This window comes from Cupressus sempervirens, chromosome 9 (assembly GCF_028749045.1).
Source record: "Cupressus sempervirens isolate cs-2001-9-10 chromosome 9, ASM2874904v1, whole genome shotgun sequence".
Lineage (NCBI taxonomy): Eukaryota > Viridiplantae > Streptophyta > Pinopsida > Cupressales > Cupressaceae > Cupressus > Cupressus sempervirens.
In genome coordinates, this window is record NC_143126.1 from 17,728,408 (window position 1) to 17,872,586 (window position 144,179).

Genomic DNA, 144,179 nt, shown 5'->3' on the forward strand with positions numbered 1-144,179 from the left:
CAAAAGATGAAGTGTGAGATATTGTTATGATTAATTGACCTTTTGCATTCAAGATTGAATTTGTTGTTTTAATCATGCATTCATAAAAAAAAAAAACTTGATTTTAATCCATGGCACTCAAGAGTGATTTTAGCAACACTCATTCAAAGACAAGTGGTTAAACATTCAAGTTTTTTTCTTTAAGATTTAAAAATTGAGATTTTGTGTGTTGTTTTAAGAACTTTGAAATGCTTTGTTTTAACCTTAGATCATTCAAGATTGTTTTGGACTCAAAAGTGAAAATGACTTCTTTGGACTTTGGTTTTCATTCAAGATTTTGTGTTCTAGTTTGCATGTTTTAAGCCCAAAAATGATATTCCTAGATTGTTTTGATGCATGAAAAACCTAAGAAACATTCAAGATTTTGCAACAAGACATTTGTTTGGAACAAATAACAAAGCTTTTAGGACAATTTTGGAAACCATTTAGGACTCTTAGTTTTCATGAGATTTTTAAAAGAACTTAAAAATATTTGCAAATGAGGTTCATTTTATCCTTGATTGATGCTTTGAGTTTGATTTAGATTTTAGTGTGGACTTAGTGTTGATTTTGAACCTTTTGAAATGGAAACTTGAAGTTCTTTTTAAATTCTAAAAAATGAAGTTTTCCTAACTTTGTATGAATGCATCTAAAACCTTGATGTTGCAAGGATGCAAATGATTGGATTGGTTTAATTTAACTTGTTAAAAGATTTTATTTTATTTTTGTAAATTTTTAGTTTTTAATGGATTTAAGTATGATTTGAGGGTTCATTTTAAGCACTAAAAAGAAGTGTGTATGATTTTGCTTCCTTAAAAAAAAAATGGCCAAGATCTCCCACAAGAAGAAGAAGAAGAAGTAGATGGAATAAGAAGAATATAGACAAGAAGAGGAAGAAGAATTCCAAGTGCTTTGTCCACCTAAGCTTGAAAAATCTGCAAACACTATGAGATAGACTATGAGTTCCTTTGTCTTCTTCATGCTCATGTGGACCTACAAAACCAATTTATACAATCCTACCAATCACAAAAACAAGAAAAATTAGTCAAAATTAGCAAATGACATACAAAACTTGACTAAAAAAGCTAATGAAGATGACCCATGCGAGGTCCCACCGGGCGTGCCAAAATGTATATGAGCAATGTTAGTATGCTAATAGAAACCAAATTTAAATAAAGCTTCTACAAACTGAACAATATTCATAAACTTCAAGATAGACTAAGATGAGCTCTCAATTGAGAACATGAGCCATTAATGGGCTCTCTCAATAAGAAGCTCTCTTGTTGAGTGGCTTTGTCTAAATAGATAGGATGTATGCTCAAGCTTATGCTTCAACAAGGGCTTCAAATGGAGTTTGAATTTGGGTGTGAGTGTATGGTTTTGATGTAAAATGGCTTCTTAAAATGGCATTATGACTTTACTTCATGGATTGTGTTGTTTTTGAAAAGGGGAAGGATCCAATTTATAGGCAAGAGGCTTGAGGGATTGAGGGCTAAGATGCAAGGATGGGGAAAAGCTCATGGAGGGCTCAGATTGCATGAGAGGAGAGCACATGGATTGTGCTTCCTTATAGCCAATTAGGGACTGACACATGTCAAAGGGTGAGAGGATGGAAGAAAGGGGAAGGATGAGTCAACAAAGGAAGCTCAAGGGATAATTTTTTTATAAAGGCCCTCATAATGGCTTGTAAGAGCAATGAAAGGGCTTGGAAGAGTCATTTATGGCCTAGTGAGCTTCATAAAGTTTTATGGTTGGGATATTTTGAGGGAGATGAGAGGAATTTTGACTTGGGCTTGATTAGGAAGGTTTTAAGCTTGCTTAGGATTGTGCAAATGATTAGAGGATGGATTAGGATGGTTTAGGATTAGCTTAGGGATAGACAAGTGGATGGCATTTAATGAGAGTGGGTGAAGGAGGAGATATTTGTTAACTTTGAGTTGGGTTAGTAAGTCTTAACCTATTTTTAGGGAATGTGACAAGGTTAGGAGGGGATTAGGATTAGGTTTAAAGACATCTTCTAGAAGAGTCTAGACTTTGGATGAGGATAAAGACTTTTTAGAATAGTTTAGAACTTCCTAGGATGAGGATGAAGACTTTCTAGAAGAGTCTAGAACTTCTTAGGATGAGGATAAATTAGATTTTTAGGAAATAAATAAAGTTTTATTTATTTCAAGGGTTTGGGTTGAGGAGATATTTATTAAAACTTTTTTAATAAACATGAGGATTAATATTTAATCTTAATTAAATATTTTGAGTTGGGATTAGGGGTAAGAAATGATGGGATTAGCCTTTAATCAAAATTAAAGAAGGATTAGAAGATTTTGGAAGAGGTTAGTGGTCTTAAGGAAATTGGCCAAGTTTTGGGCAAAAAATAATTTTTTTATTTATTTTGGGTTTTTTGGTCAATTTATTAATTAAATAATTAATAAATAAGGAAATAATGTTTAAATAAGATTTAAAGATTTTTGGGAGGGATTCCTTAATTAAACATTTTTAATTAAGATAAAGGGATTTAATGGCATAAAAATAAATAAATAAATTAAATAATTAATTAATTAATTAATGATGATGTCATCAGGGACTTTTTCAGAAAATAAAAATACTTTATTTTTTAAAGGTTTTTAGGTGTCTACACATGCCTACTACTGGCCTAACTTTATTGCAATTTTTGCCTGGCGGAGGAGGATATAATGCTTTTTTGTGCTCTCTAAGCTTACTAGACATGCAAGCAGTAGGCTAGGGAAAATCATTCCCTTCTTTGTCCTACATTACAATTTCGCCCTTTAGACAATGAAAGACCGTGAATCTGTAATAATAAAAAGCATTTCCATTTCATTTTAACACCATTTTGCGGATGGACGATTATCAAAGACTACGATGTACATCAGAAGATGTATAACTATGTCAAAATCAATACTGGGGGCATATCTTACGATATGCAGTTGAGAGGAACAACATTGTTAGAACTAGTAATAAGCGGCTACAAATGGGAAGCTATGGATACATAGTGAAAGAAGATGATTTTCCACTATGCATACTCTGTCATGAGAAGGCAATGGGAAAGACTCGAGAGGATGTCGAGAGGATGTTAAACTTGTCTGATTGATTCTCATTTGAGAATTTGGGACCATTACCAAAAATCCCTAATTCTCATAAAAAATTCTCATAAATAAAACGAAATCTAGAGAGGAATAGATAAGAAAATCAAACAAATTGGTCAGTTATGTATGACAATATAAATATTTCCTTTTTAAAAGAAGAAATTTATTTTTATTATTTCATATTTTCAGCATACACGTGGGTGAAATGTGAGAGGGAGGAAGAGGGTTCCAACTTTCTATGGTAATAGAAGAACCCAACACTCCCAGCTCTGTTCCAGCGCTCTTATGCACTCTGAAGAAACAAACACTGTATTAAGAGCCACAAACATAGATATTTTTAAACCTAACTAAATAAAATAGAAACCCATTAAAGTAAATAAAAAATAGAACAACATACATGCGTATTCCAAGGCAAACTCAAACCAATTTACAGCCTTGAAATATGAACCCTAAACTAAGAAGAAATATGAACCTGTTGCAGTCAAACAGAAAATATGAAGTTGTTGCAGTCACCAAAAGGATTTACCATTGGCAGACATTTAAAAAAAAAACTGGAACAAAATATATTGGGAATAAGAATGGCCTATTCTATTGGCACCATATTTAATATAGAAGCTTTCCACCGATCACCATAAATGCTGATTTACTCACATGGCACGTATGTTTTTTGACTGTTGTATATTCTAGATCTTTCCTACCATACATGTGCATGGTTCTGAGACATTTATAAATAGAGGTAGTTGTAATGGATGTAAATACAAGGGCAAATAAGTAGAGGCAATAATATAGGGATTTCTTAGTGTGTTTCAGTTTTCTTTGTCTCTAACCACCTTCACAGTTGTATCAGAGCATAGGCAGATTGTGGAGTCATAGTCCATGTAGATTGTGGAGTTTAAAAAGAGATTGTTGTTGCAAGAAAGAAGGTATGTTGTGAATTTAAAGGATGCAAATTTTTGTCAATGTTTATGATAGAAACTTGAGATCAATCCAATCATAAGGTATTGCAATTTATTGTGAAGTTGAGTCACCTTTGTGGTTTATATTGTGTACTTATGAGCTTTTAAGTCATTAATTTTGAAAGGAGCTGGAGATTTGATTTTTTTAATTAAGATAATCTTATTCATACTATTGTTGTACTTAGGAATTCAAGTATTTAAAAAAGATTGTATTTGTTTCTAAAGTATGGCATCAAGCATGAATCAGTTTATGATTCCAATATTTTCTAGCAAGAATTATAATCATTGGGCATTTAGAATGAAAACAATATTTCATTCTCAAGAGTTATTGGAGATTGTAGCGAATGGATTTCTAGAACCATTGGATGAATCATTATTAAACTCAAGGAAAATAGGAAAAAAGATAAAAAGGCTTTTCAAATTATTCAACAAAGTTTTGATGACACTATTCTTGTAAGGATTAATGGAGCTACAATAGCCAAGCAAGCATGGGAGATCCTTGAAACAACATATCAAGGTATAAGCAAGGTAAAAGTATCTAAATTGTAGTCATTAAGAAGAGATTTTGAAAACCTCCAAATGAAAGATACTAAGTCAGTAGAGCAATTTTCAATTCGAGTTATGAATGTGGTTAATCAAATAAGGTTGAATGGTGATGAGCTAACAAATCCAAAAATTGTAGAAAATATCTTAAGAAGCTTGCCTATTAAATTTGATAATATTGTTGTGGTAATTGAGGAATCTAAGGATTTGTCAAATTTATCTATAGATGAGTTGTTTGGGTTATTACAAAACCATGAATACAGGTTGAACAGGCATGAAACTACTTCATTGGAGAATGGATTCAAACCACAAATTACATTTGGAAGAGGCAAAGAAAGAGGAAATCTAGGATTTAGAGGACAAGGAAGAGTATGGAATAATTATCAAAGAACAGAGAGGAGTTTTGATGGAGTAAGGAGAAATCAAAGTTTAAGCTCAAAGGGGTGCAATAACAATCAAGCATCAGAAAGGTATGACAAATCAAATGTCCAATGTTATTATTGCAAGAGGCTTGGTCACTTAGCAAATGAATGTCAAAGAAGCAAACAGATGTAGGCAAACAAAATACATTTTTTTCTCAAAGTAGTCCAAGGACATTGTTGATTACATTTCATGTAACTCAACAGAGCTCAAGTGATATTTGGTTTCTAGATAGTGGTTTTAGCAATCATATGACAAGAAATAGAGATATATTTGAAAGCTTGGATACCTTAGTCAAGTCAAAAGTAAAATTGGGCAATGATAACATAGTGGAAGTAAGTGGAAAAGGTACAAATGTTGTAATGATAAATCTTGGTAAGAAATCTATTTCTTATGTGTATTTTGTACTCGATTTAAAGCATAATCTTATAAGTGTGGGACAACTTACACAAAAAGGTTATAAAGTTATTTTTGAAAATAACATCTACACTATATTTGATATTTCTCCTAGTACCATGGTCATTGCAAGGGTTGAAATTATAGACAATAGAATGTTTCCACTTCACATGATAAGCAGAGTTATGGATAAGGATGGAGTGAGTTTCAAGGCAACATGTCAAGATCAATCATGGATATGGCATTTGAGGTATGGTTATCTAAATTTCACAGGATTGAGTTTATTGCAAAGAAACGAAATGGTAAGAGGATTACCCCCCATTGAAGCACCATTTACTTCATGTGAAAGTTGCATCTTAGCTAAGCAACATAGGGAAAGTTTTCCTAAAGAAATGTCATATAAAGCTTGGGAACCTTTAGAAACTGTGCATACTGATATATGTGGTCCTATGCAAGTGCCATCATTAGGGGGGAGCATTATTTTCTAACATTCATAGATGACTTTAGTAGGAAGACATGGGTTTATTTTTTCAAATATAAATCTGAAATATTTAGCAAGTTTAAGGAGTTCAAGGCATTTGATGAGAAACAAAGTTGTCTATTCATTAAGGTATTAAGGTTAGATAGAGGGGGAGAATACATGTCAAATGATTTTTTGGACTATTGTAGGCATCATGGAATAAATAAGTGATTCACTACAAGTTATACACCTCAACAGAATGGTGTTGTGGAAAGAAAGAATCGAACAATAATGGAAATGGCAAGAAGCATGTTGAAAAGTAAGAATCTACCAAATGAATATTGGGCTTAAGCAGTAGCTTGTGTTGTTTATATCTTGAATAGGAGTCCAAAAAAGACTATAAAAGAAAAGATTCCACAAGAAGCATGGAGTGGTAAGCATCATTGTGTTTCCCATTTTAGAGTGTTTGGTTGTATTGCATATGCACATGTTCCTAAAGAAACAAGGAGTAAATTGTATGATAAGAGTGAAAAATGTGTTTTTATTGGTTATGATGAACAATCTAAGTCAATCTAAGTCATATAAGTTGTTTAATTCTATAACTAGAAAAGTCATTATAAGTAGAGATGTTGTGTTAAAAGAAGAAGAATCTTGGGATGGTAATATAAACAAGATAGTTATAGGCACAATTCCAATACTATATGATGACCAAGAAGGAAAAGACCAAGAGAATCAAGTAGATCAAAGAAATGAGAAAGGGGGAACTCCTTCAAGAAGTACACATAGAGATAACACATAGATGGAAGATGGGCAAGGAGAATCTTCAAGTCCACAAGTAATGATTCTAATCCTACACTTGCATCATTGAGATCAAGGATTGAGAAAAATAAAACTAAAATTTTGAAAAAGATTTATGAACAAGGGGAAAAATTGATTTACAATAACATTTTGCTTTATTTTCTCAAGATTCTATATATTTTGAAGATGCAATGAAGGAAAAACAATGGATTAATGCAATGAATGAAGAAATGGAATCTATTGATAAAATGATACATGGGAACTAGTTGATTTGCCTAAGAATAAAGAATGCATAGGTGTAAAATGGGTCTATAAAACTAAGTATAAGGCAAATGGAGAAGTTGATAAATATAAGGCAAGATTAGTAGCTAAAGGGTTTGCACAAGAATATGGAGTTGATTATAATGAAAATTTTGTACCTATAGCTAGACTAGATACTGTTAGAATGGTGCTAGCTATTGTAGCTCAAAAAAATGGATGGTTTATCAAATGGATGTAAAATTAGCTTTCTTAAATGGGTATTTGGAAGAAGAAGTTTATGTGCAACAACCACTAGGTTATGAAACCAAAGGACACAAACACAAGGTTTATAGGTTGAAAAAGACACTTTATGGGTTGAAACAAGCACAAAGAGCATGGTATAGAAAAATTGATTCATATATGATTAAGAATGAATTTAATAGAAGTACTAGTGAGCCAACACTATACACCAAAGTCAATACAAAAGGACAAATTTTGATTGTCTACTTGTATGTTGATGATTTGATCTTGACTATTAATTTTTCCATTAATATGTTTAAATTGGCAATGGAGAAAGAATTTGAGATGGCAGATTTAGGTTTGATGAAATATTTTCTTGGTATTCAAGTAACACAAAATGACAAGGGAATTTTCATTTGTCAAAATAAATATGCACAAGATGTTATAAGATGGTTTAGAATGGTAAATTGTAGTCCAGTCTACTCAATTTAGAAAGTTGGTTGGTAGTCTAATGTATCTCACAACAACCAGGCCTGACACTATGTATGCAATGAATGTAATTTCTAGATTTATGGATTCACCTAAGAACTCACATTGGCAAGTAGGAAAGAGAATATGGAGATACATTGCAGGGACTCTAAATTATGGCATAATGTATTCTTCTTTAGATGTTTTTCAGCTAGTTGGATATATTGACAGTGACTTTGCAAGAAGTATTGATGATAGAAAGAGCACATCTGAATATGCATTTCTTATTGATGATAGAAAGAGCACATTTGAATATGAATTTCATCTTGGAATAGGTATTGTGGCATGGGCATCAAAGAAGCACCCTATCATGACTATTTCTTCAACTAAAGTAGAATATGTAGCTGGTACATCAGCAACATGTCAAGTTGTATGGATTCAAAGAGTCTTGAAAGATCTAATGCATGAGAAAGATAAGTCTACTACAATCTATTGTGATAACAAGTCCAGCATTGCACTATCAAAGAATCATGTTTTTCATAAGAGGACAAAGAACATTGATACTAGATAACATTTTATTCAAGAATTGGTCAATAATTGAGAAATCATCTTGGTGTATTGCAAATCCAAAGATCAATTGGCAGATATATTTACAAAGGCATTATCATAAGAACAATTTGAATATTTAAGAGAACAAATGTGTAATGCCCCGCGAAGGGATCCAAAGAATTTTACTAAGTTTTCCAAACAATTTTTTTTTAAACATGAAAGATAAAAACATTCATAACATTTGCGGAAGCAATAGCAACAATTCAAATGAAAATAAACATAACATATATACATAACAACCTACATTATTTAAAGACCCCTTAGCGTTGTATCACATCTAATTAACTATTCATCTAACATCCCATTCTTATGAAATAACAATGATACATCCAATGTACTTAAACAATATACAAGTGTCCTTTTGTAATTATATTTTAGTTTAGCTCAATCATCCACTGTACATATCACAGGGTATGAAAAGCTTAAAAGAATAAACATCCAAGTAAATAAAGTACATTATCATCATCTAATATTAATCCATGATGCAATAACATAAATGAAACCATATATCATACATGATACATCATCACAAAAGATATAAACATCCATCACAAAAGATAACCATATATCACAAACATAAATAACTAAGTGCACGGTTCCTCCCAACCGTAAATAGCATCATTAGATCATCGTGGATCCTAGCCATCCCTTCGTGCGTAACACTCCAAAGCACTAAAGAGATCATCGATATTAACATAGTAGAAATGTCACTCCTAAAATATCCTACTAACATGCAAAGTAAAGCATAATAAATCATCAACTAACATATGCAAAGTAAAGCGAATCATCAATATAAGAAACATACCAGTAAATACATCCATCATAAGGTATATTATCTATCATAATGCTCCAAGAACATAATGAAGAATAGATACCAACCAAAGATACTCCAGCCACAGTGTCTCAGACGGATTTCAAATGATAAGAGTGAAAATACACTATCGCCTGACCGCGTGGAACTTAAGTGGTCCACTCCCACTGTGTCGAGGAGATAATCTCAAGTCCCAAATAGGCTATCCATAACACATAGCACAAATCTTTAGAAGTCTAAGAATCTTAAAAGTATACTAACTCAAAGGCTACAACACACACAAAATCGACATCTAATTCCTAGAGGCACACATAGACATGTAGAAAACCTACTCTACAAGTGGGAAAGTGTCATCGCAATTATCACGTACAAGTTACCCTGACAGTTAGCTAAACTCCACGGGTCCATACTGATCTCATGCGGCCACTAGTATCCTCTCATACTAATGAGGCATACTATAGAATCCACAGTCGCAACCATGCGTTCTCACTACTCCTATCCTAGCCTGTACAAGCACTCAAGGCATGGGCGAGAACATCAAAACAATTATCTTTTTAGGTTCATTTAATCCCCATTTAGTGTGTAAGTGTTATCACTTACTAACCAAACTTACAATGAGTTACTCTAGCAGCCACTTAGGGCCCCGACCCCCATTGCAAGCCACTTCCCAACACTACAAGTAGATTACCTACCCTAAGCTCATAGAATCATAAATCACCACAATCCTATACAAGTGACTGTAAAGAAAATCCAAAAGATAATCCATAAAAATAATCATCAAATAACCATGATAAAAGTATCAAAAATCCATAATAAGAAGAATCATCAAATCTCCAAGATAAGAATCATCAAATCTCCATGACAATCTAAAAAAGCATCCATAGAAAATCATGACCACAATAGTTCTCTATTGGCAACTAAAGGCATCACTGATAATCATAAGTATCAATTGGTTCTCAATAACCAAAATATATCTCAAAATAAATGGTTCTCAACAAGCAACCAAGAATATCTCAAAATCATACTGATCAAAGATTCCAAAATGGTTGAGTCAAACATGTCACAACATGACATCATCAAGAAATAAATCCATATTTCAGTCCCATCATGGCGATTAGAAAATAATTAAAGATAACTGACCGATGACTCAAAAATGATTAGCTCAAGTGTCTCATATACATCTCAGCTTCACACATGAAGATTGATGAACAATAACAATTAGTAAATACAAACATTTCATAGAGCATATGATCACATTACCATGGTTGGGCTTATAAAGATCAAGACCAATAAGATCAACATGCCATCATATCTCATAACCTCCGAGCCTCTTGTAACATCCTAGGACTGGTCAACACTAGTCAACCCAAAATCCAAAACAAGAAGCATATAGAATACACGATGCAAACACATGTTTTGGTTTACTAAATTCACATAGTTGAATAATGTGTAGGGGTTTCCAATTTTCTATTTGCAGGTATACTTTCAAGTGTCTAAAGTTATCATTATTTGACCTACAAGTCAACCCATTTGTTCTCCGATAGCATTATCTTTCCATTATTAAGAATTACATTTTAAAAATAACTTAATAATAAATATTCACTAACTGATCATCATTGACATTTAATTAAATTGTTCTATATTTAACCATGATCCATATTCTAATTGATTAACCTTTCAACTTTTCTAAGATCATTATTCATTATAAATTATAAGAGAGTCAATTATCAATCTTTGAACAAGAAGATTATAACTTATTAAAATGATCAATTAACATCGATTCACAATCCTTGACTTTTTGTTATTCTAATAATTCTCAATTATATATTACTAAGTCTTCACCATTAAAATATCTAAAATCATTATTCAAGTCATCAGATTAAGACCTATCACCTTGATATCAATACTTTTAAAATCTCATTAAAAGAATTATATCAATTAAATCGCTATTACATAACTTAATTATTAATTAAATCTAATTAACTCTCATTAATTATTTAATTAATAATTGCATAACCATAGCAGCGTTCCAATTAATATCAGTTGACTAATAACTAACTAGAATTCTGTATGATAAAAGTCAATTATAATTCAATACTCAAAAGATCATATTAATAATTCAATAATAATTATTGAAAATCTTAAATGACCATATTCGTCATCTTTCAAAGAATACCAACATTTCCTTAACAAATTCGTATTATCATTAATCTTTTCAAATAAGACTCTATCGCACAACTTAATTATTAATATCATAGATATAATATCAACTCAATGAATATCAATTGATTAAAAATCAATTATAATCCAACTCCAAAAATTATTATCTTTTACCAAACTTCAATCAATAAATAATCTCCACTAGATTAACTCTAATCAAATTTATTGATATCTATTTAAACTATTATTTATTAATAGTTTGCTAGTCCTTATTAATAAATAATAAACTCCTCAAACTATACATACTCGATCTATAGAATCCTTCCATAAATTCATTAGTTAATATTTGGTTAACTCTTAACTCCATTAAGGTATTCAAACGTATTAACCAATAACATAAAAATTCAGTCTTAATCCAATATCATTCAGAATTTATAAATTTAAATTATCATCTTACAATTATCTAATCAATATTAAAATCAACCATTAGACTACATTTTCTAATTGTTCTAATAATATTTTGTCTATATAAACGTTGTTTGAAAGAGATCCTTATCACAAACCAATAAGACTCATTGTAGATTTTAATATAAATAATCTCCAAATTCTTAACATTATCATCTTCATTAAACAACTCTAAAATTGTTTAATATATATTAAATAGTATTCAATATACATTATAAAAAGTCCACTATATAAATCATATTAAAATCTCATTTCTTTTAATTTTTTCTCATTTAAAAATTCATTTACTTAGATTGACTAATAATTAATTACACTTCTTCTACTATTAACTAATCTTAATTAAATTTGATTTAATTAGATTAGATAATAAACCATATAAAACTAATGCATTTTAATAAGATTCTAATAAAGAAAGATTTCAATAATATCTTTAAATCATTCCATGCTTTGATATATATTTTGTGAATTTTAAGCATAAAAAATTTTTGGTTATGAAAAATGGAAAAATATCTGTTATTGAATAAAACAGTTCCAGTACGATGACTATATCTCCCTAATGAACCGTTGGATCGGATTGAAATTTAATTATGTTGGAGAGGGCCAAGTTGCGCCAATCTTGACCGAAGCGATCGAATAAATTTGATCTCGATAAAAAGTTATGAATGACTGAGTTTAAGTCTATCCAAGGGGCAGCGACAGGACAATTTGTGATGAATTAAGAATTTCCTCTTAAAATAATTTTTCTCTAAATTTAACTAGAAAAGGGTTTGTTCATACGCATCTAAAAATATAATTGATAGAAAGATTACATCTAATCATTCAAATTTTCACCATAAAACTTCTATTTTAATTCCAAATCTTTTCTTTCTAATTTAATATAAATTCGAACCCAAACCCGATTAAAATCTAATTTCTTTCTCATTTGAAACTAAGGTTTTTCTATTGTTTTCTTCTCAACCAAATAAAATATCTAAATTCCAATTTCAAATAGTAGATTCAATCACAGAGAGTATTCAGACACATAAAACAGATATGATGAAGATAGGAAGAGAGAGAGTGCAAAGAGAATATGAGAATATCACGAGTGCACCTGGACACTGATGCTAATTTGCCATGCCTCAGAAGTCCATAGAAAATCTGTTCTTTCTTCATCACTCGCAATTCTTTTAAGAATCCAAGCTGATCGAATCCTCCAAGTGATTAGAAATGCTAGAAGAAGCATAAAAGAAAATAGAAAATATATGAGCATATGAATCTTCTCTCATGCATGTAAGCTTTGAAGCTTCTATTTTAGCTTGTAGCTCGTGGCTTCCATTAAGCTTGTAGCTTCCATTCAGCTTTTCATTTAAGCTTCTATGCCTAAATATCAAGAGCTCTCAAGAAACTTTTAGAATTCTTTTTGAAACCGCTGAAAGGTGTCACCAACTAAGCATGAGTTTTTTTCAATCCTTTTTGATGAGTCATAGAATTGTAGACACCTTGTGCTTAATTGATACACTAACACCCGTTTTGTTAAGACATGTTAATTCCTATGCAAGCTTGTAACTCCAATTTACTTTACTCTTTTTAATTTAATTTATTTATTTATTAAGTCTCATGCACTAACTTTAATATCTCCACTTTTCAATCTTAATATATTTATATTTTAATCATATGAGATTTAGAATATTTTAATAATTTAAAATATATTTTCCACTTTTAAATTTTATTTTCCAAAACTTTATTGCTAAAATATTTATTAGCTTTAATAATAATATTATTTAGTCATTTATTTAAAAATGAGCTCCAAATATATTATTATTAAAATAAATATTGTCACATTTCAAATTTAATATTATAACTTTTATCTTCCAATTTAATTATTTTATTTTCAAATTTAATTATTTTATTTAATTAATTTCTCAATTAATTAAATAAAATAATTATTAAAATACCATATTAATTTTTTATTAAATTAAACCATTAATTAAATCTTTTGATTAGGCTTAATTAATAGAAAATACTCCAAAGACTCACAAAAGTAAAAATACGAAAAACTCATCATAGCCAAAATACATACAAATCAAACCAAAGGGTTTATATCACGAATTACATGATCTGACGCATTCAGAGGGTACTCAACTTAGATACTTGTCCTAATTTTTCAATTAGAACAAATGGCTTAAAGGGTTGGAATTTGGACTTGAGAATTTCTCCCCTCTTATCATTGAGATAATGTGATAGGGTACGCTCATCCTGGCAATTCAAAAAAATCGATACCCGATACTTGCAACTTGCATAAAAACCATGCATGTACAAGCACAATATATATATACTAAACTAACCAAGCAATGGCAAGAAGTGGTGCATCGTGTAGATCCCGACTAGCAGGTGACTACAACTCCCTTCCTTAACCACATCAGACATGCCATACAAAAGTAAACACGCAAAGCAAACACGCACACCATACACATGCAAGTATGGGGTAAGTATCCATAAGAAAACACATATGATAATAAATCATATTACTAATCATCATTAATAATTGCGAACATTAAAAATAATCATCATACATACATGAAATGTAGAGTCTAAGTAATCTCATCACATAATAAACTGAATCCATAGCACAATATCTAATAATCTCAAAAGAATGTTGCTAACCAACAATATAAAACTAGTTCTAAAAGAGTTCAGCAACGATAACAAAATGTGAACTAGGGGCAGGCACTACATCCACCCCCACTGGGATTAGGCTTACTCTTGGAAGCCTACAATAATGTAAAACAAAGATACTCACTATGTGGGTCCCATTGAACCCTTTCCCTCTGTAGAAAAACATGTTTCCACTGAGGATATTACAACACCCTTATAGCAATATGATTATGGTTTAATGGTAAACCGAAAACCATATCGATCCAACATCATTCTTTTAACATCTACTAAAATAGATTCTCTAATGCATTCTAAACAAGAACAACTTAATGCTTGCAAAGATAAACAAAGGTATACTACCTTGAAACTTAGATAAAAGATACATGTAGAATGAGTTTCAATTTTTAGTTTTTCCTTCATTTAAATTTTCAGTAGAATTTTTAATTTTGAAAGCTAAGTCTTGAAATATAAAAAAAATATGCAAGTAACAGTTTTAAGTTCTGTTTCAGTTTACCTAGTTTCAAGTTTTTAGTTTGAAAATGATACACATGATAGTTTTAAGTTTTCGTTTTATTCAACTAGTTAATAACTAGTAGCATTCCAATATACTCAGAGCTCTTAATGTTGAAACTTGGGCTCTGATACCAAATGTAATACCCCACCAAGGGATCCAAAAAAATTTACTAAGTTTGCCAAACAATTTTTTTTTAAACATGAAAGATAAAACCATTCATAACATTTGCGAAAGCAATAGCAACAATTCAAATGAAAATAAACATAACATATATACATAACAACCTACATTCTTTAAAGATCCCTTAACGTTGTATCACATCTAATTAACTATTCATCTAACATCTCATTCTTATGAAATAATAATGATACATCCAATGTACTTAAACAATATACAAGTGTCCTTTTGTAATTATATTTTAGTTTAGCTCAATCATCTACTGTACATATCACAAGGTATGAAAAGCTTAAAAGAATAAACATTCAAGTAAATAAAGTACATCATCATCATCTAATATTAATTCATGATGCAATAACATAAATGAAATCACATATCATATATGATACATCATCACAAAAGATATAAACATCCATCACAAAAGATAATCATATATCACAAACATAAATAACTAAGTGCACGATTCCTCTCGACCGCAATTAGCATTATTAGACCATCGTGGATCTTAGCCATCTCTCCGTGCGTAACATTCTAAAGCACCGAAGAGATCATCGGTATTAACATAGTAGGAATGTCACTCCTAAAACATCCTACTAACATGCAAAGTAAAGCATAATAAATCATTAACTAACATATGCAAAGTAAAACAAATCATCAATATAAGAAACATACCAGTAAATACATCCATCATAAGATATATTATCTATCATAATGCTCCAAAAATATAATGAAGAATAGATACCAACCAAAGATACTCCAGCCATAGTGTCTCGGATGGATCTCAAATGATAAGAGTGAAAATACACTCCCACCCGACCGCGTGAAACCTAAGTGGTCCACTCCTACCGTGCTGAGGAGATAATCTCAAGTCTCAAACAGGCTATCCATAACACATAGCACAAATCTTTAGAAGTCCAAGAATCTTAAAAGTATACTAACTCAAAAGTTTCAAGACACACAAAATTGACATCTAATTCTTAGAGGCACACATAGACATGTAGGAAACCTACTCTACAAGTGAAAAAGTGTCATCACAATTATCACATACAAGTTACCCTGATAGTTAGCTAAACTCCACGGGTCCATACTGATCTCATGCGGCCACTAGTATCCTCTCATACTGATGAGGCATACTACAGAATGCACCGTCGCAACCATGCGTTCTCACTACTCCCATCCTAGACTGTACAAGCACTCAAGGCATGGGCGAGAACATCAAAACAATTATCTTTTTAGGTTCATTTAATCCCCATTTAGTATGTAAATGTTATCACTTATTAACCAAACTTACAATGAGTTACCTTGACAGCAACTTAAGGCCATGGCCCCCATTGCAAGCCACTTCTCGACACTACAAGTAGATTACCTACCCTAAGCTCATGGAATCATAAATCACCACAGTCCTGTACAAGCGACTGTAAAGAAAATCTAAAATATAATTCATAAAAATAATCATCAAATAACCACGATAAAAGCATCAAAAATTCATAATAAGAAGAATCATCAAATCTCCAAGATAAGAATCATCAAATCTCCACGAGTATCTGAAAAAGAATCCATAGAAAATCAAAACCACAACAGTTCTCTATTGGCAACTGAAGGCATCACTGATAATCATAAGTGTCAATTGGTTCTCAATAACCAAAATATATCTCAAAATAAATGGTTCTCAACAAGCAACTAAGAATATCTCAAAATCATACTGATCGAAGACTCCAAAATGGTTGAGTCAAACATGTCACAACATAACATCATCAAGAAATAAATCCATATTTCAATCCCATCATGACGACTAGAAAATAATCAAAGATAACTGATCGATGACTCAAAAATGATTAGCTCAAGTGTTTCATATACATTTCAGCTTCACACATGAAGATTGATGAACAATAACAATAAGTAAATTCAAACATTTCATAGAGCATACGATCACATTATCATGGTTCAGCTTATAAAGATCGAGACCAATAAGATCAACATGCCATCATATCTCATAACCCCCGAGCCTCTGGTGACATCCTAAGACTAGTCAACACTAGTCAACCCAAAACCCAAAACAAGAAGCATATAGAATACACGATGCAAACACATGTTTTGGTTTACTAAATTCACATAGTTAAATAATGTGTAAGGGTTTTCAATTTTTTGTTTGCAGGTATACTTTCAAGTGTCTAAAGTTATCATTATTTGACCTACAAGTCAACCCATTTGTTCTCCGATAGCATTATTCTTCCATTATTAAGAATTACATTCTAAAAATAACTTAAGGATAAATATTCACTAAACTAATCATCATTGACATTTAATTAAATTGTTCTATATTTAACCATGATCCATATTCTAATTGATTAACCTTTCAACTTTTCTAAGATCATTATTCATTATAAATTATAAGAGAGCCAGTTATCAAGCTTTGAACAAGAAGATTATAACTTATTAAAATGATCAATTAACATCGATTCACAATCCTTGACCTTTTATTATTCTAATAATTCTCAATTATATATTACTAAGTCTTCACCATTAAAATATCTAAAGTCATTATTCAAGTCATTAGATTAAGACCTATCAACTTGATATCAATACTTTTAAAATCTCATTAAAAGAATTATATCAATTAAATCTCTATTACATAACTTAATTATTAATTAAATCTAATTAAATCTCATTAATTGATTTAATTAATAATTGCATAACCATGAAAACGTTCCAATTAATATCAGTTGACTAATAACTAACTAGAATTCTGTATGATAAAAGTCAACTATAATTCAATACTCAAAAGATCATATTAATAATTCAATAATAATTATCGAAAATCTTAAATGACCACATTCCTTATTTTTCAAAGAATACTAACATTCCCTTAACAAATTCATATTATCATTAATCTTTTAAAATAAAACACTATCGCACAACTTAATTATTAATATTATAGATATAATATCAACTCAATGAATATCAATTGATTAAAAATCAATTATAATCCAACTCCAAAAATTATTATCTTTTACCAAACTTCAATCAATAAATAATCTCCACTAGATTAACTCTAATCAAATTTGTTGATATCTATTTAAACCATTATTTATTAATAGTTTGCTAGTCCTTATTAATAAATAATAAACTCCTCAAACTATACATACTCGATCTATAGAATCCTTCCATAAACTCATTAGTTAATATTTAGCTAACTCTTAACTCCATTAAAGTATTCAAACGTATTAACCAATAACATAATAATTCAGTCTTAATCCAATATCATTCAGAGTTTCTAAATTTAAATTATTATCTTACAATTATTTAATTAATATTAAAATCAACCATTAAACTCCATTTTCTAATTGTTCTAATAATATTTTGTCTATATAAACGTTGTTTGAAAGAGATCCTTATCACAAACCAATAAAACTCATTGTAGATTTTAACATGAATAATTTTAAAATTCTTAACATTATCATCTTCATTAAACAACTCTAAAATTGTTTAATATATATTAAATAGTATTCAATATACATTATAAAAAGTCCACTATATAAACCATATTAAAATCTCTTTTCTTTTAATTTTCTCTCATTTAAAAATCCATTTACTTAGATTGACTAATAATTAATTACACTTCTTCTACTATTAACTAATCTTAATTAAATTTGGTTTAATTAGATTAGATAATAAACCATATAAAACTAATGCATTTTAATAAGATTCTAATAAAGAAACATTTCAATAATATTTTTAAATCATTCCATGCTTTGATATATATTTTGTGAAGTTTAAGCATAAAGAATTTTTGGTTATGAAAAATAGAGAAATATCTGTTCTTAAATAAAATAGTTTCAGTACGACGGTCATATCTTCCTAATGATCCTTTGGATCGGGCTGAAATTTAAATATGTTGGAGAGGGTCAAGTTGTGCCAATTCTGACCGTAGCGATCGAATAAATTCGATCTCGATAAAAAGTTATGAATGACTGAGTTTGGGTCTATCCAAGGGGCAGCGACAGGACAATTTGTGGTGAATTAAAAATTTTCTCTTAAAATAATTTTTCTCTAAATTTAACCATAAAAGGGTTTGTTCATACGCATCTAAAAATATAATTGATAGAAAGATTACATCTAATCATTCAAATTTTCACCATAAAATTTTTATTTTAATTCCAAATCTTGTCTTTCTAATTTAATATAAAGTCGAACCCAAACCCGATTAAAATCTAATTTCTTTCTCATTTGCAACTAGGGTTTTTCTATTCTTTTTTTCTCAACCAAATAAAATATGTAGATTTCAATTTCGAATAGTAGATTCAATCACAGAGAGTATTCAGACATATAAAATAGATATGATGAAGACATGAAGAGAAAGAGTGCAAAGGGAATATGAGAATATCACGAGTGCACCTGGACATTGATGCTAATTTGCCCTGCCTCAGAAGTCCATAGAAAATCCCTTCTTTCTCCATCATTCGCAATTCTTCCAAGAATCCAAGCCGATCGAATCCTCCAAGTGATTAGAAATGGTAGAAGGAGCATAGAAGCAAGTAGAAAATATATGAGCATATGAATATTCTCCCATGCAAGTTTTGAAGCTTCTATTTTAGCTTGTAGCTTGTGATTTCCATTAAGCTTGTAGCTTCCATTCAGCTTTTCATTGAAGCTTCTATGAATGCTTGAATATCAAGAGCTCTCAAGAAACCTTTGAAATTCTTCTTAAAACTGTTGAAAGGTGTCACTAACTAAGCATGGATCTTTTCTAATCCTTTTTGATGAGTCATAGAATTGTAGACACCTTGTGCTTAATTGATGCACTAACCCCCGTGTTGTTGACACATGTTAATTTCCATGCAAGCTTGTAACTCCAATTTACTTTACTCTTTCTAATTTTATTTATTTATTTATTAAGTCTCATGCACTAATTTTAATATCTCCACTTTTCAATCTTAATATATTTATATTTTAATCATATGAGATTTAGAATCTTTTAATAATTTAAAATATATTTTTCACTTTTAAATTACATTTTCTAAAATTTTATTGCTAAAATATTTATTAGCTTTAATAATATTATTATTTAGTCATTTATTTAAAAATGAGCTCCAAATATATTATTATTAAAATAAATATTGTCACATTCCAAATTTAATATTATAACTTTTATCTTCCAATTTAATTATTTTATTTTCAAATTTAATTATTTTATTTAATTAATTTTCTAATTAATTAAATAAAATAAATATTAAAATACAATATTAATTTTTTATTAAATAAATCATTAATTAAATCTTTTGATTAGGCTTAATTAATAGAAAATACTCCAAAGACTCACAAAGGTAAAAATACGAAAAACCCATCATAGCCAAAATACATACAAATCAAACCAAGGGGTTTATATCACGAATTACATCATCTGACACATTCAGAGGGTACTCAACTTAGATACTTGTCCTAATTTTTCAATTAGAACAAATGGCTTAAAGGGTTGGGATTTGGACTTGAGAATTTATCTCCCCTCTCTTATCATTGAGATAATGTGATAGGGTACGCTCATCCTGGCAATTCAAGAAAGTCGATACCCGGTACCTGCAACCTGCATAAAAACCATGCATGTAGAAGAACAATATATATACTAAACTAACCAGACAATGGTAGGAAGTGGTGCATCGTGTAGATCTTGACTAGTAGGTGACTACGACTCCTTTCCTTAACCACATCAGACACGACATACAAAAGCAAACACGCAAAGCAAAAACGCAAAGAAAACACGCACACTATACACATGCAAGTATGGGGTAAGTATCCATAAGAAAACACATATGATAATAAATCATCTTACTAATCATCATTAATAATTGCGAACACTAAAAATAATTATCATACATACATGAAATGTAGAGTCTAAGTAATCTCATCACATAATAAACCGAATCCATAGCACAATATCTGATAATCTCAAAAGAATGCTGCTAACCAACAACATAAAACTAGTTCTAAAAGAGTTCAGCAACGATAACAAAATGTGAACTAGGGGCAGACACTACAAAATGAATATTGTAATCCTTGATGTAATTAATGGTAGAAATTAAGGGGAGTGTTGGCATGCATAATTTCTACCACTACCGACCTTCAACCACTATTTAATATAGAAGCTTCCCACCGACCATAATAAATGTTGGTTTACTCACATGGCACATGTGTATTTTGACTATTGTATATTCTAGATCTTTCCTACTATACATGTGCATGGTTCTAAGACCTCTATAAATAGAGGCAATTGTAATGGATGTAAACACAAGGCCAAAGAAGTAGAAGGAATAATATAAAGATTTCTTATTGCGTTTTAGTTTTCTCTATCTCTGCCCACCATCATATTCCAATAATAGATATTTTTTGGCATAGACATATGCTAATTTTAGGGTCAAATTGGAATATTTCTTCCTATTCTCTACTCCGATTGCATGTACCAAACTGAGAATATAAAACATATTCTAATTTTCTCTTCCAATTCCCATCGTATTCCAACAACCAAACGAACCCTTATTCCATTGTATTTGAACAACCAAATGAACCCTTATGAATCAATTCATCCAGCAACCAAGCAGACCCTTATGAATTAATTCAACACATTTATTGATTGATCCAACATTAACAGAATATTTAAAATATACACTTGTCGCCACCATTTTGGACTTTATTATGCATTGACTAAATGGCCATGGCCATGACTAACACTCAGAGGGCTTATGATATTTACATTTTCTTCTCTCTCTACCATGCTTCTATGTAACTCCATCATTTTTATAAACATTTGAGGACACTTACAAAACTTCCAAAATATATTATGGCACTATAATGCAAAATTATGAATTTGCAATGTCACAGTATGATAATTTCATTTAATATTCTTTTTACAATCTTGAGTTAATCTTTATATTTGGAAAATATTGAATTTAAATATAAATAAAGAACCGAAATGACATTATTTTAAGAACGTCTAGGTGTTCCTGCATCATAATTCAATTTAGTTTAGGTTTACTATTTCATTAAGTATAATTCTTCAATAAGACTTAGTTTAGAAGAATTTTTTTTTTGTAAAAATTAAAAATATACATAAATTTTAATATTAAATATTAAAAGATAACTAAAATAAAAACAAAGTAAATTACAAACTTTGAATGTCACATTTATTTAAATGAAAATAATAAAATATATTTTCTGCTATACTTACTCTATTTATTGTTAGTAAAAAATATCTACTACAAATGTATTTCTTCCATAATTTCTTTGTATTTACTATTAAATGTAAGAAAATGGATAAAATTAAATTAATATTTTTTATTCATTTTAAGTATTTAAAAAATAAAATAATTAAAAACTATATATCCTACTTAAAAAATTTAACTAATATCATAAAGTATAATTTACTTTTTCATCAATTCTTATAATCCTTATTTCAATATAAATATATACAAATATATATCAATACAATAAATATTTCTCTATTTTAAAATTTATCACAACTTTTATTATAGAATAGTAAATAAAATATCAATGAAAGTACAACATTTTGTTTGCAAGGAGTTTCCAATTTCACCGACTAGAATGAAATTATTTCCTTGACACACAAAGAAAAAGAAATCCAAATTAACCAAGAAGAGATAAGTACCATGGCTACCCTAGTTACCACAAAAAATGAGAAACAACAAGGATGTGGAAGAACCGAGAGCAGCCATTAGATTGGTTGATTATGATGAGTCCATAGACCATGATGTATACATTTCTCTAACTAATGTTGAAAGAAAGGGTACTAAATGTCAATCAGAGAAAATGGATAAATATTTCTAAGAAAAGAGAGAAATTAGGAAGGCAAGAATCCCTATGCTTCAAATTGTGGATGATGATGAGTTGAATGTAAAACTTAGGGCCCATTTGGTTGCTGGAATTAACTTGGAATAAGGAAATGAGAATAGGAAAATTGGAATAAATTTATTCCAATTTTGGTCCAATGCAAGAATAAATCTAATTCCTAAAAAAAATTGGAATTAGATTTATTCTCATTTTGGGCCAAAATTGGAATAAATTTATTCTAATTTTCCTATTCCCATTTCCTTATTCCAGGTTAATTCTAGCAACCAAACGGACCCTTACAGAAGATGACATCAAACACCTATCTTTAGATCCTCTTCAAGGGGTGTTGGAAACTGTCAAGGCCATTTCCCTGTAATCTCTTAGGATGGAAAAATGGACCTTGCACTCTATCAAAGTACTAAATCTGAAATGCAAGCCTCTAGAGAGGAGATTCAATGAGATGGAGATCAAGAGTGGGAAAAGGATAGTGTGACTAAGTTGTAGGGGAATCAGGTGGCAATAGAAGAGTTGAAAAAGAAGATAGAAAAAATGGAGAAGAACACTAAGGAAGTACTATCTAAATGTTAGGGATTGCTAGACTCTTTAGTGGACTATTTGATTAGGGTTTTGAATTTCATGAAAGAATGTAAGGAGGTCAAATTAGTGCTAGACATGGAGAAATCACACAAGGACAAGGAAGAAGTTTGACTTGGAAAATGGACTCACTACAACACATTAAATAAATAGAAGAAGGAAGTTCAAATTGACCAGCATGACATCAAGAAGGTCACTAAGTAGATAAATGGTATTTAGTAGCAATTGAAAGAAAAAGTTCAAGAATTGGCCTAGCTAGCTTGTTCTTATAGTGGTCATTTTAGGTCTTGGCTACTTTAGTTTGGTTGTTAGTTAGTTCTTTTTGGTGTTTGGTATTTGGTGTTGGCTTTGGCCAAGTTTAGCTAGAAATGGTTGCGAGTGTGTCTACTAGTTATAACATTTTTTCATTTAAGGACTCAATGCTCTTTTTTTGTCATTTAAATATTTTGTAAAGTTTCATTATTATTTTTCACTCTTATATATTATATAAATTATTTCTCTCAAACTCGATTGGTTCATTTCAATTGGTGTTATAGATACCCTTTTCTCACTTACTTTTTCTTTTGGCAAGATTTTTGGAATAAATAATAGCTTAGATTTTATTTGCTAATAATAATTATTTAGTGTATTGTATATAGTTGATGCCTCTTTTAATCTAATTTTTAACTAATTTATATGATAATACCTAAATTAAAGTTCAAACTAAAAATTATAATACTTAATTTTTCATGATATAAAATTTATTTTAATTAAATGAAAAATATTTGTAGAATCTTATTTTTACTAAACTATAATTACTTTTGACACTTGTTTTTATGTAAGAGTATATGAATACATTCTAAAATTGTGACAAATTTCTTATGTAACTTTTATTTGCATTAATTTATTATAATCTATCTACATTTCATTCTAAATTTGATTATTTTTCATTATTATAATACATTATACATCTTATTTTTTTAATCTATGATGAACATTCAATACAAATGAATGGTAGAGATGAAAATGTTGCCCAATGACGGTGATGTTGACTATAGAAAGTTATTAATTAATAAATATAATATTAATCTATGATATTCTCATAATATTGATTAATAAATCTATCCATGGTTTGTACAATCATTGTCCAACATAATGGAGTGGATAGCATAGATTATAAAATTACTTTCAAATCCCCAAGAAAATAAAGGAGTCATCTATCCTAATCCAAAAAGCAACACAGATGGTCATTTCATACAACAAAAGTAACATGACCCATACATGCTACCATCACTTTCCATTGTAGACGGAGGTAACAACAATGGCAACAGAGTATAACGATGATGAGTATGGAAACAACAACAATGACGATAGAAATGATGATGAAGATGGAAAGTACTTGAATGATTTGTTGGAGTTTACTAAAAAATGTCATATCATTTTGTTAGAATTGTTTTTAATTGTTTTGGTAGAATTCATTAGGTTAAATTTAAAATATTTGCCACTCTTTTGATATATATATATATATATATATATATATATATATATATATATATATCTTGACATATGTTTAAAAATGAAATTGCAACTCATTCAACAACTTGTGTTAATTTATTTTTATTTATATAGTATGTATTATTTATTTTCAAATTTTTTATATATCTTTGTCATATTACTTTTTAAATCTCAATTTTTTTTTTATTTTTAAACATTACTTTATTTTTTCAATTTGAATCATTTTAAGTAATTTTAAATTTTTTTATGTGTAATATATAATTATATATATATGATATATAGAGAATATATAATCTAATATATAGTATGAGATATTTTTGTTATGTAATTTTTTTAATTATATTTTTGAAAAAGAAATAAGATTCAAAAATAAAATAATTTCCAATATATCATTAAATGTAAATGCAAAAGAAATTACTATGAATAATAATTAAAATTATAAATAATTAAAAATTAAGTTAGACTTTATATAATGGTTGACCGTAGGGTTTGGCATATGAATATGGAAAAGGTTAGGGTTACAGCAAGGGATACAATATGGAAAGGGTTATGGTTTAAGATTATTGTTTAGATTATTTATAGGTTTAGATTTTATGTCATGGTTAGGGTTTACCTTTAGGCTAAGATAAGAGTTTAGGGATATGACAAGAATAATGTTTTCTTTGACAATGATGTTTATGTAGATAATAATATTTAGGTTCAAGGTTTCCATCATTATTCTAAGGTTAAGATTAGGATTAGCCATGGGATTAATATTAAGACTTATTTTTATAGTTAAAATTTAGGTTGTGATTAATATAAATTTTTAAATAATCGAATATAAATATAAATATTATAGTATATTATAATACTCAGTCTCTAAATAAATTCAGAAGATTGATGTTCAAATGAAATGACATATCCATCTGATGGAGTAGATAGAGGATATGATTTAGTCAACCTTTTGTGATCTCCATCATATTGATTCAGAGGAGTAAACTTTATCAAGATGGATTCTCTAGTGACCAATAAATTGTACCAATCAAGAGGCCTATAATTCATGAATATACCTTGTGACTATGCGATTTTAATGGGCCTACCCCCCGTGTACATCATGAGGAAGTGATGAATTCCAAATGATATTTTGTAGAATTTATTTAAAGGTGACAATCTTACAATAACTTAATTTTCTATTATGATAGATATCTTACTATCTCTATGCAGATCATGATATGTTATACTTTGCATGGTGGATGTTCATATGATAAGCATTATGAGAATGCATGTGCACATACCTTATGAATAATTTTGAGTGTATGGTGAATATTATGTATAATTATATTCTGGAAGGCCATTACATAGAGTACTTGGTGAATATCACATGACTGGATGTTCTGCAAGGTCATTACTCATAGTATTTTGTGAATATCTTACATCTCAACATCGTTGAAGACCATTACTCAAAGAGTATTTTGTGAATATAATTGATATTCTGTGAAGCCAATACTCATGATATCGAATGTGATATCAAATAATTTTTAGGAATTGGTGAATATCAATTATTTTGGGAGACCAATACACATGATATCAGACGTGGTATCAAACATCATTAAGTATTTGGTGAATATCATATGTTGATGTTTTGGAAGACCAATACTCTTGATATCAAAATGGTGGTTATCTTCTTATAAATGGTATCCTTAAATTTTTTCATGTCTAATATTATGAATGGTATCATATTTGTCTTGTGTTTATCCTCCCTAGCTTAGAGGGAGTGTTGATGTTTCATTTGGAAAACACGTACCTAAAATATAATAGTAGTGCTATTACATTTGCATCAATCCCAAACACATAATAGTTTGTGAATCAATATAGATATAAATGAAAATTGTTTGAAATAATTTCAAGTTCATTGTATTATTGATATAGGCAAGTTTACATAATGTTCAAAAGTTTACCAATTTATATTTGATTCCACTTGATGTTGATATGTTTGATATTCTTGATATCCAGCTAAAATATTCTACAATAATGTAGAAGCGTGGAATAATATCATTTAATTATGAAAAAATACAAATTAGGCATTTTATATGCAAACTCATCAAACAACGAACAATGTACTGAATCAAGAGCAAGACTACATAGATTTGAACTCTTGATGTGGGTCCCCCCATATATGCAAGAATACATGTATAGTGAAATATAATCAAAAGGAATGCAAGTAGGAATATTATCAGTCAAAATGACATAAAATAACAACACTGAGGATTAGGTGAAAGAGGTCAAAGTATTCCAGAATACAAGGTCAAATTATATCAATCCTCATGTTGCAACATTTCATTCATGATAGTTCATTCTATATGTGTTCACTCAAAAGTAAGGTAGCATAATGTCACTTAGATGGAAAATGGCAGAGGGATACATTAAAAATGGCTAGATGTATGATAAATAGGTTTAGAGGTGAAATTGATTAGAGAATGAGATTTGTTTTTGAGGATCAAGCATGTTGGACTTATTACATTAATTAGGTTAGTTTCTAATAAGCAAGAATGTTAGATTGTTGAATTAATGTAATAAGGGGGTAATGTTAGATTTATTACATTAATTAGGTTAGTTTTGTGTTTATATTAGATAAATAAAATTAGTTCAATATATAGTTGTGGGAAGTTATTCCCGTAAGTAGTTGTTGTAAGGGAAAATAAGACTATATAAAGATGTTCAAACATCAATGTAAATAATATTCATATCATTTTCAATATCAATTATGTATGCTTCCTAATGTATCTAGAAAATCTAAATCAATAATTTTAGCATTTTATAGTTTTTTTCTTTCATTTTGAGTTTGCCAAACACTGACTTTATAGGGACATAAATAGTTGCTTCCCATGCAATAATCATCTCTGAGCAAGAAGCTTGCTTGAGATGATAAAAATCCTCCAACCTCTGTTGCCTCTACCCTCCTATTTACTTATTTGTAATCCTTTAATGCACAAATCTTGTATTAATTTCAGGTGGACTATCACAATCATCAGTATTTGAATGTATTGCAAAATCACAAAAGTGTGTCTCACTTTCAATTGCAACAAAGGCTATATTTTTCTTCAACTTCCCATTGATAAGATCTTTGGCCCACTAAAAAAAATTCATTTGTACATGTCCACTTTGCTGACAATAAAAACATTTTAGTTCTCTTCTACTGGGAACACTAGATTTCTTTCTAGCAAATAAAGAACGACCCTTAATAAAATTATGACTCTTGTGAGCTCTATTTCCTTCATCAATTAAAGAAGAAATTATAGTTTCGAGGCTAGGATTCATTTTGTTTAAAGTGAAAACAATATGATCAAAGCTTGAAGGCATGCTACTAAGTAGGATTTCTTTGGCATCATCATCATCAACTTTAGAGTTCACACCTACAAGTTGATTAAGAAACTTATATGTTGAACAATGTTATCACCTTCATTCATCTTCAACCTAAACAACTTTTGTTTTATGGACATTTTTGCACTAGAAGCTTGTGAACCAAACAAGATGTTAAGCCCATCTCTATATTTTTTTTGAAGTCTTTGAAAGATCAATATGGTGCAAATATGCATCTGATAGACCAAGTCCAATCAATGCAGAGGCTCTATGATCTTTGGCTTTTCACTTTGCTATTTCATCTGCATCTTGGGGTTTTTTAATAGTTCCATTAATAATGTCCCATAGATCTTTTCCAATCAAAAGCAATTGTATCTTTATTTGCCATGTGTGAAACTCAGGCCCTTCAAATTTAGGAATTGCAGATAATTTATCCATTGTTTAGAAAACAATACTGTTGAACAAATAATGTAATTAAAAAGCCAAGTGATGCATGTAATTTGCAACTGATCCCTACTTTATTCCTAATAAAAAAAACAATCACAATATATTCATGGACAATATAACATTATAATATCTACACAATAAGTCTCAAACCTCTCTTCAATAAATCTACAGAATTAGGGTTTGATTATCCAAAATCCATTAACAACACTCTCCTCCCCATCGATCAACTTGCACTGATATCAAATAAAAGAGCAAAAATATAAAATGCTGAAATTATTATTTCAGATTTTCTGGATACATTAGGAAACATACAAAATTGATACTGAAAATTATATGAATATTATTTACATTGATGTTAGTCTTATTTTCCCTTACAGCAACTACTTATGGGAATAGCTTCCCACAACTATATATTGAACTAATTTTATTTATCTAATCTAAACATAGAAACTAACCTAATTAATGCAATAAATCTAACAAAGCATACAGAATGGAGGAGTGAGATAAACATATTAGATTTTCTATTTTTTATTTTTAAGATAGATGAAGAAGTAAGATCCATGTGCTTGTATAAGAGGGTCATGTGTTTGATGACATGAAATAAGTTGAATTAGATAAAGATTAAGTTTGTGCACATGTCTAGTGGAAGATTAGATAGAGATTATGGTTGCAATTGGGAAATGGACAACGCACATTGCAAGTCTAATACTTATACTCTAAAACCACTATCAGGGTTGCCACCTCAATAAATGCATATATATAGTGGTACAGATAGTTTCCACTCCCAACTCATTGATACTCACAACAATAAATTGTAGCATGTGGTAGCATGTAGAAAAGTATTGATTACCTATGTATAAATACACTTGGGGACCAGCCCAAGTATGAGAATATCAATTTCAAGTAGTGTGTGCTACTTGATCACCAACTTAGATGTTAGGGTTTGGCGACTAAGGAATAGTTAGCCAAGATGAATCTCAATAGCTTATGGAACAAGGTCTCTATTGGTATAAATGAGGAGGAGATGTTTGAAATCAAAGGAGGAGTGGTGTTAATGAAAGCAAGTCTATTGGATCTAATAGACTACTCTACCCCAATAGATGACGCAATCTTGAGGTGCACGAGAACAAAGTTTCTCTTTAGCTTTTTAGTAGAGAAAAGATTGATCAAGGTAATATTTATGTGATTAAGCGACTACATTAATTTTTTCATTTCTTTCACATTAGGCACAATTAATTTATAAAATCTTTTCAATGTAGAGATGAGAATGGGGTGAAAGGAGAGGAGAAATCAATAAAGTGCAACCTACTAGATAGTCCCATGGCTAGTGACTTGAGATTCTCTATCAGTTTTAGGTGGAATTCTAATTTGGGAGTTCCCAATGCTGAAGGAAAAAATGAAAGATAAATACACAAGAAATAAACTAATTATATTGCATAAAGCCTCTATTTATAGAGTTCTTAGAACACTCTAGAAAAGAAAATACACTTATTAAATATCTAACATTAGGTAGTAAATATTTTAAATATTATTATATGTCACAGCTGGATGGCTTTCGACGAATGACAATTTGTCTACTATTGATAGCTAAGGTAGCGGGATGTTGATTGTGAATGGTTGATGGATGATGGGATGTCAAAGAAATTAATATTACCAATACCCCCCCCCCCCCCCCCCCCCCTTAATTTCTACCATTAATAAATTTTACATCAATAATTCCCATTTTCTCTTGCGGATAGTCATAGTTACTCTTTGGCAATACCTTAGTGAAAATATCTCCCAATTGATCTTCTCATTTGGAAAACTCAAGGTAGATTTCTTCATTGTTGACCAATTCTCTAATGAAGTGGTACCTTTTATCAATATGTTTTCTCCTCTTATGAAATACATGATTCTTAGTTAATGATATTGCTGATTTATTATCATAATGGATTGTTGTTTAATCCTCCTAATGATGGTGAAAATTGAACAAAACTCGATGCATCTATACTAATTGACATGCTGTGGAAGTGGTAGCTACATATTCTTCTTCAGCTGATGAGATCATCACTATAGGTTTCTTCTTTGTTGCTCATGATAGAGCTCTTAATCCAAGGTGAAAGATATCTCTAGAAGTGTTTTCTTGTCATCAATGCTACTTGCAAAATCTCTATCAGTATTAGATTTGGAATATAGGAATCCATATCCTATTGTTCCTGAAATATATCTCAATATCATTTTTCCAACTTGCCAGTGAGAATTTTGTGGTGATTCCATGAACCTTGAGATCAAACTAACATCATACATGATATCTGGCCTTATAGCTATCATATACATTAAACTTTCAACAAGTCTTTTAAATATGGTTGGATCAACAGTTGATCCCTTCTCTTCCTTGCTATGTTTTGTTCCTGTTGCATTTGGAGTTGATGATGGATTGCAATTCATCATTTTAAATCTCTCCAAAACATCATTTATATATGTGGATTGACAAATGAAGATACCTTTGTCACATTGGATAACTTCAATACCTAAGAAATATCTCATCAACCCCAAATCTGTCATTTCAAATTCTTTCATCATTTCTATCTTGAACATGTCTATTGACAGATTTCCAGTGAATATCAAGTCATTAATATACAAAAATACAATCAAAATTGGACCTTCCTTATTAGTTTGGACATATAATATGGGCTCACAGTTACTTCTATGGAATTAATTACTTATCATGTATGAATCAATCCTCTTATACCAAGCCTAGGAGCTTGTTTCAAACCATAAAGGGTCTTGTTTAGTTTATATACCTATTTTTCATGCCCACAAACCTCATAACTAGGTGGTTGTTTAACATACACCTCTTCATCAAGAAAACTATTTTAAAATGCTAATTTTACATCCATTTTATACACTTTCCAATCATTTTGTACAACTATTGCTCAACTAGTTCGAACTATGTCAAGACTACAAACTGGAGAAAATGTTTCATTATAATCAACCCCATATTGTTGTGAAAAATCTTTAGGAACTAGCCTTGCCTTATGCTTAACAATTTCACCTTTTGCATCAAACTTAGTCTTATAGACCCATTTGACTCATATTGATTCTTTTTCTTTAAGTAAATCCATTAATTCCCATGTTTTATTTCTTTCAATAGAGTCAATTTCTTTATTCGTTGCCTTGATCCATTTATCTTCTTTAATTGCTTCTTTGAAATATAATGGATCACAAGAAAATAAAGTTAAATTTGAGCATATGTCTACATTCTCTTCTTCTTGATCATATATATCTTTTAAGCTTCTTGTCCTCTTACCTTTGTACCTCAATCTTGAGAATGTAGAATTTGATTCATCGCTTACATTTGAACCTAGAGGTGAGGCTCCTTCCACAAATTTCCTTGGTGAAGTACTAGGTGGTGTTTGAGTACCTTATCCTTTTGAATCATCTTTACTTTGCAATATTTGTGCTTCACTTGTGACTTGTTTTTTAGCATTTCTATCCCATGAATCTTCTTCTTCAAATTTGACATCCCTACTAATGATCAATTTCTTTGAAACAAGGTTATATAATCTATAAGCTTTTGACTCTTCACTATAACCAATTAAAATACATTTTTCACTTTTATCATCCAATTTCCTTCTCAATTTAGATGGCACCAATGAATCAAAAACAAATCAAAAAACTCTAAAATGGGATACATTATGTTTCTTACATTCCATGGTTCTTGTGGAATTGTGTTCTTAACACTCTTTGTAGGACTCATGTTCAAAATGTATACAACACATGCTACTACTTCTGCCCAAAACTCATTGGATAGATTTTTGGCCTTCAACATACTCCTTGCAAATTCCATTATGGTTCTATTCTTCCTCTTTGCTACACCATTTTGTTGTGATGTGTACCTTGCGGTAAATTGCTTCTTAATTCCATTTTGTCTACAAAATTTTAGAAACTCATTAGAGCTAAATTCACCACCTCTATCAAATTGTAATACCTTGATGTAAAGACCACATTATTTTTCAACCAATTTTTTGAACTCCTTGAATGTTACAAAAGCTTCAGTCCTTTTTTTTTAGAAATTATATCTAAGTCTTCCTACTAAAATCATCAATAAATGTTAGGAAATATATTCTTCCTCCTAATGATGGAGTTTGCATACGTCCGCATATATTAGTGTGAACTAATTCCAATGGTGATCTTTCTCTATATAAACCTCCTACTAGGAAGCTTTCTCTATATTGTTTTTCCAATATACAACTTTCACATAAACTTCATGGTCTATTTGAGGAAATCCTTTTACCATATTTTTCTTTTGTAATAAGCTAAGAGCATCAAAACCAAGATGTCATAACCCACTTAATGAGACACTGAATAATTTAGTATTTAATTATTGCTTAGATTAAAGTAATAAAATATTTTTCCTTAATTAGAAGGGAACAACATATCATAACGAATTGTTATAAGCAATGACATGAGGTTTTAAAGAAACAGTTATAAGTGGAAAAGAAACAGTTAGAAAGTTTTGGGGGAAGATCAATACAAGTTTGGTGTTCTATGTAATGCGGGTGCTAGTAATCAGTAACAGATACATTTGTGATTTACACATTATTTTCTTATTTTGTTTTGAGAGATCTTCAGTGAGATATGAGAGAGAGTAGGCCATCTCGATTGTTTAGGTCACAGGAGGCCAAGATATTTTCTTTAAACTCCTCTACATGTTTTCAAATCTTTGCTTTCTTGATTGAGCATAATTACATGCTAAAATCTCTACCCAATTTCTTACAAAAGGTTACAAATCTAGTAGTTTTTCTACACAAATTGAAGTAGCACGTTGAACTAGCCACTCATTTTTGGACAATGCTGAGAAGGATAGCGCATACTAACCATTCCAACAATTTGTAGAACACCATAATAAAATTTTAATGGAGAGATGAGTATAAGTAGGGGGTATTGTTCATGATAGAAGGAGGAGATTTTTTTTGGAGTTTCTTGCTATGGCTTAAGTTCAGTTGGGAGAGATCGATCTATTATCTAGATGGTAATAGATGCTCAATGGTGGTCAGTTGGCTTGAAGACAAGACGTGTTACTCAACCCCAGCATTGTTGGGGTTTCAATCTTCAAACATTGCCATTCAGTTTTGCTCACAAGCAGCTTAATTTTGAGATAAGTCTTCCACACTATGTTTATTTCTAGAAATACTATGGATGCCTGCCTGCCTACATTTACTGCTTATTTCCTTTTATATTGCTTCACAGTTTTACCATCTTTTCTATTTTTTTTGTCATTAGAACAATTAATGAGGTCAGGATTGCGCTAGGGGAAAATTAATTGTCCAGCCCTCCACTCTAAATATATATCTTCATGATTGTTTTGCGTAATGTTAAATCCTCAACCACTGGAATCTTGAATTTCTATCATCTGAGAAGCATAAAAATGTGGCAAATTCTTCTTTTTTCATATTACTCATTGTTGCCCCATTAAGTTAAGTTTTCATGATATTTTTGTCCAAATTGGAGAATAGCAAATATGTGGACATGGAGGCAGTGCATTGCAAATGTTGAGAGATTTTCTCTTGTTATGTTACTCATTGTGCTCAAATAATTTAGACCATTAGGCTAGGTTTTCATCACTTGCCTGATTTGGAGTAAAACAAAATCGTGGGTATGGTAGAGCTCTGGGAGCGCCGGTGGTGCAGTGCAAATGCTTAGTTGATAAAGGTGATCTAAAATGTTAATTAAAACACCTCATATAATTGGATTCACAAACAATATTAAAAATAAACTATAGAAATTTACAAAAGAATATAAATGAGCTATCTCACATGAGCAGTGCTCAGATTTGCATGTAGTACTACAATCCCCCTACACCCACATAAGCCAAACAAGACAATTTGTATCAAAATAGTCAAGTGTAATATAATTTGTTGTGAGAAGATAACAAATGGGCAATAAAGAAGAGAGCAGTAAAGATTACCCATGAGATAGCATAATAGTTGGGAGACATTATAATTAAAATCAATAACATAACCATAGCAAAGAACTTTGAGCTAAATGCTTCCTTGTAGATCCTTTTCTTGAGTTATCAAGATATAACTATTATTGTTGGTGTGAAAATTGTGAGGTTTGCATGGTTTTCTTTTATAATTCTTGTAAACCCTCATCATGTCCAAAATAATGAGGTTTGATGCAAACATAGAATTATCTGTATAAATGCTGCCACTGCTTGGCAATATATGTCTACTCAAAATATAATTGACATAATTATCTATAGAGATGTTACTTTTAGCATCTAAACTTGTGAACCTTGTCTCCTTTCATTGAGATTTTTGTAGCTCACACATGTTTTTTACTTTGGAATAATGCTATTTCAAACCGATGAAAGCTCATAATGACTTAAGAATTTAAAGTATGCTTCCATCTGATAAGTTAGAAATGAATGATATGAATCTTTCTTATTTATTACTCAAGAATATTATGAGAAGCATGAGAAATTTTGATAATATCTCCTTGTTATTTACATTATAACGATATGATAGAACTGACACTGTACTTAATGGCATAGATTAAAATGAATGCATTAAGTGTTACATTTATTTTGAAAGGATATTTAATTGCATGCATATATGTTGGTAGTGCATAGTGGAAATACAAATGTGATAGAAAACATATCTATACATGTTGATTAAGGAATGTTAATGAATTTCTTTCATACACTAATGTAGTTATCCATGTTGTTAGTGAATGGTGTTTAGACCATGATTTTATTTTAATGACACGATTCCATTACTTCTCTTAATTTTTACTTGTTTAGACTATCTCGTTGTCAGGCTAGGTATCTTTCATGTTAGGAAAGATTCCAAGGAAGCTTAATAACTTCGTGGTAGGGTGGTAAAGTATTCCTACAATATTCTTGCCCTTGTGTTTTTATATAGGTTTTAAAGCTCAATTCATCTTGGTCATCATGATTAGACTATCTAGTATCCAGTATCTAGTATTGGAAATCTGGTAATGAAATTATGGTTTCTTTTAAACTTGAGTATATATGAATATGTATCATTTTAGTTAAAGTTAATGATAGTTAATCAACTAATGTTGACTAGTCAAAATTCAAAGTACTTTGACTTTCATTGAATTTTTTGCATTTTATGGAGACTGCTGATGTGGCATTGGTTTTGTAGGGGCAGTCCTTACATATGGTATCAGAGGTCTTGGTTCCACACTTGGGCCTTGAGTTCACTATGCTAGACATAGAACTACAAGTCAACTTGTTTACTCTATGTTGTATGAGTTGATGAGATGGGTTGCATGTTGCATCTCTTAGTTATCATTATTATGACATAAAAGGATATGAAGTTTCTTATGCATGTCATGATTTTGAGTTAAAAATTGCATTCCTTAAAAGATTGTCAAATGGAAAGTTTATGGAATGACTGGTAAATTGCATACCTCATATGTTTATGATTATATTTACTTTAAACCATGTGATAGTATACTATGCAAATTGGAGTATTAAAATTGAACTATTGAGATAGTCAAAGGATGGTTGACTTTTGCATTAGCCTATGAGAGCCTACCAAATGAAGATTCAGCTTGTGATAGCAATGTAAAATATCTTTTTATTATGTAAATGACATGTGATGCACATGCGGTGCAAGAATTTATTTCTATTTTATGCCAGATTCATGAGGTTCATTGAGTAACTTAATATGCTATGTAGGAAGAAGATGTTTTTCATTTGCTAAAGTATTGCATGTTCCATTATGCATTTAGAAATGTGTGACTATCAAGATAAATTGCATGTGATGCATGAGAAGTTTGGTTATGTTCTTAGTGACCCTTGGATGCAAGGTGTCATTAAACATCTACTCCCTCTCGGTGACTAGTGAGAGTCATTGTGCTTTAAGTGAATTAGGTTTTCATTTTATTATGTTTGATTTCATGAACTTGGATGTGATGAAGGACTAGCTTAAAATTTTATGTTCTTTATGACCATTGAGCCACCAATTTTTTATGTAACCTATTTACTATGACTCTTGTTCACTTTTATTTTGGTTTTTGTATCTCCTTTTTGGACTTTGACTTGAGAATGATGAATCTTGTTTTCAAGATTTCTTTGATCTTGAGGTGGCTAGGGTGTGTGCGTATTTTTGATGATACTAGTCTTGTGATTTGGAAGTGATGTCATCTATGATGTTCATTGTGGCATATTGATATGATGTATAAGGGAGTAGATTGTGAAGAACATTCCATTCTTCCTTTTGCATTTATTTAGGTTATTTTTATTATTTTGGAAAGCTTACCTTCTAGTGTGGGTGCCAAATGTCAACAAATAGGGAAGGTTAGAAGTGCTTCTTTCATTGTTCCACTCTACCTACCGATGTAATAATGGTACTACAAAAATGTTGTTTATTTCCTTCATGGAAGGGTGTAATGTAGCAATTATGGGACAGATAGATGGATATCTTCATGTTTTCTGCCAGTTCTATAGAATGGATACATGTCTATTCTTGTTTCTTCTACAGGTAATTCTAGATTTCTAAAGTGCTTGGCCAAGCCATTTTGTTTTCCAGATATTGCAGTTGTACATGGTTATGCATATTTGGTTTTACTACATATGTATAGACTACTAAGCACATGGTTGCAATGTAGTTTATTTTATTTCCTAGCTACATTCCATGTTTAGACTACTAGGCACATGGTTGCAATGTAGAAATGTTACATGGTCGCACCGGATCCATCCGATCCATCTTGTTCTAAGAAGCTAGGCTTCTTGTGCCAAGGTTGGGGAATTCTTTGTGTTTGAAAGAATTCCAAGAAAATTGTCACTCTGTGGTTGGCAAGGTTAAAGCACCTGGGCCACACTTCTGTCTCAGGAAGTAGGTGGGAGATGTCCTACAGCTTTGGAGACTAGATTCATTGAAGAACACAATGAAAATGTCATCTCAGTTTGATTGTTTTGCTCATCATTTGAGATGTACTTAATTATATCATTATGTGATAATTTAATGGTGTAAAGACCATACATCACAACACGTGCTTATATTTTGGTTAAGCACACTATGGTGACAAAATGGGCATGAGGGCCTAAGGTCACTCAATTGATAAAAAATGGATTACTAATCCTTGTAGGTGATTGGTGAGCATACCTAGATGATTTACTTAATGGTGCTGATCATATGATAGATGACACTATGCTTGTATGATGTGCTTATTCTTCCATGTCCAACATGTGGGTCAAAATTTTCTATGATGCCCATTGAGGTATGATGCTTTACATTATACTTCGTATATTTAGTAAATCATGCATTTGATGGATGGATTCCTTGGATAATGTCATGTGTTACATTTGTAAAAGGATAATTATTGTTAATCCTTGATTATGGTAGTGAAACAAATGTTAACTAATCAAGCTATAGTTTTCTTATTTATGTGATTCTTGCAAATGATAATGTGGCAATTACTTAGTAGGACATGGTTTTACATACGATAGAATAAAGTTGGACATGTAGGCCAACTTCTTCTAATATTTTCATTTATGGCATAGTCAGGTGATGATATGTTGTGTTTGACAATTTGGTCAATAATTGGTTATGAAATGTAATTTTATTTACACCTATCATTTCGACATGTATGTCGAAAAGTAGAATGAAGTTGCAAACTTAATTGGAAGATATTGTATCTACTTGTTGACTCAACTAATTGTAGATGACTTTTGACTAACCTGATTTGACTTTCTGGCCTATGTGGCAAGTGTATGAAAATATGGTCTTTCTATGAGGATGCAGATGTGTATGTATCTATTTTGATAATATTTTTGCATCGGTGTTATGTATATGTGATGATCCACCATGCATGTGAATTTTACTTTATAGAAAGTTGTTAACACCTTCTATTTAGTCAATTTGATCAATGAATAATGATCAACGATGTAGTCATCTTGAGTTATCTATTTGACTCCTAGTCGATATGGTGTTCAACATAGACTTAGACCCTTTGGTTGACTTTTGTGTTTAGGATTTGGTTGAATTATCTATTGGTGTAGAACTTGGACTAATGTTACTTGACACATTTGATTGTGAGACATTCTATCCTTGATCTATCTATAATATTGGTTAAATATATGTTGTTAATTTAGAGCTATATGACGCGTTAAGATGCATAATGATGATTAAATGTTAATGATTTTATATGTGCATGTCATTATTTTTCCTGATGATCTAATGAGAATGACTTAGATGTAATGAGATTGCATTACTTGATTATGTTTCGTGGACACTAGTCTATTGATGTGGACAATTACTTAGCGAGCACATGTTAGATGGTATGTATGGTACATATGGCTTGTGATTATAAGATGAGTTAAGAATTCATAAAGTTGAACAAATTTTTTGACTACTAATATTTGAGTTGATCTCCTTGAGATACTAATTAGTATGGCAGGATGTGGATAAGAAGTACCTAACGACAAGGAAAAATCGACAGGTGATGCTAGGGTATGGTAAGTGCATAGGTATGTTGTGATATCATGTGATTTTAAGTCAATATGTTAAAAATTTTGAGACTTCTTGAGATAAGGTAGTATATGATTTTATATTTCATTGGAAAGTCAATTTGATTTATAATATATGATGGATTGACATTGGGTGTCGTTCCTGTAATGTAACAGAGGGAATGACACATTATCAAAAAGTGGGAATATTGTCAGAGAGAGGTAGCCTAACATTGTAAAACTATAGAAAGGTAATGGAATTCACACACTCACATAGAAAAAGGTTTTTGAAATGATTATTATACATTTGCTTATATAAAATGTGTATTATTTTTGTCTATAATTGATTGTTTCAAATAAGTGTTTAAATTTGGGTTGGAAAATAATGTCTTATAAGTGTTTGTGTGTGTTGATTGTATTAGAATGCATTCATATGAAATGTTAGACAATCTTGTTGATTATGATAGAATCTTAATAGGAGTACATGTATTGTCTGGAACATTGAACAATGGAAGTTTGACTAAATTCAAATTATTTACTTGATTGTTCATTGATTATAATTGTCTTTATTGACCTAGCATCGAGGATGATGCATTATTAAGGAGGGAAGGATGTCATAACCCACTTAATGAGACACCAAATGATTTGGTATTTAATTATTGCTTAGATTAAAGTAATAAAATATTTTTTCTTAATTAGAAGGGAACAAAATATCATAACAAATTGTTATAAGTAATGACGTGAGGTTTTAAAGAAATAGTTATAAGCGAAAAAGAAACAGTTAGAAAGTTTTGGGGGGAAGATCAATAAAAGTTTGGTGTTCTATGTAATGCGGGTACTAGTAATCAGTAATAGATACATTTTTTATTTACACATTATTTTCTTATTTTGTTTTGAGAGATCTTCAGTAAGATATGAGAGAGGGTAGGCCATCTTTGCTATTTAGGTCACAGGAGGCCAACATATTTTCTTTAAACTCCTCTACATGTTTTCAAATCTTCGCTTGCTTGATTGAGTGTAATTACATGCTAAAATCTCTGCCCAATTTCTTATGAGAGGTTGTAGATCTGGTAGTTTTTCTACACATATTGAGGTAGCACATTGAACCGGCCACTCATTTTTGGACAATGTTGAGAAGGATAGCGCATACTAACCATTCCAACAATTTGTAGAACACCATAATAAAATTTTAATAGAGAGATGACTATAAGCAGGGGGTATTACTCATGATAGAAGGAGGAGATTTTTTTGGAGTTGCTAGCTATGGCTTAAATTTGGCTAGGAGAGACTGATCTGTTGTCCAGATGGTAACAAACACTCAATGATGGTCAGTTGGCTTGAAGACGAGATGTGTTACTCAACCCCACCATTGTTGGGGTTTCAATCTTCAAACATCACCATTCAGTTCTGCCCACAAGCAGCTTAATTTTGAGATAAGTCTTCCACACTACTCTATTTATTTCTAGAAATACTAAGGATGCCTACTTGCCTACAATTATTGCTTATTTCCCTTTATATTACTTCATAGTTTTACCATCTTTTCCATTTTCTTTGTCATTAGAACAAATAATGAGGTCAGGATTGTGTTGGGGGCAAATTAATTGTCCAGCCTTCCACTCTAAATATATATCTTCGTGATTGTTTTGGGTAATGTCAAATCCTCAGCCACTAGAATCTCGAATTTCTATCTTCTGAGATGCATAAAAATGCAGTAAATTCTTCTTTTGTCATATTACTCATTGTTGCCCCCATTAAGTTAAGTTTTCATGATATTTTTGCCCAATTTGGAGAATAGAAAATCTGTGGGCATGGAGGCAATGCATTATAAATGTTGAGAGTTTTTCTCTTGTCATGTTACTCATTATGCTCAAATAAGTTAGGCCATTAGGCTAGGTTTTTATCACTTGCCTGATTTGGAGTAAAACAAAATTGTGGATATGGCAGTGCTCTGGGAGCACTGGTGGTGCGATGCAAATGCTTAGTTGATAAAGGTGATCTAAAATGTTAATTAAAACACTACATATAATTGGATTAAAAAACAATAGTAAAAAAAAACTATAGAAAATTACAAAAAAAAATGATAAAAGAATATAAATGAGCTATCTCACATGAGCAGTGCTTGGATTTGCATGTAGTACTACAATCCCCCTACACCACCATAAGCCAAACAAGACAATTTGTATCAAAATAGTCAAGTGTAATATAATTTGTTGTGAGAAGATAACCAATGGGCAATATAGAAGAGAGTAGTAAAGATTACCCATGAGATGGCATAACAGTTGGGAGACATTATAATTAAAATCAATAACATAACCATAGCAAAGAAGTTTGCGCTAAATGCTTCCTTGTAGATCCTTTTCTTGAGTTATCAAGATATAAATGTTATTGTTGGTGTGAAAATTGCGAGGTCTTCATGGTTTTCTTTTATAATTCTTGTAAACCCTCGTCATGTCTAAAATGATAACGAGGTTTGATGCAAATGTAGAATTATCTGTATAAATGCTGCCACTGCTTGGCAATATATGTCTACTCAAAATATAATTGACATTATTATCTATATATTGATGGGAGGAATCATGCTCAATATTCAATATTTTATCAAATGAAACAATTTTACATGAATTTATTGCACAAATGCTACTTATTACCAAATACATCTATAGACAATAACTATCTCTTGAGTTAGTGAAATAGTGAAATCTCTAGATTTTTGTCTGGAAACATGATTTTAAATCCAGATATGTTACTTTTAGCATCTAAACTTGTGAACCTTGTCTCCTTTCATTGATATTTTTGTATCTCACACATGTTTTTACTTTGGAATAATGTTATTTCAAATGGATGAAAGCTCATAATGACTTAAGAATTTAAAGTATGCTTCCATCTGATAAGTTAGGAAGGAATGATATGAATCTTTGTTATTTATTACTCAAGAATATTATGAAAAGCATGAGAAATTTTTATAACATCTCCATGTTATTTACATTATAACGATTTGATACAACTGACACTGTGCTTAATGGCATAGATTAAAATGAATGCATTAAGTGTTGCATTTATTTTGAAAGGATGTTTAATTGCATGCATATATGTTGGTACTGCATAGTGGAAATACAAATGTGATAGAAAATAGATCTATACATGTTGATTAAGGAATGTTAATGACTTTCTTTCATACACTAATGTAGTTATCCATGTTGTTCGTGAATGGTGTTTAGACCATGATTTTATTTTAATGACATGACTCGATTACTCCTCTTAATTTTTACTTATTTAGACTATCTCGTTGCCAGGTTGGGTATCTTTCATGTCAGGAAAGATTCTAGGGAAGCTTAATAGCTTTGTGGTAGGGTGGTAAAGCACTCCTACAGTGTTCTCACCCTTGTGTTCTTAGATAGGTTTTTGAGCTCCATTCAACTTGGTCATCATGGTTAGACTATCTGGTATCTGGTATCTAGTATTGGGAATCTATTAATGAAATTATGGTTTCTTTTAAACTTGAGTATATATGAATATGTATCATTTTAGTTAAATTTAATGATAGTTAATCAACTAATGTTGATTGGTCAAAATTCAAAGGAATTTGACTCTCATTGAATTTTTGCATTTTATGGAGATTGTTGATGTGGCATTGGTTTTGTAGGGGCAATCCTTACAGAAGATGACCATACCTCAAAGTCCATAGCCATGATTGATTTGAGAATATTGACTTGAAATGTACTTCCTTTCCTGCTTGAATGCAATGAATCTGGAGGGGGAACATTCGATTTTGTGTCATGTTGAACCTTGCAATTAACCTGTCACTAGGATTTCTATCAAAGATTATAAAAACATCAATATCTAAAGAAAATTTGTAACCCTTTTGTACTAGTTGATCAACATTTGTGAGATTATGTTTTAATTTAGGCACAAAATACATATAAGGAATATATCTTTTTCCTTCATTTTTTGTAAAGACATTTATGACACCTTTTCCTATTATAGAGACTTTACTTTCATTTCCTAGATTTACTTTAGATTTTATAAGATCATCCAAGCTAAAAAAAAAGTCTTTATTTCTAGTCATATTGTTACTACATCCACTGTCTAGGAACCATATATCACAAGAACTTTCTTGAGCATCATTACAAGTTATGAATAAACTTCTTGAATTGTTATCAAATACATCTGAGTAATTAGCACCATTATTTTCAATCTCCTCTTGTTTCTTTCTACATCACTTGCAAAATGATCAAATCTCTTACAATAATGACATTGAATTTGAGATTTATCAAACCTTGATGATGGATGCTTGAATGTACTTTTCCCATATCCTCTATTTGAACTTTGAATAGATTGATTTATTCTTTCTTCTTGATTTGGACTTCCATGTCCATCTATGCTTCTACCTTTTCCACTTCCTCTATAGTTTGATCTTCCTCTTCCTCTACCAAAAGATACCTATGATCTAAAAGAATTCTCCAAAGAAGAACTATCATTTATGTTCATTCTAGATTCATGAGATAAAAGTGAGCCCATTAAGTCATGAATAGAGAATATTGTCAAATCCTTAGATTCTTCAATGGCAAAAACAATGAAATCAAATTTTCTAGGCAAACTACAAAGTATCTTTTCAACTACATTTTGATTAGTAAAATCATCACCATATGATCTAATCTGATTAACCACATTTGAATTTCTTTATTTATAAATTGATCAATTGATTCTGAATCCTTCATACATAAATTTTCAAAATCACACCTTAAAGTTTACAATTTGGTAATCATAACTTTTGATGTCCCTTGACATGTTTCTAAAATATCCCATGCAATTTTAGACTTTTTAGCTATAGAAACCTTAGGAAAAATTGATTCATCTTAGGGTTGTTGAATTATAAACAATTTTTTAGCATCATTTTTTTTGTTATCTTGTAATTTATCTTTTCCATCTTGCAATAATGTAGACTCATCTTGTGGTTCATTAACACCCTTCAATAATATCCCATGTGCCTTGAGAACAAAACAATGTTTTCATTTTTATAGCCCAAAACTCATAATTTTTACCAGAAAATATAGGAATTTGTGGTTGAGCTATACTACTCCCAAATTCCATATTAATACTCACAGTTACAAATGCACTTAATGATTTTAAATTTTTTTTTTGAAAAAAAAAACCACCTTAAACAAGTCTAAGCCAATGACATATAGCTTAAACAAAAAACCATACAATACTTATTTTCCCCCTTTTAACATTTTTTTTTTCTTGTTAGACTTCAATCTATGAAATCAACTCATACCTTCTCTCAAACATTAAACTAGCATCTTTTCTTCTCTAGATCTTTGTAGCCACTAATCTCCAACTTTAGAACCTTATAATCTACAATAAAGAAAACATTATAAGCTCTTGTTATAATAGTTGTACGAGAAAATATTTCTTTTCTTCCTAGGCCTAGCTCTTCATCCTCTAATACCAATTTGAAGGAAAAAATGAAAGACAAATACATAAGAAAGAAACTAATTAAATTGCCTTACTACCTTGCATAATGCATTACATAAAGCCTCTATTTATAGAGGTCTTAGAACACTCTAGAAAAGAAAATACACATATTAAATATCTAAAATTAGGTAGTAAATATTAAATATTATTATTAAATTCCATAGTTGGATAGCTTTCGATAGATGATAATTGGTCTTCTATTTAAGACTAAAGCAACAGGATGTTGGTTGTGGATGGTTGATGGACGGTGGGAAGCTGAAGAATTAATACCACCAAAAGGTGCATTTCTTGTGAGAAATGCGCATCCAAGGGAGTTCTACTTGAAGTCCCTTTCTCTTTATGCTATGCTGAGCAAACTTCTAGCTCTTCACTTTCTTTGTAACTCTTGGATCTACCCCTCTCTTATTTCAAGAAACCCACACTGCAAGTCTTCTTTTCTACTTAGATATTGGTATTAATTTGAAATTTATATATGGATAATATGAGAATATTAAGGAAATAAAGAGTAACATTACTTTATTAATAATTGTGTATACTTGTTATAATTGTGGTTGCTATTGTATTAAAAGATACTAGATCATTTTGTACATTGTGTTGTTTATTCAGAGTCATTTTCCCAATGAAACACTAGACAGTCAATTGATATTGAGAGAGCAAGAGCTAGATTTGTTATGAGGTGAAGGTGTAGGAGAGAGAAAGTATTATGAACATATGTATGACTATGATCTTTACAATGACTTGGGTAATCCAAATTCTAATATGAATTTGCACAGGGAAGTGCTTGGTGGGTCACACAACCTTCATTATTTTTGAAGATGTCGAACCAGTCATGCCCCTTGCAAAAAAAGGTTTTCTTGATAACCTTAGTTGTATTTATTGAATTTAGTTTGAATTAGTTCTATGAACATCACTTAGATGCAATGAATGATAAGAGTTTCACCCATTCTCATAAGGATTGTATTATATAGACTTCTATTTATTAAACATGAATTAATAAATTTGACTCAAAAAAAATTACACAATTATATCTTAATAACAATACCATGAAAAATGTTTATAAAATGACAAATAAGAAGCTTGAGGGCTTGCCACCACCCATCTATTGGTGATGTAGGCTTCCAACCGTCCTTTTAATCTCTCCTTCCTTTACCTACTCCAACTATTTTATTTATTGTTGTTCTGTGTTACACATATCAAATTGGTATTAGAGGAATCCTGGGTTTCATCAAAGTGGTATCAGAGCTTGGCTGGATAGAAGGTTGTATAGAATTTTGGATTGTGATAAAAGAGCAAGTGGTGTGTTGTGCTACTAAATGGTGGAGCATTGTTTGTGAGAAAGATAATTGCTTTGAATAAGACCACAAGGAAGTGTTGAGTAGGAAAGAGGGAAAGTTGGCAAAAGTTATGGTGCAAAGTTTTATTATTATTTAATTTCATTTGAGAAATTTCCCTATTGCTGTTTAAAAGAAAGGAAGATCATAGTATTTATAATTTTCTAAACAATAGAGCAAAGTGTATTAAATTATTATGTTTCAATGTGGAAAGTTGGAAAAAGAGTAAAGAAGGAAAAATATAGTTTGGAAGAAGAATTGATGAATGTTAAAGAGTCAAATTCAAATTTGATAAAAGGGTTCAAAGAAGTTGGAAAAAAAAATTATGAGTATTTGTGTCAAATTCAAGATTTAGAAATGGAATTGATCAAAGATAAACAAAAAAATGAGAAATTAGAAGAAATGTTAAAACTACATGATGATGACAAAAATAGAGAAATGGAGAAATTAGAAGAAAAATTAAAGATGTTTGATGATGTTAAGAAAAGAAATGAAGAATTAGAGGATGAAATGAAGAGACTAAAAGAAGAAAATGACTTGTTAAATGATGAACTAAATCAATCTATCATTGAAAGAAATGCATGTGTCAAAGAAAAATTAGTATGTGATGTTTCATGTAGTATAGATGATTTGAATTCAACACTAGAAAAGTGTCACTCTATTGAGGTTGTTTGTGATAAAGAATGTAAGGAGTATGAAAATGTGGCATCAAATACTACTAGTTCCAAAGATAAGAATGTTGGATGGAATATAATGAAGAAAATGGGTTACAAAGGTAAATGATTGGGAAAACATCAATAGGGAATCATGAAGCCTGTTGAACCGATCATGAGACCAAAATATGAAGGACTAGGATACGCAGCAGATGATAGAAATGATGTCATGAGTTCAAAATTTTTTTATTGAAAGTAAAAAATATATACAATGTTCAAATTGTAATAGGAAAGGACACATGGAAGACAAAGGTTGGGATCTTCATCCATGTAATATTGGTGGCTTAAAGAGTCGTAGTGAAAAGATGTGTTGGAATAGGGAGTGTAAAAATATTTGTATGGACAATTGCTTAAAAATAGATTTTGGATGGAGCTACAGATCGAGTTGGCAGAAGATTACAAGTATGATCAAAGGTTTATTTAGGTATAAATGTTCAAGAGTAAGAAGAAATACAGCAACATTGGGAAGTAGATTAGAGCAAGGCATCAAGGAGGAAAAAGGTTACCGACAAGTGACATGCATGTATTAACAAAGGCATTAACAGATATGAAGATTATCCAAAAATGGCATTTTGGCATTAGGCAAAAGAAATGATTTGGAATTTGTATGAAATAACATTTGAGGTTAAAATTAAGGGGAGTGTTGGAATTTGTAATTTCCCCTCAAATGAAATGTAAAGTCACAATACAAGATTCTAGAAATTGCTGGATAGGATTAGGTAAAGTTCTAGAAGTCATAGATAATTCTAGAAAACTCTATTTGTGTTTTCTCAACTAATTTAAATGTTTCCAAAAATGATCTAAGACATCTATAAATAAAGGCATCATCTAATGTAAAATATATGGGAAAAATCATGAATGAAATATAATATATGTTATTGTGCGACAGCACATTGTGTTCTTTTAGTGAACCCATTAACTCATCTATTGATAGCAAGGAGAGATCCTTAGATTCTTCAATGGCTGCAACTCTTGAATCAAACTTATTTGGTAGACTTCTAAGTATTTTCTCTACAAATTGTTGATCCCCAAGGGTTTCTCCATATGATCTAATCTGATTTACTATCCCCATTGTTTGAGTGAAGAATGAGTCTATTGAATCTAAATCTTTCATTTGTAAATTTTCAAAATCTCTTCTAGGATTTTGTAACTTTGAAGTTTTTACCTTTCTTGTGCCCCGGTATGTTGATTGCAACTTGTCCCATGCTTGCTTTGAGCTTGCAGCAAAAGCTACCTTTGGAAATATTGCTTCCTCCACTGCCTGCCGAATAAAGAACAATGCCTTAGCATCCTTTTTTCTATTTTCCTTTAATAAATCTTTTTCAGCTTGTGAAAAAGCTTGATATGCCTGCTAGTTTGTTGGTTTAGGAAACCCACTTTCAACTAAATCCCAAACATCCTAAGAATGAAAAAGTGTTTTCATTTTGATGCTCCAATAATCATAATTTTTTCCATTAAAAGTTGGAATTTGTGGCTGTGAAATACTTCCATGGGTTCTTGCCATGATTTAATAGTAAAAATTTCTGACTTGTAACAACTACAAACCCTTTCTCTTCCTTCCTCATAGAGCAACTATGATCCACAAATATTACATGGACGAAGATCCCAACATTTGTCTTCCATGTGTCCTTTCCTATTACAATTTGAACATTGCATATATTTTTTACTTTCAACAAATTTGTTTGAACTCATGACATAATTTCTATCATCTGTTGCATATCCTAGTCCTTCATATTTTGGTCTCATGATTGGTTGAACAGGCTTTAATGGGCTCTCTAAATCAACCCCCTTAATATTAATTTCTACTAATCATCTGATGCTTTTAGATTATTAGGTTTAGTTTCAGGGTGTGCTGGCTAAAGTATTTTGTAGAAGTTGGGTCAGCCGTAGCATTTTCCAGAAACATGTAGATATTTTGTCTTGTCAGCCAATTGTTGCAACTCTTGAATCAAACTTATTTGGTAGACTTCTAAGTATTTTCTCTACAACTTGTTGATCCCCAAGGGTTTCTCCATATGATCTAATCTGATTTACTATCCCCATTGCTTGAGTGAAGAATGAGTCTATTGAATCTGAATCTTTCATTTGTAAATTTTCAAAATCTCCTCTAAGATTTTGTAACTTTGAAGTTTTTACCTTTCCTATGCCTTGGTATATTGATTGCAAGTTGTCACATGCTTGCTTTGAGCTTGTAGCAGTAGCTACCTTTGGAAATATTGCTTCCTCCGCTGCCTGCTGAATAAAGAATAGTGCCTTAGCATCCTTTTTCCTATTTTCCTTTAATAAATCTTTTTCAACTTGTGAAAGAGCTTGATATGCCTGCTAGTTTGCTAGTTCAAGGAACCCACTTTCAACTAAATCCCAAACATCTTGAGAAAAAAAAAGTGTTTTCATTTTGATGCTCCAATAATCATAATTTTTTCCATTAAAAGTTGGAATTTGTGGTTGTTAAATACCTCCACTAGTTCTTGCCATGATTTAACAGTAAAACTTTCTGACTTGTAACAACTACAAACCCTTTCTCTTCCTTCCTCATAGAGCAACTATGATCCACAAATATTACATGGATTAAGATCCCAACATTTGTATTTCGTGTGTCCTTTACTATTACAATTTGAACATTGTATATATTTTTTACTTTCAACAAATTTTTTTGAACTCATGACATCATTTCTATCATTTGTTGCATATCCTAGTCCTTCATATTTTGGTCTCACGATTGGCTCAATAGGCTTTAATGGGTTCTCTAAATTAACCCCCTTAATATTAATTTCTACTAATTGTTTGATGCTTCTAGATTATTAGGTTTAGCTTTAGGGTGTGTCGGCTAAAGTATTTTCTAGAAGTTGGGTCAGTTGTAGCATTTTCTAGAAACATGTAGATATTTTGTCTTGTCGGCTAATAAATAGATGAGTTATTAGAGTTTTGTCTTGTTAGATTCAATAGATGAGTTAATGGGTTCTCTAAATTAACCTCCTTAATATTAATTTCTACTTATCGTCTGATGCTTCTAGATTACCAGGTTTAGGTTTAGGGTGTGCCTGTTAAAGTATTTTCTAGAAGTTGGGTCAGCCGCAACATTTTCTAGAAACATGTAGATATTTTGTCTTTTTGGCTAATGTTAGATTTCTCTAGAATATTGTACACTTGCCTATAAAAAGAAATTATGTACTCATTTGAGATCATGATGAATGGAATATAATATATTATTATTGTGCAACAACACATTGTGTTGTTTTGTGTTTTCTGTTATTTTTCCTGCTACCCATCAAATATAATATATGTTATTGTGCAGCAAAAAATAAATATAATATATGTTATTGTGTAGCAAAAAAAAAAAAAACAAAGACACAGAACAATACAAAACACCAAACACAGAACACAATGTGATGCCACACAATAAAATATATTATTTTGGATGGGCAGTAGGAAAAATAACACAAAACAACACAATGTGTTGTCACACAATAATAATATATTATATTCCATTCACTGTGATCTCAAATGAGTACATAGTGTCTTTTTATAGGCAAGCGTACAATATTCTAGAGAAATCTAACATTAGCTGACAAGATAAAATATCTACATGTTTCTGGAAAATGCTACAGCTAACCCAACCTCTAGAAAATACTTTAGTTGGCACACCCTAAACCTAAACCTAATAATCTAGAAGCATCAAACAATTAGTAGAAATTAATATTTCTAACACTCCCCCCTAATTTCTACTATTAAATTACATTGCATACAAATCCAAATTCCAAAAAGCTATTTTCCAATAATCTTCATATCAATGAATGCCTTCATGAATGGTGTCTTCCAAGGCTATGACCTTTAATTTCTACTAACATTTTCTCAACAATTGACTGCCAACGATTTCCTCTTTTCATAGGATTCACTAATAATCTCGCCTTATCTTGCCCCATCTATCACAAATGTTGATAACCTTTTTCCTCTTTGATGCCTTGCTCAGATTTCTTTCCCACTGGTACTGAAGTTTTCCTTATGCTTGAACATTTGTACTTGAATAAACCTTTGATTAGTCCTGCAAATTTATGCCAATTTGATCCATAGCTCCATCCACAATCCATTTTTATACAACCTGCCATAGAATCATTTTTGTAATCTCTATTCCAACATGTCTTGTCATAATGATTTTTTAAGCCACAAATATTACATGGATTTAAATCCCAACATCTATCCTTTGTATGCCCTTTCCTATTACAATGTGACCATTGTGCAATCTTTATGCTTTCAATTGATTCTCTTGAACCTTTATTCATCTTTCCACTGCCTACATCATATCCAAGACCTTCATATTTTGGCCTGACTGTAGCCTCAATCAGATTCCTTAATCCCTGTCCATCCTTTCCTAAACCTTTACCTTTAAAACTCATTTTTTTCATAATCTTCAAACCAACACTATTATTATCATAACAAAAAAAATCTACAAACTTCTTGTCATTTACTTTCTTACACTTTTCATCACAAACACTTTCAGTTTTAGAAAAACCACATTCACTCAAATCATTTGTGTCACAAGATACATCACGTATAAATGGTTTTACACTCAAACATTCTTTCTCTTGTTTCAAAGTAGATAGATCCTTCTTTAGCATACTATTTTCCTCTTCCAATTTCTTCACATTTTCTTCTAAAACTTTGTTCTTTTTCTCAACATCATCAAACAAATTTAAATTTTCTTCTAGTTCTTTATTTTTATCTCTAAGTTTACATGTTTCCATTAGATTGGTATCAAATCTAGGTTGGATAGAAGGTTGGACAAAATTGTTGATTATGATAAAAAAGCAAGGATAAAAAGAGGAGTTAGAAGGATTGTGCCAAAGTGAATGTACAGTTGTTTAAAATAATGCACAATTAGTGGTTTTAGAGCAATCAGATTATGGAAAATCTAGTTTAGTTGTGTTCCCAGACAAGTTTTGACTATTAGCAAAAGAAGAGCAGTACTTAATTTGTTGAAATGAGAAATTACTCCCAAGTGAAAGGCAAATGTTGGAAAGTGTCTTTACCATTATCAGTCAAATGAGAGTCATGGTAATCAAAGGAGAACAAAAAGAGATATAGAACAAAAGAAACCCCAACTCATTCTTTTGAAGGAGAAGAGAGAGTAGACAGTGGCATCTAGTCACACAATGTGAGAAATGCATGTGTCAAAGAAAAATCAGTATGTGATGTTTCATACAACACATTGTGCTACCACACTAAAAAATATATTATATTTCCTTCACCATTTTGCCCATATCAATTACATTAGATGATGCCTTTATTTATAGAGGTCTTAGATAATTTCTAGAAACATCTAAATTAGCCAACAAAACACAAATAGACTTTTCTAGAATTATCTACAACTTCTAGAACTTTACCTAATCCTATCCAACAATTTCTAGAATCTTGTATTGTGACTTTACATTTCATTTGAGGGGAAATTACAAATTCCAACACTCCCCCTTAATTTCAACCTCAAATGTTATTACATACAAATTCCAAATCATTTCTTTTGCCTAATGCCAAAATGCCATTTTTCAGTAATCTTCATATCTGTTAATGCCTTTGTTAATACATGCCTATCGCTTGCCAGTAACCTTTTTCCTCCTTGATGCCTTGCTTAATCTACTTCCCAATGTTGTTGTATTTCTTCTTACTCTTGAACATTTATACCTAAATAAACCTTTGATCATACTTGTAATATTTTGCCAACTTGATCCGTAGCTCCAACCAAAATCTATTTTTAAGCACTTGTCTATACAAATATTTTTACACTCCCTATTCCAACATATCTTTTCACTATGACTCTTTAAGCCACAAATAGTACATGGATGAAGATCCCAACATTTGTCTTCCATGTGTCCTTTCCTATTACAATTTGAAAATTGCATATATATTTTACTTTCAACAAATTTTTTTGAACTCATGACATCATTTCTATCATTTGATGCATATCCTAGTCCTTCATATTTTGGTCTCATGATTGGCTCAACAAGCTCTATGATTTAAAGAAGGACAAATATAGTTTGGAAGAAGAATTGATGAATGTTAAAGAGTCAAATTCAAATTTGATAAAAGGGTTTTAAGAAGTTGGAAAACAAAATTATGATTATTTGTGTCAAATTCAAGATTTAGAAATGGAATTGATCAAAGCTAAACAGAAAAATGAGAAATTAGAAGAAATGTTAAAACTACATGATGATGACAAAAACAGAGAAATAGAGAAATTAGGAGAAAAATTAAAGATGTTTGATGATGTTAAGAAAAGAAATGAATAATTTGAGGATGAAATGAAGAGACTAAAAGAAGAAAATGACTTGTCAAAGGATGAACTAAATCAATCTATCATTGAAAGAAATGTATGTGTCAAAGAAATACAGTTTGGAAGAAGAATTGATGAATGTTAAAGATTATTGTTCGATAAGAGAGAACCCAATAATATTAAGGATGGAATATAATGAAGAAAATGGGTTACAAAGGCAAAGGATTGGGAAAACATCAAAAAGGAATCATAGAGCCTATTGAGCCAATCATGAGACCGAAATATGAAGGACTAGGATATGCAGTAGATGATAGAAATGATGTCATGAGTTCAAACAAATTTGTTGAAAGTAAAAAATATATACAATGTTCAAATTGTAATAGGAAATGACACACGAAAGACAACTGTTGGGATCTTCATCCATGTAATATTTGTGGATCATAGTTTCTCTATGAGGAAGGAAGAGAAAGGGTTTATAGTTGTTACAAGTCAGAAAGTTTTACTGTTGAATCACGGCAGAAACCAGTGGAAGTATTTCACAACAACAAATTCTAACTTTTAATGGCAAAAATTATGATTATTGGAGCATCAAAATGAAAACACTTTTTCATTCTTAGGATGTCTGGGATTTAGTTGAAAGTGGGTTCCCTAAACTAGCAAACCAACAGGCATATCAAGCTCTTTCACAAGCTAAAAAAGATTTATTAAAGGAAAATAGGAAAAAGGATGCTAAGGCACTATTCTTTATTCAGTAGGCAGCGGAGGAAGCAATATTTCCAAAGGTAGCTACTACTACAAGCTCAAAGCAAGCATGGGACAACTTGCAATCAACATACCAGGGCACAGGAAAGGTAAAAACTTCAAAGTTACAAAATCTTAGAAGAGATTTTGAAATTTTACAAATGAAAGGTTCATATTCAATCGACTCATTCTTCACTCAAACAATGGGGATAGTAAATCAGATTAGGTCATATGGAGAAACCCTTGGGGATCAACAAGTTTTAGAGAAAATACTTAGAAGTCTACCAAAAAATTTTGATTCAAGAGTTGTAGCCATTGAAGAATCTAAAGATCTCTCCTTGCTATCAATAGATGAGTTAATGTGTTCTCTCTTATCACATGAACAAAGGTTGAATCATTCGGGAACTTCATCATTGGAGAATGCTTTCAAGATTAAACTTTTATTTGGAAGAACAAGAGGAAGATTAGATTATAGTAGAGGTAGAGGATGTTTTACACCAAGAAGAGAAAGGGAAAATCCACAGTTTGAAAGTAGAAGGCCAGCATCAAGCTCACAAACTAGTTTCACATCAACAAGAGGAAGGGGGAGAAACCATCATCAAGGAGAAAGGTATGACAAATCTAACATCCAATGTCATTATTGTAATAAATTTGGGCAATTTTCATCTGAGTGTAGAAAAAGACAATATGACATGAATAGGCAAAAGGCACGTTTTACAAATAAAAGTCAGCCCAACACTAGTGAGCAAAACACCATGTTGATAACATGCAATGTTGCACAAGAGAGTTCTAAAGAAGTATGGTTCTTAGATAGTGGTTGTAGTAACCATATGAGTGTGTCTAAGGAGATATTCTCAACAATAGATGAATCAGTAAAATCAGAGGTTAAGTTGGGGAATGATCATCAAATCTCAATCATGGGAAAAGGTTCAATTAGCATAAGAACTAAGAAAGGTAAAGAAAAGGAAATTTCTGATGTATATTATGTTCCTAGATTGCAACACAATATCATAAGCATTGGGCAACTAGTACAAAAGGGATATAGAATACATTTTGAAAATGGTGAATGTGTTATTCTAGATAAAAGACCAAACAATAGGCTGATTGCAAAAGTTGAAATGATTCAAAATAGAATGTTCCCACTTAAAATCCAAAGTGAATTTTTCTTAGAGCCAAATGAATTGCAAAAAGTAGCTGAATCTACATTCAATGCTTTACACAAAAATGAATCTTAGCTATGGAATTTAAGGTTTGGTCATTTAAACTTTAAAAAGTTACAACTCCTATATAAAAAATGAATGGTCTATGGGTTGCCATCAATAGAGCCACTTAAAACAACCTATGAGAGTTGTATTTTGGCAAAGCAACATAGAGAAAAACTTTCAGTTGGAAAGTCTTATAGAGCAAAACATCCACTTGAGATAGTCCATTCAGATCTTTGTGGGCCAATGCAAACACCTTCCTTAAGCAGAAAATTTTAGGTTTATTTTGTGAAGTATAAATCAGATGTATTTGCTATCTTTAAAGAATTCAAGGCAAAAGTTGAGAAAGAAAGTGGATACTCTATTAAAACATGAAGAACCGATCAAGGTAGAGAATACATATCAAATGATTTTATGAAATTTTACAAAGAAAATGGCATATGAAAACAATTTACAGCAAGGTACACTCCAAAACAAAATGGAGTAGTAGAAAGAAAAAATAAAAAAATTATGGAGATGACAAGGAGTACGTTAAAGGAGAAACACTTGCCAAATGAGTATTGGGTTGAAGCAATTACATGTTCAGCATACATACTAAATAGATGTCCAACAAAAGTAGTAATAGATAAAACACCAGAAGAAGCTTGGAGCAAAAGGAAGCACAATATAGCACATTTGAGAATATTTGGTTGTGTGGCATACTCATTCGTACCTAAAGAAGTGAGAAAAAAATTGGATGATAGAGGAGAGAAGTGCATATTTGTGGGATATAGTGAACAATCCAAGGCATATAGGCTATACAATCGTATCACAAAGAAGTTAATAATAAGTTGTGATGTTGAGTTTGTAGAAGAAGAAGCATGGGATGGTAGCTTGGATAAGTCAACTACAGTTGTAGCTAGTGTTCCACAAGAAAATGAAGAAAATAAAATTGAAGATGTGCATTCTACAACACAAACAAATATTCCTAAAACACCTACAAGGGCACCTACCACTCAAAAATTTACTACTCTAGCAAGAACTAACAATAGTGAATCATCTAATCCAAGACTTCCATCATTAAGATCAAGGTCTATAAATACTTCAAGGAAGACATGAAGTCTTAGAGACATATATGATGAATTACAAGAGGCTAAAAATGATGATTTGTGCATTAATTCTGCACTCTTAGAAAATGCTGATCCAATTTATTTTGAAGAAGCTATTAAAGATGACAAATAGATTTTAGCCATGGATGAAGAAATTCAGTCAATAGAAAAGAATGATACTTGGGACTTATTAGATCTTCCTAAAGGCAAGGATGTGATTGGAGTTAAGTGGGTATACAAAACAAAATATAATGCTCATGGAAAAGTAGAGAAACACAAGGCAAGACTAGTAGCCAAAGGCTTTACAGAACAACTGGGTATAGACTACAATGAGACATTTGCACCTGTGGCAAGATTAGACACTATTAAAATGATTTTATCCATTGTAGCCCAAAATAATTGGAAGGTTTATCAAATGGACATGAAATCAACGTTCTTGAATCGCATTTTAGAAGAAGAAGTGTATATAAAACAACCACCAGGATATGAAATTTTGATAGAAGAACATGAGGTATACAAGCTGAAGAAGGCACTATATGGCTTGAAGTAAGCTCCTAGAGCTTGGTATAGTAGAATAGAATCTTATTTTGTGAATAATGGTTTTAGTAAGTATGGCTATGAACCAACTTTGTATGTCAAAGTGAACAATGAAGGAGAAATATTGATAGTTTGCTTATATGTAGATGATTTGATGTTCACCGGTAATATGTCAATTAACAATTTCAAGGAAAACATGAAAAATGAATTTGATATGACTGATTTGGGACTCATGGGATATTTTCTTGGGATACAAGTAAATCAAAATGATCAAGGCATTTTCATTTGTCAAAGTAAGTATGCTACTGATTTGTTGAAAAGATTTAAAATGACAAATGTGAATTCAGCCCCTACACCAGTTGCATTGGGTATAAAACTTAGCAAGAATGATGAAAGTCCTAATGTAAACACAACTATATTCAAAAGATTAGTTGGCAGCCTTTTATATTTGATAGCTACAAGACCAGATATAATGCATGGAGTTAGTCTCATTTCTAGATTCATGGACAAACCAAAAGAAACTCATTGGAAAGTTGGAAAGAGGATTTTGAGGTATATACAAGGAACAAAGAACTTTGGAATCTTATATGCACATTCAAATCATTACAAATTGATTGGCTATATAGATAGTGATTGGGCAGGTAGCTTTGATGATAAAAGAAGTACTTCAAGACATATCTTTCACCTAGGATCAGGAGCTATTTCTTGGGCATCAAAGAAGCAACCAATTGTGACATTATCATTAGCTAAAGCAAAATATGTTGCAGCAACATCAGCAGCCTGTCAAGCAATGTGGATGAGAATAATACTTTCAAATTTGAAGCATCCACAAGAAGAACCTACAAGAATATATTGTGATAATAATTCAACAATTTCTTTATCAAAAAATCATGTCTTTCATCAATGTAATAAACATACAGATATAAGATATTATTATATTCGTGAATTAGTGAACAATGGTGACATTTGTCTTAAGTTTTGTAGGTCCAAAGAACAACACAGATATTTTCACAAAGCCTCTTGCAAAGAATGTCTTTGAACATCTTTGAGAAAGTAATTGTATTACAGACATACATGGCAGTGAAGATTAAGGGGGAGTGTTGGTGGCGTAGGCTTCCAGCTATCCTTTTAATCTTCCCTACCTTTACCTACTCCAACTATTTTATTTATTGTTGTTCTGTGTTACATCTATCAAATTGGTATTAGAGGAATCCTTGGTTTCATCACCATCACCCAATTCTACATCCACCAGATGATAAGTTTCCTCATATTAATGTGGTCAACTTAAGGGCTAAGTTTTTGGAACGTGAACAATATTTACAACATTGAAAACACTATGGTGAAGCTTCATGCCCCTTCATTGAATCTTGTCAAATACAATCTATCTTTGAAATTGTTGTTCCTTAGGTTAGTAAGACATCTTGAAATGGTTTTTGGAGAACTCCTAATTGTGAAAAGAGTGCTCAGCAAACGAGACCAATCCATCTCTAAATTCACAACTCCTAAGCTTATTAAGGGTACAAGATTGACAGTGTGTATTTAATTATATGGCTTCTTATAGCATTGGTTACAAAGTGAGTTATGTATACACTATGATTATTTAGTACTTTTAGTATAAGAATAAAGTTTTATTTTAGTACTTATTGTGTGATGTCTAAGCTAAATTTTATTTCTTAATTGCAATTGACAAACATGCGTGGAAGATAGACGAAGAGTTTGCACGCCATGCCTTTTTCGGTCTCAATCCCATGGCCATTCAATGTCTACAAGCAAGCAAATTGCTACTTATTGTTTTAAAGTAGTACTAATGTTGGTATTGTAGTTGAACACTGAAATTGAAAATTTTCATTATTTTGGTCTATTTTGTGAAAAAAAAATCACAAATTTTAAAAAAATTGCTCAGCACGTGAAGGTGCCGAGTGACAATTTTTCTTGGCACCTTAAGGAGCTGAGTGGCAGGAGGGTGCCGAGCAGCCGAGTGAGCTCGACACTCAAAGGGAAACTCGACACCTATGGATGCCAAGTGAACTCGGCAATGTGGATGCTGAGTGAGCTCAGTCACCACTATAGGATGGAGCTCGGTAGAAGAAGGTGTTGAGTAAGCTCAGCAAAAATTGCAGCGATAAAAACTCAAATGAAGACCATGCCGAGTGAGTTGGTTTATAACGTGAATGTTTTCACTATTAAAACCAGAGAGCCATGACTTAAAATATTCAACAATAGTCTTCTCAAATGCAATGTATAGAGGAAGAATAATGGATTTACATATGCCTCCTTGCTTTCTATTCAACTTTGATTCAAACTATTACAAATTTGTGAGCATTCGACTTCAACTAGAAAACCCTAAAATAACCCTAAATACTTCAAACTGATAAACAACTTAAAAATTTGAACTTGCAGCTCTAATGGCTGCATATAATAATGCCTAGAGCTACTTCACAGGTCGAACCACACAATGAACTATGAACTTATAGAATGACAGAAAGAAACATGTGCAACTACAGGCACGAGAAAAAACACTTCCTTTTGTCTCAGCAATGACGAGATCTGTTGATCGCTTACTTTCTTCTTCCTTCTCTGCTCTTCTGATGTCTTCAACTTCTACAGGTCGAATGAATCTAATTATTCCTTTTTGTCTTCTAACCTAAAATGTTTTTCCCTCTCATTTTTCAAACTCACCTATCGGCATTAAATTTTTTGAACATTTTGTAATCCGTCAGGTGGTAGGTGGGAGTTTGGCTCTAGGGACAAGACAAACACTGCATTAAATTCCAACATATTTAGTGTGTCAGCAGAGACCAATTTCACTGCTATGGTTGAATATATTCTATAATACTATTGTTTTTCTCTACAGAGCTTTCCTCCATCAAGCAGCTTGGACGCTGGGTTATATGGCCCTGTTACCCAAACATTTTACTACTAGATTTAGTTGTATTAATTAATTAGAGAAAGAGATTAGTTTAAAAAATATATAAATTTTAAGCTTTCTCTCTCCACGTACTAAAACTTTTAGAGAGAAGTATAGGGTTTGAGTTAAAGCCTCATTCTCCTTTTAACAATCTTCTCTCTCCATGTACTTTTCTCTCTCCACATACTCCAACCTTTAAAGAGAAGTACGAGTTTTGCTTTGGGTTTGGGTTTTCACTCTCTCTTCCAACCTTTCTCTCTCCACATACTTTTCTCTCTCCATGTACTAAAACCTTTTAGAGAGAACTACATGGTTTGAGTTTGGGTTGAGTTTTCCCACTCAAATTTTCTCTCTCCTCATACTAGCCATACTCTCTCTCCCGTACTCCAACTTTTTAACCTAATTCTAACCCAAACTGCAACTTGAAAACAGCTACCAGCTGGAAATAAAAGTTCATAGATATAATCTGAAGACTAGTTTTATTCATAGAGAAGGCACTTATAGGTCAGTCATGGTGATTTGGAGGTGATGCAGTTTCCATTCATTATCTATGTACATTTCCACTATTGCTTAAAACTTTGCAATGGTGTGACAGAGAAAGTGAAAGCATTCAAAATGTTGCCAGAGAGTTTTCTAAAATTAATAACACAAATAATCTGTTTGCCAACAAGATGCAAAAGTTTCGATTGGACATGCCTTTGATTTGAGCTCAAGAATATTTATTCCTGAGTACTAAATGATATTCTGTGATGCTCAAAATTTTTACAATTGAAAATAGATTTCTGGCACATCAGGAAATGGAATTCTGCAAGCAGATTGCAAGGATACCAAATGATATGACAGACATCAACTTCACACGAAGGCTACAAGCAATATCAGAATTTTTATGTATATCTTTTCTTCACATCCCCCAAACGATTACAAAATAAGATGGGTAATGATTATGAGAAGATTCTCCAATGATAGTAAAGCTCGTAAGACAGGAGTTGTATAAAGGAGAAAAGACAAGGGGGAACCAATTATTGTTAATAGCAAAGGTGGCGGATTGTGGCATGGGAATATAGTTGCAGCGAATAAAAGATGGAGCAGACATCGATTTCTAATCCAAAACATGAGCATAGACATCGAGGTTAAAACAAAAAGAAAAGGCAGGCAATCTCGCCATCAGGAAGAAGCGCATTTTTTTTTAAAAATGTGCCTACAATTTGTTTGACAAAATGTCTTTCACTCTCCAGCCACGACATCCTATGTAAGCTAAACAAGACATGAAAGTCATTTGAAAAGAGTCTCAATGTACCCACGAGAATCCTGAATCAGGGGGAATGAAGTTTGACTATTTTACATTGCATCCCATTTTGATGACATGTCATACCATGGAATGTTTCCAAGTGAATGCATGGAGTGAATATGCAAGGTAAAACAAAAATAAAATTGAAGATCTTTCATAAGAAATCAAGCACCTGATAGCATTTCACGAAACCATAGGAAAGGCACATGCTCTATTTTTCTTTTTAATTGAAAGCCAGATTCATGTGACCTGCAGCCTTGAGGGAGATCAACAAAGTCATCTGCAGCTCACTCCTCAATCTGTAAGCCTTTGCAAGGCATTGAAACAAACCAACATGCCATTCATTCCATCATTAAGGTTGCCGAAAGGAGACTCCATATCTCTTCGAAGTGTTTATGCATGTCATATTATGGGAGTGGTTTTCTGATGTGTTATTGATTAAATATATTCACAAATTCGAAGTTGCAAGGAAGAATATCATTGGACATTTTCAATGTTGAGTATTTTGGATCTTCTACATTATTATGTAATAATGAATTGATTTCAAATGGGTGGACTATGGATCATTCTAAGGAACACTTCATCAACTAAGGAATGGAGTATAATTAAAATTAGAGTTAAATTAAAATATATTTTCTTTGGAGCATTACAATGGAACTATGGAATGGGCACGTGAGCAAGCTGTCTGCAAAGAAAAATTAAGAGCCACTGGTGGAGAGTGCAGATAATTGTTTGATACAATGCAAGAGGAATCAAGCCATTTGTGTTTGATGGATACCTCAAAGAATGTCATTGCTACTCATCTATCACAAGCATAGACATGTGAACTATTTCAAATAAATGTTGAATCCTTCAAATGAATAAGAGATTTTGATAAAGTTTCACAATTGCCTGAAGAAAATGGAACATGGAGTTTGATAGGAGGCAAAAGGAACATTCACTTTACAATTGACATCGCAACAAGACAAGGATTTGTAAGCAATACTATGAGGTGCGAATTCCAAGGCAAGGAACCTCCTATGACATCAACAAGCATGCTTCCCAAGATATCAGATACAAGACAGGACATATGGAAACTACAGATGTTTGGAAGATGTTGAAGATGGAAAGCTACCTTAGCAGAATCAACATTATGGTCTCTTCTCTGAAGTAGAATTTTAATTACCTTACAGTGAAAAGTGACCTATATCACTTATTGTAACTGCAGTTAAGATCTAGAGTTTTAGTGATAAAAGTTAGAGTTAGAGTTAGTTTTCAAATGCATGCCAAATTCAAAACTCTAATTTTTGAGGTAGTTACGAACCCGAAAAGTTGGTTAATCTAGGATTGGCTATAAATTCCTGAAAATTAATGTAATAAAGGACTTTTTGGACTTGGATACAAGGGAACACTTATGCTCTGATCATAAAGAAATTTTTGTAAAGTGTGTACATTTGTTGTTTTTGTGTAATTAGTTATTTCTTTCTTTCTTGGTGCAAGAAATAAAAGGAAGTACATTTAGCGTTCTCTCTCCAAGGAATCTGGATTGTTAAAGTGTTGATTCATCTATGATTACTTTCATAGTATGATGTGAGTATTTGTGGATGGTTGAAGTAGCATTGTGTTGGTGAAAGTTCTCAAGCATAGTTCTTGATAGCTCTCATTAATAGTTTACATCATTTTTATGAAAACGTTGAAGGTGTCTGGTGCATTCTCTGTCAATGGTTTTCTTTCCTATTTTCTAAGTTCTTCTTATCTTTATTGAAAAATCTAAAATTTCATTTTACGAGGGAGATACCCCTCTAAACATAGAGGAAGGCCAGATTCATCGAGGGCCTATCCAACTGTTGTGAACGATTTGCCACATACACTCTGTTGGGCAATTTCTACAGTGACAAATCTGTTTACCAATAGATTTTTGGTGACTCTGCTGGGGAGACTGAACGAGAAAGATTGACAGTTGCCTATAATGAAGCACAATGCTACTTTCGCATGAGAACGTTTTTCCAGTTCTCCAACCAAACCTTGGCTTCCAAGACACCCAGGAGGATATCATTTCAGACTTGAACACTCTAGCCTGGAGGTGTAGATGAAGTGCATAGGAATATCACCAAGTGAATCAAGTTCTTGAAGAAGAAGAAGAGTTTGGAGAAATCTTGCGAAGAGCCCCTATTGGCCAGAACGTTGTAGTTATTGAAAGAATAGTGGTCATTCCAAGAAGAAACAGACAAAATCTTGGTCATATTCAAGGACAAATAAATAATAACAACTAAGCTGGTTGATAAACCATACACCCGGGTTGATAGACAAAAGGGTTTGGTAGACGAAGATTTTGAAGCCCTTCAAAAGTTAGATTTTAAGCCAATTACACCTAAGAAGAAGAAAAAGGTCAAGTCTGTTAGTAGGTCTTCTTCACCAACTAAGGCTACTATTTCTCCTGCGGCCTTTCAAGCTTTGATTCTGCCAAGTACTCTTGTACCTTTAGCTATAATTTTGCAGCCCTTGAATATCATTCTTCCGACTGTTGGCGCCCAAAATTGTAGCCCTGATTTTGAGCACCATAGTAAATTTGAGCCCTATAAAAGCTTTTATATGCCTATGTACCTGGTTGTCAGTATGAGGCCTAAGAGGTGTTTAATGTTTCTAACACCTTCCATTCAGCTTGTCTACCTGTTCCATATGGTCAAATCATCATTTTGAGCTATTCGGCGAAGTCCTATTTTAAACAATTATCAATCTTGCTTTTTCACCCGTGTCAGACAGCGATAACAGGCCTTGTTGGTGAGTGAATATCTCGCACCCAAAAATGCATCATGACTTACCCCTTTGAGAGTGTCTAATATCCATACCTGAGAACCTATGTTTCAGATTTTGAGTCATTCTGAGTCCATTTGATTAGGTTTTGAATCCCTCAAAGTTGGTCAATTACTGTTTTCATGCTTTTGCACTTTGCACCTAATTCTGGGAAGCCCTGTTTGACGTGCAATAACTTTTGACCAGTTGACCCAAATAAGAAATTTCTTTTTGCGTTGTATTGTAGATGTCAGAGACTTGTTATGTTCTAAGTTTCAGCTTATGATGAATCCGTTTGGTCAGTTTTCAAGCATGATTCCATCGCAATTTATAAGTTTTAACTGGTGTCAGTAATTGCAGATTGATTGTAACCCCTGTTCGGGATGTCGTATCTCCTGATCCGTGATTGGTCGAGTCAAATGGATTATACCCCTATATTCTCCTCTGAAAATACTCCAAGTGTGTCAGTTTGTAAGTCATGACAAATCCATTTGCACATTTTTCAGGGCCAATTCCATTCACAAAAAGTGTTTTTGTCATTGTTCCCAATTTGCAAAATCCAGGTAGCTTACTTTGAACACTCGCCATTTGCGCCCTATTATTCGTCATGAGCCCAAATTGTAGGATCATAATGTCCTCATGACAGAGATTTAACGCCCCAATTTTCATTTCCCCATGTGCTCATTTGCTTAGTTTCCCAGGCCATTTCCAAACGCACTTTCTAGCTTTCTGACATGTTTCTCTACAGGTAATTTTAAGGAGGCAACTTCAGAGGTCGATATCTTTTGACCCCGATGTCATCATGCAACGAGATCTTGCAGGCCTACTGAACATGTTAGAGAAATGATATATCTAGAGTTTCGGGTCTCTGTCAGATGTTTGAATCAATTTTTAAAGGCAGGCAACAGGCCTCCTGACAGTGATTTCACAGTGATGCAGAAATAATTACAATAAATTTTTAGCGATGATTCAATCATCAAATTTGATTTCAGTCAGTTTGAGGATGTCAATAAATCACTTTGCCAGATCAGTTGTTCGTAAACAAATTTTTTTTTTAGTTGGACCCACTTTGGGGTCCGACTGGCTTCATCAGGTTGATTGAGTTTCTATGCAAATTGAAGTTTATAAAGGAGTACAATAGATATGTGGATATGCTTGAGAAGACTTTTATTATTAGAAGATGCAAGCTATGCTCCACTTGAGTGGAGTAATGATCAACACAGCAGCAACAATAATGCAAGTTTACATTCTGCTCTTGAAGCTGGTGGTAAATCCAATACAATATCATCTCAAATGACAGAGAGAGTGTATATGGCATCTGAGATTTGTTCACCCAGGCGATCCTCCTCACAGAAAAATGATAATTTGAGTGCAGATGAAAAAATCAGAAAGAAATGCTCATACACACAGGTCATTAAAAATCAAATCCACAGAGGAATGGAGCTCCACGCCAAGTGAAGATTACAACAATGAAGAGGCTGCGGCAGCCAAATGCAAGACCACTTTGGATAATTGTGCAAAACAATTTTATAATGAGTTTGTACGTGTATATTTTGGTGTCCAACAAGATGCCAAGGAAATCAAAAAAGGGAGACGCCATCAACAAAGCGCAACCCATGCATTAAGTTAGAATTCAAAGCCGTAGGTAAAAATAACATGGAAGATGTCAGTAAGAAGATTAGTATTACAGAGAGGGCGGCATGTTCAAAGTAGAAATTCCCATGCCTCTTAAATAAAGCTCACGCTAATGCACAGAAAGAATGGAGCCTCAGCGATGGAAACGCACAGGGGACGCCATCAAAAAGAACTCCAACACGTTTTGAAGAAGCACCCAACAATGAAGAAGCAATAAACAAAGCTCAAACAAGAAAGGCACCAAAGACAAATGAAGCCGCCCACAGATTTAAAGCCGAATCCGCCAACAATTAAAAATAAGACCTCACGCAATCTGTTAAGGAGAGGCTGGCCGGCTAAGCACAAAGTGCCCACAATAGATTTGAATGAAGCCACCCCATTTAAAAAAGTGAAGGCTCAACGCTGATAGCAGATAGAGAAATGCAATCAGAAGGAAGAATATGCAAAAATAAATATCCCACATTTCTCGTGGGAGAGAGTTTACATACTTTTAAATAGTAAAGCACGCTTTATCTAATATGAATTGAAGTCAAGCGGCTTTTGAAAGCTCAAGCTCACAGGAGGGCCCAACGACATCAGTCAAGGTCGAGTAAAGTAAATTTTTAAACACACATGCATGCGCGTTGACATGGCACTCAAAATGAAGATGCATCTGGATGACGACACGTGTCAAATCTAGCAGTGCGTGCTTTCCCGCATTTCCAAGATGCTCGGGAGATAAATAATGTGGGGATGCGCCTGTGTGCCACGTGGCAACGTAGGTCCCGCTAGTGGTGACGTGGCAAGAACAAGCAGTTCAGACAGAGGCACAAGATTTCACCACATGGCGAGATCTGACAATCTGCACATCCCCGCAATATGGAGTTGTAGGGATTTAAGTAATGCAGGGATGCACCTAGGCGACACGTGGCACTGGGTCCCTGCGGCGATGATGTGGCATTTGAGAGCAGTGGTCAGCCAACCAAATGCTGCCATGTGGCAAAAAGGCTCAGTCAAACATGAGTTGACCCAGATTAGAAGGCAAGGGCTATTAAAGAATAAGAAAATAATAATATTTTATTATTATTTTTATAAAAAATGTGCTACGTGCATCTTCTTTAAAATTCAAATGAGGCACTTTTCTAAAGTTTAAACTTTAGAAACTTTTAAATTTTTGAAAATATCTTGAGTGCAAGCCTAAACTTTTTAAGTAGAGGAGTCTATTTTTCAAAATAACTTTCAGGAGGTTTCCAAGAGGTTAGATAGGCAATGTTATATATCGTCGGAATCGGGAGAAGACAAACTTTTCGATTTTGGAGTCAGTTTTTGAACAGGTAGCAATGTGTTCCTGCTACAGGGGGTTTTGTCTCAGGTACCTGAATTGCAACCATTTTCAGACCAGAAAGTTCAGTTGTGATTTTTGGCAAGTTAATAGCTTGGATATGCATAAAAGACGAGGAGAATTCAGCTAGGGGCATCTCTGAGTTAGTTAAAGCAAGTTTTTATCAGCATTTTGATGCAAATTAGATTTTTAGCAAATAAGGGATTTCATCATTCAGCTGGAGATATTTTGCAAATCAGTTACAAGGTAATGATGAAAATCAAATCAGATTGAAGACAGAGGTTAGAGAGAGTCTTTTCAATTGTAGAAGATTGGATTTCAAGTGGACACCTGGCAATTGCATATCAGATCCAGGAATTCATTTCTTGCTATATCTTTCTTTCTTTCTTCATTTGTAGGGGTTCCAGTTCCAATTCTTGTGATTGAGAGACCATTGTTGGTAGGAAAGTTGCAGTCATTCTGTGAGACCATTTCTTTGGATCCAGAACTGTAATTCCACCTTCATTCTTCAACAAATTTCTCATGTAATGAACAACAAGAAATAAGAATATAGAGAGTCTAATCTGTTAGGTAGCTTTGCATTTTAAATCCCATGCATCCTATTGTAATTTGTTTCAAAGAAATGAATGATAAGGCAACAGCAAGTCAATCTTCATTTTGATATCTTGTCTCCATTCATGCTGTTTGTGATCTTTTGTGTTTTGTAAACAAAGAATATGAAACTCAATTGTAACCTATTGGTTATATATGTTGATTTATTTTGCTTATGACTCAAAGAGTTATGTAAATGCTTGATTCTTCATCATAGGAATTGCAGATTTCATGAAGGGATAAGTCGAGTATGAGGTTTAGAAGGATGCAGATGTCTAATTCACAAAGTGGATAGATAGATCAGGAAGTCCTGATGTATGGCATATGTCGGTGATTTTCAGGGATGTGTGTTAAGTTTTTGTGTGAATTTCTCAATAGATAAGGCACTGATCATTTATAGGATCATCTGTTATACTGCTGCATATTTGAGATTTTGCTAAGATCAACATCAATAATCAAACACTTTTCCCCTTTCATGTTGAAGAGCTATAATAGAATGCCCTCACTCAGCTTATGAGGTTCCTAGATCTGCATTTAGCTACTGTAGATTGATGTTACTTCATGAGCTATCAGGAGAAATAAGGGTTTTATCTGCTTCATAATAGATTTAGTGTATGCTTTGACAACTGGTACCATATAAGGAATCTATAGGTTCACCCGCCTAGGTTTTGCAAAGCCTGAAGAAGAAGAAGGGTCATGCCTTATAGTTGGCCCTGTATCTGAAATGATATGTTTAAAATGGGAGTTAGCTGCCCCTAGATATGTCAGGTTCTCATGGGGATAATTGGAAATGGGTAATGTTTTCAAACACCAACAAAATGGCGACTCTTCTAGGGAAGCTGTGAAGTAATTCACTGTTAAAAGGACAAGAATCTCTGGTTTATAATTTGAAAATTTCAGTCCTACTCTTAGTTGGGTTTGGCCCATCCGAGTCGCCAACAAAATGGTGACTCTGCTAGGGAGTTGCATATAGAAAGAACCAAAATCTCTGATATGAACAGATTGGATATAGCAAATCTAGAGCAAGATGTGTTCCTTTTCCTTGCTGAAGTTTCATGTTCCCCAGTTAAGCTTTATTCATGATCAGCAGTAGTTTGTTGAAACTGGATGAAAATTGTGTTCTATGACTGTCATAGGTCTATCTTCAATCAGTTCAGTTTGCAGATACTGTTGAGAAAGTTTCAGAGTCAAGAATTGATTTATAAAGTGTATTTTCTTTCCAAGATAATAATGATCTGCAAGTTTTTCCTACATTGAAAGTCTGGTTCAGATTTGTCAAGTGACTAATTGTGTTTTATTTCTCACAAAGTGTGAGTGGCGACTCTCAAATCTCTGTACCAGTTGTTCCTAGTTGATTTCATTGCAAAATCTTGAAGGACTTTTAGTCGCATGGGAAGATCTAAAACTATTGGTAGTTTCTTGGAAAGGAATTCTAAATTCTTGATAAGTTTTGAAGTGCTGTTTGAAATCTGTTGTTATAAATAATTGAAATATAAAGGTAGATCACAGCAGTGATTATTTCATTCCTCTTGCAAAGAGGTGGCGGCTCTACAAGGTTTGATCAGTGGTGTGAAGAATTTCAATCTTACACCTATGCCAAATCAGCAGATCGAAGTTCAGCATTAGCACTTGAGGTATTTTGATTTTCATGTTTTCTTTTAATGGAAATCAAATGTTAGAATCAGTGCCTCTATCAAGTGATTTTCAGCACTAGAAGGAAGAGGTCAAAATTTTGTTCTATCATGGAGTCAGATCTTAGATCTGAGATTAGTCTGCCAAATTCTGAGAGTTTAGAAACTATGAGTAATAATATTGCTATGTTGAATAGACTGGTCTACAAAAGGACTGTCATTCTTATAAGAATTGAGGTAGGAAATACTAAAGGTTTAAGTGCCGAACAATGTTATTTAAGGCTTAAATCAGTAATCAGTAAGATGCCTTTTCATTGTAGACCTGAGGAATCTTCCCTACCTGGTGTTTTCCTTGATGTTCTAGTACCCGATTCAGTCAATTGGCCAGCACCTATAAGGTTACAAAGGTTTTTACAAATTGAAAGATTCATTGAGGAGATGGAAAGTGGTGATTATAGATTTCATGTTATGTCTTAATATGATAATGAGTGTGCTGAAAGCCAAGGTAGCAATGAATATAATGAGTCCATAGAACAAGATAATCTGTCTTCTGATTGTGAAGAGGTGGATTCAAATGTTACTAAGTCAGGTAATAGAAATCAACATGAAAAAGATGGATATAAATTTTGTTATAGTACGTATGAAGTTGAAGAAAGTTGTAACAACAGTAGATCCAGTGATTGCTATGATAAGAAAGAATGTTGTAATAATGTTGATTTTCCATATTGTTACACTAAGGATCTTGTTGTTGTAAGTTCTTCATGTTGTCCAGATGATAACCACAGCCGGGAGAAGATTTGTGAGGCAATCTTTTTGAGCTCTGATGAAATCTCTATTTTGTTGGCTCGTGAGTTTGAAAAGCATGTAAGTATCTCTAAGGATCTTCATATGTTCTCTCATAATAATTTCTCATTCAGTCAAAACATTTCCCCAAAGTTTGATGTGGGAAAAGAGGTAGAATCCGAACAATCTTGGTTAGACTTTGGAGGTGTAGATGACAGTACCTCAAATGTCTCTGCACATGACGATTTGCTGGATATAGGGAATGTTAATGAATGAAAGGTTAATGCTGTTTCAGGTTCTTTTCATGTTGATCTTGCTGAACATTGTTTTAATGTTTCATATGGTGAAGTGGAAAATAGTGAGTGTTGTCAATCCAATTATATATTTTCTTCATGTGCTGATAAGTCTTGTAAAGATGAGTTCAAGGTGTATTCTGACATTCAGTTTGATGAAGAAAATGATAGTGATCAGCATAGTCTAGATCAACGCTTTCAGAATGAATTTGCATATATGGTGACTAATCAATGTTTTGAGTGTGAAGAGGTTTCAGCAAAGGATAAATCTGATTCAAAGAGTAACATGGTTGCAAGTAGGCAACGATCAGATTTCACATGCTCTTCACAGCCAGAGGCACAAGGTGAGTTACCATCTGATTCATGTAACTCGTTCAATGATGTAGAATATGAAGTCTTTGTGTTTCTGATCAGCATGCATGAATCATCATTGGATTTTGATTCTCAGTTCAGTTTGTGTAGTCATGGGCATGCTGAGGCTTTTTCTTATAGGGAGCATGAAGATGAAATGGTCTTTGAATTTAATATGCACTATGAGAATGAAGGAAGTTGTTTTGTTTTGCCAAGTTATTTGTTTCAGTATGCTGATCTGATTGGTGAAACAAATGATAGTGAGATTTTCAATTTACCTCTGGAGAATGTAAATGAAAATAAGGTTTATGACAGAGGTAAGGAGTTTTGAAATCTTTCCGATGGCTCAGGTCATTGTGTGTACATAATAGTGTAGTTTCCCTGCTTTCAATAAAGCTGTTCGAGAAAGTTTTGTTGTTCAGATGTGTGGTCTACTTCTTCCAGAGATTTGAAATCTTGCCATGCCCACAAGGGTCATGCATCCCCAGACAGAGCCACTGTTGGCGCCCAAAATTGCAGCCCTGATTTTGAGCACCATAGTAAATTTGAGCCCTATAAAAGCTTTTATATGCCTATGTACCTGGCTGTCAGTATGAGGCCTAAGAGGTGTTTAATGTTTCTAACACCTTCCATTCATCCTGTCTACCTATTCCATATGGTCAAATCATCATTCTGAGCTATTTGGTGAAGTCCTATTTTAAACAATTGTCAATCTTGCTTTTTCACCCGTGTCAGACAGCGATAAGAGGCCTTGTTGGTGAGTGAATATCTCGCACCCAAAAATGCATCATGACTTACTCCTTTGAGAGTGTCTAATATCCATACCTGAGAACCTATGTTTCAGATTTTGAGTCGTTTCGAGTCCATTTGAATAGGTTTTGAATCCCTCAAAGTTGGTCAGTTACTGTTTTCATGCTTTTGCACTTTGCACCTAATTCTGGGAAGCCCTGTTTGACGTGCAATAACTTTTGACCAGTTGACCCAAATGAGAAATTTCTTTTTGCGTTGTATTGTAGATGTCAGAGACTTGTTATTTTCTAAGTTTCAGCTTATGATGAATCCGTTTGGTCAGTTTTCAAGCGTGATTCCAAACGCAATTTATAAGTTTTAACTGGTGTCAGTAATTGCAGATTGATTGTAACCCCTATTCGGGATGTCATATCTCTTGATCCGTGATTGGTTGAGTCAAATGGATTGTACCTCTGTATTGTCCTCTAAAAATACTCCAAGTGTGTTAGTTTGTAAGTCATGACAAATCCATTTGCACATTTTTCAGGGCCAATTCCATTCACAAAAAGTGTTTTTGTCATTGTTCCCAATCTACAAAATCCAGGTAGCTTACTTTGAACGCTCACCATTTGCGCCCTGTTATTCGTCATGAGCCCAACTTGTAGGATCATAATGTCCTCATGACAGAGATTTAACGGCCCAGTTTTCATTTCCCCATGTGCTCATTTGCTTAGTTTCCCAGGCCATTTCCAAACGCACTTTCTAGCTTTCTGACATGTTTATCTGCAAGTAATTATAAGGAGGCAACTTCAAAGGTCGATATCTTTTGACCCCGATGTCGTCATGCAACGAGATCTTCCATGCCTGCTGAACATGTTAGAGAAATGATATATCTAGAGTTTCGGGTCTCTGTCAAATGTTTGAATCAGTTTTTAAAGGCAGGCCTCCTGACAGTGATTTCATAGTGATGCAGAAATAATTAAAATAAGTTTTTAGCGATGATTCAATCATCAAATTTGATTCTAGTTAGTTTGAGGATGTCAATAAATCACTTTGCCAGATCAGTTGTTTGTAAACGAATTTTTTTTTTAGTTGGACCCACTTTGGGGTCCGACTGGCTTCATCAGGCTGATTGAGTTTCTATGCAAATTGAAGTTTATAAAGGAGTACACTAGGTATGTGGATATGCTTGAGAAGACTTTTATTATTAGAAGATGCAAGCTATGCTCCACTTGAGTGGAGTAATGATCAACATAGCAGCAACAATAATGCAAGTTTACATTCTGCTCTTGAAGCTGGTGGTAAATCCAATACAATATCATCTCAAATGACAGAGAGAGTGTATATGGCATCTAAGATTTGTTCACCCAGGCGATCCTCCTCACAGAAAAATGATAATGTGAGTGCAGATGAAAAAATCAGAAAGAAATGCTCATACACACAGGTCATTAAAAATCAAATCCACAGAGGAATGGAGCTCCACGCCAAGTGAAGATTACAACAATGAAGAGGCTGCGGTAGCCAAATGCAAGACCACTTTGGATAATTGCGCAAAACAATTTTATAATGAGTTTGTGCATGTATATTTTGGTGTCCAACAAGATGCCAAGGAAATCAAAAAAGGGAGAAGCCATCAACAAAGCGCAACCCATGCATTAAGTTAGAATTCAAAGCCATAGGTAAAAATAACATGGAAGATGTCAGTAAGAAGATCAGCATTACAAAGAGGACGACATGTTCAAAGTAGAAATCCCCACGCCTCTTAAATAAAGCTCACGCTAATGCACAGAAAGAATGGAGCCGTAGCGATGGAAACGTACAAGGGACACCATCAAAAAGAACTCCAAAACGTTTTGAAGAAGCAATAAATAAAGCTCAAACAAGAAAGGCGCCAAAGACAAATGAAGCCGCCCACAGATTTAAAGCCGAATCCGCCAACAATTAAAAATAAGACCTCATGCAATCTGCTAAGGAGAGGTTAGCCGGCTAAGCACAAAGTGCCCACATTAGATTTGAATGAAGCCACCCCATTTAAAAAAGTGAAGGCTCAACGCTGGCAGTAGACAGAGAAACGTAGTCAGAAGGAAGAATATGCAAAAATAAATATCCCACATTTCTCGTGGGAGAGAGTTTACATACTTTTAAATAGTAAAGCACGCTTTATCTAATATGAATTGAAGTCAAGTGGCTTTTGAAAGCTCAAGCTCGCAGGAGGGCCCGACGACATCAGTCAGGGTCGAGTAAAGTAAATTTTTAAACACACATGCACGCGCGCTGACATGGCACTCAGAATGAAGATGCATCCGGATGACGACATGTGTCAAATCTAGTGGTGCGCGCTTGCTCGCATTTCCAAAATGCTATGGAGATAAATAATGTGGGGATGCACCTGTGTGCCACGTGGCAACGCAGGTCCCACTAGTGGTGACGTGGCGAGAACAAGCAGTTCAGACAGAGGCACAGGATTTCACCACGTGGCAAGATCCGATGGTCTGCACATCCCCGCAATATGGAGTTGTAGGGATTTAAGTAATTCGCTGATGCACCTAGGCGACACGTGGCACTGGGTCCCTGCGGCGATGACGTGGCATTTGAGAGCAGTGGTCGGCCAACCAAATGCTGCCACATGGCAAAAAGGCTCAGTCAAACATGAGTTGACCCAAATTAGAAGGCAAGGGCTGTTAAAGAATAAGAAAATAATAATATTTTATTATTATTTTTATAAAAAATGTGCTACGTGCATCTTCTTTAAAATTCAAATGAGGCACTTTTCTAAAGTTTAAACTTTAGAAACTTTTAAATTTTTGAAAATATCTTGAGAGCAAGCCTGAACTTTTTAAGCAGAGGAGTCTATTTTTTAAAATGACTTTCAAGAGGTTTCCAAGAGGTCAGATAGGCAATGTTATATATCGCCGGAATCGGGAGAAGACAAACTTTTCGATTTTGGAGTCAATTTTTGCATAGGTAGCAATGTGTTCCTGCTATAGGGGGTTTTGTCTCAGGTACCTAAATTGCAACCATTTTCAAACCGAAAATTTCAGTTGTGATTTTTGGCAAGTTAATAGCTTGGATATGCATAAAAGACGAGGAGAATTCAGCTAGGGGCATCTCTGAGTTAGTTAAAGCAAGTTTTTATCAGCATTTTGATGCAAATTAGATTTTTAGCAAATAAGGGATTTCATCATTCAGCTGGGGATATTTTGCAAATAAGTTACAAGGTAATGATGAAAATCAAATCAGATTGAAGACAGAGGTTAGAGAGAGTCTTTTCAGTTGTAGAAGATTGGATTTCAAGTGGACACCTGGCAATTGCATATTAGATTCGAGAATTCATTTCTTGCTATATCTTTCTTTCTTTCTTCGTTTGTAGGGGTTCCAGTTCCAGTTCTTGTGACTGAGAGACCATTGTTGGTAGGAAAGTTGCAGTCATTCTGTGAGACCATTTTTTTGGATCCAGAACTGTAATTCCACCTTCATTCTTCAGCAAATTTCTCATGTAATGAACAGCAAGAAATAAGAATATAGAGAGTCTGATCTGTTAGGTAGCTTTGCATTTTAAATCCCATGCATCCTATTGTAATTTTTTTCAAAGAAATGAATGATAAGGCAACAACAAGTCAATCTTCATTTTGATATCTTGTCTCCTATTCATGCTGTTTGTGATCTTTTGTGTTTTGTAAACAAAGAATATGAAACTCAGTTGTAACCTGTTGGTTATATATGTTGATTTATTTTTCTTATGACTCAAAGAGTTATGTAAATGCTTGATTCTTCATCATAGGAATTGCAGATTTCATGAAGGGATAAGTCGAGTATGAGGTTCAGAAGGATGCATATGTCTAATTCACAAAGTGGATAGATAGATCAGGAAGTCCTGATGTATGGCATATGTCGGTGATTTTCAGGGATGTGTGTTAAGTTTTTTTGTGAATTTCCCAATAGATAAGGCACTGATCATTTATAGGATCATCTGTTATACTGCTGCATATTTGAGATTTTGCTAAGATCAACATCAATAATCAAACACTTTTCCCCTTTCATGTTGAAGAGCTATAATAGAATGCCCTCACTCAACTTATGAGGTTCCTAGATCTGCATTTAGCTACTGTAGATTGATGTTACTTCATGAGTTATCAAGAGAAATAAGGGTTTTATCTGCTTCATAATAGATTCAGTGTATGCTTTGACAACTGGTACCATATAAGGAATCTATAGGTTCACCCGCCTAGGTTTTGCAGAGCCTGAAGAAGAAGAAGGGTCATGCCTTATAGTTGGCCTTGTGTCTAAAATGATATGTTTAAAATAGGAGTTAGCTGCCCCTAGATATGTCAGGTTCTCATGGGGATAATTGGAAATGGGTAATGTTTTCAAACACCAACACCAACTATGGCACATCAAGCACCATAGCCACCAGTCCCATGGGGAGCTGCTATTGGCCCTCTAGATTTACGGAACCAATTACATGACATGCCCGTTGGTTCTCAAAAAATTCTTCCCAAGTTTTTTGGTGATGTAAAAGTCACTACTGATTAGCATATAAGTGCTTTCTTTATAGCAAGCGATGTTCTTGCAATCCAACATGAAGATGTTTATGTCCGTCTTTTTGTTGAAACACTCACTGAAGCCGCAACTGAATGGTTTGGACAGCTACCAGCTAGATCAATTACGTCATGGGTAACTTTGATTCAAGCTTTCGAGAGGAGATTTAAGACTGCTGAAGATGAACATTTGCTCCTTTCCCAGTTGACTCAGATGAAGAAGGAGATTCATGAGCCCATGCGAGAATTCATTGCTCATTTTAATCAGACGGTGAACCGAATTCCTATCAACAAAAGACCCACTGAAGAAAATCAAATGACTTTCTTCATCAGTGCTCAACCTTCTAATGTAAGCTTTCAAATACGAAGGACAAGACCTGCTAATCTAGCGGTTGCGCAAACTCTGGCTATCAAGGTGGAAGATGACTTGTTTAGTTCAGGAAAATGGAGTCGTGATCTACAAAAGGGAGAAGGTCAAGAGGCTCCTGTCACTACCACTAATCCTTTATATCAAAAATTGGCTAATGATCTATTACAACTCAAAAAGCAGTTGCCTCATAATCCTCCACCTTTGTATCAAGATATTCCAAGGAGGAATTATATGCCATATCAACAAAATAGACAGGCTAAGTGGCTACCCCAATCAACACCAAGATTAGCCATCAACCATCCATCATCATCTGGTAAACAAGCTGCTATGTGTGATTTTCATCTAACAACAGATCATGATGGTGCAAGCTATCCTGAGATGGCCAGATTCATGCAAATGCATTTAACAATGGAGAAAATAGAAGAATATGTAGCTCTTGAAGATGTAACAGAACCCACTGTTGGGACCTCTTCTATTAACTTTCTAGAATATGAATCTGATAATGACAAAGCCGAAGATATTAACAATCATTCTTGCAATACGGCTGCACCAAGTTGGAGACAAATATTGGAAGAAAAGTGGAGTAAACAAGCAAAAGAAAAAGCTTCTGATGAGACTGCTAAGAGGATTCTATCTCGCAAGCATACTCCAGAAGAACCTTCACAAGCGAAGGAAATAGATAAGTATAAAACATCTCCCATTGTTGAAGATTCTTTTGATTTTATTGATCATTGTAAAAAGACCAAAGTGCAAATTTGTCAGTTAGACTACCTTAAGGCAAACCCTCATCAATTAGAAAGGTTAATTCAATGTGTTGGTAAAGGAAAAGGTTTGCCTAAGATCACTATCAACCATGAGTCAGAAGTCTCTCTAGAGGCAGAAGATAATTTGGAAGGTCCCATGACTGAGAAAGAATATTTTGTTGTAGCATCCTTGTCAGATAAACTTGAACCTTTCTATGTTTCTCTTCATATAGCTAGATGCAAGTTAAGTAATTGTATTATTGATTCTGGTGCATCCGATAATGTTATGCCTTAAAAGGTAGCCCATGCCTTAGGAATTTCTCTGAATAAACCATCTGGAAAAGTGTACTCTATGGAGGTGAAACAAGTCCCACTGGTTGGACAGTTAAAAGATGCTCAAGTAGTACTTGCAGTGCATCCTGAGAAGAAGTTAAAACTGAATATCTTGGTTGCTGATATTCCTGCCAGTTACGGGATGCTTTTGAGTAGGAGTTTTTGCAAAGATCTTGGTGGTGAGATCAAGATGGACATGTCTCATGCCCTTATCCCGATTGGAGATAAAAAGGTTAAGCTTAATCCTGAACCTAAAGCTAAATATACAGTCCTGAAATCAAATGATCCAAGAGCTGAAATATTGTATGTTGATACTGGGCATGGAACATATATGATGACATCCACTGAAGAAGATGTAACTAAGCCTCTCATGTCTGATATAACCAATGAATTATGGTCAGTGGAGTTTGATGGAAGTTCTTCTTCTTCTGGTTCAGGTGCTGGGATAGTCTTGATATCACCCAAAGGAGAGAAATTTCCAAAAGCTTATAAGTTAGCTTTTGAGACCACCAATAATACCATGGATTATGAAGCCCTTCTAATTGGCCTCGAGTATACAAGAGAAAAAGGAATCAAACAACTCAAGGTATCAGGAGATGCAGAATTAATTGTCAACCAAGTGCGGAGACAATATCAAACAAAGAATGCCAAATTGAAAGCGTATAGAAATAGATTGTGGGATGAGATTGAGAATTTCGATGCTTTTTCTTTATATGCTATTCCTCGTGAACAAAATTCTAAAGCAAATTGTCTTGCAGTCTCTGCATCCCTACTTATTCCTCACCCTAAGTTCAACAGAGACATTTACACAGTAGAGATGATTCATAGACCTAGTGTGCCTAATAACGATCAACACTGGCAAGTTTTTGATGATGATGGGAAAATCATTGCATTTCTTGAGGGAAGGCCTCCATTTTTAGACTTGAAATTTGAAGGATTGTGTAATCATAATGGAACACCAAGAGATGACCCTAAAGTTATTCAATTGGAAGGTAATGTTATCCCGAGAGGATTAGTCACCCTAGAGAGTCTTTTTAATAAAGAAGACAAAAGGAAAGAGAAAGTTGAAGACACTAAACCTTCTAATTGTTCAGGTTTTGAGAAAGTAAATATTGGTTCTGAGGAAAACCCAAAGATGGTCCTAATAGGAAAAGATTTTACACTAGAAGAGAAAGAAGAATTCACAAAGTTGTTGAATGCTTACCAAGATGTTTTTGCTTGGAGTTATGAAGATTTAAAAGAATTCATGAATGGGAAATTTAAACATCAGATTCCTTTGAAACCTGGTTCAACTCCCTTTCGTCAAAAGCAAAGGAAATTCAATCCCAAGGTAGCTGACACTATTTTCAATGAAGTTGATAAGATGCTTAAAGCAAAGATTATCTATCCCATTCACCATTCAACATGGGTAGCCAATATTGTTCCTGTCAGGAAGAAGAATGGTGAGATAAGAATATGTGTAGACTTTCACAATTTGAATCAGGCGTCACTTAAGGATAACTATGGACTCCCTATTATGGATCATATTCTGCAACTGGTATCTGGCTCAGAACTGATGTCAATGCTAGATGGCTTCTCCGATTATAACCAGGTCAATGTCGCACCAGAAGATCAACATAAAACAACTTTTACCACTCCATGGGGTACATTTTCCTACAACCATATGTCGTTTGGTTTGATAAATGCTAGGGCCACCTTTGAATGGGCCATGGATCATTCATTCGAGGATTTCAAGAATAAGATCATTGTGATGTATCTTGATGATCTTACAGTGTTTTCAAAACAAAGAAGAGATCATGTGCATCATCTAGAAGCCATCTTACATCGATGTCAAACTCAAGGCATCTCACTGAATCCTAAAAAGTCTACATTTGGGGTGATAGAAGGTAAACTATTGGGGCATATTGTCTCCAAAGAGGGTATTCGAATAGATCCTGAATGGGTGAAAGATATCCAACAGTTGTCATTTCCCCTGAGTAAACCAGGAGTTAGGTCTTTCTTTGGCCAGATAAACTTTATAAGGAGGTTCATACTAGACTTTTATGAGATAACAAAGTCAATTGTGGATATGATGAAAGGGAATACTAATTTTAAGTGGACAAAAGAAGGTAAGGCTTCTTTTGAACAAATCAAGACTGAAATTGCTAATGCCCCTACCCTTTCTTATCTAGATTTTTCTAAAGATTTTCATTTGTATTGTTATGCATCTGAGAACACTTTATCTGCTATACTTACCCAACTTGACAACGACAATACCGAGGCCCCAATAGCATTCATGAGTATACCTCTTAAGAAACATGAATTGAAATACTCTTTGATCGAGAAGAATGCTTATGCTCTAGTTAGAGAAGTGAAACAATTCAGGTTTTACATCCTGAACTCTCACTCCAAGGTGTTTGTTCCTGATTCAATAGTGAAGACTATTCTGACACAACAGGAAATTGGTGTGAACAAAAGGGCCTCCTAGATAGCTAAAGTACAAGAATATGATCTCGATATCAAACCTACAAAGCTTGTTAGGGGAAAACGTTTGTGTAAGGAAATTGCAAAAGGATCTTCTAAAGGTGAAGAAGAGATGGAGGAAGAAATGCCTTTAGTTTTATTCATCAGTAATGTTGATGACTGGTTTTCAAATATTTCCTATTTTCTAACATATGGAGAATGTCCTGCTCATTTATCACCTAAAGAGAAGAGGACCTTAAAATTGAAATCTACAAAATACATTCTCTGGGGTGATGCTTTATACAAGAAAGGGATAGATGGTACTTTTCTGATATGTGTTGATTCTAAACAAAGAAAGGAGTTGCTTTAGTTATTTCATAATGAAGCATGTGGAGGTCATTACTCCGCATCAGTAACGGTTTACAAAATCTTGAGAAATTGTTTCTATTGGCCCAAGATGTTCAAGGATGCAGAAGAATGGGTGAAGAGGTGTGATTCTTGTCAATACTTCAAAGGAAGAGTCCAATTAGCAGCGCTGCCCTTGAAGCCAGTGGTAATCGAAGAAGCCTTTCAACAATGGTGTTTGGATTTCATTGGTCCTATTCATCCTTCATCCACTGCTGGGCACACTCACATTTTGATGGCAACTGACTATTTTACCAAGTGGTTAGAAGCAATCCCAGTCAAGCAAACAACTTCAGAAGTGGTGTGCAATTTTATCAAACAAAACATTCTGGTTAGGTTTGGTGTCCGGAATAAAATTGTTGCTGATAATGCTACCAACTTCTCCTCTCAAGAGATATCATCTTTCTGCTATCAGTATGGGATTATTCTCTCTCATTTCTCTGATTATTTTGCACAAGGAAATGGTCAGGCAGAATCAAGTAATAAAAATATTATGACCATTGTGCGCAAATTGATAGATGTCAATCAGAGATCTTGGCATAAACATCTGTATGATGCACTTTGGGCAGATCGAACCACTAAGAAGAGAGCAACAAGATTATCTCCCTTTGAGATACTATATGGAACTGAACCAACTCTTCCTCTTCCTCTAGAATTATCTGCCTTGAAGTTACAAGATGCTATTGAGAATCATGAATTCAAAGATGCTATTGAAAAATGAATATTATATTTGACCAAGTTGGAAGAAGAGAGGGATCTGGTTGTGAATAGGATTCAAGAACATCAAGCTTGTGTTAAGAAGTTATTTGATAAGAAAGCTAAGAAGAGGGTGTTTCAAGAAGGTGATCTTGTCTTGCTTTGGGATAAACACCAAGAACCAAAGGGCTTACATGGAAAATTTGACTCCTTATGGAGAGGCCCTTTCCAGATTAAAGAGGTATGCGAAAAGAACTCTTTTATCTTGTCATACTTAAGTGGCACTCAATTTCCCTTGCCTTATAATTGGCAACATTTGAAACATTATCATCAATAAGGTGTCCAGTTTACCACCTTATACATATCTTAGCTAGGAGTTTTTGTTGTGCCCTCTTTTCTTTTCAGTTCAGTTGTGTTCTTGTTTTTGTTGTGCTTAGTCCCTTTTTCCTGGATTTACCTCCTTTGGTGTGACTCTATAGCCCTTGTGATAAAGCACTATCATTTCTTAACTCTAGGTTCATTCTGCGTCCTATACATCCTTGTACCCAGATAGAGCCAACTGTTACACAAACATTTTACACCTAGATTTAGTTGTATTAATTAATCAAAGAGAGAGATTAGTTTAAAAAAATATATAAATTTTAAGCTTTCTCTCTCCCTGTACTTTTCTCTCTCCACGTACTAAAACTTTTAGAGAGAAGTACGAGATTTGAGTTAGAGTCTCATTCTCCTTTTAACAATCCTCTCTCTCCACATACTTTTCTCTCTCCACATACTCCAACCTTTAGAGAGAAGTATGAGTTTTGGTTTGGGTTTGGGTTTTCACTCTCTCTTCCAACCTATCTCTCTCCACGTACTTTTCTCTCTCCACGTACTAAAACCTTTTAGAGAGAAGTACATGGTTTGAGTTTGGGTTGAGTTTTCCCACTCAACTTTTCTCTCTCCCCGTACTAGCCATACTCTCTCTCCCCGTACTCCAACTTTTTAACCTAATTCTAACCCAAACCTCCCAACCCAAACTGCAACTTGAAAACAACTACTGGCTAGAAATAAAAGTTAATAGATATAATCTAAAGACTAGTTTTATTCATAGAGAAGGCACTTGCAAGTCAGTCATGGTGATTTGGAGGTGATGCATTTTCCATTCATTATCTATGTACATTTCCACTATTGCTTAAAACTTTGCAACAGTGTGACAGGGAAAGTGAAAGCATTCAAAATGTTGCTAGAGAGTTTTCTGAAATTAATAACTCAAATAATCTGTTTGCCAACAAGATGCAAAAGTTTCAATCGGACATGCCTTTGATTTGAGCTCAAGAATATTTATTCCTGAGTACTAAATGATATTCGGTGATGCTCAAAATTTTTACAATTGAAAATAGATTTATGGCACATCAGGAAATGGAATTCTGCGAGCAGATTGCAAGGATACCAAATGATATGATAGACATCAACTTCCAATGAAGGCTACAAGCAATATCAGAATGTGTATGTATATCTTTTATTCACATCCCCCAAATGGTTACAAAACAAGATGGGTAATGATTATGAGAAGATTCTCCAATGATAGTAAAGCTCGTAAGACAAGAGTTGTATAAAGGAGAAAAGACAAGGGGGAACCGATTATTGTTAATAGCAAAGGTGGCAGACTGTGGCATGGGAATATAGCTACAACGAATAAAAGATGGAGGATACATCCATTTCTAATCCAAAACATGAGCATAGACATCGAGGTTAAAACAGCAAGAAAAGGTAGGCAATCCCGCCATCAGGAAGAAGCGCATTTTTTTTTTTTAACCGCGCCTACAATTTGTTTGACAAAATGTCTTTCACTCTCTAGCCACAGCATCCTATGTGAGCTGAACAAGACATGAAAGTCATTTGAAAAGAGTCTCAATGTACCCAAAAGCATCGTGAAGCAGGGGGAATGAAGTTTGACTATTTTACATTGCATCCCATTTTGATGACATGTCATACCATGGAATGTTTCCAAGTGAATGCATGGAGTGAATATGCAAGGTAAAACAAAAATAAAATTGAAGATCTTTGATAAGAAATCAAGCACCTGACAGCATTTCACAAAACCATAGGCAAGGCACATGCTCTATTTTTCTTTTTAATTGAAAGCCAGATTCACGTGACCTGCAACCTTGAGGGAGATCAACATAGTCATCTGCAACTCACTCCTCAATCTGTAAGCCTCTACAAGGCATTGAAACAAACCAACATGCCATTCATTCCATCATTAAGGTTGCCGAAAGGAGACTCCATATCTCTTCGAAGTGTTTATGCATGTCATATTATGGGAGTGGTTTTCTGACGTGTTATTGATTAAATGGATTCACAAATTCAAAGTTGCAAGGAAGAATATCATTGGACATTTCCAATGTTGAGTATTTTGGATCTTCTACATTATTATGTAATGATGAATTGATTTCAAATGGGTGGACTTTGGATCATTCTAAGGAACACTTCATCAACCGAGGAATGGAGTATAATTAAAATTAGAGTTCAATTAAAATATATTTTCTTTGGAGCATTACAATGGAACTATGGAATGGGCATGTGAGCAAGCTGTCTGCAAAGAAAAATTAAGAGCCACTGGTGGAGAGTGCAGATAATTGTTTGATACAATGCAAGAGGAATCAAGCCATTTGTGTTTGACAGATACCTGAAAGAATGTCATTGCTACTCATCTATCACAAGCATAGACACGTGAACTTTTTCAAATAAATGTTGAATCCTTCAAATGAATAAGAAATTTTGATAAAGTTTCACAATTGCCTAAAGAAAATGGAACATGGAGTTTGATAGGAAGCAAAAGGAACATTCACTTTACAATTGACATCGCAACAAGACAAGGATTTGTAAGCAATACTATGAGGTATGAATTCCAAGGCAAGGAGCCTCCTGTGACATCAACAAGCACGCTTCCCAAGATATCAGATACAAGACATGACATATGGAAACTACAGATGTTTGGAAGATGTTGAAGATGGAAAGCTACCTTAGTAGAATCAACATTGTGGTCTCTTCTCTGAAGTAGAATTTTAATTACCTTACAGTGAAAAGTGACCTATGTCACTTATTGTAACTGCAATTAGGATCTAGAGTTTTAGTGATACAAGTTAGAGTTAGAGTTAGTTTTCAAATGCATGCCAAATTCAAAACTCTAACTTTTGAGGTAGTTACGAACCCGAAAAGTTGGTTAATCTAGGATTGGCTATAAATTCTTGAAAATCAATGTAATAAAGGACTTTTTGGACTTGGATACAGGGGAACACTTATGCTTTGATCATAAAGCAATTTTTGGAAAGTGTGTACAATTGTTGTTTTTGTGTAATCAGTTATTTCTTTCTTTCTTGGTGCAAGAAATAAAAGGAAGTACATTTAGCGTTCTCTCTCCAAGGAATCTGGATTGTTAAAGTGTTGATTCATCTATGATTACTTTCATGGTATGATGTGAGTATTTGTTGATGGTTGAATTAGCATTGTGTTGGTGAAAGTTCTCAAACGTAGTTCTTGATAGCTCTCATTAATAGTTTACATCATTTTTATGAAAATGTTGAAGGCGTGTGGTGCATTCGCTGTCAATGGTTTTCCTTCCTATTTTCTAAGTTCTTCTTATCTTTATTGAAAAATCTAAAATTTCATCTTACGAGGGAGCTGCCCCTCTAAACGCAGAGGAAGGCCGGATTCATCGAGGGCCTATCCAACTATTGTGAACGATTTGCCACATACACTCTGTTGGGCAATTTCTACAGTGACAAATCTGTTTACCAACAGGCCCTCAGAAGAGTTGTATAAGAGCAGAACATATCGAAAAAAATCTCGATGGCCTTACGATGCAGAAGGTGTGTTATATATGTATCAACTGGTTGAAATAGTTCCATGAGATATAAAACAGAACGAATTCTAACCCTCTAACTAATCCCTATTGATTTGATCAGGCTATGGAAAGAAATAAACTGTTTATTTTGGACTACTACGATGCATACATGTCCTATATCGAACGCATTAACAGAGAATCAGATGATCGTAAAATGTTTGCCTCAAGCACTCTCTTCTTCCTCACAGACCATGGAATTCTTAGGGTTGTTGCGATCGAATTGTGTTTGCAGCCCACCACTCTCACCCAAGCACAAAGAAGAGTTTTTACACCTCCCCTAGAGGGAGAAGAAACGGAAGAAAATGAAGAATAATCCGCTCTGTGGATGCTCGCCAAAGCTCATTCTAGAATTAACGATGCCGGCTATCACCAGTTGATCAATCATTGGTAAGATCACTTTGCAAAATGTTGCTAATATAGGTGTTCATTCTTGTATTTTAATACGTCTAAGTATGAAGGGCTTAAACATCACAGATTAAGATTTGATTCTTAGATTAAAACTATTAAATAGTCAAATTTATTTCTCCGAACTTAAATGTTGCATTATTGTATACGTTTAAGGATGATCAGTCAAATAGATAAATTGATGTCACGATAGTTAATTTTTCCATTATTCATGCAGGTTAAGAACTCATGCTGTCATGGAGCCTTTCGTCATTGCTACTCATAGGCATCTAAGCAAAATGCACCTCCTTAACAAATTATTACTCCCTCATTTTTTTGACACCATGGACATTAATCAAGCTGCCAGGCAGACTCTGATTAATGCTAATGGTATTATTGAATCCGGATTCACACCCTATAGATACTCAATAGAATTGTCTTCTAAAGCCTATAAGCCTATAAAAAACAAGGCTTGCCGAATTATCTGATCAAGAGGTACACTGCTCCTTTCATTCTATCTCTAAACACTAATTTCTAGACTAAAAATGTTAAATAGTTAAAAATGACTCACTTTCTCTTAACTTAATTTTTACGTAGTATGTGATATTTAAGAATGGGCTCCATTACAGAGGGATGTCAGTTGCAGACTCCACAGCACCTCACGGACTGAAGCTTGTTATAGATGACTACCCATATGCAGTTGATGGGCTAGAGGTCTGGGGTGCTTTAAAGCAATGGGTGAGTGAATACCTGAATCACTACTACAAGAGTGATGATGTAATGGAGGAAGACACAGAAGTACAAGCGTAGTGGAGTGAGGTGGTCAACGTGGGTCATGAAGACCTTAAGAATGAAAGCGGATGGTACAAGATGCAGTCGGTGGAGGAAGCTATAGAAGCAATTACAACCATCATTTGGATTGCATCTGCCCATCATGCGGCTGTGAACTTTGGGCAATATGGGTACGGAGGATACATGCCCAATTTCCCTACACTGGGGAGACGCCTCATTCTCGAGAAACATTCCCCTGACTATGCCGAAATGATGGACGACCCGGAGAAGTTTATGCTCTCATCCGTGTCCAACCCTAATCAGGCCACCGCGGTGATAACGGTGTTTGAGATTCTGTCGAAGCAATCAACGAGTGAAGCATACTTAGGTCAGGTGAAGGGATCCACCTCCGAAAGGACCGAAGATGATGTTATCAAACAAGCCTTTGGGAGATTTTCTGCAGCTCTGGCCCGCGTGGAGAAGAATGTGTCAGAGAGGAACAACAATCTCAAGCTGAGGAACAGGCATGGCGTCTCACATTTTCTATATACGCTGCTTTATCCAAGCACAACTGATGTTTCCAAGGAGGGTACCTTGACTGGCAGGAAAATTCCAAACAGCGTTTCTATTTAATATTTCTTTCCCTTCACTCCATTGTTTCAGTTTATCGTCGTGTGCTTTCAAATAGCTGCTCTGACCATTCAAGCTATTTAAAATTTATCACTAAATGTAATTAGTTATGTAGAAGAGGATAGAGTTGGCACCTGCCTACTCATTCTTGTTTTAATAAACAACTAGCACTTGCATCAGAAAGAGGTGCAAGAGGTACACTGATAGATATTTAATTTAAAAGTATAATTGAACATTTCCATGGTAAAATTATAGAAAGCAATCTATTAAGTAGTAGCATCAAATAGAGTTTGTGGCTTTGTAGGTTCTAAACAAGCACTGTACTAAAATACATGATTTTTTTTTTGTTTTATTCCTAATTACAAATTGTCTCTATTTCAAAAGGTGAAAAGGGAGCTTCCTCATTCTTCTAGGACCCCTAACCAGACAGATGAGTCCTTTCAATCTTGGAGGAACAAATGGAAATCTACCTACAAACATTTTTAACTTTCCACAAGTTAGCAGACTACCTATAGGAGGAAACTACATTTATGTTAATGCCAAATAGTATAAAAGAATAATCAGACAGAGAAAGATATGAAAGATTAAATATACAAAAAGAGGGAAACTCAAAGCTATACTTTTGGATACCACACGTCCTAGACAATACAAAGTTGGGGGAACAGAGTTTGAGGCCGACTGAAATCTCTGAAACAGTTAAGCGGTTTAATGATATCAAAGGTAAAGGGAAGACGGATAATTCTCAAGCAATGGACACAGTGGAGGATGGGTATAACAATATTGTCAAAAATCATATTTAGAATGTATTTTCTCAAATATATGTTTTTCTCTAGAGATTAGAACTTAAATATTTGTAATAATTTGATCCATCGTATTGCAATTTTAAAGCAAGAAAAATCCCACATTTTCGAAGCTAGACAAAGTCAATTGATTGATATGAAGTCATAAGGATAGACTTAATATCTTTCAAACAAACAACTTGATAAGAACTTACTAAGGTTGTTCGAGGTCTTCTTAAATATTATTTTATAGGAACATCTTCAACACCAACAATGGATTTTGTAGACATAAAGTTATTGGTACATTCTATTTGATATAAAACTACTCTAACTTTTTTATTTCATTCTTTCAAAACTAGATTGAATGTAAAAAGAGAATGTTAAACTCATGCATGATTAGAACCTTCTCTCTTGCTATTCATTTGAAATGTATACAATCAATACTTATCCATAGTTGTACTTGACCCCACATAAAGGAAAAAGAGTAATGGTGGTTTCTATGTTTTATTGTGTGTTTCAATATAAAGAAACAATATTTCTTAAAAATATTTTAAGATTAATACTTTATGGTAAACTTGATGTAGAGTGAAAAGAGTGCAAATTTTATATCAAATGTACATTTTATATTATATTTTTATATTTATATAACTAATATCATCACCCATAATTTATTCAAAAATATTATAAGTGAAAAGAGTGAGGATTTTATAACTTCAAATTTAGTGAAAAATATATATTAAATTTACATTTAACAATATATTTTGATATTTATATAGCTAATATCATACTCACATATCTATATTGCAAATATAATTTGGATGCTCCATTGTAAATTTAATTAAATATAAAAATTATTTATATCGAGTTTGTAAAAATATTATATTAATGAAATATTTACGAATTAAATATATTTAATTAATACAATTGATGCTATGTTAGGATTTTTATTAACAAGATATTTTTTGATCATATATTTTCAATTTGTTATCATTAATTATCATGATAACCACAAATTTAATAGGTAATGGTAATGTGTATCAAATAATAATGGTTTATACCATATTGTCTATGTAGTTATTGAAAACAAGAACATAAGAAACCTAAAACAATAGACCTAAACCACATAATTGTTGTAGTTAATGAAGATATGAATACATTTTATTTTCTTTTCTTTTCTTTATACCATTATCTTTTGTGAAAAATACAAAATATATTCACCTATTAACTAAAATACTATTGGAGGGGACTCTCATTCCTGGTCTTCCCAATGATGTGAGCCTTGAGATCCTGGCCAGAGTACCCAGGCAATTCTACTCTGAAACGATTGCTGATGTTTGTTCTTAATGGAGAGAAGCTGTAACGAGTCCTGAGCTTTTTACTTTGCGAAAGCAACTGGACGTGATAGAACCATGGTCTTACGTAGCTGTGGAGTACTTTTCTTCCATGCGTTGGTTTGCAAAGAAGACAACTGCGGGGGATTTAGAGTGGCGTGCACTGCCATTAATGGGGGAAGATCACAGGCCAATCTTTGTGTTCTATTGCGCAGCAATTGGCGAGCGGCTGTTTGTAATGGGCGGTTGTGAGTGGAAGAGGGCCTGTACGTAATTGGCTCCACCAGCAAAATATTCATCGCCTTAAAGTCTCTATGATAAATCGCAGGCTGAACACCATAGTGAAAATAAGCCAAACTCTTGGCCGTACCGAGCACAATATTCTTCCTCTACGGCCATGACAGCGGTAACTTCGATTCGGGCCCAAAAATGTGATCATCCAAGCTGCCATTCGGCGAGAAATCATAGATCAGAAACCTCTGGTGCCCTTCCAGGTCATCACTGGCAACACAACAACATCTCAAAACCACCATATTTCTGTGCCTAATGTTGTTGATAATCTCCACTTCGTTCAAGAATTCTGCGTCTCCTCTGGCAGAGCAATTTTCAATTCTCTTCACAGCAATGACCTGACCGTCAGAAAGCGTTTTATCTGTGGGCGTGATTCAAAAGCCGATAAATTCCAAAAATTTCGAACGGCATGAGACAAAATCTGACCGGCGTGGGACAACTTCCGGTTGGAGTGAACTCCAATGGGAAAGCCTATCGGCTAATTAAAATGAAGAGTGTTCGTTTCGTTGCTATATTGCTCGACTTTCACGGTCCTAACTCTATATGACACTTTTTCAAACAATTTTCAATTTCAATCCACATTAAAAAAAATGCTATATAATTTGAGAATGTTTTTCCTCAGGATTTTCAAAATGGTCTAAATAGTTATCTTGATAAACAAATGTGCACGGAGTCAATTTTACACAAATTATTTTATTTTATTTTATTTTAGATGTATTAAATGTACTCTATTTATTTGTCAGTTTGAACATAAGATTTTATGCTACCAATCATTCTAGAAATTAAAACCCATGACCTCAATGATCCAAGATAGACACAAACCTCCAAGTACAATAGTCCACCAGAGTTCAAACTTTGGTAGCAACCTCACTAATGGAGGATTTTAACTATTCTAAATGGGTTACCACATATTTATGTAATATAATTATTTTAATTAAATTTAATAATTAAAATAATAGTTTATAAAATAACATATGTTTTGATTAAAAAGGGCAGGAAGAGTTCAACAAACCTAGATAACAACAAAGTACTAAAACCATTTTTGCCCTAGGCCATTACAACCAAGCAACCAAAAAGCACACTCTAACCCCAACAACTAGAGTCTCACCCAAGCAAAACCTCAAAATTAATCAAACTTACCCATATTCTTTGAGTAGCTAGAATAAACCACACTTAAACCTAGTTCTAATCTGACAAACTTACTAACCATACAAAGTCTTTCTAGCCCAATAGTAGTGGGGATTAACAAACTTTAAAAAATAAGATAAAACCTTCGTGTAATTGAGAGGTTCAAAGTCTTAATATAGAAGAGAGAAACATAGAATATACTAAGAACCAAAAAATATCAAAACAAGGAATAGGAAGTATTAAGCCAATTTGATGTTCTCCCAGTCTTCATTCAGGTACTTGATTTGTTTTGTCTAGTTCTCAATCGCTTCAACACTCTTTATCTCCATGTAGTTTTCCTCCTTAGCTTGGTTCGCCTTTTTGAGTTTTCCTTTCCTATTTATGAACCCAAAAATAGCCTTTCTCATCATCTCTTTCTAAACTTTGTAGATGGAAGACACAACCGTGCCCAATTTGATACCTGTGACCACAAATTTGAACTTTTTATTTAGATCATCAATCCTCTCATTAATTTTCGTAAATCTATCAAAGTAATCCTTCTTGAATTCTTCCATCATTGTAATGCCTCGCTCGGGAACCCAAGAGACATAAACCTAACATGTTACAATGTTTACTGAACTATTTCTTTTTAAAAAAAAAAGTTTAAACAACATCAAGATAACAATAATGTGGAAGCAACATGAACATACACATTAGCAATTATAGATACAGTTTCAATTCCTCAAGGGTTCCTTTACGTTGAGTCACATTTAATAATTTTAAATTAATTAATTTAAGTTTCAAGTACAATGTCTCATGATCATAAAGAAATAACAGATACATAAATCACATAAGCAAATACATAAGTGTAAACAATACAATGAAAGTACATCCACTGCACATGTCGTAGGGTATGTGAGAATAGATACAATACATTAGAATACATGATAACATATATACATCATCTGAAAAGAAGTCTCTAAGATAAGAATTAAGAATGATAAAGGTACATCTTCTGCAACGAACATCCAACAGCTTGCAATGTGAGGGGAACCCAAATGGTAAGAAGACACTACCTCCCGACCGCATGGTTACCTAGTCAGGCTTCCACTCCCACCGTGTAGGGAAGATAATGAACAATCCTCATATGGCTAATCAAACATTCCTAGGCAAGGTACGCCTAATAGCCAAAACTACCTCAAAAGTAACACATGCTACTCAAGAAGATAAAATAATCCAAAAGTAAGAACACTCAATCCAATACCAACACCACATAACCAAACATCATACACGAACCAAGTATAAACCAAATACGAAGATCATAAAATAAAGTCAATGAAAGATAATCACCTCAAGTCAAAAAAACACATATCAAGAGTACATCATCCATGAATCACCAATTATCATCAATGAAAGTAATAACCACAATAAACACATCCAACAATAAATACACCACCAGAGGTACACAAAATTTACAAAGGAGACTCAGGCAACATACTAGGGAGTTTCATCACATGGCTGCTTGAGTTACCTTGGACTGATCTCTTAATAGACCTCGGACCCTTAAGCTTTGAGTTACCCTGGACTGATCTCTTAATAGACCTCGGACCCTTAAGCTTTGAGTTACCCTGGACTAGTTACTCTGAACCTCGAACCCTCAACATGACACATGTGGAAACCAAAAAACCCTCTCAAAAAGATAAGGCAATCATCCCATTCCCATCCTCAGTCTATATAAGCACTCAAGGCATGGGTGGATCAAATATCTCTAACTTATCTTTTTAGTGTGTTTTCCCCCCAAACAATTTTTAATTACTAGATTATCACTTATTACATAACTTGCATTAGGTTACCCTGGCACTGACCACTTTGGGTCCCGGACCCCTATTGCAAGCCACTCCCAAAGTCATGTACCTAGACAACCTCTCCTAAGAACATAAAACACAGTTATGTCCCATACCACAACACTCATAAAGATCAAACTCAGTTCCTTAACAAGCAACCTGATAATAAGATGGTTCTCCCATCCAAGTACACATAAATGCTCCATAAAGTAAACCTCATAAATATAATTTCCAATCTAAATCACAAGACATATCACGACATCCAGCCACATAAATGATATAAAATAAATTTGACAAAGCCTCTAGTATAGATCCTAGATTGGTCGACATCTAATCAACTCCAAAATCCAAAAGCATAGACAATACAGTTTCATAGTTTGGGTTTGTTTTGATAATACACAATAGAGTAAAAAGTAAAGTTTCAGTTATTTGTTCAATGTATGCTTCAAGTGTAGAAGATTCTTGATTTATCCCACCCAATAACCCATTCATTTATTTGACTTAAACTTATATAAGGTTACCCACATTATTAGAGCCAATATCTATAAAAAAAAAGTCAAAGAATAATCATTCATTTATTTAAGCTATAAAATTAACACTTTACTAATTGTAAAAGAATCTCTCCAATTTTATTAAAATTAATATTATAAATTAAATAAATAAATTTACATCTTCGTTAAATAACTTTCATTATTAATAATTCTTAATTAAATCAAATCTAATTAAGTTAATTAATAATCTATTTAATCACAACAAAACATTATTAAATAAGATTAAATTTAATATTTAAATTTATTAATAATATTATTAATAAAAATTATCAATAATATTAAACTTGTTAATAATTATTATTAATTAAAATGATAATTAAAATTAACATATATAAAAACTATTAAATTAAATATTAATAAATCAAAATAATAATTCAAACTTTATAAAAAACAAAAACTCATAATATAACTAGCCACCAGCCTTCCAGGTGTGCGGTCTCTTTAATTTAAAAAAAAATTATCACAGGTACTATGATCCGCAAGTACTGCGATCCGCAGGTACTCTGCGTATCGCAAGTACTCTGCGCTTTGCAGGGATGAGGTAAGTTGGGGTACTCCCCAATATAAAAAAATTTAATAATTTTTTTTTTTGTTTAAAAATTAATATTAAAATATTTGTAAAACATTTTTTTTTAAAGATTTGTTTATTTTATAAAATTTATTATTATATAGAATTTATTAAATAACTTTCTTTTTGATATATATATATATATATATATATATTTTATAAATGATTAAAATTTTAGTCTAATAGGAAAAATAAGTCGAATCAATCAGATTTTCATTACCAAAATAAACCCTTTCCAAATTAAATTTCTCATTTCCATTTTAATTCAAGTCCAAATTTCGATTTAATACTAATTTTTCTTAAATGTAGGATGAGGTTTTCTAAATGGTTGTTTCATTCCGGATTCACAAATGAAATCGAATTGCAAAAGATTTAGAACGAAGGGTGGCAAGATTCATACAACAAAATTTGAGAAACAATTTTCAACAAGCACAAAGAAGACAGAGATCCAAAAATATTTCTACAATGGTTCACAAACCCTACCTTGATCTGATGCTAACAATTTGGTGAAACCCTTGCTAATCCAAACCCTTCAAAGCTTCCAAAGATTTCTTTGTTCCCCTTCCAAAAGTGTGTTCCCTGAAACCTGTGTGTGCAATAATGACCCAAAACCCTCTAATATAGAATATAATAACCTTTTAGAGTTTCTATCTCCACAACTCTAAAATTACAATTATTTAATTTAATTAATTCTTTCATGCACAATTAATTTGTTTTTTAATTAAGATATTATTTTATTATTCCCTTCATGCACATTAAGTGAATTATTAAATTACTTTATTTAATTTATTAACTTTTAAATCTCATGCACATTTAAAAATATCTTTATTAGGTTCACATATTTTATCTTTTAATTAATTCCTTATATTTTAATCTCATACTTGCATCATGCGAACTTAAAACATTTTCATAATTTAATATCTTTCAACTTCTTAATTTATTTTCAAAACTTAATTGATAAAATATTTATCAACTTAAATAATAATAATATTTAGCATTTATTTAAAAATGAACTCTAAATATATTATTATTAAATTAAATAAATATTATCACGTTCTAAATTTTAAACTTATAACTTTTATCTTCAAATTTTAATTCTTTTTTATTTAATTAATTTCTCAATTAATTAAATATAATTAAATATTAAAATTTCATAATAATTTCCATTAAATTAAATCATTAATTTAATCTTTTAATTAGACTTAATTAACAAAAAATTCATCAAAGACTCATAAAACAATATACGCACAAAATACTCACGGGTTTTAAAAAGAGTAGACAGTCTGTTACGAGTCCTCCTTGCAGGACAAGTATTATAGGCTATGGCTAGGATTGGACCTGATCATTATCTTCCCATTCTCACCATTTGAGTATATTTAACAGGGCACGCTCATCCTGGCAATTCAGGGAAGTCGATGCCTAGTACCTGCATCCTATATAAAAGATGAGCATGTACATGTATATAATATATCTAAACTAAATAGGCAATGGCAGAGAGTGGTTCATCGTGTAGATCCTGACTAGCAGGTGACTACGAATCCCTCCCTTAACCATATCAAACACGTCAGATAGAAAGATAAAATAAACACGCGCACCATACACATGCAAGTATGGGGTAAGTATCATAAAAATCACAAATCTAAGATCAAATGCTCAATTATAATAATGCATCTCTATCAATACAACATAATCATCATTAAAGAAATTACTTTACATTGTTATGAAAGAAACCACATTTACTAATTAGGAATCATCAAGACATCATTAACAACACGTGAAATGAAAACAACTAAGCAATTATAACAGATATGTTTGTAACTCAAGACATGAAATAATATCATAATATTATAAATCCAGTATCTCTAAAACTAATCAATGCATGAAATTGGCCTAAGAGAATTTGACAATGATAACAGAAATGTGATCTAGGGGCAGGCACTACAATCATCCTTTCAACATTGGGTAGTGAATTCTCCATGTCCACATCTTTAGTGTTTTCATTAATTTTAATCCTCTCATAACCTCCACTAGTCCCTAAGTCCACCACCATTCTCTTTTCTTTAGAAAACCGGGCGTCATCAGCTTCTTGTCTTTGAAGATCCTGTTGTTTCTTTCTTTCCAAACACACCAACCTAAAATAGGAAGAATTATTTCCCAAGTTTTAACTATAATTGGGTGGGAGAAAGGAGAGACAAACCATTGTGTCATTATTTTAATAACCATTTTGGGGATTGCCAAAGAGAGGTGATATTCCTTGAGCACTAGATTCTAAACCTCAACAAAGTAAGAGTAGTGTAACAGTAAATGATTGATATTTTCAGCATCTTTCTCATAGAGAACACATCTATTAGCTAACATCATACCACATTTAGAGAGATTTTCAAGCTTAAGGATTTTTCCATGTACCGTTACCCACCAAAAGAACTTGATTTTAGGCAGCAAATTAGAAATTCAAATATTATTCCTGAGTTTGTCTCCCATCGTGGATTCCTCAAGTGATCTGTAGGCCTAGCTAACAGAGGAGATGTCATTTTTGTTATATCTCCAAATCCATTTGTCTTCTTGGGATTGATTAAATAAGCTAGGGTTAGGAAGCATATCCTTTAGATTAGTGATTGCATCTATGCTTATATGCTCGATTCTTCTGGCATCTCTTTGTTCCTTCCATAGGTTAATTAATTCCTTCCATCTTGCATTACCATTCTCCCATTCAATATATTTTTCCACTTTTTCTCCAATAGTCATCTTTAACCAATCAATCAAACCTTTGTTATTGACCATCACCTTTATGGGAACCTCATCCTTCCATATCTCTTCTAGGAACAAGGTTTTTCTACCATTTCCAATTTTCATTCTACTACCTCTTCTAATCATTCCTTTAGTTTTCAAGATGTTATTCCATAGAACAAATTTGTCATTAGAAATATTCATGCTTAGGTATAAAAAGGTAGGACCATAAGATAAGTATTTAGCTCTTAACATTTTAGTCCACTCCTCATCTCCTTCTAAAGTTAACCATCCCAATTTAGAGAACAGAGCTTTATTCATTCTTTTAAAACTCCTAACTTTGAGACATCCACTCTGCTTGGGTTTATGCACTTAATTCCAACTAATAAGAGCCATTTTTCTCTTTTCCTCCACTCCAAACCAGAGAAAGATCTTTTGGATTTTCTTCAGGGCATCAACCACCTTTGCTGGCATTAAGGAGAAGGACATAAATTACATTGGCATACTTTGGAGACAAGCTTTTAGAAGTAGAAGCTTACGCCCAAAACTTAAAATTTTTCCTTTCCATCCTACCAATTTATTTTGGAACTTTTCGATCACACTATTCCAATATAGGTGACTAGGTTTCTTGATAGAAATAGGGCCAAGATACATGTCCAAGATACATTGGATATGGCATTTCAGCTTAGCCAAACTACAAAGTTGAATGTCATCCATAGTATTGAAAAAGAAAAGTTTTCTTTTTTGGAAGTTGATATATTATCTGGATAGCTTGACATAATTAGATAAAAAGGATTTTCAAGCCTTGGCCTTAGATAAAGTAGCTTCACCAAATAGCATCATATCATCGACAAATTTCTCATGAGTAGAAGGGGGGATATTAGAGGTAACTTTGACACCGTGAATAGAATTAGAGTGCTTAAGTTTGTTGATGTTCTTGCTTAGGACTTTAGACACAATTATGAATAGATATGGAGAAAGAATATCTCCTTGTGTGAGTCCAATTCCCACGGTAGAAAACCCCGTAGGGGCTCCATTAACTAAAACAACATAACTTGTGGTAGTGACACACTTTATAATCATCTTGTGGAAGTTTCTAGAGAAACCTAGCACTTTGTCCAAGAAAGACCAATTCACCATATCATAAGCCTTGGAAATGTCAAGCTTAAGGACCATCATTGGTTTATCATTGACATTCATAGAATGTAATATCTCATGGGTAGTGATGACAGCATCCATAATGTTCCTCCTTGCAAATAACCCTTTATATTTTTAGAAATCAATTTATCCAAGATCGGTTTCATTTTCTTCACTGAAAGTTTTTCTTAATTTTATACATAGTATTATGGAGGCTTATAGGATGGAAGTCTCCCATACAAAGGGGGTAATTTTTTTTAGGAATAAGAACAATGTAGGTTTGATTAGTCTTATCTTCCATTATTCATGTTTTGAAGAAGTGACAAACATCTTTAAACATATCTTCTCCCACAATATCCAAATACTTGTGAAAGAACATTAGGGGGAAGCCATCAGGCTCTGGAGACTTGAATCCCTAGAAGGAGAAGGCAACACTTTTGACTTCTTCCCTATCAACCTTTTAGACAAAGCATGATTGTCCTCAAGAGAAACAAGCATAGGAATAAAAATAAATAAATGAAAAGGATCATCCACTCCACCATCAATGTTGATATACACTTCCCAAGTAACCACCATCTCATTAGCACATTTAAGACAACTAGTTCTATTTTTGCTCTTATTTTTCATTATAGTTTGTTGAAAAAATCTAGTATTTTTTTCATCTTCTTTGAAACATTTAAAATGATATTTTTGCTTCCAAAATATTTCTTTTTTAAAAGAGATGGAGAGCCATTGGTCTCTGTAGGTCCTCCCAATAACTTGAGAATTCTTGTCATTTAGATTAGCTTCCAGGATCTTCTAGGAAGTTTACCTTCCATATACTTGTTCCTATTAAAAATGTTTCCAAAAGACACTTTATTCTATTTTTTAACCTTTTCTCTGATAACTCCCAAATTAAAGTTTAGATTAATCAAAGGAGATGACTTAGTAGGGTTTTTTTACTAGTCATATTAGGTCCCTTAACTTTCCATTGGATTGCCTCCTGATTTCAAATATGAAAGTACCTAAGCATCTATTTCCTACTTTCCATTCAAGAAGGATAGCACTATAGTTAGAACCAATGAGAGGTTTAGCTTCCAAGTGGAAGTCATCAATATTAGTCTAGTTAGATGAGATAGAAATCCTATCTAATATGACTTGAATAAGACTTTTCCTTATCTTCTATTGGTCTTTGTAAATTGTACTCCTTTGTGGTTCATGTCCATCAAACCGGTAGACAAAAACAATTCACCTAGCTCCACCATACTATCCAAGAAATCTTCAGTGCCCCCTAGTTTCTCTGACAGATGGAGAGGGCTGTTAAAACCTCCAGCTAACATCCATCTAACATTCTTGAAATTGCTAATAATATTATCTAAGTAGTCTCATTGCTATTTCTTTTTCCCTCTTGAGTTTGAAGCATAGAAATTTATCACATTCTAGTGCCATCTAGTAATAATATATCCTGACAAGATAAAATAATGGAATTATCATTAGAATGTAAAAGAGTACCTATTATTTTGTTCACATTCCACACCACAACAAGCCCTCTAGAAGATCCATTAGATTCCTACGAAACCTAAGAGGAACCTAACCAAATGTGGGTCATCGCCTTGTCCAAATTTTCTTTACTTGTCTCAGTTTCTTGAATGAAAACCATATCAACTTTAGATTCTAGTAAAACACATTTTTGGTAACCTTTTGTTTAATACCACATGATTTTAAATAAGAATGGAAAGCATTGTTCACATTTTCCTTTCCATTATCAGTTCTAAGAATCTTAAGTTTAAAACTAGATTGCCCTTCCACATGTAAATGAAATTCAATAAAAATGTCAAGAATTTGATCCTTGCTGTGCAAAAAATAGATCCAATTTCTCCTTGAAAAATCATCAACAAAGTTAAGTGCATACCGAGAACCTTGGATGGAGTTATTCTCCATGGAGCCCAATAATTCACTATGGACTAGGAACAACTTATGAGTTTCCCTAAATGATTTACCACTTCGGAAGGGCTCCCTATGCATCTTACCACTCATAAAACCAATGAAAATAATTTTGGAAGGAATAATTTGAGGCAATCCATCACCCATATTTTCTTTTTGCATCAAAGTAATATAATAAGAATTTAAATGGCCAAGCCTTTCATGCCATATATTAAAATCAATAGAGATATGTAAAGAATACCTTGAACTAAAAAATTCATGAAATTTAAATAAATTATCATGATCCAATTTAGAATTAGTAACAACTTAATTAGTTTGAGGATCAATCACATAACACATATCCTTATAAAATTTGACTTTATTTTCTTGATAGAGCTTTGAAACTTAAAGAAGATTAGTTTTCAAATCAAGAACGTAAAGCACATCATGCAATTTACCATTAGGAACACTTACATCACCTAAAAATTCAACTTTACAAGTATGATTATTAGCTAATTGATTTGGAATGTTAACCAAATTAGGTTGCAAAGAATCAAAGACTTCCTTATAAGAAGTAACATGTTGAGAAGCACTACTATCCACAGTCCTCATTCTAATGGTTTAGATTTATTATAACTACAAGTAAAACCATGGAAAGAATTAGAACCATTAGAATTTTTTATTTTATGATTTTATTTTTTATGGTGATTATTGTAATTAATGGGTTTTTCATCATTTTTCTTTTTGAAACAATTATTTACAACATGGTCATCTTTGCCACAGTAAGTACAATGAGGTTTGGAATTTGAATGATTCCAGAGATTATTATTATTATAGTTAGAATTATTATGATTATTTTTATTATTTTTATGATTGACATTATATTTATTATTTGAATTATTAGAGTTGTTATGGTTATGATTATGATTATGATTATTTGACCGAAAGTTATTATTTGAATCCCTAGACATAAAATCTTGTTCACTTGATTTAAGATTACCAAATTAAATTATCTTAGCTTCTTCTTGATGCAATAAGTTTTGAAAAATACAATAAGTCAATTGGGTAGATAAACAAGGAATAGAAAACTGAGCATGAATATTAGTTATAAATTGTTGAAATTGTCTAGAAAAGCACTTTTTAAGAATAATATGCATTAAAAAAAATCAGCTAATTGAACACCTAAACCAACCAAATGACTTTTAAGAACATCAAATTTTAAAAGAAATTCATCCAATATTCTAAAGTTTGTATACTTCAGATCTTCAAGTTGATCCTATAATTGAATTTTGCAATATTCATTTGCATTATCATAAGTAGTTTACAAAATTTCCCATGCCTTATGACCTTTAGAACAATTTTCAATTAAAATATATAAATCTAGAATTGTGGAAATACCAATCAATCCTAAAGCTTCATCACCTTTTAGTTTGCCAAGCATCTTGTTTAGCTTGAGTAGCAGTTGCAGTGGGCTCAACAAAAGCATATGTGGCTATCACTAATAAGTGTTTAAACTAGAAAATAAAGGAAATATATGGTTTCCTTGAGTGATAATTAGAGCTATTAAGCTTAATCTCTAGAATTAGATTTGGCATTATGTAAGGAAGAAACACTTAAGCAATGAACTACACAACAACACAAAAGTAGAGGTGAAGGGTAAAAAGAATGATATATTTTAATAAAAAACTCAACAAAAATTTTAATGAAGGAATCCTAATTAATTAATTTTTTTTTAAACTTTAAAGACTAAATTAAATTAAATGTGGAAAAGTAAATATAAATAGAAAGAAATCAATTCAGTAGCAAAACAAAATTAGAGGAAGGAAACCAAAAATGCTCCTACAAAGTTTTGTGAATTCAAGTGAAGTTAATAATGCAAGTACAGACGTAATGTGAAGTTTTAGAGGATAAAAAAGGATTGCCTCTGACACAATGTAGCTATAATGGTGGAAAATAAGAGAGTAATGTTGAGGATATGGTCAAGAAAAATGCAAGAAATTATGAAAAGGAATCAACACTATGAGGAGACCAAGCTAGGCCAGAGGCAAAAAAAAGGAATGCAAAATTGTGAAGGCTCGAAGAGGAGCTAGAAGTTATTAGAAGGCAGGGATGATAGTGGTTTTGAGATTTTTTGAGAAATGGAATGTGAATTGGATTGAGACAAGGCACCCACTATGAACTAAAATCCTCACCACAAAGAGATTTCAAAATAGTGATTTTGTTGAAATTTTTAATGCATAACTGGTTTGTCCCTAGAGCAAAACACCCACCTACCACCCTTGACAACCTACACAACGTTCAAAAAATTTAATATAGGTAGGTGAGTTTTCAAATTTGGAAAGGAGTGGGAATTTTTTTGTGGCAAGAGACAAAAGAAATGAAACAAGTTCATTCATTTAGTTCAACAGATCAGAGCAAAGAAGAGTAGAGAAGGAAGAAGAAAGAAAGTGATCAGCAAATTAGTCATGCAGAAGATAGAAAGAAGTCCATTTCATGCCTGTAGTTGCAAGTGTTTCTTCTCTAGTCATTATATAAGTTTGTGTTTGTTGGTTTTGTCTTGTGAAGTAATGATTACTCTAGGCACTATTGCATGGAGCCATTAGAGCTGTAAGTTTAAAGTTTGAACTTTGAAGTTTTACTCGTTTGAAGTTTTAGGGTTATTTTAGGGTTTTGTGGTTGAAGCCGAATGCTCCTAGATTTTTGTAATGATTTTAATCAAAGTTGAATAGCAAGAAAGTAGGCATACTTGAATTTTTCTCTTCTCTTATTTGTTGCATTTGAGAAGTTTTTTATTGAATACTTTAAGCTTTGGCTCTCTAGTTTTAATGGTTAAAAATTTCACATTATAATCTGATCACTTGGCATTGTCTTTGGTAGAAGTTTTTTCTATAGTTTAAGCCAAGCTCACTCGGTATCTTCTTTGACTGAGCTCCACACTACAGTGGTGATCAAGCTCACTCAGCATCCATACTGCCAATCTCACTCAGCATCCATTGGTATCAAGTTGCCCTTCACATGCCAAGTTCGCTCAACTTCTTCATGTGCCAGGCTCACTCAGCACCCTCCTGCCACTTCGCTCCTTAAGTTGTCAAGCAAAACTAACACTCAGCAATAGTTAGTCCAAGTGAAAATTTTTAAAGTTGTGAGTTATTTTTCACATGGTATTAGATCTTTGAGGCCCCACATCCATAGTGAGTTAGGGCATTTGTTTTTTTTTTTGGGATATTTGATATGGTAGGAGATGTAGAAAAGATATGGCAGCAGCCACCATCCTTTAATGGAAAAAATTATGATACATGGGCAAAGAAGATGAAAACCATAATGGTTGCAAATGATTTATGGGAGTTTGTGATTAATGGCTTCAATCATGTGACAAACCCAACTCAGTATGCTACCCTCACAAATCCACAAAAGACTTAACTAAAAGAGTCAAGGAGAAAGGATGCTAAGGCATTAAGTTTGATTGAGGCAGCAATGACAGAGACAATTTTTTCAAAGATTGCAACAAAAAATTATGGAAAGGAAGCATGGGATATCCTTGAGGAAAACTTCAAGGGAAATAATAAGGTCAAAGTAGTAAAGCTACAGATGATCAAAAGAGAGTTTGGGAACCTTCAGATGAGGGACAATGAACCTATTGTAGAGTTCAACTCATGAATCTCCACTTTGATATATTAGCTCATGATGAGCAGAGAATAGTAGAGAGAATATTGAGTTAACCTCATGACCATGGAAGAGGCTAAGGACCTCACCACATTGACCATGGATGAGTTGATGGGAACTCTTCAAACCCATGAGCACCGGATAAACAAGTCAGCTACTACTTCCTAAGAGCAGTCTTTCAAGGCTCAAGAAAATTCAAGAGGTAGGGGGAGAGGAAGAAATGGCTCCGATAGAGGCTCAAGAAATAGAGGTTGTGGAAGAAATGGTCAAAGGAATTCTAGTGCAGAAAGCTTAGGAAGAGCAAGCAACCAAGAGGGAGAAAGTACCTTTCAAAACAACTCTAGAGGAGATAAGAAGAATTACAACTTCAATAAGAGTAGTGTTGAATGCTACTACTATCATAAATATGGGCACTATGCAAGTGAATGCTGGAAGAAGTAGGGTGATCAGTCAAAGTAGAATTCTAATATGGCTCATGTGAACATGGGAAATGAAAATAATCCCACTGCCTTCATCATGTGTAATATTGGTGAAGAAGGAAGCCTTGAGGTATGGTACTTGGATAGTGGATGTAGCAACCACATGAGTGGTAATGAAAGTTTGTTCTCTTTTATTGATAAGACTTTTAAGTCTAAAATTAAAATGGGAAATAATGGAACCATTCCCATAGTGGGAAAAAGATTTATTATGGTCTACACCAAGCAAGGTGAGAAGAAAGAAATACAAAATGTTTATTTTTCCCCTGGAATGAAGCACAACTTGATGAGTGTTGGAAAACTCATTCAAAATGGATACAAGGTGCTGATGGAAAATGACAAGTGTGTCATTTATGAGAAGGATGGGAGTAATAGGTTACTTGTAGTAGTGCAAATGACAAAGAACCAGATGTTTCCATTGAGAATAGAGACATGTTTCTCTTCTCAAGTCAATGTTACACCTCCCAAGCATGCATGAACAATAGTACATTGGCAATTAGCTCTTAGGAGTGTGATTGAAGATGCCTCCAAGCTTTGGCATCTCAGGTGTGGACATCTTGGCTTTACTAGTTTAAATTTGTTGTACAAGAAAAGAATGATAGAAGGTTTTCCAAGCATTTTAAATTCATATGACAAGTGTGAGGCTTGCATATTGGGTAAGCAACATAGGCTTCCCTTTAATTTTGGAAATTCTAGAAGGGCTAGAGCGCTGTTAGAATTGGTGCATTCTAATTTGGTAGGCCCTATGCAAACTACTTCTACTGGGGGAGTACCTATTTTATGACATTCATATATGATTTTAGTCGTAGGACATGGGTGTATTTTTTGAAGCATAAATTTGAAGCATTTTAAATTTGTTGAATTTAAAGCCCTGGCTGAAAAAGATTATGGAAACTATATTAAGGTCATTAGATTAGATAGAGGAGGGGAGTATACCTCCAATATGTTTGTAAACTATTGTAGGAAAAATGGCATTAAGAAAGAGTTAATAGCCAGTTATACTCCGTAGCAAAATGGAGTGGCTGAGAGAAAGAACAAGACTATTGTTGAAATGGAAAGAAGCATGATGAAAGAAAAAGGACTTCCAACTAAATATTGGGGAGAAGCTATAGTAATAGTAGTATACTTAATCAACAAGTTTCCTATAAAGTCCATTCATAACAAGATATCTCTTGAGGCTTGGTCAAGGGGCAGATGGACAGTTGAGCACTTGAGAGTGTTTAGATGTGTAGCATACACACATGTGCCTGAAGAACAAAGGCAAAAGCTAGATGGCAAAGGTGTGAAGTTCATCTTCATAGGTTACAACTCAGAATCAAAGGTCTATAGGCTATATGATCCAATTGACAAGAAGATCATCATTTTAAGAGATGTGGAGTTTCTTTAAAATTAGTCATGGGATGGCTCAGTAGATGAATCCTCAAGTACTTCAAGTAAAGTGTCTACCATTGAAGAGGAAGAAGATGACATTGGTGATCAGCAAGAAGATGGAGTAGCACATGTAGATTGCAAACAAAGGCAAAAAGGAAAGAAACCCTTAACATGCCGAGCAACAGCTCCAAGCACATCAAGACAACCTCGAGTTAGTATCCAAAATAGTAGCAGCAGTAATATAGAGAATTCAGATCCCACTCTTGCCTCCCTATTGCCAAGAAAGACCAAGAGTCTAAGGGAGATATACCAAGATGGAAGGTATGAGCAAGATTATGATGAGAGTGTAAATTTGACACTATTTTCTCATAGTGATCCAATTTATTTTGAGGAAACTATGAAAGAGGAGAAATGGTGTAATGCCATGGATGAGGAAATAGATGCTATTGAAAGGAATGATATATGGGAGTTAACTAGTTTTCCTACCAAGAAACAAGTAATTGGAGTGAAATGGGTATACAAGACCAAGTGTAATGCTGAAGGAAAAATAGATAGGCATAAGGCACGTGTAGTGGTCAAGGGGTACAAGTAGCAGTATGGCAGAGATTATGATGAGACATCTACCTTGGTTGTGAGAATGGAAACCATGCATGCTATCATAGCAATTGTAGCTCAACACAAATGGAAGGTATATCAAATGGATGTGAAGTTTGCCTTCCTAAATGGTGTATTGAAAGAAGAAGTATATGTGGAGCAACCACCTGGTTATGAAGTTGCAGGTGAAGAACACAAAGTGTATAGATTAAAGAGAGCTCTATATGGACTCAAGCAAGCTCCACAGGCATGGTACAGTAGGATTGGCTCATATTTGATGAACAATGGCTTTAGCAAAAGTGATTGTGAGCCCACACTTTACATCAAGGTAGCAAATGGTAATGTGTTGATTGTTGTCTTGTATGTAGATGATTTAATTTTCACAAGAAATGACAATTTCCTAATTGGTGAGTTCAAAGAGGCCATAAAAAATGAGTTTGAAATGACAGACCTAGGTCTCTTGAAGTATTTTCTAGGCATAGAAGTAAAATAGATGCATGATGGCATTTTTATCTCTCAAGAAAAATATCCAAGACAGATCTTGGAGAGATTCAAAATGTAGAATGGTAAGGCAACCCAACACCAACAATAGTAGGTTTGAAGTTGAGCAAGGAAGATTGCAGCAAAAGTGTGAATCCAACACTATACAAAAGCATGGTTGGAAGTTTGAATTATTCAACTGCAATTCAGCCAGACATAATGCATGTAGTAAGTCTATTTTCTAGATTTATGGAAACACCAAAGGATTCCCATTGGCAAGCGGAAAAGAGGATCCTAAGGTATGTGAATGATACCAAGGAATTTTGAGTTTTGTATACTATAGAAAGTGAATTCAAGTTGGTTGGTTACACAAATAGTGATTGGGCTAGAATTCTAGATGATAGGAAGAGCACTTCCAGATACATGTTTCATATGGGATCAGATGCAATTTCATGGACATCCAAGAAGCAACCTATTGTTGCTCAATCTACAATAGAGGTTGAATATATAGAAGCAAATGTAGCAGCATGCCAAGCTATTTGGCTAAGGAGGATCTTGACAGATTTGTGGAAGGCAAGAGGATGGAACCACAATTTATTGTGAGAACATCTGCTCAATTTCATTGTCCAAGAATCCAATCTTCCATGAGAGAAGCAATCATATAGAGATCAAATATCAATTCATTAGAGAGTTGGTGGAGAATGGGGATATCAAAGTGGAATTTTACAAGTCTGAGTAGCAGCTACCAGACATTTTTACAAAGCCTTTAGGCATTAGAACATTTGTACACCTTAGAGAGAGTCTTGGTGTAGTTCATTTGGATCAGATGTGATACTTGTTTATTTGGCTCGAGAAAAAGGGTGAGTGTTGAAATTTTTAATGCATAGCTAGTTTGTCCCTGGAGCCAAATGCCCACCTACCACCCTTGACGACCTACACAATGTTCAAAAAATTTAATATGGGTAGGTGATATTTCAAATTTGGAAAAGAGGGGGAATTTTTTTGTGGCAAGAGATAAAAGGAATGAAACAAGCTTATTCATTTAGTTTAGTAGATCAGAGCAAAGAAGAGCAGAGAAGGAAGAAGAAAGAAAGTGATCAGTAGATTAGTCATGCAAAAGATAGAAAGAAGTTTGTTTCGTGCCTGCAGTTGCACGTGTTTCTTCTCTGGTTGTTCTGTAAGTTTCTATTTGTTGGTTTTTTCCTATGAAGCAGTGATTGCTCCAAGCACTATTGTATGTAGCTATTAGAGCTGTAAGTTTAAAGTTTTACCTGTTTGAAGTTTTAGGGTTATTTTAGGGTTTTCTGGTTGAAGCTGAATGCTCCTAGATTTTTTTAATGATTTTAATCAAAGTTGAATAGAAAGCAAGAAGGCATACTTGAATCCATTTCTCTTCCCTTATTTGTTGCATTTTAGAAGTTTATTGTTGAATACTTCAAGTTTTGGCTCTCTGGTTTTAATGGGTGAAAAGTTCACATTATAATCTGGTCACCTGGTATTGTCTTTGGTAGAAATTTTTGCTATAGTTTAAGCCAACCTCACTCAGGATCTTCTTCTACCGAGCTCCACCCTACAGTGGTGACCAAGCTCACTCAACACCCACACTGCTGAGCTCACTTGGCATCCATTGGTGTTGAGTTTTCCTTCACGTGCCAAGTTCACTCGGCTTCTTCATGTGTTGAGCTCACTCGGTACCCTCCTACCTCTCGGCTCCTTAAGGTGCCGAGAAAAATTGGCACTCGACAATAGTTAGTGCCGAGTGAAATTTTTTTAAGTTGTGAGCTATTTTTCACAGATTGAACTGGAAACAAACTAGACCAATACAAAGCTTTCCTATATGTTCACAATTTTTTCCCTCTTACAAGAAAAGGCACTCATAGTTACCAAGGACAAAGAAGACCACATAGTAATGAAGGAGGGCTGATGCATGAGGATATTTGCATGAACGAGGAGATACTTTTGATAGTGATGATCTACTTCATTTAAAAGAGAAGATGGAAACCTACTACGTGTTAAACCATTAATCGAACCACTTTGCATTGAACCAAAGCCCAAGAGTGGGATTAGATTAATGTGAAAATATAGAAAATTATATTAATTATAGAGAGATGTTTAGATCCAATTCAAAATATGAATACACAATGGGAATAACAAAATATTTATATAGCTTAATAATAATATGTTAAAAATTTGTGATGCATAACATGAGAATAACAATTGAAAATTTTCTCACTCTTAGGTGATTTTGTGGCTGGTAATAAAATTCTTGATGGAATTGTTATTGCTTCTAAAGTTATTCATTCTATGCATACATCAAAAGAGTGAGTTATGTTCATTAAGTTGGATAAGGCTAAGGTTTGTGATGGAATCAAATGGAGTTTTCTCCAAAAGATCCTTTTGGCCTTTGGTTTCTACCAATAATGGGTGAACTGAATTATGAGTTGTGTTACTTCAACTTCTTTTTCTATTTTGGTGAATGATGTTCCCTCAAAGCCCTTTGGTGCCTCTAGAGGACTTTTCCAAGGGGATCCTATTTCACCTTATCTCTTTTATCATTCTAGCTAAGGGTTTGGGCCACTTTCTTAAGCTTCATACTCACCAGGGTTTGATTCATGGGTAGAAATAGGGTGTTGGCTTGCCTCCTATTTTGAATCTTTAATTTTTGTGTGATACTTCATTTATGGGATAGGCCCATCTTTAGGAAGCTTCTTCTTTCAAGCATGCCTTGGATGTGTATCTTGCAGCTCTAGGACAGAAAGTTAATGAGAAAAAATCTTCCCTTTTTTTCTCCAATACTCCCTAGGCTATTTAGAGGTGTATTGCTACTATTTTGAGGTTTTAGATTGGGTCTCTTCCCTTTGTTTATTTGGGTATTCCTCTTACTATTGGTAGACATCATAGATCTTCCTGGAAAGTTTTTCTTGATAAACTACAAAAAAAGGTTAATAGTTGGACTCATCGATGGCTATCAACTGCTTCTTGCTTGACTCTATTAAAATCAGTTATTCAAGCCCTTCCTATTTAGAGGTGTTTTGTTTAGGCTTCTCCTATGTATTTTCTTTAGGAATTTGATGCTCTGTCCTATCAATTCCTTTGGATTAGGAACCTTTCACCTTCTAAATGGAGCCTAGTTAAATGGAAAATAGTGTGTTGACCTCAGAAGGAGGGTGGCCTTGCCTTACGATCAGCTATTTTAAATGCATAGGTTTTCACTACAAAACTTTATTGATATTGGTGTACTAACCAACATCAACTTTGTGCTCATATTTTCACCCATAAATATTTTCCAGATATTGATGTGGTTGAAGTTCACCACTTTCTTTGGAAGGGAGAGGATCCATGATTTGGAATATGCTAAATTTTGGATCTTATTTTGTTAAAGATGGTCTCTTTTGGATTTTTCATTCGGGATCACAAGCTTTATTTTGGCTTGACTCTTCGGATGGGTACCCTCCTATTCTTACCACTCATCCTTAGCTTCATGCCCTCTATCAAAATTATAATGCTACTAGTTGGGACATAGTTGATTTTTATAAGATAGGGTGTGTTAGAGGTTTGGCTCCTTCCTTTCATTGGAAAGACCCTTCTAAATGGCCTCTAGGAGGATCTAAGGAGGATAGGAAGGAGTTGTTTTAGATTTTCCAATCTTGTGAATGTAATACTTTGGTGGGTAGTGATGTTCTTACTTGGGACAGTGAAGATTTTTCTAGAAAATTTTCAATGTCTACAAGATATGTTGAGCTTCTTCAGCAGATGTTGGGGGACATTCAGATGCCTTGGTGGAAACAAGTCTAGTACAAGTTTTCTTAGTCCAAATGTAAATTTGTTTTTTGGTTGATGGTCAATAGCCAATATCTTATGTGGGATAATTTATGCAAGCATGGCTTCCAAGGACCCTCAATGTGTTCTATGCTAGACTAGTGAAGAAAATATCTCTCATCTCTTTTTCCAATGCTCTTTCACTAGACATATTTGGCACTCTTGGTGGAATGTGTGGAACTAATCTTGTTGGCATGTTTCCTCATTGCTAGAATTATTTTCTCACTAGGGTAAGGATCCTATCAAGATTTAATTTCTTCAAGTTGCCTAGACTCTTTGACCCTCCTTTATTATTTGGCATATCTAGTTGGAAAGGAACCATCATATCTTTAAGGATGGGTTTTTAGAGGTTTCTCACTTATGGTGGAAATTTTTTCTACAAAGTGTGACACTTTTGAGGCTATGGAACTAGGGGAGGATATTTTCAATAATCATCTAAATATTCCCCCCTCACATGGAAAACTGCTAAGAAAGATGTGTAGACATCCCTTGCAAAAGATAAATAGAGTGGGGAAGTGGAGTGCCCCTTTGCAAGGTATTCCTAAAATTAACACGGATGGGTCTTCCAAAGGAAATTCAGGCCTTGTTGGCATTGGTGATGTTGGTAGAGATAGTAAGGGGGATGTCCAATTTATGATTTATGTTTTCTATTTATAAAGGTCATCACACTAACAACCTGATGGAAGCCATAGCTATTTTGTGTGTTGTGAAATGCTTGTGACCTTGGTTGGAGAAGGCTTATCTGTGAATCTAACTCACAAGTGGTGATATGTCTTTTCAATTAGCAACATTCTGAAGTTGTTAGTTGGAAGTTAGCTTTGATTGTAGATCTAATTCATAATTTGTATACTTCTTTGGAGTTTGTTACTTTTTCTAATATTCCCAAGGAATGGAATAGTGTTGTTGATTATTTGGCGAAGTGGGCTTCTGACCATATGTGTAATTAGAACATTGTTGATAAGACTCAACTTTTGATGGGCTTGTCCCATCAAATTAATCACTTGGTTGATCTTGATAGGATTGTCTGATGTCCTTTCTCTATTTGTTCTTGTTTGTCTTTCATCTTGAATAAATTTTCACCCATCCTTTATTTCAAGAAAAAATATGTTAAAAATTTGCATCTCTATAAATCAAATAACCTACAAGATAATGTTCGTAGAAAAAGACCATTTTTTTAACAATAGTAAAAGGTTTGAAGTGTGTGTGTGTGTGTGTGTGTGTGTGTGTGTGTGTGTGTGTGTGTGTGTGTGTGTGTGTGTGTGTGAAAGAGTTTCAAATAGAGAAAGGTTTATCTATTTAATGAAACCTAGAAGAATGAATTAGTCCAGTAGATATTTAACAAAAATATACACCAATGTTAATAAAAAAGCAATATTACAAATGAAATCTACAAGAAGACTAAAAGAACATAGCTCCTCCTGTTTTGGTGGCAAGCCTTCTAAAACAAGAGGGAAAAAATTTAATAAAAATAAACAATCTTCTAGGGGTAAGCCTTCCAAAGGGGTCTAGAGAAAAAAGTAGATAACACCATAAAATCTGCAAACACAATGAGTTAGAATGAGCTAAATCTACAAAAAACTTCTTCTCTAAAAAAATGTGTCCAAGTAAGGTGAGATCCAATGAATGGAAACCTTCAACACTAAAACTCAAAACAAGGATTAGTAACCAAGCTCTAATACCATGTAAGAAAAGATAAGATAGAGAAAGGAAATAAATTGAATGAAGTGAGTTAAGAGAGAAGTATTGTTACCATGAGATAAACAAATTCCAAGAGCATACACTAATGTAGAGCAACAGAGGAGACAAATATTTTGAAGTGGGAAAGCAAAGAAAACCCCTTGTGAGTATTATGAATGAAGGCAAAATCCTAGAGAAGAGAGAGAGAGAAATGGTGGAGCAAAATAGCTCATTACAATAACGTTAATGTGATGTATGAAAAATGAGAAAGAAGCATTTCTTTTATGGAGATGAGAAAGGAGTTGCATGTGGTTGCATCTGTAACTCTCATTTCTATGAATGCTACATTCATAATAAGTGTGTGCAAAGTGTCAAGATCCTCTTAAGCAAGATAAACTAATTTTATTTATAAAAGGAATTATAAAATGAGTTGTCCTCACATGTGGACTAGAGGAAAAGTAAATGACATGTCCACCACATGTGTATAAGAGGACAAACTATATGTAGGGATCCTTGGAATATCCCACATTAAATACATCCAAGGAAACATTAATATTTCTAAAAAGGCCTCTAACATTCCAAAAAAGGATTATAACCATTGTATAAAGAAGGGAAACCACTCTAGTTTAAGTTAGCAACATAGACGTAAACTAGGACAACTAGACTATTGCCCTAGTGGACCACTTAAACCTTCCAAAAACTTCTGAGGGTCCCCCTTTCCTTTAGATCCTCCTAAGAGCCCTAAAGGTTTTCCCACTTTTCTGTCCCTCCCAAAGTCTATTTTATTTTTCTTATTTTCTATGTCTACCACCATCCATTCAACCTCTTCAAACAAATCACAATCTAAATCCCTCACAATTCCCAAACTAGGATTGGGGTAAACCAACTTGTTAGCAAATAGTTTCAAGGGATTAGGGCCATTAGAGGGCCCACAAAGAGAAGAATATGGCCTAGGAATAACCATAGAAATACATAGGTTTTCTCCAACCTAATCTAGGGATGAGGGGCTAATAACCCCTACACACCTAAAAGAGGAAGCATGAGAAGCACCATCTAACTTATCAATTTTTTTTTATTGAGAAGGGGTCAATAGTGATCCACTGCCTCCCTTCGAAGGACCTATAGAAATTTTTTGATTCCTCTAAATCTTAGTAACATTGGTCACAATACTTGAATCTCTAGGTTTCCTTTTGGAGAGAAGGACAATCCCTTGACCCTTGAGAGTTGGGCCCTAGGAATTTTCAATCCCCTGCACCACCATAAGACACTTATTTGTGTTCTCCATCTACTTCAAAGAGATCAAAAATTTATTTCCATCCATCTTCTATGAGATCTTAAGGAGAGCTACATTCTTAACCAAAGGGAAAGCACAAGACACCTCCACATGCCTAAACCTTTTGCATCTCATACAAAAAAAAAAAAAAAATTTCATAGTATCTAGGCATTGAACAAAGGACCCAAATTTGGAATCAATTTTAATCTACATTGGGAGAACTTTATTCACTATCATAGTGACGCAAATCTTGGCAAATTAGGAGGCAAGATTTTGTTTGGGTGACCTTATGAATGGATAACAGAGAGCCAAAAAAGTCAGCTATACCCTTAAACACCTCATTATTCTAGAACTCCAAAGGAAACTTGGGCAGCCTAACGCATGTAGGGGCTTAAGAACCCAAGTCACCATTGGATCCATCTTAGGTTTCCACTTTTGTATGTTAAGCATATTCCTTATGTCTGTACCCAGTGTCCAAGGCCTATTAGTGAGGACACTAGATAAATCTATGTGGAAGACAAAGGAGAAAATAAATAAGCTAATAACAAGAGAAATAATTTTAATGCTACCCTTAAAAGATTAGGTAGAAGTTGCCCAACTCCTTAGCTTTTTGATAGAAGGTATGAACATGGGGAATGTGCCCACAAGTGTGAGGCCTAGATCATTAACTGTTTCATCTATAATCTCATCAAGAACATAGATAGTATGGCCTGAGATCAAACATGAACTTTTAATCTTAGTGGGCAATGGTGGCAAGCATTTCATGAAAAATTTCTCAGCAAATGAACCACTTGAAAAGATGGGGACGGAGGGCTTCCGCCTACTAGAATACTAGAAGGTGAATGATCCAAACCAGGAATTATAAATCCCCACTGGTTAACAACAAACAAAGGGGAGTTGCAAAACCACCATGGCCTACCAAGAATGACATTTCTTCTATGAGAAGATATTGTAAATTTTATTTATAACTCAATTCATCTAAAAAATTAATATGTTGAGTCTGAAAAAAAATAGATCTATGGAATTCATTATGATTATAGTAAAAAAAAAATTTAGTTTGTCTTTTAATAGAAAAAATAATTATCCAAAAAAAACAATAAGGATGTTTTATATTCACACTCATACAAATAAGAAAACAATGATACCTAGAAGTCAAATAGAAATATAAAGTATTTTAGAACAAGGGTAAATAAGTTTCAATGGAGTTTGTAACTCTTTTAAAAATGAATTTTGAGAGGAAACTAGAAACCTAGAATAGAATCATAGACTGTGAAGAAAAAATATAGAGACATAATTGTTAGGAATAAGGTGTCTCAACCTTGGATAATTATTATTCTTATTGTTTGTTTTGTAAATGTATTTTTGACAAATAATGTAATTGAGTGTGAGTGTATATGTCTAGTTGGCATGTTGATGTGTCACTCCACTTGCATGTGTCAGCATGTTGAATTGTGTGTAAGGAAATTATGACCAAAATGGTTATGACAGATTCTTATGATGCATATGAGCTATCTTTGGAAGATATGATGATGGGTGAAGATGTGAAGACATGTGGCAATTGATCATTGAGTACTATACACTTGAGTCTCCATCTAGTGCATAGGGTTGAGGCATCACCCCAAAAAAAAATTTGAGTTCCTACTTTTCCAGAGAATGGTAAAAACCTAATACAATTCTTCTTTGGAAGTTGTCATAAAATGGAAAACACATGATATAAGCAACTTTAGGGTTGCATGTAGGAGAGAGTGAAAGTGTATTGTTGGTAGTGTTTTGTTGTGACTAGATTTGTCTTATGTGTCCTAAAAGAACTTGCATTGCAAGTGTGTTGTAACAATTGTGTTGAAGATAATACATTGTGTAGGTTTTAGAGGGGTGGGGTTGTTTTACCAAATGGTTTTTCCCCACCAGCATATCTTTGTGTTTATGTGTTTTATTTCTCTATCTATTTTCTATATTCATGGTTGAATGCAATATTATTGTTTACATAATATTGAACCTGAAATTTTAAGGATTTAATAGAAATTTTCACAATACTTTCCTTGAGGGATTAGTTTAGGAAGTTTTTTCTGCACCTGAGTTTTCCTACAATAATTTGGAGTTCTGATCTGCACTAGTAAATCAAGCTACCATTGAAGCCTTTATACCCAAACTTTTCATTTTATGGGATAAATAAATAAATCTCGATAGGCAATAACCTATTAAAGATAGATTATAGAAATATATATGACTTCTAAAATCTAGCCTCGTTAGTAATTACATTGATTGTATATATTCTATATAAATATAGACTCTTTTATCTCTTTTTATTAATTGCTCACCCATTTATATATCTCCCATTTTTATGTCTATGCTTTCTTAAAAAAAAATTAAGTGCCCTACCATTTATCTTTCTACAAGAAGACATATTGTACAAATATCTTTGTATCTCCAAGATGAGACTTGATCTAAAATTAGTATCTTTATTTTTCATTCTATATTTCAAACAATGATGTCCACATGTCAAATTTAGTAAAGTGGGGTGTATTTTCATACATTTATCTAGCTACTCTACCCTAGAAACATCACTCACTTATAAATCTCTCTCTCTCTCTCTCTCTCTCTCTCTCTCTCTCTCTCTCTCTCTCTCTCTCTCTCTCTCTCTCTATCTAGGCTTTCAAAATTATTTTCACACTAATTTTTCATTTTTTGTAGCTTTTAGTTGTGTATTTAGAGATAGAAAAATTATTTTTCTAATCCTAGAACCATGACATTTATTTAAGTGGCTTAGAAAAATTCTTTTTCCTCTAGAAGTATGCCATTAGTTTGAGAAAACATTAAAAAATCTCTCAATTGATTAAAATAATGTTAGGTTATTTCCTTTATTCATGTTATATGCAAACTATTTATGAAACGATGTATGTGAAGTTTTTGAGAACCTAATTTTGTGATCTAAGATCAAGATGAGGTCAAACATCAATGGAGAAGAAGGTACAACATCTATACATTTGTATTTGAGGAGCTTAAATTTTAGTTACTTGTTTTGACAATGAGCTCTTCTTGTAATTGAAAGTGCGTGTTTGGGTAGTGAGCTCTTCTTACATCCATTGTACTACAAATCCTAGCAAGGTTGGAATCTCTTAATAGGGATTCAAAATCTCTTAACAAGGACTCCTATGTACTAAATTTTTTAATAGACTCCTAACAGGATTCATCCTCTAACAAGAAACATTTATATTAGTACATCATATAGTGGGTATCATTACCACCAAGGTTTTTCCTTGGCCAAGGTTTCCCTAGTTAACAAAATATGGTATTATGAGTTCTCTTTATGCATGGTTATTATTATTGTTTAGCATTACTTGTTTATTTTCTTATGCATGGTTCAAAGTAACAAATAATATTTGGTTGGTGACAAAAGTTTGTAGAATACTGATTCACCCCCCCACACCCCAAGTATTCCCTATTTTGAACAATTGGTATCAGAGCATAGTGTAGTACCTAGAAAATGGACTAAATGCATAACATGCTATGAGAAAATCACAAACTCAATCAACATACGTTAGCACCCACTAGTCTACCATGAAAGCCAAACTAATCAAAAGAAGCAAACACAAGGTTAGAAACCCCATTTTTGTTTGTAGCTCCCATGTCCTTCTTTGTTCTCCAAATTATGTAGCTCCAACTTCCCTATAGTGCACACAATATTGAAGCAAAGTCTATGATTGGGATAATGCCATGAGAATACTAGAAGTGTAATTTTAGTGTAAGAGAGACAATGCAAAATGCAAAGAAGCTATGGATTCAAAGACTCAAGAATTAGGACCTAAAGGACTCAAGAGTTAGGACCTCAAAGATCTAAGGACCAGAAATGAGAGAAAGAGTGCTCATTTTATAATTGGCATGGAGGATGAGAGCATTTGATTTGTCACCCTTAGATATGTGATGTGGCAAGAGATTCCTTTGAGAATCCATGATGCATATGACAAAATATGCCAATTGTAAGATTCTATGATGCATGGAAGTCAAACTTGGCTAAATGTGGAAGAGAATTTATGATGCGTCATAAGACACCTCAAACTCACTTAAAGCCAAGAATCTATGACAAATAAGCCAAATAGGGACATGCATAAGAAATAAGAATATTTTATTATGGCAAATTTGAGCCAAGGGTCAAAGGAGAATCTGCGAGGTGTCATATCCAAGTGTCACTATGATGCAATATTTTATGGAATATTTGACTTAAAAATCCTTTTATTCCACAAAAGAAGAATTAGTAAGAAATGGAATTAATGATGGAAAATATGACTTAGGAAATTGTGAATTTCCATGGTTTACAAATGATAAATCAATTAATTAATATAATTAATTAATATAATTAATTAATTGAGGATGACAATTAGGAAGAATAATTAGTAAGAATGGTAGGATTAAATTATGGGTTATTTAATTCTATAGAGGAAATTAGTAAATGATTGGCTAGATTGATTAAATAAATGTGATAGTGTCCTTTGATGAAAATGTGATGATAATATAGATCGAATAAGATGATGACAAATAGACCAAAGCCATGGTTAGATTGATTGATTGAAATTGATAACATGCCAAGGATACATGACATGAATAGATTGATATGTAACATTTAACTGACATTATAAATGCTACAGAATTAAAATTGATTGAAAAGGTTTGATCATAATAACATTGACAGACATCGTCAATATTATTAAAATGGTTGATGATGCCATGATCCAACATTGAAAGCCTCAACAAAGTCAAATATTGAATGATAGTTTGACCTAGCACTGAGGGCCACGACAGTACTAAGGTCAGATTGATAAGATTGATAGGTTGATAGGTTTCCAAGGCATTGAAAGCCACAAATATACCTAGGATCAGATAAATGATGATTGGTTTGAGATGTTTAATATGTTTTGGGTTGATTAGGACTGATTTTGAGTGATTCCAAGTTGATTTGGGGTGATTTTGAGTTGATATGAAATGGTTTCAAGTTGATTTGAAATTGATGTGAGAAAGGATACAAATGATGAAATATGACCAATTTTGGCCAAAAGATTAAAATTAGCAGAATGAGAAAATGGGACAAATTAGCATGAAGAAGTGATGAAAACATAGATGCAAACCATTTTGAGTGTCTACAATATGATACTAATAAAACATTGATTCAAAAAGGTGATCAAACTAGAAGTAATATATTCCAACTTGATATAGAGGATGCTACTTGTCTTGTTGTAAGATTTGATGATGTATGACTGTGGCACAAGAGGTTATGTCATGTTAATTTTAATAACTTGATCAATATCAGTAACATGAAGAAAGTTAGAGGTTTTCCTAAGTTGAAGAAACCTCACAATACAATGTGCAAACAATATCAATTAAGCAAAATGACAAAGCCAAGCTTTAAGAGTAAAGCTTATACCTCTAAAGAAAAACTAGAGATTGTTCATACTAACTTGTGTGGACCAATTGATGTACAAAGCTACAAAAAAAATAAGTACATTATGCTATTTGTTGATGATTATTCTAGAATGATGATAGTCATGTTTTTGAAACAAAAATCTGATGCTTTTCAAATGTTCAAGTGGTATTTAGCAAGAGTTGAGAAAGAAATAGGCAAGAGTCTAAACTGTTTGAGATTAGATAGAGGAGGAGAATTCACATCAAATGATTTTGAGATGTTCTATAATGATAGAGGAATCAAAAGATAAACATCTTCCCCTAGAACCCCTCCACAAAGTGGAATAGCTGAAAGAAGAAATAGGTCTATAATGGACTATGCTAGAACACTCATGATGGAGAAGAATGTTTCTTTGAAATATTGGAGAGAGGCTATAAGTATAGCTATCTATACCTTGAACCATGTGCCAGTCAAGAAAGGTATTGATTTAACACCTTTTGAACTATGGTATGGACACTTACCCAATGTGAACTATTTTAAGGTATTTGGAAGCAAATGTTACATTCTTAAAGATGTTAGGAATGGTAAACTCAATACAAAATGTGAAGAAGGCATATTCTTTGGTTACTCCACAAGAAGTAAGCTTATAAGTGTTTGAATACTAACACTAACAAAGTTGTGTAAAGTGCAAATGTGAACTTTGATGAATATACAGAAGTATACGAGGCTAAACCTATGAATGAACTAGAAGAATAAAAATCATTTTTATATACTTTAATGAAGGTATTCTTGCTAAAGATAATACTACAAATCAAGTTGGAAACCAACAACAAGTCTCAGTGACTACCGAGGCACATCTTGTGAATGTTGAGTTGCATGCAGGAACTAAGCTACATTTAGGTGCCAAGTTATAGAATGAAGTGAATGCACATTCTAATTTTGAGATTAACACGCATAAAAGAGATGTTGAGATACTTGACAGAGATGCACATATTGATCTTGAAGTAGAAAGAAAAAATGAAGAAATAAGAGCTAAGCCAAGATTGTCTAAATATGTCAAAAGACATCATGCTACTAATCAAATAATTGGAGATAAAGATGCTAGGCCAATGAAAAGAAATATATTGAGAATTTAATCATGCTTTCAAAGCATGAAGGAACCCAAAATAGTGAGAGATGCATTAAAGGATACGGATTGGAGTAAAGCCATGAAAGAAGAGATTGAACAAACAAAGAAGAACAAAACATGGAGTCTAGTACCTAGACTAGAAGACAAAAATGTGATTGGCACCAAGTGAGTATTTAGAAACAAGCTAGATTAGAATGGTAAAGTCACAAGGAACAAAGCAAGACTAGTTTGCAAAGGATATGCACAAGAAAAAAGAATTGATTATGGAGATACATTTTCCCTTATTGCTAGAATGGAAGGAGTAAGAACTCTACTTGTGTACTATGTATACAAAGGTTTCAAAGTTTATCTAATGGATGTTAAATTTGCATTTTTGAATGGCATATTAGAGTAAAAATTTTACATAGAATAGCTAGAAGGTTTTGATGATATTAACAGTAAGAACATGGTATGTAGACTACACAAAGCTCTATATGGTTTGAAACAAGCACCAAGAGCAGGGTATGAGAGATTTCATAATTGTCTTGTGAATATTGGATTTGAAAGGATTCATGATAATAGAAACCTATGCATGAAGACAGAGAAAGACAAAGGTATTTTGTTATTTGAAATATTTGTTGATGATATCATATTTGGAGGTCAAGATGCTTTATGTATGGATTTTGCAAATTAGATCAAGCAAGAATTTGAAATGTCTATGTTTTTAGAGATCAATTTTTTTTTGGGTTTGCAAGTATATCAAATGAAATATGATATATACATCACTCAGTCAAAGTATGTTAGAGAAATATTAAAGACTTTTAGACTAGAGGATTTCAAACCAATAAGTACACCTATGGTGATAGGACACAAGTTTTCAAAGAATGATGATTTAGCTAAGGTGAATCAAACATTATATAGGTCTATGATTGGAAAATTGCAATATGTCATACATAGTAGACCTAACATTGCATTACCTATAGGAATAGTTGCAAGATTCTTTGCTAATCCCAAGGAAAATCATTTAATGGATATAAAGTGAATAATGAGATATTTGAAAGGAATAGAAGAATTTGGTCTATACTACAAGAAGAATGAAAAGTTTGAATTGAGAGCCTACACTAATGCTGATTAGGTTGGAAACATTGATGATAGAAAGAGCACTAGTGGAGGAGTATTTTTCTTAGGCAAGAGACTAGTTACATGGACTAGTAAGAAAACAAAACTACACTTCACAATCTACTATTGAAGTTGAATATGTTGTTGCTGCTATCAACTGTACAAACATTGTGTGGATCAAATAGCTACTCAAAGGAATGAAAGAAGAGATCACAGAACTAGTGATACCTTATTGTGACAGTACCAGTGCTATGAATTTATTAAAGAATCCAATGATGCATAAAAAGACTAAGCATATTACAATCAAGTATCATTATTTGAGAGAGTTAGTTCAAGATAAAGAGGTGAAGATGGAATATGTTAACACAAAGGAGAAAATTGCTGATATCTTCACAAAAAATTACCTAAAGATGCTTATGAGTATCTAAGAGGTAAATTATGGGTGATACCCCTATCAAAGGCTATCTAAATAAAAGGAGGTGTGCCCTGCATCAAACAAGTTGATGATCATATAATGCAAATTGATGCAGTGGATCTTACTTTAGGAGTAGCCTAAATTAATCACTAAGGTAAAACTTCTAATCAGTCACAAGCAAGGTGATAGAGGGAGAAACTAAAGAAACTACAAAAGCCTATATCTACATGTATTAAAGATGACACTATTTTAGTATATATCTTTGGCATTGTTTGCAAAGAGGGAGAAAGTATACAAAACTAATCATCATCAAAAAGAAAGAGTTTTAGTGATTAAGAGCCAAAACCAAAAAGAGGGAAAAAGTAGAGAAAGTACATTACACTGATCATAGGAAGAAATAAAAGCTATGAGTATTACTGATCTTAGAGGGAGATTAGACAATTGCTGATGTTGGAGATAGAGAAGTATGCAAAATCATAATCTACCTAGTAAGAGGGAGATACAAGAGGGAACTTAGAGGGATTTATAAGAAAGAAGTTTGTAACCTAAATAGAAGATGGAAGTTGCTGATAGAGGGAGAAATTTTGATACAATTTTTCTTTTTGGTATTGTCTAAGTGTTTTAACCTAGTCAATTTGGTTAAACAAGCTAATGTTCATCATTTGATTGACTTAGTTGATTAGTTTGGTTTGCCATCAATGCCAAAGAGGGATATTGCTGAAATTTGATTGAAAAGATCATTGTTGAGAATGAATTAATCAAAGAGTGAGATTGTTGAGAAAGTGTTTCAATCATTGTTATGTCATTGATGAAAAACCTTCTATTTTTTAGTAAGACAACTACTTATAAGATTCAAGTACTATCACTTAGTTGATTCATGAAGAGGATTTGATCAATAAGAGGTAACAATGGCTCCTAGAGGAAAGGTTGAGTTATGACTATGTAATGAAGTACACAGATTAGTTAAGATAGTGAGGACATGATGTATTGATAGTCTACTTAAGGTTACAAAGGCTAGATACACTTAGAAAATTCATAAGAACAAGTTATACAAAGTTTGTTTGCCAAGCTTGACCAAGTGGATAGTAGGTACCGAGCAACATTGGTGCAAGTCAAGCAAAAAATTAGTTGGAGATGAGGGAAAGAAAATTCTAGTGGATGTTGAGCAAGACAGTTGATGCCAAGTAAATTTTAGTTGATGTCAAGCACTAGTAAACTTTAGTTGATGTCGAGTGATTTTCTAGAGGATATCGAGTATCATAGTGTGTGTCAAGCACCAAAAGGATGATAATGCCAAGTTGCTACATTATGTTAAAGATCAAAGATTCAATGAATCTGAGCCAACAAGTTTGTTTTCTTGAAACTTGTGAACCAAGATGAACATAAGGTTGATGTGCTAGTAGCATAGAACTTGATGTAAACCATTTTGAGGCAAACTTAAATGGATTCTAGGAGAAGTTTCTATAAGAGATACAACATATGCGGTAGATACATTGTATGCTGCCTAATCCATCTAAACCCTAAAATGGATGATGGAGAATAAGTGGAAAAATATCTAATTTCCTATTAATAGGAATGTTTGGTCATGAAGCAAGGTTGTCATGTGTGAGAACCCAAGGAGGAGAAGGAGTTAAAGGTTTTGCTTCATCAAGTGACCCAAGAGAAGAGTCTATGATGACATGTTAAAAAAGAAGGCTTAAGGAGATGAATGCTTGAAGGGTGAACAAGTTATTAGAGTTGCAAAGTATGAAGGCCAAGTAGAATGGAGGACTGAATAGAGATTTGTAATCTACAAGAAAAGTTGTAAGTTGTATTAGATCAAAGCTCTACTATTACTCTCTAACAATTGTATTAGTCAAGGGTAAATTCTTTGGATTAAGGTTGATCTAACAGTCATTTGTAAATCCTTTAATCAGGTGGCATTCCAAGTGAATGGCCTAAAGTCCTCTAACAAGGCTCACTCCTAATAGGGTGATTGAAATCCTTTAACACGGTCACATTTAATAGTGTGTGTTTTGACCTTTAATAGGGTTGCCATTTCATAGGGAATCACTTCAAAAGAGTGAAAAGAGTACCATGTTACTAGTGGTTTATCCCAAATTGGTTTTCCATGTAAACCATTGTGTCATGTGTGATTGATGAATCTATTATGTTTCATGCTTTACATTTTTGCAAGTTGATATGATAGTAACCTACAAGTTTTAAGTGATTGCATAATTTTATGGATGCATGCATGAGTATAAATGTTTTATGGGTTCACTATGCTATGAAAAGTTTTATTTATACATCTAGACCTTGGATAACTGATTCACCCCCCCTCTCAATTATTCTAAAGAATTTCAACACATAGGTGTACTCATAGGCTTTGATTCTTCCATCCCAAAAGTTTTCAATATATTCTTGATATATTTGGACTGAATTAGAAAGATACCTTACTTCATTTGATACACTTTTAAACCAAAAAAGAATTTTATTTCACTAAACATTTACATTTAAAATTACTTCTTCATTTCATCAAAAAAAGATTTGCATAATACTTCCTTTCTTCCAAATATGATATCATCAACAAAAATTTCAGATAATAATACCTCATTATTTTTTCTAGTCTTCAAATAAAGATTTTCATAATCATTTCTTCTTACAAATATAATCTTCACCAAATAATTTTTTAGTCTTTCATACCATGCTCTTGGGGATTATTTGAATCCATATAAAGCTTTTTTTAGCTTACACACCATGTTCTTCTTGCTAGTATCTACAAATCCTTCAAGCTGACCTATGTATACTTCTTCAAAATCCCATTCAAAAATGCAAATTTGACATTCATTTGAAAGACCTTATATCTTTTATAAGAAATAAATGCAAGTAGTGTCTAACTACATCTAATCTTGCTATAGGGGCAAACATTTCCCCATAGTCAACACCTTCCTCTTGTGCATATCCTTTGCATACTAGTCTTGCCTTGTTCCTTGTGACTTCACCTTTCTTATTCAACTTGTTTCTAAATACCCACTTGGCTCCAATAATATTTTTTTCTTAAGGTTTGGGTACTAGAGATCATTTTTTTTTCAATCTATTCAATTTCTTAATTTATTTCTTCTATTTATTTTTCATTCTCCAAAGTATCTTTCATAGATTTGAGCTCAAATTCACAGAGTAAGCATGTATCATTTTTGAGTCCTTTTCTTGTCATAGCACTAGAATCTTTATCTCCAATGATTTCTTAGGTGTATGATGTATTATTACATATTTTTCTAACATGGCCTCTATTCTACTTTTTTCTTCAACAATTTCATCTTGAAAAATAATTTCAAGCTCATTTTTCTCACTTGTTCAGGTTCAAGTTCAGATTCTACATGCTTGGAATTGCCTTCCTATTGTTCGGCTTCCTCTGTCTATGATTCAACATCATTTATCTGTTGCTTGATACCTATAGTCTATTGTTTTCCAACTAGCTATTGTGACTCAAAATTACTAGTCTATAAAGGATCTACAACTTTGATTTATTTTTTAGGTGGAGTGCTTGGAGTACTATCATTCACATATATGAATGAACTTTAGTCTTCAGGTTCTATCTTACTATATCATTTTAAAATGGAAGCACTTCCATGTTAAGAGTATTTAGCCCTCTGAGTAAGTGGTCTGGAGTCATGTCAAGCACCTTGAATGGGTCTTTTCCTAGATCTAGTTCTTTTTACCCTAGTATGCTTCTCTCCCTCCATTTTTATCCTCTTTCTAACAACTTTCTTTGTGAAACTGAGGAATTTGACTTTTTGGGTCAAGGACAACCTTTTAGGTCAAGGTCAATCTCGACCCTAACCTAGGTCAAGGATGACCTTGACCATGACCTAGGGTATGGTTGACCTCATCCTTAACTCCAGGTCCAATTTTTAATTTTTTGGAGTTTTGAGATATCGGGCTTCAAAAAGTTTATTTTTCTTGCGTTTGAGTTGGCTATTTTAAGTTTCAAAATGCTAGACTTTTAAATTACATTTAATCTAGGTCCATTTCTAGGGGTTAAGGCTAACTAGGATTTAATGCTCCCATGTTGGCCTTCTTTAAGATTTTTTCCCTTAGATCTCTATAGAAGGAAGCCTTCTTCCCTAATTCTATGAAGTGAAGATCTATTATCTATCAAGCATTCAAGCATTCAAGTATTCAAGTGTCCAATTCATCAAGAAGGTCCATTTTTAGCTATTAAAGGATTCAATCTCTATGGATCCCTCTTGTTGAAGATTTCTCCATCCACATTCATTCAAGACTTTTCCTATGCAAAGATACATTCAAGATTGGTGTTGAAGATCTAATGCCATTGATTCGAGACATCATACATACATTTCTACATTTATTTGGAGAATTTGTACTTATGGGTTCAAGGATTCAAATCCTCCACAAGGATTTCAATATAAGAAAGGTGAATAGTTCCATTTACTTTGTTTACACATATTGCAATTTCAATTATATTTCAAGATTGATTCCAAACTAGGGTTTGACCAAGGTAAGCCCCTATCCAAACAAACAAACCATTTTTCTTGTAGATACATACATAAAAAAATGAATTAAAGAGTAGATTTGGATACCCTTTTTGTCAAACTTGTAGAATCTATGAACAAAATTTTTGTTGGAATAGTGCAGGTCAAGGTTGACTTTTTGAGGTACAATTGTCACCCAAGGTAAGATTGTGCCCCTCTATCTAGGTTAAGGTCGACCTCCCTTCAAAAGGACAATTTTTTTGGGTGTTTTCTTTGTCTTGACATTTCAAGTCTAGAACAAGTTGTAGAGATCCCTAAAACTATACAAAAACATCAAAAATAAACATTTTCTAAATTTATCCTACTTTAAGGTAAGTATTTGTCTTCTATTTATTTCAAATATCAAGTACTTATTTCTCAAATAAAAAGACCATAGGATCTCCTTTCTCCCTATTCTCCATTGCTTGATCCATTTGTGAATTGATCACTTTCTTGTGCTTAATCAATTTGGATCATTCCTTTTGGGAATTCAGGTTGAGGATAGGTCCTATTTTCTTCCTATTCATTTTGGTGAACCTAACATGCTTATGCTCTTTTATTTTGTGGAATTAGATGCCCTATTATGTTTTGTAGTGTTATATCTCATTCCATATTCCTATTCATCCTATCACTAGTGTAGAACCTTCCTCTATTCCTTTTCCTAGTTTCTATACCTATACTCCTTTGGTGACTATGATGATTCCCTCTATCCCTATGAATATTCTTCATGTGTCCCTTCTTATATCACAACCTTCTTATCACAATGTTCCTTTTACTTATTCTACTCCTCTGTCAATTGTAATTCCTATTTTTCCTCCAGTTGTTTCTTCCATTCCTCTAGCTTCTTACATTTTACCTAGTGTACCTAATGTTGCTATTACTCCAATTTCTTCTAATGATTCAACAGCTATTATTTTGGCTCAAACTGTTTCATATTTACAACAACTTGCATCCTTCACTCAAAACAAGTTCAGTATTCCTAGTTGTGACATTCAAATTCCTTTGTCTCAAGATATCATTAGCACTCCTATTCCTCAACAAGTTGATATGCCTCATCTTGAGAATTGTAATGGTAAGGGAGACCTTGCTCATCATGTTAAAACATTTCAAATCCATTGTAGTGATTATGCTCATGATTTTAGGATTTTAGCTAAGTTTTTTGCTTGAACTTTTTGTGACAATGCTTTACAATAGTTTTTTTCCTTGACTCCTTATTCTTTTAATTCATTACCTCCACTTGGTATTTTTTTTTTCAAAAATTTCAAAACATTCTCCCACAAGTGTCTTTGGCTAATTTGATGCATTGTAATAAAAATTCTAAGGAAATATTGACTAAATTTATTGGTACATTTAAGCATTTTCATGCTTAGATTTCCTATCTTGTTCTTGATATTGATATTCAATGTATGTTTATTTCAAATTTGTAAAAGGATATTAGTGATAAGATTCTACTTATTGAATTTACTTCTTTTCAACAACTTTTTGTAACACTTTATCATTATCAATTACAAGTGAGTCAATTTGAGAGCACCACTCCAATGGCTCATATTCCTATTGGTAAAAGTGATGCTGCTCCTAATTCAAATAAAGTTCATGAATTCAACAACTATCTCAAAATAAATAAAAAAGATGTAGTTTTTGATCAAGTTGTTGTTGCATCACATAATGCCACTTCTGCATCCACTATTTTTTTGATTAAATCATGTGTTTACTCCTCTTTCTGAATCTTTACATTCTATTATGAATAGGTTGTTAAAAACTAATATGATTAATTTACCTCCTATTAAAACTCTTTTACCTACTACAATGTCATCTAAATATTTTGATTTAAAATATTTTTGTCAATATTATCGCTAGAATGGTCGTGATAATGAGAAATTTTATTCTTTAAAACATAAGGTTCATGACTTTAGTTATTCTAATGCTTTATCTGTTGATAATTTTAATGGTAGTGGGAATAAATTTGTTTCTCCTCCTAATCGAATCTTCAAATTTATATGAATACTTTACCTACAAATGATACTAATACTATTGCTCAACCATCTTCTCTAGATATTGTGTATGATTCAAAGATGGATGATCTTTATCATGTTGTTCATCAAGTGGAGCATGTGGTTTAATGATGCAGTGCTAATCGGGATGTGCCCCAAAATGAGGTGATCTAGAAACCAACAAACAAAAACACAACAAAAAATGAACAATAGGAGGGAGATTTAATCCAAAGAGATAATATTTCATACATTTGAATCAAGAAGTTTACATCTAATATGCCTAGTTGTATGACCTTTTGGGTTATGACCATTACAAAGAAGAATACATCTTTCAAAGAAGAACATACCTCCAAACTCAATTCAAACTTCTACCTCTAAGATGCTCCACCTAATACTCCTCTACCTAAATTATCTAATTAAGACTCTACCCAGGATCCCTTACTTATACCAATCTAAGCCACAAGTCGGCCTAGAATACAAAAAACTAAATAACCCTAACATTAAATACTTGAAGAGCCACAATTTGTCTCACAATAACTACCTATACCAATATTAAATGCAACAAAGGTTCACCCAAACTAAAACCAGATGTAGATAACTTGGCAAAAAAAGGCTCCATGAAACATTAGCACTCAAAAATCACATGAGCTCGACATCCAAAGGAATCTCTTAGTAGCTACTATGAATTCAACATCCTCCAATGCTCAGTAACCATAGAGAACTCAACAATCAAGGATCACTTGGCAACCAAAGGATCACTTGGAAAAAATTAAGAACTCAACAATAATTAAAAATTGGCACTTGGTAGTAACTAAGAATCAGCAACAACTAGTAGAATGAACAAAAGTGCAAGATTACAAGGTGACCCCGGATGCTCCTACATCAAACAACTAGGGTAAATAGAAAATACCTTAGATGCTCTTGCATCATTCAATATATATCTCCACTTCAATCTCAAGTTTTAACTCTACCTCAACTAAAACCTAAGCCTAAATTAAAGCCTTAACCTAAATCTCGACAACAAATTAAGAAAAAAACACCTAGGGAACTTCTGATTATCTTTGATGATTCTAAGACTATTAAATCTCCTAATGGTCCCCTTTATATTTATGGCAAGATTGTTGAGATACCAACTTGTGGTTGTCATGCTGATTCTACCTCCTTAGTTAATGTTATTACAGAAGAAAATCTTTTTATGAAAGGATTGCAATGTAATTTTTATGACACATCGGATGTGTGGATTCAAACTTTTACTGGTTTTGTTTATCCATCATTTGGTTCTATTAATATACTAGTTAAAATTTGTGGAAAAATTGTGAACACTACATTTGTTGTTGTTCTTACTTCTGATTAGTTTCAAGTTAATCTTGGTTTACCATGCTTAAATTCCATGCATGTTTTTGTTACAAATTGGGAATACTAAGAGGGGGAGAGGGGTTTATCAGTATTCTACAAACTTTTATCAACAAATGGATATTATTTGTTACTTTGAACCATGCATAAAAAAGTAAACAAGTAATGTTGAATAGTAATAATAACCATGCATAAAGAGAACTCATAATACTATATTGTGTTAATAAGGGAAACCCTAGCCAAGGGAAAACCTCGATGGGGATGATACCTTCTAGATGATGTACTAATATAAAGTTTCCTTGTTAGAGGATGGACCCTGTTAGGAGTCTATAAAAAAATTTAGGACGTAGGAGTCCTTGTTAGGAGACTTTGAATCCCTATTAAGAGATTCAAACCCTATTAGGAGTTGTAGTACAATGGATGCAAGAAGAGCTCACTGCCCAAACATGCACTTTCAAGTAGAAGAAGAGCTCACTGCCCAAACAAGTAACTAGACTTTAAGTTCCTCAAATATAGATGTAAAGATTTTTTACCTTCTTCTCAATTGATCTCTGACCTCAGCTTGATCTTGGATCACAAAATTAGGTTCTCAAAAGCTTCACATATATCACTTCACAAAAAGTTCACATATAGCTTTATCACATTACAATACGCATTACTTGCACACTTAATCTCACAAGATATCCTTTACATAAATACCATGCCTTTTCTCAAATTGTTGCTCAGTCAACTAAGACAACAATATGCTTTACCAACTTAGAGTAGACATGTAGGATGTCAGCCCTAATTGGTCAAGTAATTATTTTGTAAACAAAATAATTCTTTTACCTTTAATTTTGTTGTTTTGTTCACTAGTAAATTGTGAATATCTCTTTTTTGTACTATCTGTACTAATGTCCAAGGTTATACACATCATCATCAATATGTATATTTCTTCCATCTAACCTCTCTCTCTTCCTTAGATAACATCATATAAACAAGTTATACATCAAAACAATAAACTATTGTAAACTAATTTTATACATAGACAATTTTTTGAGTACCAAAAGCTAAGCATCTTTATTTTCAAGGTTTCCTACAACATGTACATCATGTGTTTCCATTAATGACAAAACTTACATCGCTACATATAGCCAATTGTCACCAATCTTCCCCTTTGACATTGATGGCAACAAAGTAAGGAAAATTGTCTAAGTGACAAAACTTAATCAAAACTTAAAATACATAACATCTATTACATTACATATACTTCACATTACAAATGCTCCTTCTTTTGATATGATTACTACATACATAGCTTACTACACAATTTCTTCTACATTTCTCTTTTACTACACAATTTTCTTCCACAACTTCTCCCCCTTTGACATTAATGAAAAAGGTTAGAAACTCCAAAACACTATCAAAAACTTTCAAACACTATCAAATTTTTTGTCTTGCTGCCTCAAGTTACTATTATCTTCATAAAATCAACAAAACTTTCCTTCAAACTATTCATACCTTTCTCCCATGAGTCCTTAGCTACTTTGGTCATAGTGAGTATTGTACATAAGGCATATGATGCAATCTCAACTGCATTAAGGTTAGAGTAGGTGAAAAATGCATAAGTTTCCTTTACTTTGACACATTCTTCCAACTATCTCTCAATAGCTCATATCTTCAGAGCAATAGACTCTCTAAATTCTAAAAGTCTTCTCAAAATCTTCTCTTTTTCAAGTTCTAGTTTCATGATGTCTATGTGAACACTGGCAACTTGTCCTTCAAACCCATCAGTGCTACAAGAGGGTTGTTGTCTTTGACTAGTTAGATCTTCCACCTCACTTAGCTTTCCTTGAATCTTGCTATCTGAATCTTTGGTCAAATTATAAGATAAAGTACATTTGATGTACAGTACCTTACCAACTTGTTGGTATCTTTAGAGTTCCTTGATACAATTATCAAGACTCAACAAATCATTCTAAATGTTTTAACAAATGGTCCTAAAATATTAGCATCATGTGAAATTTGAGCCTTAGACTCAAAAACATTCAAAAAAATTGTAAACTCATCATCAAATGATTTTACAACTGCTTGAGCTCTTTGTTTAGGGTCTGCTTCTATATGCTTGGCTGTGAGAGTGTTGTGCAATCTGTCAGTCACCTCCATTAATATTCTCTGTAGATTTTTAACATTTATATTCTTCTCAATCAATTTTGTCAAGGATGAGATCAAGTTGTATTGTCATCATCATCACCTATAAGGTTGACAAGAGATATAGGAGTGGATGAGCTAGATGCTTTCACCTCATCTTCCTCTCGTTTCTTCTTTGCTATCTTCTTAGATTTTCTCTCTTCTTCTTCCTTCCCCTCTCTTTCTTTTCTTTCTTTATCTTTCTTTTCTTTTTCATCTTCTCTCCTCTTTTCTTCTTCTTTCTTCTTCTTTTCCTCTTCAATCAATTTTAGCTTGGCTTTTCCAATCTTCTTCTTCTCTTCTACTAGCTATCTTTTCTCTTCTTCAATTAGTCTCAACTAATCTTGAATATCTTTGGAAAGGCACTCAAGCTAATCATAACTTACAAAAGGGTTGTCATCAATGTTAATTGTAACTTTTTTATTATTATTTTTCATAGTATCACCACTCATTGATACTTCTAAAGTTTCTCTACAATGGTAGGAGCTATCTCTACCTCAATCATCATTTTATTGATAGCTGCAACAATTTTACTTCTTATTACATCCTTATCACTGCCCATAAATAAAATTAGCCTCATTTTATTTCGTAGACAGGGTGCTAGTTTACCCATCAATTTCTTTACTTCTTCTTCATCTTTAGTCTTGCACATAGTTCTTATCATTGATTTCTGAAGTTCCATGTCTTCTTCCCAAAATAGTGCCTTCTTTGCTATAAGTCTATTATAGATTTCATGATTGAAAAAACCTTTAACCTCTTCAAGTTATTAAGAATCATATATCTTACAGTAGAGATATTAATTTGATCTTTCTCAATATCATTATACAAATAATAAAACTTATTCATTTTCATGTAAAGTTTCCTTCATTAACAATGGTTGTGTTAATCTTCTTTATCTTTGGTTTCCAAGGTTGCCTTGTTTTACCTACTAGCTGCTTCAAACTAATAACCTTCTTTGGTTGCTTGTCTTCTTGTTCCTCTTCTTCTTCATCATCACTAGAGTCTTTAATAATCAACAATGTCTTCTTTCTTTTCTTTGGTCCAATAGGTTTCTACTTAACTCTTTTTTATTGCTTTTTAGATCCACTTGGTTGCTTGGCTGATACAACAACATATGGGATGCCTTGTTCTATAGGAGTTTCTACAATAGATACATCAGATGCTTGGCCAAGTGACAAAGGTGTCACATACATTACACCTTGTTCACTAGTTTGTTTTAATCCAAAGGTTATTTGTAAAACTACCTGTGATTTTTCTTTTGACATACCAGCCTCAAATATTGCTTTCTTTATTATGGTTGCAATCTTCTTATGTGATGCCTTCTCTAATGATGCCTAGTAAGCTGATTGATTTATCTCCTCATATGTTCCAAATATGTATGATGCTTGATCTATAGTGGATTTCAACAATAAATTAATACAACCAATAGTTATAACATCCCTTAATTCATAACTTAAGGGCTCAAGAAATGTTTCTTGAGGTTCAATTGCTTCAATATATGTTAGCTATGTGTCCACCATAAAAATATATCATTCTTAAATCTATCAAAAATCTTAGGGGTAATTTTGAATCTCTATTTTATTTCATTATGAAATGTCCCCATAATCATATTTCCACTGTCCAAGATTTTCTCTACAGGATGCCTTCTGCACACATCTGTTATCTTGTCCATAGTCCATCTTTCACTACTCATAGTATCAGTAACTGATAAAAAATGGAAATCTCTTAAGTATATGAAAGAAAATATAATTAATCAAATACTAGAATCTAAATACACCATTCTTAGTTCTCTTAATCTTCTTCAAGTTCTCAAGGAGTTGTACTCTCAGAATCTCACTTAAATTTACTTGTTCCTTCTCAACACAAATTTTATAGGCTAGATAGATAAAACCTATTGACAACTCATCACTCTTACAACTTGCACAAATAGAATATGCAATGATTCTACTAAAAAATCTTACATCATGTTGTCTAATGGTGCTGATCACCATTGCCTTACCATTATAAACTACCTTAGTATAACTCTCAACTTTTTTCTTAACTAGTTCCTCACCAATAGGTACACTACCTTGTTTGCTAAGACTAGTGACCTCATGAATAACGTTGGAAAAGATGCCAAACTACATCTTCTCCCATCCAAATCTTTCCATTATGGATTCTTCTTAATATAATATAATTCCACTCTTCAATATCAAGTTTGTGGTAAAAGTAATATCTGACTAAGTCTAAATCCTTTAGATACTCATATCCAGGCTTGATTGTCATATCATGATTGAAAAAAATTTCCATATCAATCTTCATAAACTCACTTCCAATAGTTTCAAACTTACTACATAGGTAGCTTCCTATGTCTTCCAAGAAAACTATGTTGTCTAGAGTAATTGATAAGGCCAAATTAGGGTTTTCCTCTAGGGTTTTCACAAGAAGAACCTTTAATTTAGGTCTCTCAATATTCTCAAGATTATGAACTACAGACATATCCATGATTATACCAAATAGAATTTTATCAAAGAATTTATGTGTGGAAAATTATAAAATACCTTTTTTCTTGAAGTAAGGCTTTGCCCTAAATCACTTTGTCAATTGTCTTCTAGGTGCTCTAAGCTTATGAGATAATTGCAATGTGGAAATAATCAAGTTTTTCTTCCATTTATTCAATTCAAACTTGCATTAATTGTGTACTTCACTAACTTAAAAAAGCTATTAATTTCACTCTAAAATCAAATATCTACTTAAGACCTTCAGTCCAATCTTCAAATTCTATCTAAGGTTCACCATCACTTCCTTTCATCATGACAATGCTCCACAAAAATTTTCTCCACAAAATTTGCTATAGAAACATAGATTTCATCATCTATCATAGAATAAACTTTCTCTATTGTAATAATAACTCTTATTTCTTTTGTAACTTGTTACAATAAGTTTCAAATTTAAAGTGAGCTTAACTACCATCTACACTCATCAACATACATCTTCTTTCAACCTCGCTACTCATAGCTCAGCCTCTAAATGAAGTTTTAGATTCTAGTACTATGAACAAGCTTAATTCAACTTGGTTGAATCAAACTCAATTATTGACTTCAATTTTCCTATCTCATCATCATCTAACTTTTCCTCTAAGATATCTAATCCTTCAACAAATGCCTCATTGAATTCTTCTCAAAGTTCACTAACTATATTTGCTTGATCTTCATTTTCTTTCTTAGTTTTGAAGTTGTTTTCATGATTCCTTCTATCATTTCTAAAGTTTCTTCCATTGTTGCTTCTATTTCCAAAGTTTCTTTCATGATTCCTTCTATCATTCCCAAATTTCCTTCCATTGTTCCTTCTGTCCATTCTATAATACTTTTCTGTATGTATGAAATTGTTATATAACTAACATACTGGGGTTCTACCTCTAGGATTCTATTGATCAATAGGAGCTTGACAATTCTGGGCTGTGTGTCTAAAGTTGTTACACTTATAATACATGATCTACTTTCTTTCCTTAAAAGATCTTCCTTCTCTTGATGTCCTTTCATTAGATCTTCTTCTATCTATAGTGTTAGTATTTTTGAACATTCTACTATTTCTTCTATCATTATCATATTTAGGCTTCCTACAATCAATTTCTTTATGACCCATACCATGACAATTATGACAATAAATTTTTTTAACATGATTAAATGACTTATTTGTACAATCTCTTTTCATATGACCAATTTCATTACATGAAAAACACTTATCTCAAAATTCGTACCTAGTTTCCTTAGGAGACTCCTTTTGCTCAAGTTCATCCAATTTCACAATTTCCTTCTCTTGTTCAACTTCTTTGGATTTTATTAGAAGATTGACTAGATTTAATGTTATCATTAGATTTATCTTTCTCTTTTAGATCCGATTTTCTTTTAAGTTTCTTTTCACACATGTTATATAGATAACCAAGACCAATCTTATCATAGGTAGGTCTTGCATTGACATTGATTCATTAGGAATTTTTTTTGCTAGAATAAAGCTTTTCAAGCTAAACCTTACTTTGAGTTAGTTCACGTTTCATAATAGTGTTGTAATTTTGAAGTTCTTCATGATCTTCTTTTAATGCTTCAAACTTAGATGTCAACTTTGACATATTTACTCTAAGATTTACATTTTTAGTCTTCAATTTAGATTCAACTTTTCTAGGATCATTCCTCAAACTCAACTTTAGATTCTACTAATCTTCAATTCATGCTTTAAGATCTTGTACTCTATTTTTAGTTTTGAATATTCATCATCACTAGTTTAAGATTTAGTAGATTCAGGCTTGGATTTGAGATGTTCAATCTTGTCCTTGAATTGTCCAATGTATACTTTGCAGTCCTCATATCTATCTTTTAGCTTATCTCTTTCTTCTGTAAGGAGATCAATTTGTTCAAGTGCTTCTTCAAGGTTCTTCATCAACTATTCCATATCCATAGGCATCTTACTCAAGTAGTTAAACATCTTCTAAGTAACTATGTGTACACGCTAAAAAATGGTTCACATCCAAAGTTTCATCACTTCTTCATACTGATTTTTCCCATTCTTTAATTCTACTAACTTTGATCTTTTGGCCAAAATCGATCATATTTCATCATTCGTATCATTTTTCACATCAATTTCATATCAACTCAAAACCATTTTATATCAACTCAAAATCACCCCAAATCAACTTAGAATCACTCGGAATCAATCCTAATCAACCCAGAATGTATCAAACATCCAAAATCAATCATCACTTATCAATTCCTAGTTATTGTTGTGGCTTCAAGTGCCTTGGAAACCTATCAACCTATCAATCTTATCAATCTAGCCTTCGTATTGTCTCGGCTCTCATTGCTAGGTCAAACTATCATTCATGTCATCCAATATTTGACATTGTTGAGGCTTTCAATGTCAAATCATGGCATCATCAACCATTTTAATAACATTGATAGTGTCTGTTGATGTTATTATGGTCAACCTTATCAATCAACCTCGATCTTGTAGCATTTGCGATGTCAATTAAATGTTATGTATCAATAAATTCATGTCATGTGTTCTTGGCATGTTATCAACTTCAATCAATCAATCTGACCATGGCTTTGGTCTACTTGTCATCATCTTATTTGATCTATATCATCATCACATTTTCATCAAAGGATACAGTCACATTCATTTAATCAATTTGGCCAATCATTTACTAATTTTCTTTATAGGATTAAATAACCCATAATTTAATCCTATTATTTGTTCTAATTATTCTTCCTAATTATCTTCCTCAATTAATTAATTGATTGATTATCCAAAAACCATGGAAATTCATGAATTCCCAAGTCATATTTTCCATCATTAATTCCATTTCTTACTTATTCTTATTTTGTGGAATAAAAGGATTTTTAATTCGAATATTCCATAAAATATTGCATCATAGTGACACTTGGATATGACACCTCATGGATTCTCCTTTGACACTTGGATAAGAGATGTCATAATCAAATATTTGTATTCTCTTATGCATGTCCATATTTGGCTTATTTGCCATAGATTCTTGGCTTTAAGTGGGATTGAGGTGTCTTATGATGTGCCATAGATTATCCTTTGCATTTAGTCAATTTTGACTTCCATGCATCATAAAATCCTACATTTGGCATCATTTGTCATATGCATCATGGATTCTCAAAGGAATCTCTTGCCACATCACATATCTAAGGGTGAAAAATCCAATGCTCTCATCTTTGATGCTCATTATAGAATGAGCATTCTTCCTCTCTTTTCGATCCTTAGATCCTTAGCTCCTAATGCTTGAGTCTTTGAATACATAGCTTCTTTGAATTTTCACACCATTTTCTCTCAATCTTAAAATCACACTTCTAGTATTCTCATGGAATTATCCCTATCATAGACTTTTCTTCAATATTGTGTGCATTATAGACAAGTTGGAGCTACATAATTTGGAGAAGAAAGAAGAACATGGGAGCTACAAATGAAAGAGGGGGTTTCTAACCATTTGTTTGCTTCTTTTGATTAGTTTGGCTTTCATGGTAGACTAGTGGGTGCTAACGTATGTTTATTGAGTTTTTTATTTTCTCATGGTATGTTATGCATTTAGCCCATTTTCTAGGTACTACATTTGGTGAACCCGCCATGAACATGCATATCTAACTTGGGTTTTCTTGTTTTGTGCTTGTAGGTGCAAGGAAGGAGCTCACTTGGAAGGGTATAATGACTATCTACTTTTCCTTTTCACACCTAGATTAATTATGGGGTCTATTAATATGGTTGAATCCTTTCATTCTATGCATTTTGTTAGCTTGTTGTCCTAGGGTGCACTCTGCTCTGTCAGGGCACACTTGGGACTCCTGGGAGTAGTTTTAGGAGTCTGGAAGCCACCAAAACCCCTTTCTACTATTTTTTACTTCCCAACTATACTCAAAACTTACCAACTACATCATTGACATAGTCTACACTATTTGGGAGCACTTGGTAGTATAGGTGTCAAAAAAATTTTAGTTTCTATGTCTTATCTAGGCACCAACTCCCCATAGTTTGCACCTAGGCTCCCAATTGTGCCCAAAAACCACCAAGTACACCCAAAATTGACATAATCTACACTATCCAGGCACACTTGGGGGCATTTTGAGCCATTTTAGGCTTCTGGGGTGCAACTTGCTCTGTCAGAGCACACCTAGTTCACAAGGAACACACACATAACATAGAATCTACATCTAAGGTTTCTATCACTCTCTAGGACATAGGTTAGATGATTTTGTGTTACTTATGGTCTATTTGTAGTGTGTTACAATCATGGGATGAAGACATGATCATAAGAAACTACTAATGCATGCTTTGCAGGACATTGTCGAAGACTTTGTGTGTTTGTCAAAACTATGTGTGTGGATTGCCTAGATTAGATATTACTTTGTTTCGTGCTTAAAATGAATGTTTTCTTTTCTTCCTGGTGGGTCTATAATGTTTAAATCCCTAGGGGTTACATTTTATGTATCCTCTCCCCTCACCATTTGTGGATCTTGGGTGTAAGAAAAATCCATGTAACTTCTATAGGAGGCCTTCCTTGGACCAAGATACTCGATATTGGGTATGCCAAGGGATGACCTCTGAGCAGTAATGGGCCAAAAGCTAGGTCAACATTCTAGCTACTATATAAAATTTTATTATGGTGAAAGCTATGTCAATAGTATTGCTACATGATAGCTCTCCTCCAGTACCCTTGTGGTGCATGAAACCCCAGTTCTTGGGGCTGGAAGACCTTCTGTGAAAGTTTATCATTCACTTCCTAAATGGAATGACCTTACTAAGAACCATGTTTTAGTGGCCAAAATCCTTTATATCCATTAGCTCAAGGGGTCACCCATGCCCGTGAAGACATCCTACATTCTCGCAATCCTTAATAGAGGCAACAATCCCTTGGGAAGTCATGCCCATTGGGAAGCGGATCTTGGTAGTGCCAAGAAGTGAGTGCATTGTATGGTGCCAAGATCCTAGGTTTTCTACTTTGGATAAGTGTGGCTGAACTTTAGTTCAAGTAGGAATTCAGTGGATACAGTCCTAAAAGCCTAGGTTGTGGTGTGTTTGTTCACTTTTAACAATAGTTATTCTTGTCTTAATGTGTCTTGTGTGTGTGTAAAACATAATCAAGATAATAGCGAACATTCAAGTTTACAACATTACACATTGTCAAAACTTTACAACCTTTATAGAACTTTGCAAACTTTGGTTCAAAAAACTCAAACTTTGGAAAACATGGCAACTTGTGCTCCTAAATGTGCTTGGCAAAATGTAGATTTCATTCTTGCATAGACTTCACTTGCATTCACCCTAGTCTAGACTTCATTCTTGCATCATATAGACTTCATATTGCACCTTTTAGTCCTCATTTAGTATCTATTACCTTTCATATTGCATCCATTTAGGTTTAGTTTACCTCCCTTAGTCTTTTGCATTCCCATCTCAAAATCTGCACTTTGCATCCACCACCTTGCATCTTTGCATACCTAACCATCATCTTGCACACTTTAACCCTCATTATAGGTATCTTAAGAATTATTTTGAGCATTCATACTAGTCTTAATATTGTCCCCTACTATTTACCTCTCTATAGCATCAATCTGGAAAACATAGTTCCCAAAATTGCCTTAGTTTTACCCTAGTTTACCAACTATGTCCTAAAACTACCAACTAAATCATTGACATAGTCTGAACTATATGGGTGTACTTGGTGGTCCTCAGACCTAGTTTTGGATTCCAAATAACATTTTGGGGCTTCAACTATGTCTTTAGGAACCCGGATAGCTCCCCTTGCATTCGCTTGCCCAGATCTGCATTCTACATCACCTAGTCTTCATCACCTTCACTTAGGACATCATTCTATAGGTCATAACCTCTATTTTGTATCTCCCAACCCATCATAACATCAACCCTAGCATCTTAGCTTCCTAGAATATCAATTTGGCAACTATACCACTCAGAATTAGCAAAGCTTCATTCTAACTTACCAATTGCACCCAAACTGGGCCCAACTACATCAATGACACAATTGGTACTATTGGAGTGCACTTGGAACTAATAGGGCACACTTGGGCACCTGTAGGACCATTTTAGGCCTCCAAACTACACTTTAGAACCCTAAAACTGCATTTAGGAGCCTCTATACCCCCCATTCTGCACTTGACCCAAAACCACATCTTGCACCCAAAATCCCATTTTCCATCATAGGCATTGTCCATATTACATATCCACTCAACATCACCACCATTTTGAGTCCCCAAAACATCATTTTGAACCCCCAAAACCTTTGAATTTAGTAAAAAATCTAGACAAAGTATGAGTCTTAGAGTATCTCCTAGTGTTGATGGATAATGGATGTTGACTAGTATTTTTATCTTTTCTTATCATTTTATTTGGTCAAAATTTGTCTATGTCTTGATAGATTTGACCTTGTCATCTTTTATCAGTTTGATCTTTTCATCTTTTATCATTTTTTGGTCAAGATCCAAAGTCCTTTATCACAAGGTTAAACTCCTAGACAAAATACTTTCTAAAGGTTTTACCTAAGTTCAAAACTTTCCATATACCCTTGTCATAGAATAATCATATCCCTAGCATCCCTTAACACCATTTTGGCTTACCGTAGTGGTATATCCCCTTCATCTTGCATGGTTCAATTCCTGGCATCATTTTCATTACCAAACCCTATCAAAGTGTCCATCAATCAAATTTCCTTCTTGATCATTTACCCTTAGTTTGCATATTGAAAATGTCATTATCAACCCTTGCAAACCATCCTGCACTAGTCTACCTTGCATACATCAACCTTTAGCATCCTTAGAAAGTCCAAAACATAACCCTAATTGTGATTTTTCATACTTTAGAGTCATTTTCATCCCCTTTAGTCAAACTTCAAAATGGCACCTTGCATTCACATTTGCATAATATCCCTAACACATTTACACTTTGCATGTCAAAACCCTAGCTCATTTAGCATTTCCTCACATTGCATAACATCCCTAAGCACTTAAAAATCCCAAAAACACTCATATCTTGCATACCCACATCTTAGTTATCAAGTTTTGACCTCTTTTACCAACCATAACCCTATTTTACCAATCACAACCCTATTTTACCAACTGCACACTTCAAGTGCACAATTGGTGCTTTTAGGACACACTTTGTAATTTTAGGACACAATTGGTAATTAGGTGTTTCATTCTAGGTTCTATAACCCTAATCTACACTTCCACACCTTGAATTGCATCCTAAGACCTTAGGAAACACTCTAAGTCACTCAAAACACTCAAAATTTTCATTGCATATGCATTCTTAGGTATCATGCCAGCACTTACTAGGACACAATCAGCCTAGAGACCTAAGGAACTTTATCAACCTTTGTTTTCTGAGGCACAAACACAACCAAAACCTCATCCAAGATAGAAGAAGAGCAAGAAAACCCAACAAACCATTGACGAAGAACCAATCGAGGCATCACAACCTTTACTTGCAGACCCCTTAAACATGTATCCACAAGAGCACCATAATCAAGCTATGATGCAAAAAACCTTAAACAATGCACCTACCATGAGATTTCCTCCAAACACTTCCCCCACACATGAGATGGTTTAGTGGAGTCTTGACTTTGAACCTATATTCATGCCGATACCACCTAGAGGTGGAAGTGTACCAACCACACTCGAGGATGAACAATCACATTCCTTTGAATTCAGCCAACCTAACACAAGTACCTTCAACTATAACACATAAAACATACAACAAGGTATTGTACACCTAAGTGATTACTTTGACACTAATTATGGAATCATTGATGAAGAAATGGCTAGGGCATGTCAAGACAAAACCTTCCATAAAAACTTCAAACTTTTGGCAGCCCAAGAAATTGTCAAATTCAACCCAAATGTGGAAGGACCTAAGTCCAAACATCAAACCAACACAACCATTGAAAACATACAACCCATGATCAATTTGGACTTAGATAAGGGTAAAAAACCTTTGGAGTTTTCAAACACGATAATGGCACCTATAAGTCCCATCAAGAACCAACAATTGAAACCCTCCAAAGTACATTTGAACACATCAATGTTAATCCCTTGTTTGATGAAATACCGACAATTCCTAAACACCCCAAAAGGAAATTGAGACTTTATTTTAGTCACATGATGCAACAAGAATACACACCTAAAGGGAATTATGCTCTAGGGATGCCAGATATACCTCCTTTGGAGGAAAATCAACAAAATGCACCTTTGCTCCTAACCCTACCAAGTAGTATGACATCAAATGTTACGGATCCTCCCATGAGTACACTATGTGAAACATCAAACACAACAATCCCTATTTATGTGCAAAGTAAAAGTCTTATTGACATTACACCTATTCCCAAAAGAAATGCACCTCATTGTCAAGTCAATATGATGTCCCATGGAGAACCCTCCAAAATACAAATGAGCCAAAAAAAAAATACCAACATGATGATCACTTCTCAAGGACATAACCAACTACCCCAACAACATCAACCTATGGTGTTATAAGGACTTAACACTTCCAACCCTCAACCATGTCTACCTCTACTTAATGCACATCCCACATATCAACAACAACATCAACCACAATGACAACAACCTCAAGTGGGGAAAACATCTAGCATTCCTAATACGCAGTCCCATGTGAACCCACTTGACTTAACATAATTTATCAACAACAATTTTAGAAACAATTTCAACAACAACAAACCATGTTTGCTAAACAACAAGAACAACTCAAACAACAAATGGAATATCAAAGATGCCTTGAGCAACAAATTGCATACCAACAACATTTATTACAACAACAACATGTACCACAAAAACCTCAACAAATACCTCTACAACAAAACTCACATACAAGGTCTCACATACAACCAACAGAGGTATCCCAATAGAAACTGCCACACATGGTACAACAATCACAATCAATCCCACAAAAAGTGCCACAAAAAGTACCCCAACAACAAGGACCCTTCTATCTTTGAGGTAACAACATACCTCCTCCACCTAGTGACACATCACCAGACTCATTAGACATAGAAATGTCAGAACTGAGTAGACATAGGTCCCACCATAGGAAATGGTCTACTCACAGACACAAAATACTTGAAGCAAAGACTATCACACAAAATCACATTGAAGAGTTATTGCAACAATTCAAACAACTTTCCAAACAAGTCGAGGCATTGGGAGTCCAAAAGAAATAGGCTCTATATATAGAAAGGGACTTATGTCCTAATCCATTCGATAAAAGTTTGTATATGCCTCCATTCCCAAAACACTTTGAGTCTCCAAGGTTTGAAAAATACTAAGGAAAAGGCAACCCTATTGATCATATCAAAGAATTTTGTGCTTCATGTATCAAACTCAGTGATGAGCCCACTTACCTTATGAGATTGTTCCCTCATTCTCTAGGGGGGCCCGAACTTGAATGGTACTCCAAAATTTTTGGTAATATCAAATCTTAGTTGGAACTTGCAGACAAGTTCATCTCCCACTTTTCCTTTAACATTACAAATGATGTGGAACTTTTCAATTTGTGCTCTACTAAACAAAAGGTAGGAGAGCCATTCATCACATTCTTACTTCATTGGAGAAGCTTAGTCAGTCAATGCTCACTAGACATTCCTAAAGAACAACAAGTTAACTTGTGCATTGAAAACTTAGTCCCAGACTTAATGTATGAACTCAAAATCAAGAGTCCAAGCACCATTTCTAAAATGATGATTAAAGGGGCTAGTATTGAAGATGCTCTTATTCATAAGGAAATCCTCAAGATAAACAAAGAAAACATAAGCACCAACTCATCTAATGACAAGCCAAAAAATTTCTCCAAAAACAAGAACGTGACTAATGATGGCATTATGGATGCTTGGATGATTAGCACAGCACAACCTCAATTGACTTTGAAAGGTGAAAACTCTAAAAACTCACAAGCTCCTAATCAAAAAACACCTCAACAACTGAAAACTGAGACTTCCATGCAAGACAAACCTCGAAGACATCCTAGAGCCAAGGACAAAAAATTCACACTATTGGGGATACCTCTTCAGACTATGCTACAATAATTACTAAGTAATAACTTCCTATAGTTATCCCCAATCAAAGATGAAATGTTGACTAAATTTGATTGGTGGGATGACAAAAAATTCTATGATTACCATCACACCAAAGGACATAAAACCTCATCATGCTTCCAATTGAAACATGCCGTACAAGACCTTATTGATGATGGTGTAATCACAGTTGATCCATCACTATTAGCATCCAACTTTGACCACACCATATTCAAAGATCCTTTGGGTAAGCATGACAAAGAGAAACCCTTCAATTCAAACTCAAACTCACAAGCTAATGTGAATTATAAACACATGGGATATGACTACACTATCAACTATTTCAATGAGTCAAATTCCTACATATCCACATTCACATTGAAGGCTAAAGACCCTCATTGTGTTGTCACTACATGCCCTAGCAAGATCACCCTACCTGGAGCCCCATCTAGACCTACTACTTCTACTAGACCTACACCCCCTAGTAGAGCTATTGCTCCTACTTCAGCTGATTATAGCCTTCTTGAACAGCTCGGCAAGACCCCTATGCAAATATCCATCTTGGACCTACTATGTGCATCTCCCCAACACCAGAAGATCTTGGAGCAAGCCCTTAAAGAGTCAATAGTCCCAGATAACATGGATATTTCCTAGTTCCAAGCCATGGTTGGGAACCTATCTACCTCGTAGTATATCACCTTTTCCACTCGGGATATTCCTAAGGATAAACCTAATCACAATGATCCCCTCCACCTTGAAGTCTTCATCCATAATGTCAAAGTTAAATGTGTCTTAATAGATGGAGGAGTAGGATTGGACATCTATACTCTTAAGGTTGTCAATAGTTTGGGTTATTCTAAAGATGATGTGGATCCCTCTAGAAGAATCACAATAAAAGCTTATGATGATGGTGAACACTTCTCCAAGGGCATCATCATATTACCTATTAGAGTTGGCCCAGCAACTGAAGACACATTTTTGTATGTCCTGTATATTGAAATGAACTGCAACATGATATTGGGATGCCCTTGGCTTCATACTATGAAAGTAGTCCCTTCTACATATCATCAATATCTAAAGTTTTCCTATGACAACATGGAGGTTACCATCCCCGCCGATCTAGATCCTTTCCAATTTTGTGCTAATCTAAGAGATGCTACTGCATACCAAATCCCAAAAAAACAATGAAGCATGACCCATAGATTCCTCTAAGTATGTGGCTGTTGATATACTCCTCAATAAGACCAAGGAAAAGATGAAGATTGAAGACAATGGGTGTGGAGAGTACTTTATGTCTCAAGTCTCTCACATTAGGGAATTGCCACTTTTTCCCCTAGCTTATGGTAAATCACAACTATTGCAAGGCCAACACTTTGAGATCAGTACATAAAATGCCACTTCTACCAACGAGAATACTTTTTTTTGTATTGAGAAAGAAAAATTAGAACAAGAACCCACTTTGATATCTCCTAGCAAGTATGGACTTGGGTTTACTATCATGCAAAAACAAGGCTATGATGGCTATAGCAGTCTTGAATCTCAGAAACAAGGAATCATTGAACCTATCACTACAAAAGGATGACCTCCTAGTTTGGGGCTTGGATTTAAACCATTATGAATAAGACCTCCTAGTACTACGGTACCTATGTGTAAGACTATGGATGTTTTGAATGATGAAAAGGCATCTAAGGATATCCTGCTTGAAACCAACAATCCTCTAGCTTCTAAGCATAACACCAATGACCCAATTGAATCGGATACCCATATATCTACCTTTAACCAAAGCCCATTCAATACTAATGATGACATCCCCTCAAGTTATCCTAAACTATTGAATTGGGACCAACATGGACAACCAAATTTTTATCAATTCGACAATGACGATACTCTTACAAT

At 33.3% G+C, this 144,179-nt stretch overlaps 2 pseudogenes; both read left to right on the plus strand.

The window, feature by feature from the left end:
• The first annotated feature begins 29,693 nt into the window (after positions 1–29,693).
• Positions 29,694–45,521, plus strand: LOC149537422 (linoleate 9S-lipoxygenase A-like; annotated as a pseudogene).
• Positions 45,522–57,966: 12,445 nt separating this feature from the next.
• On the plus strand, positions 57,967–86,046 carry LOC149537423 (linoleate 13S-lipoxygenase 3-1, chloroplastic-like; annotated as a pseudogene).
• Positions 86,047–144,179: the final 58,133 nt, after the last annotated feature.